This window comes from Mustela nigripes, chromosome 12, assembly GCF_022355385.1.
Source record: "Mustela nigripes isolate SB6536 chromosome 12, MUSNIG.SB6536, whole genome shotgun sequence".
Classification (NCBI taxonomy): Eukaryota; Metazoa; Chordata; class Mammalia; order Carnivora; family Mustelidae; genus Mustela; species Mustela nigripes.
The window spans coordinates 86,081,446-86,201,235 of NC_081568.1; the positions used below are offsets into that span (position 1 = coordinate 86,081,446).

Below are 119,790 nucleotides of genomic sequence, written 5' to 3' on the forward strand. Positions count from 1 at the left end.
GGTCATAGTGTAGCTCAATTTTCAACTTTTTTTTTTTTTAAGATTTTTTTTATTTATTTGACAGACAGAGATCACAAGTAGGCCGAGAGGTAGGCAGAGAGAGAGAGAAGGAGGAAGCAGAGGCTCCCCGCCAAGCAGAGAGCCCGATGAGGGGCTTGATCCCAGGACCCTAGGATCACGACCTGAGCCGAAGGCAGAGGCTTTAACCCACTGAGCCACCCAGGTGCCCCATCAATTTTCAACTTTTTGAGGAACCTCCAAAAACACTGTCTTCCAGAGTGGCTGCACCAGCTTGCATTCCCACCAACAGTGTAGGAGGGTTCCCCTTTCTCCACATCTTTGCCAACACCTATTGTTTCCTGGTTTGTTAATTTTAGCTATTCTGACTGGTGTGAGGTGGTATCTCACTGTGGTTTTGATTTGTATTTTCCTGATGCCAAGTTATGTGGAGCACTTTTTCATGTGTCTGTTGGCCATTTGGAGGTCTTCTTTGCAGAAATGTCTGTTCACGTCTTGTGCCTATTTCTTGACTGGACTATTTGTTCTTTGGGTGTTGAGTTTGCTAAGCCCTTTACATATTTTGGGTATTAGCCTTTAATCTGATATGTCATTTGCAAATATTTTCTCCCATTCTGTCAGTTGTCTTTTGGTTTTTTTACTGTTTCCTTTGTTGTGCAAAAGCTTTTGATCTTGATGAAATCCCAACAGTTCATTTTTGCCCTCGCATCCCTTGCCTTTGGCAATGTTTCTAGGAAGAAGTTGTTGTGGCTGAGGTCAAAGAGGTTGCTGCCTGTGTTCTCCTCAGGATTTGGACGGATTCCTGTCTCACATTCAGGTCTTTCCTCCATTTTGAATTTATTTTTGTGAGTGGTCTAAGAAAATGGTCCAGTTTCACTCTTCTGCATGTGGCTGTCCAATTTTCCCAACACCATTTGTTAAAGAGACTGTCCTTCTTCCACTGGACATTCTTTCTTGCTTTGTCGAAGATTAGTTGACCATAGAATTGAGGGTCTATTTCTGGGTCCTCTATTCTGTTCCATTGACCTGTGTGCTTGTTTTTGTGCCAATATGATACTGTCTTGATGGATGACAGCTTTGTAATAGAGCTTGAAGTCTGGAATTGTGATGCCACCAACTTTGGCTTTCTTTTTCAACATTCCTTTGGCTAATCGAGGTCTTTTCTAGTTCCACATAAATTATAGGAAATTTAGGATTATTTGAAAAAAAAATGATGGTATTTTGATAGGGATTGAATTAAATGTGTAGATTGCTTTAGGTAGCATAGACATTTTCACAATATTTGTTCTTCTAATCCATGAGCATGGAACATTTTCCCATTTCTTTGTGTCTTCTCATTTTCTTTCATGAGCACTTTATAGTTTTCTGAGAACAGATTCTTTGCCTCATTGGTTAGGTGTATTCCTAGATATCTTATGGTTTTTGGTGCAATTGTAAATGGGGAATCTAGTTCTGACATATTACCAATGTCCGTATTGATTAGGTCCTAGCCATCGGTATTGCCTCTTGTTCTTTTTTTTTTTTTTTTTTTTTTTTTGTGGTGAGTTTTTCTGCATTGTCATTTTATCCAGTTAAGAATAGAAGAATGAGGGGCACCTTGGTGGCTCAGTGGGTTAAAGCCTCTGCCTTCTGCTCAGGTCATGATCCCAGGGTCCTGGGATCGAGACCCCCATCGGGCTCTCTGCCTGATGGGAGCCTGCTTCCCTTCCTCTCTCTCTGCCTGCCTTTCTGCCTAATTGTGATTTCTGTCTGTCAAATAAATAAATGGAATCTTTAAAAAAAGAGGAAGAAGAAGAAGAAGAATAGAAGAATGAGAGACCAAATACTAAAAAGGTAGCAACAACCCCAGAAAAATATACACTAACCAAATCAGAAGAGTCCTGACCAGGAAGAGAAGAAAAGAGGAAATAAAGAAAAAAAGAATATATATTAGACTGGTGAATAGAAAAGAACCACACACTTGATTTGGGGTATATTTTAGTCTGTTAGAAGAAACTATCTCCCAAAATTTTAAAGAAATATATATATATACATATATATGTGTGTGTGTGTGTGTGTGTGTGTACACACGGAAATAAGGGTAAACACAATGAAGGGATGGAATATGGCTGTAAAGATGAAAATTTTAAAAGATTCTAAGAAAGGAATTGATGAGATTAGTAGTTGTTTGAAAAACAGAAAAAAAAGAGGAAAGAATGTGGTCAGGTGGGAGACTAGAACAAAGCCATGTACTAGATTTAGGATATATTTTGATCTGTTGGTGAAATTGTATCCCAAAATTTTAAAGAAAAAAAAAACCAATATGCATACAAGAAATAAGGTTAAATACAATGAAGGAATAAAATATGATTATAACAGGGCACTTGGGCAGCTCAGCTGGTTGAGCAACTGCCTTCGGCTCAGGTCATGATCCCAGAGTCCCAGGGTCCAGTCCTCCAGCAGGCTCCCTGCTGAAAATAGTTATAAATTAAACAGTTATTCACATGATTATTCATTGGATATATCTCACCCCCTGGACTCTAGATTTCATGAGGAATATGTAAGTGAATGGGCCGGGAGAGATGTGAACAGATTCAAGAGTGTTGAAATGTTTGTGAAGATAAGACAAGAATAAAGTCAGTTAATTAATTATATTAAATGTATTTTCTAGTTTAGTTACTTGGGTTGATGTTGGTCACATTCCCTGAGTTAGGAGACCAAGGCAGAGAAATTGGTTAGGTGACGATGGAAATCATGAGCTCAGTTTGGGATATGTGGTGGGTAAAAATCTCAAACCACAAACTCAACTGGACAAGAAATGAAACTTGGCAAAATTTCCATAATGAGTTCTATATTCCAGTGTTAGCTTTAGTCTTCTCCAGCACTCACTCCAGTGATAACTACAGCTATTGATTATCTTAGAATCATGTTTCTCTACTCTTGGTGTTACTTTGCATCTTTTGTATTTGTGCTTTTCCTTCTTGATTTTCTTTTTTTTTTTTTTTTCTAATTTTCTCTTTTTCCAAGTTACAAAGTTATCAAAGCAAAGTTTGTCACTGCTGTTTGACTTTTCTATCAAGATTATGACAAAAGTAGGGGCACTGGGTGGCTCAGTGGGTTAAAGCCTCTGCCTTCAGCTTAGGTCATGATCTCAGGATCCTGGGATCAAGCCCTGAATCCGGCTTTCTGCTCAGCGGAGAGCCTGCCTCCCCCTCACTCTCGGCCTGCTTCTCTACCTACTAGTGCTCTCTGTCTGTCTCAAATAAGTAAATAAAAATCTTTTAAAAAATGATTATGACAAAGTAAATGTGCTTATAAATTAAAACATGAATGATTTTCATTAGAAATAAGGAAATAATTCTGAAAGCTAGAAATTTATTAAATATTGGAATGGATAACAGAGAAGTGTAAGAAATTGCCATGTTTTAAATCCTCACACTTGGAGAGTTTAAAGATACCTTCTGTAAAACAACAAAAAATTATATATATGTATGTATATACATACATATATATGTGTGTGTATATATATGTGTGTGTGTGTGTATACATTCTTATATATACGTTTATGTATACTTATACACAGCCACATATATCGGCAAGGGAAATGTCTGGCCAATAATTCTTTTCCTCTTCTTCTTCTGATAACAGAATGCCAGTGTTTTGAGGGAACCCATTTGTGTAGTATAAGTGGGATTGACAGTCCCTCACTCCTGAACTCAGTTCCAGGTGTGGACATGTGTCCTAATTTCAGTGCTATAAGGAAGAGTACGAGGGGAGCAGGGTGTCAGAGAAGGCTGCCTAAAGAAGTGACATTCAGACTGAGCCTTTAAAGCTTGTAAGAACTGGTGGCAGAAAGTGGGAGACCACATGTGTTCCAGCCAGAAAGACCAGTTTGTATGATGACCCTTCACACAATTGCATGTGTTAGAAGAAAAATGGACAGGGATTATGATGTGTAGAAGAAACGGATACCTTTCATTTGGATTACTGCAATAGCCTCTTAGCTTCTTTCTCTTTCTGGAGTTTCATTTTCCTAATGTTGTTTTCAGAAGATCATAAGCAGGCTTTTCCTGAAGTATGAATCCAATCATGCCTCTCTTCCTTAAAATATATTAGTCTCTCCTTACCCAGAGGGGATATGTTCCAAGGACCCCAGTGGATACCTGAAACCAAGGATAGTACCAAACCCTATGTATATTATGTTTTTTTCCTATATATACATACTCCTGATAAAGTTTAATTTTCTTTCATTTTAATTTATAAATTAGTCAGAATAGGAAATTAACAATAACCCGTAATAAAATGGAGTAATTATAACAATGTAGTTAGTCCTTGAACAACATGGGCGTTCAGATTGCTGACCACGCAGTCAAAAATCTGCATATAACTTTTGACTCCTCCCAATTTAAGTAGTACTGTTGACTAGAACCTTACCTACCAAGAACATAAACGGCTGTTTAACATCTATTTTGTATATGTGTTACATACCATATTCCTACAACAAAATAAGATGGAGAAAAGAAAAAGTTAAGAAAATCATAAGGAAAAGAAAATGCATTTATGGGGCTGTATTTATCAAAAATAAAACAAAACACCTGTGTACAAGTGGACCTGCACAGTTCAAATCCGTGTTGTTCAAGGGTCAACTATATACTATAATAAAAGTTATGGGGTGCCTGGGTGCTTCAGTGGGTTGAGCCTCTGCCTTTGGCTTGGGTCATGATCTCAGGGTCTTAGGATCGAGTCCCACATGGGACTTTCTGCTCAGCGGGGAGCCTGCTTCCCATTCTCTCTCTGTCTGCCTCTCTACTTATGATCTCTGTCAAATAACTAAATAAAATCTTAAAAAGAAAAAGTTAGGGGCATCTGGGTGGGTCAGTGGGTTAAGCCTCTGCCTTCTGTTTGGGTCATAATCTTGGGGTCCTGGGATCGAATACTGCATCAGGCTCTCTACTCAGGAGGCAGCCTTCTTCTCCCCTCCCCGCCCCCGCCCCCGCCTGCCTCTCTGCCTACTTATGATCTCTCTGACTCAAATAAATAAATAAAATCTTTTAAAAAAAAAGTTATGTAAAACTGGTCTCTTTCTCAAAATATCCTATTGTATCATGTTCACCCTTCTTGTGGTGATGTGAGATGATAAAATGCCTCTGTGACGGGATGAACTGAGGTGAACGAGGTGGGCATTGTGACGTTAGGCTACAACAGACCTTCTATGATACAGAGGATCATCTACTTCTGGGTCCTGGTTTACTTTGCGTAACTGAAACCTTGGAGAGGCGCTGGGCAGTGGCTCAGTTAAGCAACGGACTCTTGATTTTGGCTCAGGTCATGATCTTAGGGGTCTTGAGATCAAACCCTGTTTTGGGATTAGCTAGGAGTCAGTTTGGGATTCTATCTTCTTCCTCTGTCCCTTCCCCCGCTTGCTTACTCTCTCTCTCTAAATGAATAAATAAATCTTAATTAAAAAAAAAAAAGAAAAGAAAGCTTTGAAAGCAGAACTGCAGATAAAGGGGGACAAACTAAGAGACTCCAAACCTTCAGGATAAATACGTGATTTCCCTAACACAGGGTTAAAGCCCTTTTGATGTGGTCTCTGTGCTGTTCTCCAGCCGTCTCTCATGGTTTCCAGTAACCTGTAAGGTAGCAGTTGCTTCTCTTTGCGTATTTGTAAACGTCTTATTCTGGCTTATTTTCATCCTTGTATTTTCTTTTTTAAAAAAATAGATTTATTTATTTATTTGACAGATAGAGATCACAAGTAGGCAGAGAGGTAGGCAGAGAGAGAGAGAGGAGGAGGAAACAGGCTCCCTGCCTAGCAGAGAGCCAGATGTGGGGCTCGATCCTAAGACCAAGCTGAAGGCAGAGGCTTTAACCCACTGATCCACCCAAGCTCCCCTGTCCTTGCATTTTCGATTGTGCAACAGCTTCTAATTGGAAAGTCCTTTACTCCTGGAATTCTGTTCAGTTCTTCAGATTCAGGTTTTTTGTTTGTTTTTGTTTTCTTTTGTTTTTAAAGTAATCTCCACACCCAACATGGGGCTCAGACTCATGACCCCGAGACCCTGAACTCAGGGCCGCATGCTTTACTGACTAAGCCCAACCAGGCACCCCCATCAGACTCAGTTTTTTAAGACTTCTTGGAAAGCCATATTACAGCACTCTGCATGCCTTTTACATAGTCTTTAGCACAGTCTTGAAGTTCATTCACTCTGCAAAGAATAATATTGAGTAGCTACACTACTACTAGGCCCTGCTCTAGACACTGGAGAAACAGCACTCAGCATAATAGATATTATGTCACCTTCATCCCTCATGCTGTAAGAATCTGGAGGATAGATTGTGTGTTAATTATTCCTGTATCTTCAACAGATAGGATAGCAGCAATGCCTAATAAAATAAATCTGAACTGAACTGAGGTAGGTTTCAAGCCCAGGCCAAACTCCAAAGCCCATGCTATTTTGAGTACCATGTGGAATCCAGATCAATCTGAGTCTATTAAAACAAAAATAGTTGGGCCGCCTGGGTGGCTCAGCGGGTTAGAGCCTCTGCCTTCAGCTCGGGTCATGGTCCCAGAGTTCTGGGATCGAGCCCCACGTCGGGCTCTCTGCTCGGCGGGGAGACTGCTTCCTGCTCGCTCTCTCTCTCTGCCTGCCTCTCCATCTGCTTGTGATTTCTGTCAGATAAATAAATAAAATCTTAAAAAAAAAATAGTAGGAGTATTAAGAAAAACGTCAGCATGGATCACGACTAACTGGAACCTGGTTCATCATAATGTTAAGTAAATGGTGTTATTTTGCCAAATCTTCCTTGTAACTATCATCCTTGCCTTAATGATTTACCCACGAGCATATTACCATAATTTTTTCACCACTTCCTTCTACTTCCTTTCCAAACACACTCTAAATTCAAAAACAATTATTACTATATGGTTTACATGAGGAAAAATTAGATGTAACCTTAATGTCTTTCCAGAAGGCATTGGTTAGATAAGGTAAATTCTTTCTTTCTTTCTTTCTTTCTTTTTTTTTAAGATTTTATTTATTTATTTCACAGAGAGAAGACATGGCGAGAGAGGGAACCCAAGCAGGGGGAGCAGGAGAGGGAGAAGCAGGCCTCCTGCGTGCGTAGCAGGGAGACCGATGCAGGGCCTGATCCCAGGACCTTAGGATCACCATCCAAGCTGAAGGCAGACGCCTAACGACTGAGCCACCCAGGATCCCCAAGGTAAATTCTTTCAAAGGGTTATTACATTTTAAATTTGAATTTTACATAATTCTTTAAAATTTAAAATTTTTTACATAATCTTTAAATTCTTACATAACTCTTTTTTTTTAAGATTTTATTTATTTATTTGACAGACATAGGTCACAAGTAGGCAGATAGGCAGGCAAAGAGGGAGGTGGGGAAGCAGGTTCCCCGCTCAGCAGAGAGCCTGATGTGTGGCTAGATCTCAGGACCCTGAGATCATGACCTGAGCTGAAGGCAGAGGCCCAAGCCACTGAGCCACTCAGGCACCCCTTTACATAATTCTTAAAAATAAGTTAATGTTAAGTGTACTGACATGGAAAGATGTCCATAAATCACTAAGTGGAAGAAACAAATTACAGAATAGTATGTATAGATCAATTGTATTAAAATATATATGTGTATGACATGCGTAGGAAAAAACCTAGAAGGATTACAAAAACTTCACTAAAGTTTCACTCTAGAGGCATACTAGGACTTTACTTCTAATTTACATATTTTTGTGTTTGAATTTTTTATAACAAGCTTGTATTATTTTCATAATTAAGAAGGAAAAAAGGGTGAAAATATAATCAAAGATATGCTCATAATATAAATCATTACTACTTAAATTCCTATGAATTTTAATTAATTAGTGTGAACACAGTTTCTAGTCTTAGTAAAGTTGGAGTATCTAGGATTACTCTAATCCCGAAATTTAAAGATTTAATGGTAGGTAACAGAAGGAGAAATTTTCAGATTTTACTTCCATCTCTAATTTCCTCTGATTGGGTTTTGATCATGGCATTTTGCTTCTGTCTCTATCTCTATATGCTAATTAGGTAATTAGGCTCAGTGTTATAGGAATCATTAATGCATTTAAGTAGAATGATTTGGGAGGGGTGCCACTCAGTTGCACTTGGGAAGCTACAGACTGATCTAGTAAAGTGTCTTATGGACATGGCGGATTTCTTGTTATTAAATGGGTGTGCAGAGTCAGACGTGGAAGATGGTATCCAAAAATGAATTTGAAAACCTAAGAGGATAAACACCTGGGGAATCGAACCACAGAGAATATTCCCAAGCAGTATCGTGTATGATTATTGTACCTAGAATCAAGAGGTAGCAAAGTAACCCAGTATGAATTCAGTTTCTTCACATATTACACAGTCTGTGTGATAAGGTGCAGGGGACGGGGTCAACTACAGCTCCAAGGTTCATTGTATTCCATTTCTAGAGATGATAAAGGATACAGCATATTGAAATAGACCACAAATCTTCTTAAAATATTGTAGAATGTGATTTTCACCTTGTCTACAACAATTTACATGCTTATAGTCCGGCTGTAGGTTTAAAATTGTAAAAGCTGTATAAGAAGAGGCTGTGTTTTGGAGGTCAAATACAGGTAGAAAACACTTAAACATTTTTGCCGATAATTTGTGTTCATGCTAACGGTGTTCCTCCATACCTCTTTGTACAGAGGAAGGTGCATAGAAGTAGACATGCTAATTAGGGAAATTGAGCCATCCATAACTGAAACCTGGAGGAGTATTTGTCAACCTATGTATCTGTTTTGTTTAAAGAAGTAAGTGGTCAATTTTCCAGTGTTAGTCCTATGTGAAACTTATTTTTTTAAAGATTAATTTACTTATTTGAGAGAGAGAGAGCAAACATGTGAGCACGAGCTGGGAAGGGAGGGAGGTCGGAGGGAGGGGAAAGAGAAAATCTCAAATATACTCCTTGCTTAGTGGGGAGCCCGACATGGGGCTAGATGCCAGAAGATCATGACCTGAGATGAAACTAAGAGTCAGACGCCCAACACACTAAGCAACCCAGGTGCCCCAGTCCTATAAAAAATTTAAAAACTGCTCAAAGAGAGAAAATCTTAATAAATTTAAATTTATAATCATGGATTATTAGACTGAGGAAACCTTAATATAATCAGGAAACTTTTCTACTGGAAAGGTGAGAAAAGAAGCTCAGAAATACTCATCATCCTTACTAGCTTCAAATAAAGAGATAATAGGACTAGTATAAAATGTTTTAAATTAAGAAATCAAATCTTGGGGCACCTGGGTGGTTCAGCCATTAAGTGTCAGCCTTTGGCTCAGGTCATGATCCCAGGGTCCTGGGATCTAGCCCCGCATCAGGCTCCCTGCTTGGTAGGAAACCTGTGTCTCCCTCTCCTACTCCCCCTGCTTGTGGTCCTTTCTCGCTGTGTCTCTCTGTCAAATAAATAAATTAAATCTTTAAAAAAAAAAAAAAAGAAATCAAATCTTAAGTTAATCTTTAAAAGGAAACATAGTTAAAATGAAGACTTTTTTTTTTTAAGATTTTTATTTATTTATTTGAGAGAGGGACAGTGAAAGAGAGCATGAGAGGGGGGAAGGTCAGAGGGAGAAGCAGAATCCCTGTGGAGCTGGGAGCCTGATGTGGGACTTGATCCCGAAATCCCGGGATCATGACCCGAGCCAAAGGCAGTTGCCCAACCAACTGAGCCACTCAGGTGCCCAAAATGAAGACTTTTTAAAATATTGGGGTATTTTAGAACATATGAAATAATAAATGAATATAAAACTATATATACACTATGACACAAAGATATAACATGCAAAGAACAAATGCTTGATAGATATACATTAATATTTAAGGCTCATTATTTCTGGGGGGGTGAATTACAGGCGATTTTTATTTATTTATACTCTTCGGTGTCTGCCAAGTTTTCTACAATATATACTGTTTTTATACTTAAAAAATTGAGATGACTGAACACCAAATTTATTGATCTAATTTGTCATTACATGTGATCATAATTAAGGATGAGATCATTTCAAATTTAAAATTATAATCTATCATTTTTCATCTGTTACATAACTTCTTAATTTAAAAAAAACCTATTTCTTATAGAGCAGAGTTGTTTCTGAAATATTCCTCTTAAAAATGTTTTTATTTTCATTAGTAAGTTCTTCCTTCATACAGGTAGTATTTATGGAGTACTTAGTGCCTAGCATTGTGCCAGGTACCGAGGATACAGCAAGGAAAAAATGGGCATAGGCTCCTCTCTCTGAGGAGAGAGACTCATTAAATGGATCCGCACAAAACTGTGAAAATTGGGGGCACCTGGGTGGCTCAGTGGGTTAAAGCCTCTGCCTTCGGCTCGGGTCATGGTCTCGGAGTCCTGGGATCGGGTCCTGGGATCGAGCCCTGCATCAGGCTCTCTACTCAGCGGGGCGCCTGCTTCCTCCTCTCTCTCTGCCTGCCTTCTTGTGATCTCTCTCTCTCTGTCAAATAAATAAATAAAATCTTTTTTTTTTTCCAAAGATTTTAATTATTTATTTGACAGAGAGAGATCACAAGTAGGCAGAGAGGCAGGCAGAGAGAGAGGAGGAAGCAGGCTCCCTGCTAAGCAGAGAGCCCCATGCGGGACTCGATTCCAGGACCCCGAGATCATGACCCCAGCTGAAGGCAGCGGCTTAACCCACTGAGCCACCCAGGCGCCCAATAAATAAAATCTTAAAAAAAACAAAACAAAACAAAACAAAAAACACAACTGTGAAACTTGCTAGGAAGGAAAAGGAGCATGAAAAAAAAATTTTTTTTTTTTTTTTAATACCAAAGAGAACGCCTTTGTGAGTTTCTGATTTTTTCCAGGTTAGGTAGTTGAGCCTCAACTCCTACTGTCTATGAACCACCAGAATGCAATAGCAGGACCACTTACAAGTGGTTGTCAACAGAGAACAAGAAAGGACCTCTGTACCTAGGCAGTGACGTGAAACAGGTAAGGGGGTTATGCATGCTTCAGTCATCCGTCCTGCTGAAGTTGTGTTTACTGAGGACCTTCTAATGGGTTGAGCATTGTTTCAGGGAAAGGGGATGAGTGGAATAGTGTCCCTGACAAGGGTCACACCATCTAGAAAGGGGGACATACAAGAAAACAAATGCTGATACAAGTGAGCGCATATCCATGTGAGAGTCCAGAGAAGGAAGTTCTGAGCTTTACCTGATTGTGTTTTACCTGAGTGTTATTTGAACAGGGTCTTCAGGGACAAGAAATAATTTGCCAAGCAGAGAGTGGGGAGGAGTCAAGCAATCCAGTTAAAGGGAATAATATTTGCATAAAATGTTAAAGAACAAGGGAAATTCTGAGAACAGCAGTTAGTATGGGGCTAAAACAAAGACTAAATGTGGATAAGTGATGCATTTAACAAAAATTGTAGAATTTATATCATGGCTGAAACTGCTAGTTGGTATGAATAAATAAGAAAAAGGCATGGTTGCTGTTTTCAAGGATATTTAAGCAGTGGTAGAAATAGGAAATAAAATCAGCAATTAACTATCTAGTAAGTGTAGGAGATATGATAGGGAAGGTCCTGGACACCTCCTCAGGATCAAGGTAGAACTAGGAATGGGTAGATGATTAATTAAAGTGGTAAGCACAGGATTGTACAATGGAAATACAGAAAAGGGACACTGGATATAGTTTTGAAGGATTCAAGGTTGCCAACACAAATATTTTATTATGTTCCTCAGCTGTTACAGAGTTTTGAGTAATTAAGTTTTAAACATTAACTTATTATAATATAGTATATTCAGATAGCATAGCAGTGAATAAAATAAAAAATCCTGATTTAAAGAACATTAAACAGTTTTTCCTTAAGCAACATGATGATGATGGATTCATCATACATATAGATAACATACAGTTGTGCTACACTTTTCTCTCTCAGTTTTTTTTTTTTAAGTAGGCTCCATGCCCAGTGTGGAGCCCAATGTGGAGCTTGAACTCATGACCCTGAGATCAAGACCTGAGCTGAGATCAGGAGTTGGAAGCTTAGGCAACCGAGCCCCCCAGGCACTCCACTACCCTTTTATCTCTTAGCGAAATATTTTGAATATTTTTCCACATCATTTTATACCAGTCCACCATATTCTTTTTTAAGAGTTGTATGGTATTCTGTTATATGGATGTACCTTGGTTTTTTAACCAGTACTCCGTTGATAGATAATTTAAGTTTTCCAGTTTTCTCTATTACACTTACTTTGAAAATGAATACCTTTGTTTATACATTACTGCATACTTGGACTAACATTACTTTGGAGCAAATTACTTAATCTCTTTGTGGTTGATATCTACAGAATTATTGAGAGAATTATCAAACTAATTTACTTATCTTTTTTATCTTTTTAATATATATATATATATTTTGGGGGACGGAGAGACACAGGGAGATAGGGAACAGAAGCAGGGGTGGGGTGGGAGAGGGAGAAGCAGGCTTCTGGATGAGCAGGGAGCTTGATGCAGGGCTTGATCCCAGGACTCTGGGATCATGACCTGAGCCAAAGGCAGATGCTTAATGACTAAGCCATCTAGGTGCCCCTAATTTACTTATTTAATTAAAAATTTCTTGCATAGAGCTTGGCTAAAGAGATGTTCTCTTAAACTACTATAATGTTATGTTCATTAATAAATTAAAATAATTATGTGATAAATCCTTTCTTCAGTTTTCACTATATGAATCAAATTATAGAAAGCATGCTGGTTGCAGATAGGTTCTTATATTTAATTGTTCAGTTTGCTTTTTATTTTATATGTTTTTATTATTTTAAAACATATTTAATTTATTTATTTGTCAGAGAAAGAGCCAGCAATCACAAGCAAAGAAAGCAGCACAGGGGAAGTGGCAGGCAGAGGGAGAAGCAGGCTCTCTGCTCAGCAATGGAGAGAGCAAGGAGCCCCATGCGGGACTCTATCCCAGAACCCTGGGATCATGACCTGAGCGCTGAAGGCAGATGCTAGACAACTGAGCCACCCAGGTATCCCCTGTTCAATTTACTTTTTATTTTATTTCATAAAAAAAAAAAAAAAAGATTTATTTATTTATTTATTTGACAGAGAAAGAGATTACAAGTAGGCAGAGAGGCAGGCAGAGGGAGAGGGGGAAGCAGGCTCCCTGCTGAGCAGAGCTTGATGGGGGCTCAATGTAGGGCTTGATGTGGGGCTTGATCCCAGGACCCTGATCATGACCTGAGCCAAAGGCAGAGGCTTAACCCACTGAGCCACCCAGGTGCCCCTGTTTGCTTTTTAAAAATGATAGTAAAGTAACAAATTTGGGTGTCTGGGTGGCTCAGTGGGTTAAGCACCTGCCTTTGGCTCAGCTCATGATCCCAGGGTCCTGGGATTGAATCCTGTGTTGGGGCTCCCTGCTCAGTGGGGAGTCTGCTGCTCCTTCTCCCCGACTCATGCTCTCTCAAATAAATAAATAAAATCTTTAAAGAAAATGTAAAGTAACACAGTCTCTTACGAAGTATAAAGAATAAAATAAAGATCCTCTATTATCCTGCACCTAGAAATAAGCATGGTTAACATTTTCATTAACTATTCAATTAGATCTTTGTCCTTTGATTCATACTTTATTTAACCAAAAATAGTACATTAGGTATTTTTATAACGTTTTATTTTTTATTGGTATGCTGTGAAACTTATTTCATATGCTTTTTTTTTTTTTAAGATCTTATTTATCTGTCAGATAGAGAGCACAAGCAGGGGGAGAAACCCACAGAGGGAGAAGCAGGCTCCCCAAGGAGCAAGGACCTTGATGAGGGACTCCATTCCAGGAACCTGAAACCACGACCAGAGCTGAAGGCAAACACTCAACCAACTCAGTCACCCAGGCTTCCCACAATTTTCTTTTAACAGTAAGTACATCATGATATTTATTTATTTATTTTTTAAAGATTTTATTCACTTATTTGACAGAGACCACAAGCAGGCAGAGAGGCAGGCAGAGAGAGAGAGAGGGAAGCAGGCTCCCTGCCGAGCAGAGAGCCCGATGCGGGACTCCATCCCGAGACCACGACCCGAGCTGAAGGCAGCGGCCCAACCCACTGAGCCACCCAGGTGCCCATCATCATGATATTTATTAATTTATACATAATCTCTACTTTCAACATGGGGCTTGAGCTAGTGGCCCTGAGATCCAGTCACATGCTCTACTAACTGAGTAGTTCAGGTAGCCCTATGTCATTTTTTTTTTTTAAGATTTTATTTATATAATAGAGAGATACATAGCGAGAGAAGGAACACAAGCAGGGGGAGTGGGAGAGGGAGAAGCAGGCTTTCCACTGAGCAGGAAGCCCCATATGGGGCTTGATCCCAAAACCCTGGGATCATGCCCTGAGCCAAAGGCAGACACTTAATGACTGAGCCACCTGAGCACCCCATACATCATCATTTTTAATGGCTTTGTATTTACATATGGATGTGCTGTACCATAATTTATTTACTCAGTCTCTTCATTTATATGAATTCAGGTTGTTAATTCTTTTTGGCAGTTATAAGCAATATATCAATGAATGTCTTTAAAATTGTTGGATACCTTTTCCACTATTTTATTAAAATTAATTCTAAGATGTAGAATAGATAGGCAAAGGGTATCTTTTTTTAAAATATTTTATTTGTCAGAGAGAGAGAGAGAGAGAGAAAGAGAGAGAACAGGCAGGAAGAGCGGCAGGCAGAGGCAGAGGGAGAAGCAGGCTCCCTGTGGAGCAAGGAGCTGGATCCGGGACTGGAGTCCAGGATGCTGGGACCAGGACCCCAGCCAAAGGCAGCTGCCCAACTGACTGAGCCACCCAGGCTCCCAGGCAAAGGGTGTCTTAAAAAACTTTTATTTTAATGAAAGCCAAACTATCTTCCAGAAACGCTTCATGGATTTTGAGTCTTGATATGGTTATGCAAACACTTATTCCTTCTACCCTCATCTAGGTTCTTTTAAAATCTTTGCCAGTCTAATATGGGAAAGGTTGTATCTCATCATTAGTTTTATTTTCATTAAAAAAAAATTTCTATTGAGGTATAACATCTTTTCATATAATTTCTGACATACACATGACTAGCTTCTTTTTTCTTTCTTTCTTTTTTTTTGTCCTCTGACTTTCTAAGACATAGTATGGTTATATTTCTTTCATGATTTGTAAGAGCTCTTGATATATTTATTATGTAAATCGAACATTATTAGATATTAAGAGTAGTAACTGAGTACGTATAATTAAATATTAAGCAGTTTGTCGTAAATGTTACAATTATTTCTCCATTTTGTTACTTTTTGAGTTGTCTTGTGGAATTGGAAAGGCACAATTTGCGTGCATATTACCAATTTTTTGTTTCTTGAACGCACATCATGCTTAGAAATAGAGGAGAAGCAGGTCCTGTCCCAACACATAAATTATTTATACTGAAGCACTGTGGTGTGGTGGAATAAATGTGGACTAAGACCCTAGCACATTTGAGATGGACAGTCAAGCCTCTCTGTCGCGCAACCTTACGTACATTACTTAACCTGAACCAGTTTCCTCGTCTGCAAAATGCGACAAAAAGCACCCACTTCCTCGGTTGGTATAAAGACAAAATGTCTAGCACAGACAAGGCATCCAGCTTGTGTTAATGCTCTTTTCTTTGCTCTCCGCGAGGTATTAATTGCCAGAAATGTCTCTTTGATGCAGACTAAACTAAAAAAAGGTTGGGAGGTATAATTTTTGTTGAGTTTACATTCAAACATTCTATCAGGGAGCTTTTAGAACCAGTCCATTAAACTACAAACCCCATAATGCTTATAAAAGGACCATAAAGTTTCTGGTATGAAGCCTTTGTGGCTTGGGGGAGTGCGGAGAGCCACGGACTTCTTATTTACTGGATTTTCTCTCGTTGAGACGCCTCCTTCCATTTCCCCCTACGCACATGTGGTTACTTCTCTTCCTCTTAGAAAGCCAACTTCACAGGTTTCAAAGTGAACCTTTAGTTACAAAGCGAAAAACGATCGCAATTAGAGAACTGTGCATACCATGAAATCCATTAAAAAAAAACAAACAAATCACCAAAACTGTGTGGAGTGCGTGGGCCAGAGACACCGTTGAAATAATTCCCACCTCCTGTAGACTTAGACTTAGCAGGAAGAAAGACGATTGGCACGATCACATCTAGGAGCCATTTTTACCCTTTGAGAATCCGGGCTTAGTTGCCAGCGAGTTAGTCTCCCTGCTACCCGCCTCGCGTGGAATTATTTACTTCCGACACGCTCGTATTTGCATACGATGTGAATCGAATGCTTCTCGGCGCCCAGTTCGCCGCGCGCCGGCCCCGCCAGCGCTCCCGCCGTGTAGGGAAGTGTACTGGCGAGCATGTGATCTCCCTTCCGCCCAGGCCCCGAGCGCGGTACCCAGTGAGTAGCGCGCGCCGCGGCGACTCCGAGCGTCCAGGCAGGGAAGACGCCGCGGCGCGCGCTACTCCGGCTGGCGCGGCTGCCTCCCGGCTCAGCCTTCCTCTCTCACCCTCCCAGAGGCCCCACTATCCCTGGCTCCTGGGCGGCCCCGGGCGGGGGAGGGGTAGGAGGAGGGGCTCCTCAGGGAGCGGCGGGGAATTCCCCCTTCCACCGAACGTTCCCGATTGTTCACCGTCCTCACGTCAGCAGCAGGGGGTAATCCCCGACTCCAGCTGCTCCTGACGTCACTGCACGGAGCCACCGCCCCCCACGCGCCCCTACCTCCGGGGCTTCCTCGACGCTCCGCCCCTAGACGTAGCCACGCCCTATTCCCTTCCCCCCAGCCGCCCGACGTAGAGGGCGGAGCTTTTTCGGCCGGGGCGTGAGCGGTTGCTTGGGCCAGAAGGTTCTCTGGTGGAGGCGCTCCTCCTGCTGCCCCGCCCAGTAGGTTCGTTCGCACCGCTTCTTCCACACCCTTTCTCCCTCCTCCTTCTCCTCGCCCCGCCTTTCCCCTCCCTTCTCCTCAACCCCTCTAGTTCCTTCCCCGCCTCGCCACCTTCCACGATCTCGCGAGACTTGACCCAGAACATTGCGGATCGGGTCGGCGCCATTTTGGGACTGAGACTGGTTGTGGGGGAGGGAAAAGCGGCAAAAGGGGATTATTCAAAGTACCGAAAACCTCCTCCCGGGATCGAGCGCAGCGGCACCCCCAGGCCAGGGGCACCTCTGGTGTGGCAGAAGGTAACACCGTTCTCTCTGCTCCGCGCTGGAGTCTGCGGGAAAAAGGGGGTGCCCCTGTCGGTGTTGGGGTTTGAGGGGTCGGGAGCGGCGTTGGCGGCGCGAGGTGTGAGGCTGCCCGCGGACGCGGTGTGTGTGTGGGGGGGTGGGTGGCGGAGAGCAAGGAGAGAGACGGAAGGACGGCGCTGAGAGAGGCCCTTTTAGATATTTACTCGGCCGCGGTGGAGTGGGGGTGGCGGTTGTGGGGAGGGGGTGGATGGCTTAGGCTTGGTGGCTGGGGGATGTTTGGCGGAGGCTGAGAACGGATCCGACGCTTTCCGTGCTGGATCTTCCTTCCTCCGGCCTCTCGCACACGCCCGCCTCCTTTGGTACTACTGCTCCTCTTAGAGGGCCGAGGGAGTCGAGGCCGAGTTGTGGCCTTGGCTTGTTTCTTCAGTAGCGCGCCCGCTCTTCCTTTCCCGGGTCCGTGGTCCTTGCTGTGTATTGAGTCTAATGCTACAATGTACTCCGGAGTCCTGTGGGGCCTGAAGGGACCTATTCTGGTTTTGGAGAGAACCACTCTAAATGGGATTTACGAGCACGTTTTGGTACCTTCCACCCCCTCGGTGTTGGGAGAAACCTGTTTTCTTAATTCAAGGAAATGGGGACCGACACCTTTATCCCTTAGAAGCCGGGAAGTCTCCCCCTCAGGCAAGTTTAAGGAATGTTCTTGCCCCATTTCTCACCTCCCTACTTTCTGCCCTTCGTGGGGAAAATACGTCTTTTCATTTAGACATTTCTAATTTGGAGAGAGCGTCTTTCTCTTTATATCCCCTTTTTCCCCCAAGTTCTATTTACTGATGCTCCATGGCACCAAACCGGCCTGTTCTTTTCTTTGGGCCCCGTGAACTGAAAATAGAGAAAATCTTTTTTAAGGTTGTGGGGCAGTTTCATAGTTAATTTTTACGCGAAAAGTGTAGGAAGTTTATGTAATTCCCCCGTATTATATGCGCACCCCGTTCCCTATTGAAATCACTCCTTCTCCGTAACATCTCCCACCTTTTTCCTCTTTTATTCTGAAGTCTTTTTTCATCCAGTAGGCTGTTTTGGGGCGCTTGCCAGGGCTGAGCCTTTTTTCAGACCCCAGTAGAATTTCGTAGAAGTGAGTTTCTCTCCAGAAGTTGACTCTTCAAGATGGGGGTTAATTTTTAAGCTCAAAGTTAAAATTCAGTGTGTAATTTAAGTTTTTTTTTTTTTATAACTTTTACAGGTGATTGAATTACTCCTATATGAAGATCCATCTTCTAGATTTTGTGTAAAAGGCCCCGGATATTTGAAGTGGCCATTTTGGGATTACAATGTTTTTGGATAATTTTGCCCCAGAAGTTTATTAAAAGTGGCAAGAATCATCTCTGAAGTGAATTTATAGTAGTTGAACAATTCTACAAGCTGCTTAAAGAGACCCAGGCATTTTCTTCAGTATTTTGGTTCAAACGGATTCTATAACTGGTTAAATTATTTCAGCTGGTGGTATTTTTGCCTCTTCCCCCTACCCCCATCCCTCTCCTTTAGTTGTTTTTCAGCCAAAACTGTAAGATATGTTTGATTTGTGTACTGAATAGTTTCGGCAGTTTCAGATTACTGTTTAAATATTGCTGAAGTTTCTTGGCAGTTTATTTTTACCTTTATTAAAAATTTTAGGAATTTTTGACCTCAGCCCTTTTCGTGTCACAATGGGACAGCTTTTCTAAATGAAGACATTGAAAGAATACAGAGTTTTTTCCGTTTTATCTTTTATTTACGTGGAAATTTAAGATGTTGCAGTTTTCCAGCAGCATGGTAGTATTGAGATAGCTATGTGTCTCTATATGCTGATGTTTAGGAATGCTCTTCAGATGTGAAATTTTCTTTTTGTTTTTGCTTTTTTGCTTATAAATTGGATATTTCATCTGGAGTGGATAAGTACAACAGTGACCAGTACATGGAATAAGAAAGAAGACTTTAAAATCTTAAATCCAAGGAACTTGGCTAATTCTGGAGATAGCCATATGAAAACTTTAAAACAGAAGTATGGGTAGCTGACTTGAAGTAACTCTATGTCAAATAGTCATAGGTTAAGTATCTTCAAAGAACTTGGACATTATTTCAGAGGATACAAAATAAAAAAACAAACTGGAAAACATAAAGATTACAGAGAAAAACCCAACACCTTCCTGTGCAGTCCTGTTGGAATTTGTAAGTATTATATGGTGAGCAAATCATACATTCATTTGTAACTGTAAGGAGAGTCAAGTTTATTCTGTTTGGAAGCCGTTCAGTTTCTTGGAATAATACTGTTTGGCTTCAATTTCCTGGACAGTCTGAAGACTACCATTAAGTAAATTGAAATGCAGAAAGAGTTAAAATTTAAGAATATTTCAGTTCACACAGTACTTTTTTTTACGTTTTTTGTGGTTATGAAGTGAAAATCCTTGTGAGTATTCATCTTAATTTTTATGGATTCATAGATTGGTAAAAAGGTTAGGAAAAAACAAATATTTCATGTGTCTTGTTAGTTAGTTTACTTTTTAAATATGAGTTGAGGCTGCTTTCTAAAAAATGAGTTCAGAGTTGCTGTTTAGTTTGGTAGTTTAAATTATAATGTATGACTTGGTTTTTAAGCCTGATTTTCATAATAATTCATAATTCTTTTAAATAACTTGATATATTTTCTTTTTGGAATGTTACGCTGATCAAGTTTATAAACAAAACTTTTTTAAAAAGTTGGAAGTATTTCTGTAGTAGATCCTTTGAAAAGCAAGGATTATGTTTTAATAATACTTAAAATTTTCAGTATTGAATAGTAGTGTTTTTAGGTACCCTTAGTTGTTATATAGTTTTTCAGTGATTCCTAGGCATACGAATGTTTGTTACTAAAAAAAACAGTAAAATTTATTTTTTAGACACTGTTAGTGATATATCAGTGTAGCTAAAATTAGTTTATTTCACTTAATTATCTTTATTGGATAAACAGTTATAATTTTGAACATTTTACAAAGATGGCTTTATAACTTGTCAGTTGCTCTTTTTATTCCAAAACAACTTTTTTTCTATGCTATTGAATCCTATTATCTCACTTAGAGCAGAAGATTGTAGGTATTCTGTGTTTATTTTCTATCTAAAATTGAGATTAGAATTAAGTAATTCCCTCTGTTAAAATAGACTGGGTTATTTGTGTTTTGTCTGTCAGAGCTGTGTGTAGTACTTCCCATCGAGCGTCCACCTTGATTTATATAAAAAAAAGGCGAGACCGTTCTCCACCTTTTCGCTTCAGAGACACTATTATTTGCGTTTCTGAATTTAATGGCTTCAGGTTACTTGTCTAGGAATTTGCCTCTTAAATGTGGTAAAAAAGTTGAAGTGGAAATAAATGGTCTTTTTTCATAGAAAAGAACGTTATTTATGATTATTTTCCTTTAAATTAATTAATTTCCTGCTGATGTTACCCAGAGCCATGATACCAGGATCAAGATAATTCCAGAGACAGGGTTTTTAAGAATTAACGTTAATCTTTGAATTGTCTAACAGTGAACTTTGCTTATAGCAATTGTTCATGGACAGATTTACTTACTTGAATGTTTTGATAAATCCTATATTCTTGGCATCAAAATAGATAGCAATAGTAATTGGAACAATTACTGGGCTGTTTCTCCCCAACCTCTCCTGCACCTTTTTTCCTCATATCTACCCTACTCTTTTTTTTTTAAATCTCCTGTGCCTAGACTGTAGGTCTAAACATAATAATTATGGTAATTAACATTTAAGATAATTGTGTCATGTATTTTACTGTGAACTTTACATAGTATACTTTAGCTCTTAGAATAATTCTGTGAAGAAAGTGCTATTATAGTTACGGTTGTGCAGGTGAGAGAATTAAGATTTTGGGAGATTGAATCTGGGAGAAAGTAATTTGGTTAGGACCAAGTTTAGGTAGAAGTCTTGACCAAATCTCCAACTCTTGACTGGAGGGCTCCATATTTTTAATTACTGTGCTATATTGCTTTCTTGTGAATTGTACTTCGTTAACTCCTATTTGGGTGTTATCTCTGATATTTTTGTTTTTTCTTCTATATACTGCTTCTTATTGGTTCATATTGATTACTAATGGAACTTGAAGTTAAGCTAAATCCTCTTTGCACAGGTATGAAGCTGAGTGCTTGTTAGCTTTTACTTTTTCTCTGACAAGAGTCCATAGATTTTTGTGCTTAAAGTTCCTGACATTTGAGAATGGAGGAAGGGAGGAATAGTAAGGCAATAACAGGAGTGAACAGAAGAAGAAAGAAAAACGAAATTTAGAGAGTTACAGAGGGAATAAGTATGGGAACTTTTAGTCTGAGAGTAAAGTTAGCAAGTGAGGATATAGCTGAAACCCAGGCCAGATTGTCTTTGACATAACCACCTTTTGTCTATATAATTTTTGATAAAAATTTTTAGATAACAGTTTAGATCCAGGTAAGGGTAGCAATGTAGAAAAAGGGAAATGGCTGGGAGTCCGAAGGGAGACTTTGGGTTTAGTGTTTGGAAGATCTAGAAAGGGGCCTGTATGACCTTGTGTATTTACCTAATCTCTTTGGTCTTGGGTTTTCCAGAAAGCTGATGGAAATAATTTATATGAAGGCTTTTGGTTAATTGTGAAGTGTAATATAGGTGTAATGTTTTATTTTGATTTCCAGTATTTTGAGATTCTGATATATACATGTCAGGTCAGTATTTGTTATAGTCTGAAGTTGTTTCTTCCATTCATGCCCTGTCCTTCCCCACTTCCAGTTTCATTTATTATCCTAGCTTGGTCCTAGATCAGGAAAGTACCGAACTAACTCATCTCTTTGCCTTTTAGCGCCATTCTCTTTTTTTTTTCTGTGTAGTCTCTCACGTGGCCAGAGAAATCTATCTAAAGTATAGCTCTTGGGTTTCAATACTTAAGCAGCGCTTACTTAGGTTGGTGGATTTAGCGTATTTAGGGAGAGAGAGTTGGAAAGAAATGTATTCTCTGTCCCCTTTCCCCCCTTTTTAAATGTTTTATATGTCAGGGTTTCCTGACGTCAGTTTTCTTGGGCTGCATAGGTGGGTGTGGGAGACTGGTTTGAAAATTCTCCAAAATCCATCATTTTGGGGGTGCTTATATACTTTTCTGGGGAGCAGGTCCATTACTTGGCACAGGAGCTTCATGAGAAACAAAATGCTAGAATTATTGATAAACCTTTTGTGGTTGGATGTTTTTCAGTTTTACCTGCTTGCTTTTCCCCTTTTTTGTTAGCTACCACACCCACAAGAATATAGTTACAGGCTTTTGCTTTATATCCTTTCAAGTAATTGCTAGTTTTTGCATCTTTTTATACAAGGTATCCCACTCATTTTCTTGTTCTTGAGTCATCTTTCAGTTCAGAGCTTGGTGTGTATGATGTTTTGGTGTTTAATTTTGTGCCCTTTAATTCAGTTTACGATTATATTTTTTGAAACCTTTTTTAAAGGTTTTTTTCCGTACTTATTTTTAGCAAGAACAAGTTTTCAGATGGTTAAATATGCCATGTTTCCTTTGAAACTCAGAACTTGCAAATAGACTTTAAGAATTTCTTAAACCGAGGGATGCCTGGACTGCTCAGTCTGTAAAAGTGTCCGACTCTTGATCACACGTCAGGGTTTTGTTTTTTTTTTTTTTAAAGATTTTATTTATTTATTTGACAGAGATCACAAGTAGGCCGAGAGGCAGGCAGAAAGAGAGAGGAGGAAGCAGGCTCTCCACTGATCAGAGAGCCGGATGCGGGGCTTGATCCCAGGACCCTGAGATCATGACCTGAGCCGAAGGCAGTGGCTTAATCCACTGAGCCACCCAGGCGCCCCAGGTTTTTTTTTTTTTTTGTTGTTGTTGTTTTTTAAGGCGGGAGCGAGACAGTGAGAAGAGGCGAGGGGGGCAGAAAGACACTTTTTTTTCTTTTAAAAGATTTTATTTATTTGACAGAGAGTGAGAGAGCGAGAGCCAGAGCACACAAGCATGGAGTGGAAGAGGGAGAGGGAGAAGCAGGCTCTCTGCTGAGTAGGGAGCCAGCTGCGGTGCCAGATACCAGGACCCTGGGATCTTGACTTGAGCCGAAGGCAATTGTTAACCAACTGAGCCACTCAGGTGTCCCAAAGGGAGAGAGAGAGACTTTATTTAATTTATTTATTTATATATTTTTTAAAGATTTAAAAAATTTATTTGACAGAGATGACAAGTAGGCAGAGAGGCAAGCAGAAGGGGGGTGGGAAGCAGGCTCCCCGCTGAGCAGAGAGCGGATGGATCTCAGGACGCTGGGATCATGACCTGAGCCAAAGGCAGAGGCTTTAACCCACTGAGCCACCCAGGCACTCCTTGAAGAGACTTTAAAGCAGGCTCCTTGCTGGGCTCCAGCTCAGGCTCTCCTGAGATTACAATCTGAGCCAAAATGAAGAGTCTGATGCTTAGCTGAATGAGCCACTCAGGCAGTCCTTGGCTCAGGTCTTGATCTTAGGGTGTTGAGTTCAAGGCCCTGTGTTGGGCTCCACATGGAGCCTTCTTAAAAAATTCTTAAACTGAGAGACGCCTGGGTGGCTCAGTTGGTTAAGCAGCTGCCTTGGGCTCAGGTCATGATCCCAGCGTCCTTGTTCGGCTGGGAGCCTGCTTCTCCCTCTGCCTCTGCTGCCACTCTGTCTGCCTGTGCTCGCTTGCGTGCGCCCTCTTTCTCCCTCTCTCTCTCTCTGGCAAATAAATAAAATAAAATCTTTAAAAAAAATTCTTAAACTGAAAAATTGTCTTTACAAATGCATACTAAAGAAATTAGTTTGCTTTTCAATGAGTATAAATACTCTCAGTGAGTTTAAAAAAAGTAGTATCATCTCGTGTGATATCTGTGGGTCAGAAATTTGGCAGCAGTTTATGGGAGTGGTTTTGGCTCCCTCTAGGTCTTCTAAAGTCTCTGATATGGTTATCAGACCTACTGATATTTGAAGGCTTGATTGGGGCTGGAGGGTCTTTTTCCAAGATAGTGTACTACTCATTGGCCTGGAAGCAGTTGATGCTGGCTGTATGGAGGACAACGTTCCTTACCCGTGGTGGATCTCCTTTCAAATCTTTGGGTTTTTTTGTTTGTTTGTTTGTTTGTTTGTTTTAGTAATCTGTATGCTCATCTTGGGGCTCAAACACAAATCCCCAAGATCAAGAGTTGCATTCACTGAGCCAGCCAGGCGCCCCTCTTTGAGTTTCTTTAAAATGTGGCAGCTGCAGTTCCTAGAGCAAGTGATCTCAGAGATAGGTAGAAGCCAGTATATCTGTTACGACCTGTTCCAGAAGTAATTTCTGCCACATTCTTTTTGTTCCAAGCAAGTCATTAAGTCTAGCCCGAAACCAGGGGAGTGTAGTTAGGTTTCATCTTTTCTCAAAAGAATTTGTGGACATGTTCACAAAAAACCACAGTAGGAAATCTTTCCAACCAGTAGTTGTCCGCATAATTAGAATTAGCCAGTCTTGGGCACCTGGGTGGCTCAGTGGGTTAAGCTGCTGCCTTCGGCTCAGGTCATGATCTCAGGGTCCTGGGATTGAGTCCCACATCAGGCTCTCTGCTCGCATCAGGCTCTCTGCTCGGCAGGGAGCCTGCTTCCTCCTCTCTCTCTGCCTGCCTCTCTGCCTACTTGTGATGTCTCTCTGTCAAATAAATAAATAAAAGCTTAAAAAAAAAAAAAAGAATTAGCCAGTCTTCACTCTACAGTTAGTAGGTTGGGCTGTTACAACTTTAGAGAAGAAAGCATATTCTAAATTTATATACATTCAGATTTAAATCTTTGTACATTTATAGTCACAGTCTGAGCTTTGGAGATAAGGTTTGTTTCCACTTGGTACTAATCTTCCAATCATTGTAATGGGGGAAATTTATCATGGCGGGAGAAAACCCATAAAATTGACCATCTTAGCGATTTTTGAGTGTATATTTAAGTGGTGTTGAGTACATTCACATTGTTGTGCATTCATGACTACCTTTCAGTTCCAGAACTTTTCATCTTCCCAAATTGAAACTCTGTTTACCCATTAACCATTAACTTTACATATCCGGCCTCCCTCGCCCCTGGCAATCACTATTCTACTTTGTATTTTTATGAATTTCTGATTTAGGTACTTAGTATAAGTGGAATTGTGCCATATTAGTTTTGTAACTGGTTTATTTCAGCTTGCATAGTGTCTTCGAGGTTCATCCATGTTGTAGTATGTGGTAGAATCAGTTTCCTTCCTTCTTAAGACAAAAGAATAATCCATGGTATGTATGTATCACATTTTGTTTATCCATTTATCTGTAAAACTGACATTTTGGTTATATCTACCTTTCTGAATTGATGACTAATGCTGCTGTGAACATGGGTGTACAAATACTTGTTTGGATTCCTGCCTTTTTTTTTTTTAAATTCCTGCTTTTAGTTCTTTTGGGTATATACCAGAAGTGGAATTGCTGGTTCATATGGTAAGTCTATTTTTAATTCCTTGAGGAACCACCATACTGTTTTCTATCAAGGCTGCACTGTTTTTTATTCCTACCAGCAGGGCACATGGGTTCCATTTTCTCCGTATTCTTTTTGACATTTGTTGTTCTCGATGTTCTCATAACCTAGTGGTTATGAAGTAGTATCTCATTGTGGGTTTGATTTGCGTTTCTCTAATGATTATTGATGTCTTATTTATTGGCCAGTTTTTCTCTTTGAAGAAAGGTGTATTTAAGGTCTTGAGCTGTTAATAAATTTGAGTTTCAGGAGTTCTTGATATATTCTGGAAATCAGCACCTGTCACGATGACTTGATTTTTGGTAACTGTTATTTATCAACGTTTTCCACATTGGCTGTTTAAGCTGGCTGTTTAAGCCCTTTAAGTGAATTAACTACTATTTTTTTGTAAGATTTTATCTATTTGACAGAGAGCACAAGTGAGGGGCAGGGGGAAGAAAGCAGACTCCTTGCTGAGCAGAGAGCACGATGAGGGGCTGGATCTCAGGACCCTGGAATCATGACTGAGCTGAAGGCAGAGGCTTTAACCCACTGAGCCACCCAGGTGCCCCTGAATTAACTACTTTAATCCTGATAGTTTGTGTGGGTGGGAATGTCTTACTGTTCTTATTTTACGAATGAGAAGAGGAAAACACAGAGATTTAAGTCACCAAGGTCACACAGTCAGTAAGTGGTATTTCGGAACCTACATATTCTGTATATCTAAAGCATAGACTTCCAACTATGATGGCTTGTAGTTAAAGTTTTTATTAGGAAAGTGTAGAGAAAGCATACTCTGTTTCAGGACTGAGAAGGTAACTTATTCTTAGCTAGCTACTAAATTTTTCTTTTCCTTAGTGAGATACAGTTGTGACTTTTCAAATAATACTTTTTATTTTTTTTTAAGATTTTATTTGTTTATCTGACAGAGATCACAGGTAGAGAGAGAGGGGGAAGCAGGCTCCCTGCTGAGCAGAGAGCCCAATGCGGGACTCGATCCCAGGACTCTGGGATCATGACCTGAGCCGAAGGCAGCGGCCTAACCCACTGAGTGAGCCACCCAGGTGCCCCAAAATAATACATTGTTAATATGGGTTTATTCCCATTCAGGAATATCTTCTTTTTGGATCATTTAATAACTAATTTTCACAGTATTTTAGATTAGGAATTGCTTTTCCCAATTGCTATGTGAAATAAGTGCTATTTCCATTTAGTGATTTTAAGGAACTTGGAGATTAATTAATTTACCTAAGGTCATCAGTAAGTGACAGAGTTGGGATTTGAATTTTGTTATCTGTATTCTTTTTTTACAATTAATTTTTGTAATGTTCTAAGTAGATCTTAACTCTGGTATAGCACTGTCCAATTGAACTTTGTGAAATGAGGGAAGCATTCTATGTTTTCATTGTTCAGTATGGTAATTGCTAGACTTAAGTCCTTATTTGAAATGTGGCTAGTGCAGATGAGGAAGTGAATTTTAAGTTAAATTTTAATGCAAATTTAAACAATAGCATGTGGCTACTAGCTATTAGGCTTGTATTAGTCAGCATAGTTCTGTAGACAGTGATAGAGAATCCAGTCAGATCCATAGAACTTTTATAACAAGTACTTTTAAAAGTCCCCTTTATTAACCTGACATAAAAATTTTATGCACATAAGATCATATTAATATGCTTCTAAAGTGAAAAAGATACGATGGTTACAATAATGAATTTTAATATGTAGTAGCACAGATGTGACAGTTCTAGAATACTAATATTTCCAAAACATTCTCACAGATTTCCAACTCTCTGTTTGGCCTTCTTAAAAGAAACAAGTGACTGGTGTTCCTAAGTATTTCTGTCCTTTTAGGAAGAAAAGTCTGTCAGGTGGATTAATAGTATATTGGTTAGAGTATGTTTCATTTATCTTTCTAATACTAACTGCCATTTCAGTTGAATGGGCAGTTAGCCAACATTAAAGCTATCATATTATGTAGTGACCATATTTGGTACTTGTAGAAATGATCAAAAGAAAAGTAATTACCAGTTTTTCTCTACCACGGATTGAAGGTATTGGGCTCTCTGCTCGGTGGGGATCCTGCTTCCCTCTCCCTCTCTCTGCCTTCCTCTCCGCATACCTGTGATCTCTGTCAAAGAAGATCTTTAAAAAAAAAATTAACATTTTAGTAGTTGGTTTCTATGAAAGAATGTGTGCATATTCATTTTTTAATGGAATGCAAACCCATTTTTAAACTAGGTATATTGAGGTATAATTTACATACAGTAAATTCACTCTAAGTGTAGTTTGAAGGTTTTTAAAAGACATATCAGTTGTGTAATCCCACCACCTGAGAATGTGGAACGTTTACATCACCCAGAAAGTTACCCTGTTGTTCTTTACAGACTGTCCTCTTCCCTCACCCCTATTCTGTAGAAACCACTTTTGTTTTTCTTGTCTTTTGTGTTGCGAATTGTTTTCCAGAATTTCATATAGAGAGACCAAACACTGTATACTTTTGTTTCTGACTTCTTTCATGCATGTTATTGCATGTATTATAATCCATATTTTTAATGGCTAAGTGGTATTCTCTTGTGTGGATACACAATAAATGTTTATCCATTCTCTGGTTGCTAGACATTTGGATTGTTTCCAGTGTTTGACTATTGTGAATAGAGTTTGTGTGAACATTTGCATATTGGATTTGGTGAGGAGAAAGGTTTTCCTTTCTCTTGGGAAAATTACCCAACAACGTGATTGCAGGGTCATATGAATTTTGTGTATTTGACTGCTAAAAACTTGCAGTGTCTGTTAACAGAGTGCTAAACCATTTGCATTTGCACAGCAGTATATGTTACATAGTTCTGCATTCTTGCCAGTATTTGATGTCTTTCAGTTTTATCTGTGGAGTGAGTATATGGTTTGAATTTGCATTGTGGGTATTTTTGTTTTGTTTTGTTTTTTAAAAGATTTTATTTATTTATTTGACAGAGCACAAGTAGGCAGAGAGGAGGGGGGAAGTGGGCTCCCTGCTGAGCAGAGAGCCGGATGTTGCGGGGCTGGATCTCAGGACCCTGGGATCATGACCTGAGCCGAAGGCAGAGGCTTAAACCCACTGAGCCACCGAGGCGCCCCTGCCTTGTGGTTTTAGTTTATTTCCCTAATGATGTGTTTTGGTGGTGTCCAGATCTTTTGCCCATTTAAAAACGAGGAGATTGGGGGGCCTGGGTGGCTCAGTGGGTTAAAGCCTCTGCCTTTGGCTCAGGTCATGATCCCAGGGTCCTGGGATTGAGCCCTGCATCGGGCGCTCTGCTCAGCAGGGAGCCTGCTTCTCTCTCTCTCTCTCTCTCTCTCTCTCTGCCTCTCTGCCTACTTGTGATCTCTGTCTGTCAAATAAATAAATAAAGTCTTAAAAAAAAAGAGGAGATCGTCTTGTTGAATTGTAATAATTATTTATGTATTTTGGATACTTGTATATGAGATACGTGTTTTGCACATAATTTCTCTTAGTTTGTGTTTTGCTATCATTTTCTTTCTTAAGTCTTAAGATTTTATTTAAGAGAGAGCTTGCAGTAGCATGGGGGAAGGGCAGAGGGAGAGAGAGCAGCAAGACCCCGTGCTGAGCAGGAAGCCAGAATCTGGACTTGATTTGATGGGAATACTCTGGAATCAAGCTCTGAGCAGAAGGCCGCTTAACTGACTCAGATACCCAGGCCCCCCACCATCATTTTCTTAAGAGTGTGTTTTGAAGAATAGGTGTTTTACAGTTTGAAGTAAAATTGTTTTTTTGTGTGTGTCCTAAAAAAATCTTTCCTTGACTCAAGGTCACAGAATTTTCTCCACCTTTCCAATAGAAATTTTGTAGTTTAGCTTATACTTTTGGGTCTGTGATGTGATTTGAATGATGATTTTTTTTTTTTTTTTTTTTTTTTGGGTGTGTGGTGTGAGCAAAGGTTTGAGGTTTTCTTTTTCTTTTTCTTTCTTTCTTTCTTTCTTTTTTTAATACATAGACAATGTCCCGTTGTCCCAGTTATTGTTGAGAAAGCTTTGTTACCCCTTCAGTCACTTCAAAATAACGTCTGTTGAAAATCAGTTGCCTGTATGTGTGAAACTATTGGTGTACTTACTGTCATTGCTGTATATTTTAAGTCTGTAGTTGATAAATATGGATGCTAGCATTTGACTTTTTCTGCTTTATTTTAAAATCCTGATGACCTCTTTCGTTTTAAAAAAAAATATTTTATAGGAAATGTGGACTGAAAGAAATTGTTTTTATGGGCCTGTGAAGTAAGACCTGTTGCAAAATAATGCCATCTTGAATTGATAGGGCAGTCTGTGTGGCTTGAGGTGTTAGGTAGTATCTAATTTATACTTGAACATACTTTGAAATAAATGACAGTATTTCTGTGTTGGAGGAGAGAAAGGAGGATGCAGACTATCAACTTAATTGACCTTTAAAACTTTGAATCACCAGAGGTTCTGGGATTTCTTGAGTGTTAGTCTGCTAGAGAAGATGTTCATTGCCTTAGTGGATGTTTTTATGCCTACTGTATGCCTGCTGTTTCATTTCTGCTGAGCCTTTAAATTTGAATTGTGGTTTCATCCCTTCTAGTAAATAATAGCTATTTGATGATGGCCAGGGCAGCCTTTATAAGACTCTTATTTCCTGCCCTAATAAAACTGGTTCTTTTCTTGCTTCACAAGGTTATCAGTAGACTCAAGTTAAAATAACAAGTGCTGAATGCTTTGAAATTGTAAAATGATACAGACTTTATTTCGCAGTATTGTTACCTCTGCCCTCCATAGATAGTAGTGGTTGAGGGCCGTTATGATCAGCCAGGAGGAATAAGACTGGAGTGAGAGCATAGATAAATGTAAATTGAAAGGATAGAACTAAACAAATCAGTTTTATATATTATTCTTAAAAAGATTTTATTTATTGGAGAGAGAGAGAGATTGTGTGTGTGTGTGTGTGTGAAGGGGGATGGGAAAGACAGAAGGAGAAGCAGAGAATGTGAGGACGTGGTGCTCTCAATCCCAGGACCCTGGGATCATGACCTGAGCCGAAGGCAGATAAATGCTTAACCAACTGAGCCACCAAGGCACCCCAAATCAGATATGTTTAGATTGCATTTTATAATATGTTTAAAATTGATGAAAACAATGCATTACATTTTTCTGAGGTAATATTTATGTAGCCTGGGAAACGGTACCATAGTTTATTATATGCAAATGATCTCAAATTTAAATCTGCAGTCCACATCTCTTTCCCATATTCTACTCTTGTAACTTAACAGCCTTCTTGGCCTCATTTTACAAATTTAATATATCCCGGGGCGCCTGGGTGGCTCAGTGGTTAAGCCGCTGCCTTCGGCTCAGGTCATGATCTCAGGGTCCTGGGATCGAGCCCCGCATCGGGCTCTCTGCTCAGTAGGGAGCCTGCTTCCTCCTCTCTCTCTGCGTGCCTCTCTACCTGCTTGTGATCTCTCTCTGTCAAATAAATAAATAAAATCTTTAAAAAAAAAAAAAAACAACAAATTTAATATATCCCAAAGTGCACTTTTTGAGTCTTTTAGCTCCATACTGTCTCCATTCTTTCCTTGTTCAGTAAATGGCAACACAGTTCATTTGTTTAAGCTGAAAAACTTGGAAATCACTTTTGATTTCTACTTTTCCTCTTGTCTAAACATTAAGCAAATCTATTTTATTTTTTTTTATTTTTTTTCTAAAGATTTTATTTATTTATTTGACAGAGAGAGATCACAAGTAGGCAGAGAGGCAGGCAGAGAGAGAGGAGGAAGCAGACTCCCTGCTGAGCCGAGAGCCTGATGCGGGACTTGATCCCAGGACCCTGAGATCATGACCTGAGCCGAAGGCAGCGGCTTAACCCACTGAGCCACCCAGGCGCCCTCTATTTGATTTTTTATTCCACTGTCATTGTACTTGCTTAAGCCACCACCATCTTCTCTATTGCTGTAGCCTTATAACTTTGTTTCTCTGCCATTCTTGCACCCCTGTAGTTTATTATTCACAGAGCAGGGTGTTCCCACTGGACCTGAGAATAATATGCAGACTCTACCCTGTAAGAATTATTTGTTCCCTCCATTTCTTCTTAAGCCATTTGCCTTTTAGGGCCCTCTTCCTTCAACACACTGGCCATTTTCCTTCTTGTCTTAGGGCCTTTATGCTTGCTTATTCTTTGCCTTTGTTGGCTTAGTTTTAGTTTATGTGTTAGATTCTAGGTGACTCTCTAACCATTCTGTGTAAAGTGGGCAACCCTTCTTCCTATACCCTTTGGTTTCTCTTAACGGATTATCCTATTTCTTTCTTTCAGTGCACAGTTTCTATCTGGCTTACTTTCACTCATACTTATCACATACTCTTCTGAGGGCAGGGGACCTTGTCTTATTTATTTGTTATATCCTTAGCACACTTACTTGCAGAGTAAAAGAATTAACATCTTAGATAATTTAGGTTGACTTATTTTTCCCCCAGAATTGAGTATGTGCAGTTAGTATTTTTATTATAGAACTGCAGTTTAAGTGTTTGGGGACTAGGAGAAATTTGTTAGGGGATTATTTATAGCCTAGTTGATTCGTTGTCATATTATTTAGAAGCTGTTTTATCTGCCTAGACTTAAATAATTTGTTGTAGGAGCTTCTAGTCTGGTTGCTAGATTATAAAGACTGGTTTTGGATTTGCTGTAAGTATCCTGAAGGGACTGATAAGGGCTTATTCATTATGACCTTGCCTTTAAAAATGTTCCCTAGAGGGGCGTCATTAGGCATCTGCCTTCAGCTCTGCTGGGGTCATGATCCCAGAGTTCTGGGTTGGAGCCCCAAATCTGGCAGCCTGCTCAGCAGAAAGCCTGCTTCTCCCTCTCCCACTGCCCCTGCTTGTGTTTCTTCTCTTTGCTGTGTCTCTCTTTGTCAAATACATAAATAAAATCTGGGAAAAAAAAATTTCCCTAGGGGTGCCTGGCTGGCTCAGTCAGTAGGGAGTGTTGACTGTTGATTTTAGGGTTGTGAGATTGAGCCCCATGTTGGATGTGGAGATTATTTAAAAAAAAAAAAAAAAAATCTTAGGGGCGCCTGGGTGGCTCAGTGGGTTAAAGCCTCTGCCTTCAGCTCAGGTCATGATCTCAGGATCCTGGGATCGAGCCCTGCATAGGGCTCTCTGCTCAGCCTGCCTCTCTCTTTGCCTGCCTCTCTGCCTGCTTGTGGTCTTTGTCAGATAAATGAATAAAATCTTAAAAAAAAAATGCATAGTGAGATGTCTTAAGGACTTTCCATATGTAATTTAGTTGCCTTTGTTTTTCCCTCTAAGTCAACTGGTAGTTTTCAGACTTTTCATATGAATTACCCTTTTGTCTCTTCCATTAAAATGAGTTCTTATAGGGACATTGTGGAAATGGGAAAATGTGAGTGAAAACGTTTTCAACTTAGTCCTTTAAATTAGGACCTTCAAGGACAGTTTGATAAGAGGGCAGAGTCTTTTGCTAACAGAGTTGGCTTAGGTTAGTAGAAAGCAAGTTATGATTGCAGTGGTAGCTCAAACTGTGTTTGGGAGAATGTGTTTCTTCTGTGTTTGAGAGATTAAGATGTGTATTTCGTGTAAGTTTTGTTATAGCTGTAGGTCAGGTCAGTGCCTAACATGTGAAACTAAAAATTAGACTCAGAATATAGAGAATTACCTAAATAGCTGTTATTAAGGCTAAAATGTTGTATAAGGTAAGGTATCTACCCTAACATATTCTCTGTTAGTTTATAGTAATTGTGTATGTGTTCTGTGGTTAAGAGCTTCACTTAACACTCTGACATTGGGAACTTTAAAATGTGTTTCACATCTGTATAAAAAACTTTTTTTTTAAAAGATATTTAAAAAATTTGAGAGAGAGCACACGTGTGTGTATGCGCATGAGAGGTGGGTGGGGCAGAGTGAGAGGGAGAAGGCAGACTCCCCCACTGAGTTGGGGGCCTGATGCAGGGCTTGATCCCAAGACCTGAGAGAGCATGACCTGAACCAAAGTCAAACACTTAACCAACTGAACCACCCAGGTGCCCCTCTGTAAAAACCTGGTGTACTATTTTGTTTTGTTTTTTTGAAGAGATTATGCCAAAGCCCTAAACAAATTGCCTAGTTAATAGCATGTGTGTGTTTGTGTATGCATGTTTATGTATTCAGTATATATTTTAGGCTTTTGTCTTCATAATAAAAAAGATAAGGTACTTGAATTTCCAAATTTTTCATTTCAAATCAAGGATCCTGTCTCTGAACTGTTTCTGAAATGACTAGTTCATAATGTTAGGCACATTTTCTAAATTGATTTGTTGAAGCTTGTTTGCTGCCTTTTAGTCTTACTTCAGAAAAAGATTGGTAATGTTAGAGGATTCAAGAAATGATAAAGTTGAGTCAGAGTAAAGAGTATTTAAAATTACTTTGAATAAATGTACCCAGTGCAAATTACAAGAAGTACAAGGGTTTTTAGAAAATAGTCCCCCCCCCTCATGCCTATTTCCCAGCTGTAGTTCGTAGCTGAAGAAATCATTCTTAAGTTTATGTATTTTTCTGGAGAGACTTTATATGTATATAAGCACATTTTATTCTTTTTAATATAAGTAGTAACATGAGGTCCACCTTGCTCTATAGTTTTTTTACTTAAGGACATATGTTGGAAGGTTGTTCCATATTTGTATATGTAAAGCTTCCCTATTCTTTTTATATTGGTGGTTTACTGTCTAATTAACCAGATCTCTTTCGCTGTGCTTTTTTTTTTCTTTCTTTCTTTTTTTTTTTTTTTTGGACTGTTCGAAACAATACTAATATCCTTGTAAATGTGGGGTACATTTTCTTTTTTGTTTTTAAGAGATTTTATTTGCTTATTTTTGAGAGAGAGAAAGAGCGAGAGAGGCGCCAGCACAAGCAGAGAGAGAAGCAGGCTCCCTCTGAGTGGGGGAGGAGCCGGATGTGGGATTCTATTCCAGGACCCTGGGATCACGACTTGAGCCAAAGTCAGGCGCTTAACTGACTGAGCCACCTAGACCTCCCTGGGGTACATTCTTCTAAGTGGAATTTCTGAGTGTAATTTTGAGAGCTATGTTGAATTGCTCTCCATAGAGGTATACCAACTTAACAGTTTAGCATTAATGTGGTATCAGACTTTTTTCTTGGGCATTTTGCCTTTTTCTTTTGAATTAGAATGAAAATATTCATATGTAAGACCCTTTTCTGTCAACTCTTTATATGATTTTTTAAAGTGTTTTGTTCTCTTGATATGTAGGAACATTTGATGTATGAAGGGAAGTCAATCCTTTGTATGTGCTGTTTGTGATAAGCATTTCCCTCATGCTGTTTTCTTTGACCTTGGTTGTGAATTTTGTCATGTAGAATGCTTTTTGTGTTCGTGCTTACAATTGCGATATAAGTGTATTTTTATCATTTGTTTTGTGTGTCGACTTAGAAAGGCCTTCCTTCTCCCTTCTGTGATAATAAAATTTTTTCCCACATTTTCTCTTTCTTACAATTAACTTTTGTTAGTGATTTTCTGTTCCTTTCAGTCCTCAAATTCAGGATTTTTCCTGCTCTTTGTAAATAAGTCTAATGAGTTTCAGCATACTGTAACCAATTATGGAATTAATTTGATATTATCATAATTTAGTCTGCCGTATTTCACATTTTAGTAGTTTGAGGATGATCCTTACCATTAATTATGGCTTTTTTTTTTTTTTTTTAAAAAAAACCTGTAATTGCCACTTCTGGTACCAGGAAAAATGAGCTAATTGTTCTATTTTTTTCATTTTCTTCCTCCTTCTGTTCCTTCATAATGGTATACATTCTTGTGGAGGAGAATTAAAGTGCTGGCTTAGAGTAGCTGCTCCATAAATGTTTGTTGATGAATTCTGTCATTCAGCAAACAGATATATTAGAAATGTTTCTTTATGGGAAGGAGAATCTTCCTAAGTTTATAAAGTAAAATGAAACTTGAAGAAAAGTTACTTTGGTTACTTTCTGAAATATATTTGGGGCGGTGATGGGGTTTGGAGGTGGGAGTAGGGCAGAGCAGGAGAGTGAGGGGAGTTCAGTAATTTGTGTGCGAGCATATGAGAGATACTGATAGTGAACAGAAGAACGTGACTTGAGGCAGAAGGATCTAGAGTTCTTTCTGTCCAGGTCTTGGCATTACTGGCTGTGTAGCTTAGGGGTAAATTACTTATCTCTGGTGAATCTGCCCCTTTTCAGAGAACATGTTTAAGCTGACCCCAGTATATCTTTTGTTCTTTTTTTAAGTGTATCCGTTTACCTCTTTTGAACCCTTGTAACTTTGATATTTTTCTCTTGGTAAATACTTCAGGTAAATAATTTGCTTATCCCTCAACTTCCCTGATAATGGATTTGAGGGTTCACCTTTTTTCTTTTTCTTTTTAACAATTATTAACTCCCCTAGAATGTTCCTAGGGGGACTGCCCTCTTGAACCTTTTGAGAATCTTCACTGTTTAGCACTTTGCTTTGACCACATCTGCTATTGAGTAAATGTATTTATTTGAATTCAGTTTTATTCCAATTTGTTTGCAGTATAATTCCTTTTTCTTTAAAAAGATTATTTATTTATTTATTTATTAGACATAGATCACAAGTAGGCAGAGAGGCAGGCAGAGAGAGAGGGAAGCAGGCTCCCTGCTGAGCAGAGAGCCTGATTCCGGACTTGATCCCAGGACCCTGAGATCATGACCTGAGCTGAAAGCAGTGGCTCAATCCACTGAGTCACCCAGGCGCCCTGCAGTATAATTCTTAATTAAAATGTACCGTTACCAACCCTTATAAGAAAAAGAGTCTCTCGTAAGCTGAGTTAGAAAAAATTCCAGGGATGACTTAACCTAGTTCAGTCTTATGAGGAAAGAGAAACTCATTGAGTAAAAATTTGTTTATAGAGTAGGGTTTATATTTTTTGGTAGTGAATTTTATATGAAAATTAAGTCTGTTCATTTTAAGTTTCACAGCTCTTGAGTTATCTTGTGTATTTTACATTTTATCGTAGTAGTCTAGAAACTTGAGAATCAGAAGCATCTTTTTTCCGGTAATGCTTTTTTCTCTTTTTCTCTTTAAAATTCTTTTTGGAGGGTGAACATAGCAATTTTTATGTGTAACAGTTTAACTATCACAGTTCTCTCTCTCTTTTTTTTTTTTTTTTGATAAGCAAAGTATGAATGGACTTTGAACAATTTTAAGAGGTAAACTGAGGGGGGCGCCTGTGTGACTCAGTTGTTTAAGCATCCCACTCTTGATTTTGGCTCAGGTCATGATCTTAGGTTCCTGGGATTGAGCCTCTTGTCAGGTTCTGGGCTCAGCTGGGAGTCTGCTTGTGATTCTCTCCCTCTGCCCCTCCCCCATTTGCTTTTGCTTTTGCTCCCATGGTTTATCTCTCAAATAAATACATACTTCTTAAAGATTCTATTTATTTATTTGACACATACACAGAGGGAGAGACAACTAGAGAGGGAGCACAAGCAGGGGTAATAGTAGAGAGAGAAGCAGGCTTCCTGCTGAGCAGGGAGCAGGATGTGGGGCTTGATCCATGACCTGAGCGGAAGGCAGACGCTTAATGACTGAACTACCCACGTGCCCCATAAATAAATATATATATATATATTTAAAGATTTTATTTATTTGACATAGAGATCACAACTAGGCAGAGAGGCAGGCAGAGAGAGAGAGGAGGAAGCAGGCTCCCTGCTGAGCAGAGAGCCTGTTGTGAGGCTCGATCCCAGGACCCTGAGATCGTGACCCGAGCTGAAGGCAGAGGCCTTAACTTGCTGAGCCACCCAGGTGCCCCAATTTATATTTTTTTTAAAAGGGCAAACTGAGGAGGAAAATGGTCTAAGAAAATTCCAGGTTAAACATGAAGATGAAACTTCTTAAAGGATGGAAATTTGTAATATTCTTTTTTTTTTTTTTTTTAAGATTTTATTTATTTACTTGACAGAGAGAAATCACAAGTAGATGGAGAGGCAGGCAGGGAGAGAGAGAGAAGGAAGCAGGCTCCCTGCCGAGCAGAGAGCCCGATGCGGGACTTGATCCCAGGACCCTGAGATCATGACTTGAGCCGAAGGCAGCGGCTTAACCCACTGAGCCACCCAGGCGCCCGTGAAATTTGTAATATTCTTGATTTCTTGCGGAATTTATTACTGTTACATATATATGTATATTTTAAAGATTTTATTTATTTATTTGACAGAGACAGACACAGTGAGAGAGGGGACACAGCAGAGGGAGAGGGAGAGGCAGGCTTCCTGCTGGGCAGGGAGCGGGATTGGGGGCTCAATCCCAGGACTCCAGGATCATGATTTGAGCAGAAGGCAGACTGAGCCACCCAGGCGCCCCAATGTTATATTTGTCTAATCTGTAATTTTAAGTATATTGATAACAGAAGATACTGGACCTTTTTTCGTGGTCCAAACTGTAAACAATTAGCCAAGCAATAGAGTATTTTCCTTTAAAAAAAAAAAAAGAATATTTTCCTTTAGACGCCATTTCCTTAGGCAAGGATTTTTTAAATTGATGTCTATTGCAGTATTTACCACCCTTTCCTGATGATCATCACTTTACATGCTGGTTTAAAACAGAATTGTAGGGGCACCTGAGTGGCTCAGTCATTAAGCGTCTACCTTCGGCTCAGGTCATGATCCTAGGGTCCTGGGATGGAGCCCCGCATTGAGCTTCCTGCCCTGCGGAAGCCTGCTTCTCCCTCTCCCCTTCCCCCTGCTTATGTTCCCCCCTCACTGTGTCTCTATCAAATAAATAAATAAGATCTTTAAAACAACAACAACAACAACAACAACAGAATTTTAGGTCCTATTTAAGACCTGTGGTGTTGGTGGTATAGTGGTGAGGATAGCTGCCTTCCTATTTAAGACCTGTGGACTTAGAATCTACAGGGGATGGGCTTCTTCTAGTTTTTATTAGGAAGGTCTGTAAATCCCTTAGCAGTTAATATGTGTCTACTAAATACTCTTTTTTTTTTTTAAAGTTTTTTATTTATTTATTTGACACAGCGAGAGAGGGAACACAAACAGGGGGAGTGAGAGAGGGAGGAGCAGGCTTCCCACTGGGCAGGGAGCTTGATGTGGGGCTTGATCCCAGGACCCTGGGATCATGACCTGAGCCAAAGGCAGATGCTTAACGACAGCCACACAGGCGCCCCCATGTCTACTAAATATTAATAGAGATTGATTACGGTATTACAGCAATGAAAACAAAATTCAGTGGAACAAAATGTCATATAGTTTTCAAAAGATAAAATGTGACTCACAAAAGATTTAGGATGAGCATGTGTTACACACACTGATCATTTTTTAAAACTGACTTTCCCTTTATAACCTGATGCATGAAGATTATGGGCCAGTTATTGTGGTATAATGTTTCTCTGGTTGGCATTTCTCATGTTCAGACAGGCTGTGCTGCTTTGGGTTATGCATCTTTGGCTAGAATATTACAGAAGTAAAGCAGTGCTCTCTTTGCTCATTGCGTTCTGTCACTTGGCACATGATTTCAGTTTGTTCTATAACTAAGGATGTTCACTTTGATTTGTTCATTAAGGATTTCCCAGGGTATTTGCCTGGCTATTTCACTGCAAAATTGTAATAAGTGGTTTTCTTTTTATCTTGGGGGTGTAGGAGGTACTTAGAAATTGTATAAATAACCACCTCTTCCTTTAACTTTTCAGTGTATGTATGCTTTTATATCTAGATTCCAGGGGTTATAATACAGCACTCTTTATTTTTATTGAAATGAAAGTCTTGTTACATGAAGTTAACCATTTTAAAACATACATTTCAGTGGCATTTAGTACATTCACACTGGTGTCAAGCCACCTTTATTAAATTCCAGTATATTTTGTCACCGAAAAAGAAAAATCTGTATCCATTTAGCAGAACTCCCCATTCCTCTCTCTCTCTCTGCTATCCTTAGCAAACACCGGCCTGCTTTTCATCTCTATGGATTTACTCATGGATATTTCATATAATTGGAATTGTGCAATACATGATCTTTGGTCCGGTTTCTTTCCCTTAGCATGTTTTTGAGGTTAACCCTTTACCATTCCTTTATAATGAATATATCTATACCACATTTTGTTTATTTGTTGGTGTATTGATGGACATTTGGTATACTTCCTCCTCTTGGTTATTGTGAATAGATCTGGTATTAAACACTGGTGTACAAATACTTGAATACCCATTTTCACTTCCTTTGGGTATATATCCATGTATGTATATTTATGGTATTGCTGGCTCATATGGTATATATTTAACTTTTTAACGAGTTAACTGAACTTTTCCAAATTGTGTGTGCACCAGTTTACCTTCCCACTAACAATGTACAAGCGTACCAGTTTCTCCCATAATTTCATCAGTATTTGCTATATACTGTTTTTTTCCCTTGTTCTTTTTTAGTGTTGCCCGGGGATGGGGTGCCGGTGCGGGAGATGTCTGTCACGTCCTTTGCCCACTTTAAAATTCGGATGTTTGTCTTTGTTGTTAAGTTGTAAGAGTTCTTCATATATTTTTGGTACTAGACCCTTATCAGATACAATATACAAATACTTTATGCAGTTTTTTTCATTCATTCATTTATCTGTCTTTTCAGTTTCTGGATACTATCTTTTGACACAGAAGTTTTTATATGAAGGCCATTTTTTTCTATTAAATAAATAAAATTTTTTAATTGTGTCATATATAAAAATCTATTGTTCAATCCAAGATCATGAAGCTTTGCCTCCATGTTTTCTTCTGATAGCTTTGTAGTTTTAGTTTTTATACTTCGGTCTTTGATTCGTTTTGAAGTTTATTTTCATATATGTTCTGAATGGGAGTCCATTGAATATCCATTTGTCTCAGGACCATTTGTTGAAAAGACCATTCTTTCCCCCATTAAATGATATTAGTGCTTTGGTAAAAAATTAACTGACCATACATATATGACTTTATTTCTGGACTCTTAGTTCCATCCCATTGGTTTATGTATCTATCCTTATGCCATTGTGATTTTCTTTTTGTAGCTTTGTATTAAGTTTTGAAACACAGAAATGTGAATCTTGTAACTTTATTTTCCTTAGTATTGTTTTGGATGTTTGAGATCCCTTGCAGTTGCAAATGAATTTGAGAATGGCTTCTCTGTGCAAAAAAAGATGTTGAAATTTTAATAGGTAGTATGTATATGTTATATACTTTCACTATGTGTATGTTGGTATGCTTAATGATGTCCCACAGGTCTTTTTGTAGCTGGGGTGCAGAGGTGCAAGAACATCTGTGTTCGGGGGTCCCAAACAGACTAGGTTCACCTAGTTGCTGCTGACAGAATCCAAAGGCAGATACGAATAGTGATGAAACGAAGGGATTTATTTCAGTGAGGCCAACACCAGGAAGACTGTGGACTAGTCACTCAAATGTCTCCAAAAAGCCAAAAATACTTCCAGGTTTATATAAGAAAAATGTGTGGCAAAGATGAGTGGGTGTGTGCAGGTAGGTAGGCAGTGAAGGTCAAATTGATCACTATCTGGGAGTCGTTCATTGACAGAGGTGTCTTGCTAGCTCAGAATAGTCCTTATTGCCTGAGAGGGTAGTTTCTGTTCCCTTCTGGGTTTGCCCTCAGGGTCTTTCAACTGAACCAAGAGACAAGCTGGAAAGAAGAATACAACTAGAAGGTTTGAGGTCAAAATTGAGGTTTGACTCTGTAGTTTTTTTCCCTTCCTGCCCCAGGCTGATAACTCTAATTGACCTATCTTCCACTTAATGTGATTCTTCCTTCTGTTGGCTCAGGGTCTTCCACTGCAGCTGTCTAGTGAAATTTTTATTTCACTTATTATACTTACTGGTGCAAGAATTTGTTTGGTTCCATTCTATCTTTATTTATATTTTGTTTTCTGAGACATTGCTTTCTGTTCCTTTAGCTTTTTTGTATTTAGGACAGTTGATGTCTGTGTTTCATTAGACTGTTTCATAATTTCAGTCCCCCTCCCATTAGTGGGTCATACTTTCATATTTCTTTGAATGCTTTGTAATTTTTTTGTAGAAAATTGAGCATTTTTAATATTGTAATTTAGAGACTCTGGGAACCGAATGTTTTTCCCCTATCCTCAGGGTTTGCTTCCTGTGGGTTTGTAGTTGCATGTTTGTTCAGTGACTTTTTGAAACTATTTTTGTAAAGTCTGTGTTCTTTGTCTTGGGTAGTCTTTGAAGTCCCTGTCCCGTAGCTTGTAGTCCCTTAGCTTAGTGTTTTTTGTTGGGTTTTTCAGATAATATTTTAGTAAAATTTAAAAGTTAATGCAAAAATCCATGATGAACAAAATATAAAAGTTTATAATCAGGATCAGTATGTTGTCTAAAGATGACAGATCTTTTCACACACAGGTCAAACAAGGAACCAACTCAGTGCTGGCAGCACAGCTGAGACAGGTTGCAACCTTTTATAAGACTTGACTAAAGGTTCATAAATGTTACAGAAAGTAATTTCAGTGCAGTCCAATAGCAGTTTTATTTCTGTTGTACATGGATACTGCTCCTCTGAGAGCTCTTCTGATAAGATCCCACTTTTACCTTTACCATGTTCCTCTAGTGTTTTGTTGCCCATGCATGCCCATAGCCAAGAAGGGATAGAAAGTTAAAATGTAACTTTCCCTGTCTTTGCCCATTAGGTCTGTGTTAGGGCATTTCTTCAATGATTAGCCACAATGTTTATAAAAGTCTTAGTCTTCATTTCCTGTTTTCTTTGACTCTTAAAATCAATTTGAGGTGAAAGTAGAGGGTCTTCTCAGGGCGTTTGTTTGTTTGTTTTTAGCGTGTGTCTTGTTCTGGGCATATGTGTGGTTTTCTAAGCCTCCTGTTAGAAGGGAGTTCTTGGCAGTAATTTCCCAAAGAAAATTGTCTCTTGGCCTTTCTTTCCATGCTTTGGGTGTGCTCTTGTTCACTCAGTTAAAAACCTTTGTCCCAGGGAGGTGGAGGAGGTTCATGCACCTTAGACTGTTTTTTTTTTTTTTTTAAAGATTTTATTTATTTTTTTGACAGACAGAAATCACAAGTAGGCAGAGAGGCAGGCAGAGAGAGAGGGGGAAGCAGGCTCCCTGCTGAGCAGAGAGCCCGATGAGGGACTCGATCCCAGGACCCTGGGATCATGACCCGAGCCGAAGGCAGAGGCTTTAACCCACTGAGCCACCCAGGCGCCCCCACCTTAGACTGTTTTGAAGGAAAATGCCTTTAGCATAGCAGCTTTTCCTTCCATGTTAGGTAAAACAGTACTTCTTGTCGTTCCTTAGGTAGCCCCCAGACAGGTTTTATACAGACAAACATAATTCTGTAAGAATAAGTTCAACAGGGCTCACTCCAGAAACAGAGACGTGGGTGCCACACTGGCTTTTTGGGACCTCCACTGTGCCCAGGAGAGGTGGGGCTCAAGGGCAAGTAAAAATGCTACAAAGCTTTCCTACCATTTTAAAGTTTTGTTTTCTGGGTTTGTTGTGCTTGATTGCTGTTTCAGAGTTCTGACAGAGCTAATTCTGACAGATTTTGCTTGAGTTTTACTGTTACTGTGAAGGGGATAGGCTCTTTGGCGTTCCTTCTTTTCACTATTTTGTGTTAATGGCCTAAACATGTGTTTTCTCATTTTTAATGCTTAGATTGTGCCTGATTTGGTGGGCCACTCATTCAAGCTGGTTTCTATGCCCTTTTGATACCTCATAATCATTATTTGGACATTTCCTTGCTTTTCGCTAAGATAAAATATTCTAGGCTTATTTGAATTTTTCAAAGCCCTGATTTTGGTTTAGTGGAAATCTGTTTTTCGAAGTCAAGATCCGAGGAGCTCCTGGTTGGCTCAGGTCAGTTAAGTGTCTGCCTTCAGCTCTGGTCATGATCCCAGGGTCTTGGGATGGAGCCCTTCATCAGGCTCCCTTCTCAGTGGGGATCCTGCTTCTCTTCCTCCACCTGCCACTCCCCCTGTTTGTGTGTGTGCATTTGCTCTCTAAAATAAATAAAATCTTTAAAAAAGCCAAGATTCTGTGTTATGTATGCTTATTTATTGGAGTCACTATGCTTATACCCTCTCGTTGCGGAGTTGGGAGAGGTATATATACATAAATAAATACTACCTTTGTGTGGTATATGTGAATGTAAGTATTTTAATATTATTATATGATTGTGAATTAATCATTAATCTTACTGATAGAGTACAATACCACAAAATTCGCTCTGTTTTTCACCCTTTTTGTTCCTACTGTGTTCTTTGACAGAATGAAACTTTTATTCTAAATACTTACTTGATTATTTCCCCTGTATATAATGATGTTCTGTTGTAGCCACTGCCACCATCATGTGTGTGGACACCTATCTCCCCCTGCTTAGCATCTTGACTCTTCTCACATCTCACTCGTTTGGGCTCAGTGCCCCATCCCTGGCTGTTCCTCTGCCTGAATACCCTTCCTTACCCTGCTTTGACACTGACATCTTGTGCTGGGCCACTCCCAGATGTTGATACCCTTTCATCCTTGCTCTGACTTTTAACAGTCTGGAACCCTCTTGTATTTCCTTATGTAAATCGCTTTAGTCCTGAATCAGGAAGAGGAAGACCCACTTTTTAAATGAAATCTATTAATACTTTAAACTACGCTTATATGAAAGGAGCATTTCACAGGCTTATTTTCAAGAGAACTGAAGTTGAATTTGAATAGTTGTCTTCCAGTTCTTACTTATGAAGGATTTTGAGCAGTTTGGCTAAATGAAAAACAACCTTTTTAAAGGATTTTATGTAGATGATTTGGCAAGCAAGGGTAGTTGTCTTTTTAGAACTATAATAGTTTTCAAGTTGAAAGGTAAGTAGTAGTTTCTAAATTTTAGTGAAGAGAAGAGAGTCTGATGTTAACTTGTCAAAGTCATCCAGCCTAGTAACTGGTTGAGTTGGTTTGAATCCAGGACCATTGGGCTGTGAAGCATGTTCTTTCATAAAAATCTGCCTTAATTAGTTAAAATGCCTTAACCTGTTGGTTGATGATGTGTGTTTTTGACGGGCTTTGTGATTTTTTAAAGTTTTTGGTATCTGAAATGTAAACCATTATAAATATGTTTGATGTTCATTCTGATGAAATTTGAGTTTCTCATTGAAAACGTTAAACTTCGTGGCTTCAGAAGTCAAAACATAGGAAGTAAGAAATACCTTACTGTTTGTGTACTTTCTGCCAAAGTGCATTTTTCTTTTTTCTTTTTTTAAAGATTTTATTTATTTGTCAGAGAGAGAGAGAGGGAGAGAGCAAGCACAGGGAGACAGAGTGGCAGGCAGAGGCAGAGGGAGAAGCAGGCTCCCTGCTGAGCAAGGAGCCCATTGTGGGACTTTATCCCAGGAGGCCGGAATCATTACCTGAGCCGGAGGCAGCCACTTAACCAACTGAGCCACCCAGGCGTCCCAAAGTGCATTTTTCAATCTGAAGAACTCTGTTTTGGATTTTTAGTTACCAGTGATTTTTTTTTTAAAGTGAGGCACGTGCACTTGTACAGTGCACATGTACAGTATTTTTCAGAACCAGTTTTCCCCTTAGGAATTTTCTTATAGTTGATGTTTTAGACTTCAAGCATTTATTCATGAATGGGTTGTAAATAGATTTGAGATTGAAATTAGGATTTTCATGCTATCAGCAATTAAAATCTTCACTGTTTATGTCCATATGGTAAAATCAGACCTTATAACAGAATCTGGTGGAAGATTCCTAATAACCCAGAGTTACTGTTAATAGGACTGCTAATTTGCACCCCCCCTTCCTGGCAGTCTTCTGTAAGTCCCCTTTGATACATACAAATTTTTTTTTTAAGAGTTTATTTATTTATTTGACAGAGAGATCACATGTAGGCAGACAGGCAGAGAGAGAGAGAGGAGGAAGCAGTCTCCCTGCTGAGCAGGGAGCCCGATGTGGGACTCGATCCCAGGACCCTGAGATCATGACCTGAGCCGAAGGCAGCGGCTTAACCCACTAAGCCACCCAGGCGCCCGATACATACAAATTTTTGATGAGTGTATTTCTGATATTCTTGTTTGTATTAGTCTATGTTAAAAAACAATTCATCGAGTAAATTTAAACATCAAATTGATTTTATTCAATGTTTTATGAATGGGGCGGCATCCTGTCTGTCAAATAGAAAGGAGCTCCAAGGAGCTGTATGCATGGGAGGCAGAAGGGGCCAGGGACAAGGAAGAAGTGGATTGATTACCTCATCTTTCATTGGGAAATGGTGGAGGGGGTCTATCAGGTGATTACCTCACTACTGCTGACCAGGAAATTACAGACTGACCAGTTAATATTTCATTTTTGAGAGGGTTGTGGTTTTTTGTTTTTGTTTTTTTAATATTTGTTTGAGAGAGAGTGAGCTTGTTGTGAAGGAGCGGTTAGGGGAGGGGCAGAGGGAGAGGAAGAAGCATTAGACTCCCTGCTGAGAATTGAGCTGGACACGAGTCTGGATCGGAGGACCCTGGGATCATGATCTTAGGGGAAGGTAGATGCTTAACCATCTGAGCCACTCATGTGCCCCCTTTTCTGGGAGGGTCTTAAAGTGTAATCAGATTAGGTATTAAGTCTTGGTTGATGCGGGGCTTAGGAGAGGTCACACAGTTTTGGCCTTCTGTTTTAACGTTTGCTAGGGAAGTCGTAAGAAAATACTGCAAACTGAGTGGGTTAAGTAGATTGATTTTGTCATAGTTTTGGAAGCTCAAATTCCGAGATCAAGATGACAGCATGTTTGGCTTCCTCTGAGACCTCTCTCCTTAGCTTACAGATGGCCACCTTCTTGCTGCCTCTTCACGTGGTCTCTTTTTTGTGCAGTCTTGGTGTCTCAATGTGTTCCAATTTCCTTCTCCTACAAGGACACAGGATTGGAATGGGGCCCTTCCTGACGACCTCATTTAAGTTAATCATCTCATTAAAGCCTTTATCTCTATATATGGTTCTGTTTAGAGGTGGGGCAGTATGAATTTGTGTGTTGGCGGGGGCACAGTTCTCCTAATATTAGACAGGGAAAGGAAGATAGAATATGGTTGGCACCAAGTGTAGTTAAAAGAAAGTGATAGGGTGGTACTTTTCAGAGTTTAACTTGGCTTTATACAGGTAAGGCGTAAAATTTCTTCTATCCTTCTAGATTCCCCGGCTTGGGGCCCTGTAAATTACACTGACAAAAGAAAGATTAAACAAGAAAAAACAAATGGAAGTTTATTAGAGTGTGCTCCTACCTCCCAGTAACTCAGGGGTGGTTAGAATTTGCCAACTCTTTACCTAATTACATGGGGGGCAGGGAAGGGGACTTCATGGAAAAACAGATGACTTTCTGGAAAGATACAGGTAAATGGGCCCTTAGAAGAATTGATGGGAGAAATGATAGTTTGTGGCAGTGTCTGGGTGTGGTGCTGATTTTGTGTCTGTATCGGTAGGGAAGAGTTGCTTCAGGGGAGGAGACTGATAAATTCTTTCTGGAGGCTCTGCTTTCCCATAGATAAGGAATTGGAGGAATTAAAATGCCTTCTGCTCAAAACTATTCTTACATTAAAGTATCATATTTTGGGGTGCCCTATGGTGATTTCTTCACACTATAAATGCCTTAATATTAGCTAATAGCGTTCTTTACTTTTTTTCAGAACATGAAAATGTTTCCCATTAGGTTTTCATACTTTATTTTTTCAAAACTAAAATTAAAAATTCTAAAGACACTGCAGAAATGCATAGGTAAGATTAGTGATTTGACCCTAGGGATTGTTTTTAGTTTATAAGTTATCACTTGACTGTTGTTTAAAGTGATAAACTTTATTTTAGAATCTCGTCAATGTCTGTCTTTTTATTTCGTACAAACTATAAAAACGGTTTTCCATTTCCATTTAGTTATTGAAACTTATTTTAAGAGTTTCCAACAAAAACTTGTTTAAGAGTGACATCCTATTACATACATCGCAAAGGAGCTTAGTAACTTCATGTCAAAAGATAATGAAAATAACATTTAGTTTCCATTTTAATTTCTGAAGACTTCAAAATGTAGTGTAAGATGGTAGTAGAATTAGAGCTTATAGAGTGCCTGAATTTTTATGTGGTTTATTTTAATTGGGTACACTCAACATTTGTCTCATAAATGTATTACTGGAATTGGTTGTCTCAGGTTACTCAGATTGTATCAAGGTTTTCCCACCTTCTGCTCGTGGCTCGTATAAGCTTATATACCATTTAAACATTTTCATTACCGTGTTAACCTTTTGTATCCAGCCATTCTTTTAACCTTTTGTTAAATAGATCTCTGTGGTTTGGGGTAGTATAAATAGAATATTTCTATAATATTTGAGAATTTTTTGGGAAGTATTTTAGCAAGTTGGTAGGATGTTAAAGGATTGTGTCATAGAAAATACTTGAGGGGCGCCTGGGTGTCTCAGTTGTTAAGCGTCTGCCTTGGGCTCGGGTCATGATGCAGGGTCCTGGGATGGAGCCCTGCATCAGGCTCCCTGCTTACCAGGAAGCCTGCTTCTCCGTCTCCTACTCCCCCTTGCTTGTGTTCCCTCTCTAGCTGTGTCTCTCTCTGTCAAATAAACAAAATCTTTAAAATAAAAATAAAGAATTTGGAAAAGGGAAGATTAACAATGGCATTATTTTGTTTTTTAAAAATTTCACTTTTGAGATTATGCAGTTGTAAATATAAAACATTTGTTACTAATAAACTCAGACATTATGATGCACAGAAAATTTGATTCATTCACTGACTGATAGTCTTAAGCTTTGTATTGAATACTGTTGGGGCGCCTGGGTGGCTTAGTAGTTAGGTATCTGCCTCTTGCTCGGGTCTTGATCTGGGTCCTGGGATCAAGCCTCATATTGGGCTTCTTTCTCGACGGGAGCCTGCTTCCCCCTCTCCCTCTGCCAGCTGCTCCCCGTGGTTGTACTTTCTCTCTCTCGCAAATAAACAAATAAAATCTTAAAAAAAAAAAAATGAGTATAGTTGTTTAGTTGTCTTCTGCCTTACTTAAAAACAAAAACAAAAAAACAAACCAAAAAACTTATATGAAGTTGCTGTTTTAAGATTGGGCTGGAGGGGCGCCTGGGTGGCTCAGTGGGTTAAAGCCTCTGCTTTCGGCTCAGGTCATGATCCTAGGGTCCTGGGATCGAGCCCCGCATCGGGCTCTCTGCTTGGTGGGGAGCCTGCTTCCTCCTCTCTCTCTGCCTGCCTCTCTGCCTACTTGTGATCTTTCTCTGTCAAATGAATAAAGTCTTTAAAAAAAAAAAAAAAAGATTGGGCTGGAAATTTGAAACTTAGATGTAGTTGATGGAAGTTCCCAAAAAGTTAAATTTAGAATGCAGAAAAGCTCTAGTGCCTAAAATATTTGATACCCATTGTGATGATTATAATTAAAAAACAATGAACCTTTTCATTATGGAAATTTTCAGACATACATGTAACTAGAGAAAAGTGTATTTACATATCTCCTTGTACTATCTATCATTTATAACATGTGCAGCCTTTTTTCAGTTATCCCCATTTAGCATTATCTGGTTTTTAAAACAGATTCCAGATGTATCAGTGTAATTTAATTGTAAAGGCTTCAGTCTTTTATTTACTACCATCACACTCCCATTGTCACATCTAAAATCAGTAATAATTTCTTAATGTCATTAAGTGTTCTGTTCATGTTTAAATTTTTGATTGTTTCCTAATTTTCATTTTCTAAAGGATGGTTGATTGGAGTAAGGATCTCTATAAGGCCCACATGTGTTTGATCTGCATATTGAAAGCCATTTATTTGTTGAGGGGGAAAAAAAACGATGATTTCATCTGTCAAGTATCCTCTGATATATATGGATTTGCTGGATTACTTCCCTCAGATTTCCTTTAATTTGTTTCTCTGTGTTGAACTTTGTGAAAGTTAGATCAGATTTCAGGTTCCATCTGGGGTGGGGGTGAGGATACATTATAGATGGTGTAATGTGCATCCTAATTTGTCACATCTGGAGACACTTGATGTCTCTATGTGTGATGAAACCATTGTAATTAGAAAAAATAAGGCTTACTGAGACTATTTGTAGTGAAATTAACCAATATTAAGTATGCACTTTGATTTTTAAAGGTTTTATTTATGTATTTGACAGAGAGAGCACCAGTAGGCAGAGAGACAGGCAGATGGTGGGGGGGGAGAAGCTCCCTGCTGAGCAGAGAGCCTGACACCTGACACGGGGCTCAATCCCAGGACCCTGAGATCATGACCTGAGCCAAAGGCAGAGGCTTAACCCACTGAGCCACCCAGGCACTCCAGCAATTTGATTTTTGACAGATGTGTACGTTTTGATAACCACAATCAAGATAAAACCCAATTACCTCAAGAATAACCTTCCCTTTGCATTCATACCCCTAGCCCACAGGCCCTCTCCCCTCCTTGTGCACTCCAGTGATTTAGTTTTTGTTCTGTTTTTGCCTATTTTAGAATTTCATTATAATTGGAATCTTAGAGTAGTAAAATCATTGTCATTTAGAAGAGATAGAGCATGAGAAGATAATTTTGGCAAGGAGCTCCAGGTCTAATTTCTTTGCATTTTTATATGACAGGGACTTGCCATGAGGTGTTGAAGCCTTGTTTCACTGAGTTGGAGAGACTGGACCTAAATGGCGCAGCATGACTTTGCTCCAGCCTGGCTTAATTTTCCTACTCCACCATCATCAACAAAGGTACTCTTTCTTGTATTTTTGTCTTTGTGTCTGCTTCTCATTTGTTCTTGTACACAAATGTAGTTGAAACAAGAAGCCTTAATATTTTTGTGGAGAAAATTTTCTTGTATTGTCATCTAAGTTATTTAAGTTATAAAAGTGACTTCTTCCATCACCGTACTGTACCATTTATTTCAGTTGTCTTCTGTACTAACCGAGTTCCACACATTTTGATGCAAAACCAAGGCAAACCTGTTAGATACATTGCATCTTAACTTTATACCATTCTTAGATAACTTGGCTTACTTCCTGTTCTGTAGGTAATACATGAAAGGAAAATTCCAAGGGTTTTTGAGGTCTTTGCTTCTACCCAGAAGATTTCCTTTTCAGACAAATAAGACGTTGAATGGCACATCGCTAAAATTTCAAGAGTGATGAAAACTTTGCAACATTGTTATAAATCATCCTCAGTAATCTAATAAATGTTCATTTTACTTGAAAATCAAAGCAGTAGTTTGTGTAAGATTTGCTAAGCATTGCAGTTATCTTCCACTTAAAGACTTGCTAAAACAGAGAGACCTTGAACTGGTTAGACTCCATGTAACTGGCTTAATAGCTGTCTTTGACTTTGTTTTTTCCATAGCGCAGAGGAATCAAGGGAGAGTCTTGATTATGTTTACCTGTATTTTTTGTTGTTGTTGTTTGTTTGTTTTTTTAAATAGACTTTATTTATTTATTTCTCAGAGAGAGAGAGAGAGAGCACGAGCGCACGCAAGCAGACAGGGTGGCAGGCAGGGTGGCAGGCAGAGGCGAGAGAGAAGCAGGCTCTCCACTGAGCAAGGAGCCCTGTGCGGGACTTGATCCCAGGGCTCTCTGATCATGACCTGAGCCGAAGGCAGCAGTTTAAGTGACTGAGCCACCCAGGTGTCCTAATCTGTTTGCCTGTTAATCATGCTTTACCATGCTAAAGAGTTCATTTAGGATCTTTTGGGGGTATAGGCAGTTCTTAAGAAAAAGCTTGTTAAAAGCAACTCTTTTTTTTTTTTTTTTTTTTTTAAAATTTATTTATTTGACAGAGATCACAAGTAGGCAGAGAGAGGAGGAAGCAGACTCCCTGCTGAGCAGAGAGCCTGATGCGGGACTTGATCCTAGGACCCTGAGATCATGACCTGAGCCAAAGGCAGCGGCTTAACCCATTGAACCACCCAGGCGTCCTTAAAAGCAACTCTTAAGGGAACAATTTTTATAATTTGGAAAGTCCTTCCCCAGTAAGGACTTGTCAGATCATAATAAATTGGCCCAAGTTTTGGCCCATAATTTTGTACAGATGGATTCTCTGGAAGGTTAATTGACTTGCCTGTTTTTCATAGAATTACTGTGAGCCTAAACTAGAATCCAGGATGCATTTCTTATTCTGTACTCTTTACATAGAACTCATTTTGGAATGCTGTCAAATGATTAAATATCTCATTTCATAGCCTGTGCAGTGGGATTTGCAATTGTTCGAAAATGATGACTTAAATTGCTTAAACTGAGATCACTTCTTAGAGTTTCTCTGGTTGCTCCTTTGTCCCTGAGGTGTAGGTCTTTGCAATTTACTTCCCCTTCCTGATTTCCTTGTAAACCTAGCTGCTCTAATCCAGCCCTTTAGCAGGCTTTTTTTTTTTTTTTTTTCAGGCCTACTTAAGAGCTTGACTTAAATGAGTTTCCTGCTTCCTGCCTCTCTTTTTCTTTCTGTCTACTTTATTTGAAATAGGTATGAGTTGTTTTCATTTTCAAGTGGATTGATAAAAAATTAGCAATAAATGGAAAATTGGTTACAAAACATAAGATTGAGAATAATTTTTGTCTTCATTCAGATGTTAATCTGAGGTTGATTAAGATGTACTCTTGATTTAAGATTAACTGTTTTTGTGATGAAATCCTTATTTCCAGAATGTGACCCTTGATCTGGATGTAGGTCTTCATGAATGATGATTTTGAGAATTGGGATTGCCACCTCTAAATCTGTTCTGATCTGTTCTAAATTACCTACAGGAAATGGTATTTATTTGAACTCAGTTAAGAGTACTTGAAATTTTAAGAGTACTTGAAATTCTTTCTTTAGACCTTACCCAGTGTAATTTTGATAAATACAGACTTTTTAGTAATAACTTCTTACACCTTCCTTCTTAACCTTTCATGTCTCCAAATTACTATTCATAGGTTCTCATTCATAATTAACCTTTTGTTTTCTATCAGGGCCCTTTTAATCTTACCTGAATAAATGGAACAGACATTAATTTACCGTGGGGTTCTCTATTTCAGTGTAATGGAAGTTTTTATTTATTGTTCGAAGATATGAGGACTTGAAATAAAAAGTAAAAATACTTTTAGAAGTACACTTTAGTAGTTTTCTGAGGTGTGTAGAGTTTTAGCCCCATCATGTGGTGAAATTTTAAACTGCATGTGGTTGATTATATGCGGCATAGGGCATTGACATTTGAGCTATTAGCTAATAAAAAGTAAATTTTAGGGGCGCCTGGGTGGCTTATGGGTTAAGCTTCTGCCTTCAGCTCAGGTAATGATCTCAGGGTCCTGGGATCGAGCCCTACATTGGGCTCTCTTTTCAGCAGGGAACCTGTTTCTCCCTCTCTTTCTGCCTGCCTCCCTGTCTACAGGTAATCTCTGTCAAATAAATACAATCTTTTTTTTAAAAAAGTATACTTTACACAATATTTTGTATACACATAGGTATCTGATGTTTTCTTGTGTGGTCTTCTTCTAGTAGAGGGGCTCCTGGGTGGCTCAGTGGGTAAAGCCTTTGGCTCAGGTCATGATCTCAAGAGTCCTGAGGCTGAGCCCTGATGGGCTCTCTGCTCAGCAGGGAGCCTGCTTCCCCTCTCTCTGACTACCTCTCTGCCTACTTGTGATCTCTCTCTTTCTCTCAAATAAAGAAATAAAATATTTATTTTTAAAAATAAAATCTTTAAAAAAATAAGTCTATTAGAAAATGTAAATTGCTTCTGATACTATCATCCTTTGATAGATTGTCAGTTGCATTTTGGGTAATAACATTTTTATTATTGAAGCAATACTGAACTGAAATGGTTGTAGGTACTGGAAAAGTTTAAATACCTCATTTTAGATGTTTCTCCTTCTGGCCATCTTACCCTTGGAAGGGTGATAAATCGATTCTTGTAATCGGGTTGAGGTATCATGTTGAGGTATCCTTTTATAGTATTGTTAGAACAAGGAAGATTCCTGGGACACCTGCAGCTTATTTGGAAAAGCTTGTAACTCTTGGTCTTGGAGTAGTGAACTCAAGCACCAACCACGTCGGTTGTGTGGAGCCTACTTAGGAAAAAAAAGGGAGGGGGGAGGTGGTTGATTCCAGGGGCGTGATACTAAAAGAGCAAATATGGGTGTGGTACGACATAGAAGATACAGAAATTTTTATTCTTTTTAAGTACAAAGGAATACAGACTTGTTATGATGACATTCCACTACAGTAAATTCATACTCATATTCAATATTCTGTAATTACTTCTATGGCTAGAGTGTAGCATTAGTGCATTATGGATTCTTTCAAGGTAACATCTAAAAAATAGTACTTAATATTTTCCCAAATTTAAAAAAAATAATGTGTAAACAGTGTTGGCTTGCTTTGAAAAAGTGTATTTAAAGTCCAGGCTAAGAGATCTGAAAATTCAGTTAGCACTGGTATTGGCGTTCATTGAAATTTCTTGTTTACTACACATAGAATTTTTGTTACCTAGAGATTCATACTGTGGGCATCCAAGAAAAAATGCTAAATTATTTTTTAAAGGAATCCAGAAAAAGATTTTAATTATGTAAAGGGATAAAGACCATAAAGGAATAGAGAGAGGGTCTCTTTCTTGCTCATGGTAATAATCTTTTTTTGAGCCAGTGATTGTATAAAACAGTTCATGTGAATGCTAACAAAAAACACAAGAGGTAAATTCTTGTTTTCTGTCTCCCATATACAAAGGTGGGAACTGAGGTTGAGAGAGGTAAGTAATATGCTCCAAAGTGCTGGAGTTAGGATAGGAATCCATGTGTGCCTGACATTAATGTTTATCAATTTAATAAATTTTTTTTCTCAACTGTTAGGTAGTAGATTGATTTTCAGAAGTGAATATTAGGATGCTTTTATGCATACAACAGAATGTATTTTTATCCTGGTTTGGATAAATGAAATTTTTTTCACTTTAGAGATGGCATCTCCAGTATCTATCATTACTGCATACAGATCTAACTTTTCAGCATGTGTAATCTTTTATTGAGTGGATCTACATGGATTATTTAGTTTACCAGTTAATGGACTAAGCTGCAGGATTGTCCATGCATCTCTTGAATACTTTTGTAGGATAAATTCTTAGAATCAGTGGATCAGAGGATTTGTACATTTTGGTAGGTAATGTCTAATAGCTCTCAGAAAGGTTGTATTGGGGTGCCTGGGTAGTTTAGTCGGTTAAGTGTCCTACTCTAGATTTCAGTTCAGGTCTTGATCTCCAGGTCCTGAGTTCATCCTCTAGGTTGGGCTCCTACTTTAAAAAAAAAAAAAAAAGTTATACATATTTATAATCCCATCAGAATTTTAGGAGGGGGCTCATGTTCTCAGTTTCGGCAGTACTGGATGTTTTCACATTTTTTCATCTATGCAGTTAGATGACAAATGGTACTTAATTATTTTGCATTTTTAAATAATGGTTGAGTATATTTTGGTGTTAGGTTTCTTAAGAACTGCTTGTCATGTAATCTGTTTCTTAGTGATTTCATAATAGCTCTTTTCACATTGGGACATTTGTTTGCTGTATATATTGCAAATATATTTGCTTTGGTAATTTGTAATTTGCTTATTTGTTTTGGTAAATTTTTTTAAAGTTTTTGATTTCTACTCCAGTATAGTTAATATACATTGTTAAATTAGTTTCAGGTGTACAATGTAGTGATTCAGCAGTTCTCAACATGTTTTGATGATTCTTTACAAAACCTTGTTGAAAGTTTTAATGAAACCTACAAAGGATAGATTATAATTAAGTGAATGCTTATTAAACATCAAGATAGTCCTATCTTATTCTTCTATATTAGCTTTTATTTCTTCTGGAGGTAAAGCATTGTGTATATATTGAAGTCTAGTGTCTTATTTCTTCACAGTCCTTTCTCTTCATTTTTCCCCGGAGGTATTCTCAGGGTATGTGTTCTTATAACTACATTTGTGAATGTTAAATAATAATGTTATGTATGTTTTATATTTTACATTCATTGTGTCTTTGAGATTTTCTTGCCCCATGTTGATATCCACAAATGTAAGCTCTGTAACCATCTTAAAACTCTGTGTGGTAAAAACAAAAACAAAAAACCTCTGTGGTATCCTGTTTTGTTTATCTGTACTACATTTTATTTGTTCATTTAAGTTTAGATTGTTTATAATATTAAAAGTTTTGGCTACTATAGAGAAATTTTGCATTGAATATTCTTATGATATATCACCCTGTACACATGGGTAATAATTTTTTAGGCCACTGCTCCTCACACTTTAATGGATAAGAAAATAATCTGGGGGGGGGGCGCCTGCGTGGCTCAGTTGGTTAAGCAGCTGCCTTCGGCTCAGGCCATGGTTCCAGGGTCCTGGGATCGAGCCCCACATCGGGCTTCCTGTTCAGCAGAGAGCCTGCTTCTCTCTCTCCCTCTGCCTGCTGCTCTGCTTACTTGTGCTCTCTACCTCTCTGTCAAATAAATAAATAAAATCTTTAAAAAAAAAGGAAAAGAATCTGGGAATTTTGTTAAAGTGCAGATTCTTATTTCATTAGTTCTTGGAGAGGGCCCAAGTTATAACAGTCTTCAAAGTGATGTTGATTTTGCTTGTTTGTAGACAACAGTTTCAGCAGAAGTCCCCAATGTAGATTGAGAAAAAAAAAATTGCTGGGACTTCATTAGATACTGCTAAATTCTTCATCTGCATGGTGTACTGACTTATACTCCTGAATGCTCTATATAACTATTCTCTTTAAATGCTTGCCAAAACTTTGTTAAATTATCACAGTCAACTTTTTTGCCAATCTTTGTCATAAAGTGTGTTTTCACTCTTTCTTGAACATCAAATTACATTTCTGTGAAACGCCACTTTGTATCTTCGTTACTTCTTTTGGATTCCTTTTCTTTTCACATCAGGACAATATACCTCTCTATACATGTATATATGTATTACATATATGTATGCACATACATCATTTTTAACATCTTTAAAGTTACAGTGTTTTTGGTCTTGCATGTATAATTCATTGGGTGTATTCAAGTATTTTGTAGTACTTGTTGGCTGTTTTAAATAATACTTACTTACTTAATTTATTTTTTATTAAGTAAACTCTATATCCAGCATGGGTCTTAAGCTCCAACCAATGAGCCAGCCGAGTGCCTCTAAGTGATAGCTTTATTACTGGGGTGTGTGGCTGGCTCAGTTGGTAGAGCATGGGATTCTTAATCTTAGGATTGTGAGTTCAAGCCCCAGATGGGGCATAGTGTTTACTTAGAAAAATAATAAAAAGCTTTATTATTAAGTCTTTGTTACAGATCTACCTTTTTAGCCTTATTTCTTATTCTTACATTATTGTGTCTCTGAAGGGTCAGGGTTTTATCTTATTACCAAGCCAACATAGATGCTGGCAGGAGACACGAGACTCCTGGATCAAGGGCCAAGAACTTCATTACTTAATAGCATGACAAGCAGAATAAGCATGATGTTGGTTTTTCATGCCCCGCCCCCAAACCTTTGGTAGTTGACATGGAAGGGTCCAGGTGGATGCCACACTTGGTGCTGCATGGGGTAATCCACTGCATTTGTAATAAGCCTGCTTTTTGTCCCAGAGAAGGATATTACCTATAATCCCTCAAACGTTGCTCACTGCAGACATAAACTTGAGAAATGGGCCATACAAAGAGCAGTGAAGGCCTTACATTCTTGGCATACAAGAAGACTGGAAAAAAAATGCTCAGGGCCCCTGATGGTTTGCCTGTCCCAACAATGAACCCATCAGCCCTACATGTTCTTGGCCAAACTTGGATTTTCATATGATTATACCACTCTGTCAGCCACTTTGATTATTCTGACCAAGGCTAAAACCAAATCCATTTAATTGATTATTCTAACCAAGGCTAAAATCAAATGCAATTAATTGTTTCATATAGCATTTAATTAAGGCTTCTGTTAACATCCCAAATAGCAGGGTAAGGCCAGGATCTAGCTGGTGGTGAGCAGATCCTAGAGGGGACATGTAGGTGTTTCTTTGTTTTGTTTTGTTTTGTTTTTCTTCCAGCCAGCCAGTGTGTGGTCTAAGGCTTCTCTGTTACCAATTGAAATCCACTCAAGAGAGTTTAAACTGACCTGATTTTTGGTATCATTAACCTACAATTATAAGGACAATAGATGGGCCAAAAACCAGCTCTCAACCTCCTAGAAGCTAGCCTGTGGCTTATTTTCCCCACACATAAAAACATTGCACAGTTCATTTTAGTTAGGGATTTGTTGATTTGGATTACTATTATTTGATTTGGATTACATTTTGATATTATTTACATATTATTTGATTATTTGATTACATGATTTGGATTACTATTACATTAGTTTGGTCAAGAATCATGGATTCAAGAATTTAGCCATTACTTGCAGCATCATTTGCCATATATAGCATAACTAGACGGTCAGGTGTTAGAGAATCATGAATTTTTATCATTCAGAATGCACTCAGGTTGTGCTGTTTTGTTTGGTTTTGCTTTTTTAAAGATTTTATTTATTTATTTGACAGAGTACAAGCAAGGGGAGTGGCAGGCAGAGGGTGAGGGAGAGGCAGGCTCCCTATTGAACAGAGAGCCTGTTGCAGGGCTCAGTCCCAGGACCCTGGGATCATGACCTGAGCTGAAGGCAGATGCTTCATTGACTAAGCTACCCAGTTGCCCCCAGGTTGTGCTGGTTTAGGTGTTTTTACACGTTCACATTCAGGAGCTGCTCTTGACATCAAGCACAGGAGAATAGTTAGGGACTGTTTATGGTCACATGAATTTTTCCGATTTCAGAGTATATGAGGATAGCACATTTAGCAGTGGATCAGTGTTTTCTCCACCTTCTGTATGATTCAGGCAGTGGTGCTGGTTCTAGGAGATAGAGCATTAATTGTTCTCTTTACTTCCTGTACTTTCTGGAGTCAAAGATGTTCCCTCTACGCTAGAGTTTTTTCTTTTTATACCCATGAATTTGGTGTATTTTATTTGGATAGCTGACTTCACTTAAAGAAAAATTCCGTACTCACACCCAGATTTTTTATCTGGAAGAGTTGGATCCAAGTGGAATAAGGACATTTTTACATAACTGCAGGGACCAATTATAATACTCACCCTAGTCCACATTGGACACTGTACTGAATACTTGGTGAGAAGTGTACTGAAGCAAATGGTCACTATTTTCCTGTATAGGACCATGTCCCACCAAAAAGCGAATCCAGGTGCCCAAACCAGATTGAATTAATTGTTTCTTTTTGACCAAACCATCACTTTGAGAGGTAGCTTGGCCTGCAGTTTCTCTTAGGGGGAAGAAACATCATGTCAGGAGATAATCAAGGCAAAATTCTGGTATTTCAAAAATAGGTCTGTATAATTCATAACTTCACTTTTTAAAAAAATTTTTTAATCCTAACCACTACCTAAGAAGTGGCTAAGGAGAGATGATCTCTTTGGGTATGCTGCATTCGTTGACCAGAGTGTCTCATTAAAATGTGTGAAGAGGGGTGGGTGCCTGGGTAGCTCAGTCATTATGCACCTGCCTTCAGCTCAGGTCATGATCCCAGGGTCCTGGGATCAAGCCCTGTATTCCCGTATCCTGCTCAGCAGGAAGCCTGCTTTTCCCTCTCCTACTCCCCCTGCTTGTGTTCCCTCTCTTGCTGTGTCTCTGTCAAATACATAAAATATTTTCAAAAAAGAAAGTGAAGAGTTAAGGAATGTAGAGTTACAGATTGTTCTGAATTGAGTGTTCAGACAATTCCTGCTGTTCGGATAGTAGGAGGTGTAGAATGTTGAATAGTAGTATTTGAATATTGACCCATTACAGGTTGACCTTCATGATAAAAGATGTACTATTAGTGGAATATTGATGGTCCCAAAAAATGACATGGATTAATTTCAAGGATCACAGTCATGTGACCAGAGTTAGCCAGTCAGCTTGCAAAAGCAACACTGTAACCTGAAAAAATTTCCAACAGTGATGAAACACTTTTGATAGCTTCAAGGAGTGATCAAAGGTTTGATGTGTATTGTATAATGTGGGCTTCTTCATAGTGGGACAAATGGACCAACTTTTGGCAGGCTCACTGGTTAGCATGCAGGGAAGGCTTATACATCAGGAAGAATAAGTGGTCTATTTTGTGACTGGTCTACACGTCTGTGTGATGATTGATTTAGGTAGCATGCTACGGACTTAAGCAATATTCTAATTTTAGTTGTTTATGCCAGCATATCTTAACTGTAAACATCTGAGTGATTCAGATTCTCTGAGCAGCAGCAGCAGCTTCAAAGTTCATAATCCCAAAGAATTACTTTTGTTATGCTAGTCTCTAGTTTTCAGGTGATCTACGAGATGACTTGGGACATTGGCAAGAGTCCAAGAGGCAGAAAAAACATAAAACGTCTGGTGGTTAAGACTTAACTTAAGGCCAGTGTTGTATTTTTCTTTTAGCCCATTATGACACTGATCCACTTGGTCTTCCAGAGTTGTTGAGGTGGGATGGCTGCTGCCACCCAGTGGACACTGTTCTCTTTCCTCTTTTAATGCAGTTGAATCGGCACTGAACCAGACCTAGGCATTTAGGGGACTATGATTTGAGAGCATTATTGAACCAGGAGCTTGTTATACTGTCAGGGAGGGGAATAAGGTTTACCCCCAAAAAGGCAGCTGCCACTTCATACAAAACAGATGTTCCAGTGGCCAGGTCAGCTGCATGCTCAAATACTTTCCATTTGATCAAGAGCTGTAATGGTCCCCCTTTTCTGTTCTTAGTTTGAGTTCACTTTCATTTAAGAGCTCAGTAGGGCAGGAACCATATACCCTTTAAAAAAGGGGTGTACATGGCAGGCACATGGCAGTGCTGTACTGGGAAATAGCCTCCGAATATTCCACTACTCATCAAATTTTCAAACTATATCTCTGACCCCCCCCTTCTTCCTTCTGGGGGCCTATAGTGTTTTTGCTAGACTACCTGGAAGGGGACAGGAATTACCCATCATCCTGTGGTATTTCCTGAATGGAAGAATTTTGAGCATTTTCAGTATAAGTATGTAACAGTTAGTACAAGGTTAAAACACAAAAACAATAGTACATTGAATTGCCCTAAAAGCCTCACCTGCAGGATCACTTAAATTTGTCTTTCCGATTGCTGAATTTTCTTTAAAAATTGGGGCATCTTTTCTTACTACAGTAAGAAGCACAGATTGAGAAGTTTTGTACAAGCACTTCAGGATTAAAATCCAAGCTTTTGGGAGATTACATGATTTCTTCATCTGTGAATGTGGGAAAGTACAGGGTGGAGAAGATAACTCCTTTGGGGACTGCATGCATGGTTTGTAGGCATATTGTTTCTCTTCTGATTCTTCAACCCATGGTTGATGTTGTTTCTTCTGTGTACCTTCTGGCTTCAGCACAGAAGGGCCTTTCCTGCCCTCATGTACCATGCTGACATATTTTTTCCCATATTCCTCAATATTTTCAGGCACCACATGCTTAGAACTGTCTCATTCCTCATGGGAGTGGGTAGATGATGACTTGAGCATGTGTTTCTCACAGAGTTATAAAAGTTTGTCCCTTTCCTTAAATATCAGCATACTTGACATTCTCGTCAAAGCTGCTAAGGTTGATATAGTGGGGAGGGGAGGGACCAGGGAGTATAGAGGGCACAGAACACTTCCACTCTAGAAGCTAGGTTCTGCATTTGTTTTGTTTTCAGGTAGACCGTAGCCTTAACAAATTTTCTTCTGATGACTTTTTAATCTTTGTAAAACTCTGTAGCCTCATTGCTGTCCTCTGTTTAATCTTTGGAGTTGTATTGGCTTAGCAGCCACAGCCATGTTGCCTTTCAGATGGGACCCCATTGTCCTAATAAAAAATCCCAGTGTTTTACTTGGGAGAATTACCAAACCTAAAGCACTTTTGGATACCTTGTTTCAGTTCTACTCTTTGCCAGTTGAGTAGACCCTTACTTTGAGGGACCCTTACTTTCATTCATGACTTGGATGACAGCAGTTGCTGTCAGAATCTTGAGAGTCTTTGCCTATGCCCTAACGCAGCCTGGAGACCCTTGTATTTATTTTTTCCAGAAAATTAAGCTCTGTTAGTGTTACATCCTCACCACCCAGACTGTTAGGGGTCTGTGAATGTTTTTCATCTTACCCCTACTTGAAGGCCTACCATAGTAACCTGTTACTGTTTCATGGATACTGGGTGAAGATATGAAATAATCAAGGGGACTTTATTTTTCATGGCACAAAAAACAGCATGAGGATGAGGTTGGGGGCAGTACGGGAGCAGCATCAACAAGTCCCACAGTATCAGTGTGGAGGAGCCCGATGGATGACATGGTGATGTGCAGTGGGTTTACATTGCAATGGAGAGACTCTGCTCATCGTCCTGGAGGTGGTTGTAAATAAGTCCAGCCCAGAGTCAGGGCACTTTAAGAAAAGGTTCGAAGTTTTGATTATGATCTTATCAGATTAATGGGTTAATACTGAGAAAGAACAGTAACCTTTATAAAAAGTTGTTACAAACACGTTATGGTTTTTATAGATAGCTAATTTTTAAAAATAGTTTTTTATTTACTTACTTTGTTAAAAGCTTTTATTTAGGGGCACCTGGGTGGCTCAGTCTGTTAATGTGTCTTCCTTTGCTTGGATCGTGATTCCAGCGTCTGGAATTGAGCCCCGTGTGGTTGGGCTGCTTGCCCATCAAGGAGCCTGCTTCTCCCTCTCTCTTTGCCTCCTGCTCCCCTAGCTGGTGTGTGCATGCATGCTTGCTTGTGCTCTCTCTCTCTGACAAATACATAAAATCTTTTTTTTTTTTTTTTTTTTTTTAAAGATTTTATTTATTTATTTGACAGACAGAGATCACAAGTAGGCAGAGAGGCCGGTAGAAAGAGAGAGAGGAGGAAGCAGGCTCTCCGCAGAGCGGACAGCCCGATGCGGGGCTCGATCCCAGGACCCTGGGATCATGACCTGAGCCAAAGGCAGAGGCTTTAACCCACTGAGCCACCCAGGCGCCCCTGACAAATACATAAAATCTTAAAAAGAAAAAAAAAAGATTATTTGAGTGAGTCAGCATGAGCAAGGGGCAGGGGGGAGAGGCAGAGGGAGAAGCAGACAGATATCTGGCTGAGCAGGGGCCCCACAATGTGGGGCTTGATCCCAGGACCCTGAGATCATGACCTGAGCTGAAGGCAGATGCTTAACCAACATAGCCATCTAGGGGCCCCTAAAAATAGTTTTTATACATTTTTTTTTAAAGATTTTATTCATAAGTAATTTCTCCATCCAGCCTGGGACTCAAACTTAGAACCCTGAGATCAAGAGTTACATGCTCCACTGACTGAGCCTGCTAGGTTTCTCCATATAATATTTGGTAATTTTTAAAAAACATTTGTTTTGGGGAAGAGGAGTTTGGAAATAAATCTGAAGAACTTAGAATTTTAGCTTCATTTGCCATAACTTTCTGATACTAAAGAAAACCTTGAGCTATTTATATTTAAATCAAGTAATATATGATATGGAGTTTCTACATTTTGTTATGTAAGAGAAGTACACTATGTTTGCCTTGTTTCCCTTAGAGTGGCATTTTATTTTTAAAGTTTTTGGGTAAGTAGATGTCGCTAAGCTCTTTCAGAATGATTTCCATTAGACAAAATAAACCAGCAATGGAATCTATCTTAATAAGTTACAGTTATGTAAATTGAAAGTAACTACAGAATGTTCTTAACCATTTAGAGTTTTTGAAATAAATTAAGCCAGGTTCTGTATGTATGTTCACCTGTGGGCTTACTTTGTTTCAGTCGTCAATAAATTTTGAGAAGCATTCTGAAAACTTTTCATGGACAGAAAATCGTTATGATGTGAATCGTCGACGACACAACTCTTCAGATGGCTTTGATTCTGGTATTGGACGTCCTAATGGAGGTAAAATTTGCTAAGAAATAAAAGTTTAAGGATAATTTTCTTCATGTTCTTTTAAGAATGTTGATATGATTCAATATTTAAGCAGAACCATCTTTGAATTTATAATACTTTACCATTATTAAATAAAGGTAATTTTGGAAGGAAAGAAAAAAATGGATGGCGGATGCATGGAAGAAATGGTACTGAAAACATAAATCATCGAGGGGGATACCATGGTGGAAGTTCCCGTTCTCGTAGCAGTATTTTCCATTCTGGAAAAAGCCAAGGACTACATGAAAACAGCATACCTGACAACGAAACAGGGCGGAAAGAAGACAAGAGAGAACGCAAACAGTTTGAGGCTGAGGATTTTGTAAGTTTCTTGTAGTTTTAATACAAACGAGGTTTCCGCAAGTGCCATTTTAGTCTCAAGGCTTTCTCATGAGATTTTGTCATTATGGTTCATTCTTCATAGAAATCATACCAGACAGGTTCAATTTTTTTTTTTTTTTATTTTTAAGTTTTTATTTATTTATTAAAGATTTATTTATTCTAGAGTGGGTGGGTGCATGCATGCTTGAGTAGGAGCAGGTGAAGGGCTGAGGGTAGAAAATCTCAAGTGGATTCCCTGTAGACTGTGAGTCTGTTGCGGGGCTGGATCTTATGACCCTGGGATAAATTATCTGAGCTGAAATTTAAGAGTCAGATACTCAATTGACAGAGCCACCCAGCTTGCCTGTCCCCCCACCCTCCCCCCCAGGTTCAATTATTTTTAATCCTTACCTTTGTGAGGCTCTTTGTTTATATAATTTTCCACTTTCTCCTCCTACTTTCCTGTGTTGTGTCTTATGGCAAGATCTTTTAAAAACTTTGATTTCTAAAACACTTTTAAGCTTTTGGAAAGAATTTTTCTTTTTTTTTAAAGATTTTATTTGATAGAGATCACAAGTAGGCAGAGAGGCAGGCAGAGAGAAGGAGGAAGGGAAGCAGGCTCCCCGCTGAGCAGAGAGCCTGATGCGGGCTTCGATCCTAGAACCCTGGGATCATAACCTGAGCCAAAGGCAGGGGCTTTAACCCACTGAGCCACCCAGGCACCCTGAAAAGAATATTTTACCAGTATGTTCTGTTCAGATTCTCTCTTTTTAAATAATACTTGATTATTCATACATTGCTCTTAAGCTAATTCTGCGATAACTCTCCTTATCTTTCAAGTACTATATTCCAAAGTTTATTAATAGTCAGAGAAGGCAAACTAATTGTTGACCTAGGTTCGATATAATTAGAAATGTTAACTCTACTCTTGGGGTGCCTGGGTGGCTCCGTCAATTGAGGTTGAGCGGTTGAGCATCTGTCTTCGGCCTGGGTCATATTCCCAGGGTCTTGGAATCGAGCCCCACATTGGTGTGCCTGCTTAGCGGGGACTGTGCTTTTCTCTCTTCCTCTGCCCGCGCTTGCTCTCTCTAAAATCTTGAAAACAAAAAACAAAACAAATCGCAAGAAATGTTAACTCCACTCTTAAAAACAAGTATGAACTGAATGCCAGGGTGACTTAACAGACTTGTTAAGCGTCTGTCTTTGGTGCAGGTCCATGATCCCAGAGTCCTGGGATCAAGTCCCACTTTGGGTTCCCTGCTTGGTGGGGAGTCTGTTTCTCTGCCCCTCCCATGGCTAGTGCACGCTCTCTCTGTCTCTAAAATAAAATCTTAAAAAAAAAAAGTACAAACTATTCAGAAATAATTTTCTTAATTTTTCCTTATTTTTAAGTCTCACTGTGTGGGTGGCTATCTAAACACTGTCCTTCTCCAGTTGTGTAAAAAATCTAGTGTAAAATCTAGTGTAAAATCTTATTTATCTAGTATTTTTTGTTGTTCATCCCTGGTAATTTATTTTTCTGTATATACACTCATTTTTCATTCTGTATCTATTTGAGTGTCTCTGTGAATCCAGCTGTCAATACATAGAACAAGGTAGCAAAGTGCTTACTTAATCTCAGTGAATTTCTATTCTGTTAGATACGTTCACGACATAAAAAGAAGTAATTAGTATTTTGCAGAGAATTTAGGTAAGAAGTGACTGGGTGGCTACTTGGGAGGTCAGGAGAGGTTTCTCTAGGGAAGTGACATTTAAACTGGGATATACTTGTTAAGGAGTGAGCTTTGTTAAAACTGGAAGGAAGAGGAAGAATTAGTGCAGAGGCCTAACTAAGGTTGGGAGTGAGCTTGTAATGTTTAAGGGATAAAAGTTAGGTCAGTAATGGATAGTGATTATTAAACCAGGTTAGAGAGGTAGCAAGAGGTTTTGATTGATTAGGACTTTGGCAGTTGTTAGGTTTTCACTGCTGAAAGGTGAGGACTTAGTGTTTAATTACAGATGCAGTAGGAGGAAGCCCTTTTGGAAGAAAATCATTTGATCTCATTTTAATTTTTTAGAAGACTTTCAGTTATTGGATCTTGAATGGATTACAGGGAGAGCAGGGAGACCAATTAGGAAGTGGTTGATGATGGCTTGACTTGGGCAGCTATGATTAATGAAAATAATATTTTGGTTATGTTTTGATGGTAGTTTGGGTGGAGGGTACAAGCAAGTCAAAGAATTTGATAGATTGGATTTGGGCAGGGGAGTAGTGAGAGAAAGAGAACAACAAAATAATATTCAAAGGTCCTGTAGTGAAGTAACTTTGGAATTGCTATGCCTTCCCATTTTGGTGGTTCATTTTTCCCATAAGATAGAATTTTTATAATATAAACAAACAAGGAGTGGTCATAGTATGCTCTCAGTGTTACAGAGGTTAAATGAATAATGCAGTAAATCACTGCAAAACAGGGTTGTGACACACAACAAGCATCCAGTGAAACCTTGTTGCTGCCATTACTGTCTCACCCCCACTTCTGAAATGGTGATCCCAGCCCTGAAGATAGATAGACTTACAAGGTAATTTCTAATGCTGTATTTTTTAGAAATCACCTATAGCTTCCACCAAAGTCTTTTGATACCTTACTTAGTTTGTATCGAGAAATCATACTCGTATGCATGCATACTCTTTTGGGACTTTACAGTAATGTTAACAGTGTTAATAGTTCACTTTCGTGGGTAAGTAAAACACATTAGGATTCCTTTTATTCAGCATGTTAAGTACCTTTAAGGCAGTCTGTGTTGCTGGGTAATATGGAAAATATCTGCCTGGAAATTTAGGATTCTGAAATTCGTTTTAGAGAGCACATTCATTGCTCAACTCAGTTTTTTAATACCCTGTGAATTACTTGTCGAAATAAAAATTTGTACTTTGAGTGTGTTAACTAGTGCATCCAGCAGTGAAAACCTAACAACTCTTGCCCCAGTGAGTAGTATGATTTTTCTCTTCCTTGCTCTTAACCTTAGGCTGAGAGGATAATTTTTCTAGTTGGTGCAAAGATGACATTGTCTTATGTTTTGCTCTGTTTTTTTGTTTGTTTGTTTGTTTGTTTTAATTCACATATTTCTTTCAGATAGTTGAGGATAAGAATATTTATGTATTTATTTTTAAAAATACTTTATTTGAGAGAGAGGAAGAGAGAGAACAGCCAGAGGGAAGAGGGAGCAGCAGGGAGCCCAGTGTGGGGCTTGACCTCAGGACCCTGGGATCATGACCCAAACAGAAGGTAGCCGCTTAACTGACTGAGCCACCCAGGTGCCCCAAGGTTAAGAATATTTGTTTGCCCTCTAGAAGTGTGAGGATAGTAACATTCTGATGGTTAGCAGAATAAGTTGGAAGTAAGGTTTATGAATAGTCTTTTAATAGTTAAGTGTTGATTGTGCATACCACGTGTGTGTGGTTGTTGTTGTTTTTTTAATTAATTTATGTGAGAGAATGTGCTGAGTGTGTGCCTGAGAGGGGGAGTGACTGGGGTGGGTAGAATCTCAAGCAGACTTCCTTGCTAAGTGCGTGCTAGGACCCTCATGGGGCTCCATCCTCGGACCCATGAGATCATGACCTAAGTTGAAACTGAGTTGGTTGCTCAACCAGTTGAGCCACCCAGGTGCCCCTTCAGTATGGTTTTGAGATTACTTTTAAAAGGTTTATTTATTTATTTTTTTAAAGATTTTATTTATTTGACAGTGTGTGCGTGCCCAAGCTGGGGGTGGCAGGCTCCCTGTAGGATCCTAACATAGGTCTTGATCCCAGAACCCTGGGATCATGACCTGAGCCCAATGCAGATGTTTAACCAGCTGAGCCACCCAGGTGCCCCTAAAAGGTTTAATTTTAAAATATGTGGTCAGAGGGGCGCCTGGGTGGCTCAGTCTGTAAGTGTCTTCAGTGTCCTGCTCACCAGAAAGCCTGCTTCTCCCTCTCTCACTTCCCCTGCTTGTGTTCTCTCTCTTGTGGTGTCTCTGTCAAATAAATAAATAAATAAAATCTTAAAAAAGAAAATGTGGGCATTGTGACTCTTTGTTTTATTCTTTTTATTCTGATTTCTTTCAGCCGTCTTTAAATCCTGAATATGAGAGAGAACCAAATCAGAATAAATCTTTAGCTGCAGGTGTATGGGGTAAGTGATTTTTAATCTATCTTTGAGGGGTATAAAATGTTACTTGTAGGTTCTACTTTTTTCTGTTTTTAAAAATATATAGCCTGGAATTAATTTACTCTTTTAAATATGTTTTTGAGTGCTCAGCTACATAAAAAGGTAGCACTTAATCTTTTACAAACAAGATACTGGGATAGAAAGAGTTTGATGTGAAATACTTGATTTGCACATATTAGTACCATTAAGTATACTCGTGAGTTTAGTTTTTCTTTGTAAGGGTTGTAAGTTAATGTAATCAATGTCATTTCAAGAGCAGCCTGATAATCTAAGGAAACAAAAACTTAGTTTAAATTAATTTTTAGTTTTTCGCAGTTGAAAACTTACTTAACTGGAAAGATAAGTACTTCTAATCGTGTGACATAAAATTAATCTTTTTACTTAAGAAAATGGTTATACATAGAGAGTATTAAATAATTGTATAAATTTGCCTATGGAACTAATCTGTGTTTGAAATTATTTGCCTTTTTGATTGTCAAAGCTTAATGACATTTTTTGGGTAATAACTCCCTTTTCATTAAAACTGAGTTTAATTTGATAGCATCTTAAAGAAGATTAAACTGCACTCATAGTATAAATCAGACAGCTTTTTAAAGATTCAAGTGAAGTTTAAAATAATGGAAAAATTTTAAATACGAAGATTTGATACCTGAAAAATTAATTATTTGATGCTAAATTCAAAGGTGATGAATCCACTTTGGAACTTATACACATGTTCATTTGTATTTTCCTATTGAAAATTATCAACTTACCAAAACAAAAGGATTGTGGCTTGTGATAGCATACTAGTCCTAATGACGAAGGCATTATTTTAAACTTTGCCACTTCCTCTGCTGTTCTTTATTGTATTTATGGGGTGATACTCTGGGGAGTTACTTTGTTTTCTTTTAATCTCCCGATTTATTTAAGGGCTTTTTGAGGGTGGGGGTGGGGGTGGCAGGACACTGTTAGAACCATGTGAATGGCATTGTTTTTTCTGTATTGCAAATTAGTATTTCTACCACTCTCCCCAGGCCTACACGCCCAGACACACACATACCCAACCAAAAAAATCTCCCAAGCTCCTCTCTTAGGTATGTTTCCTTATTATTCAGTTTTTCTGGGAACAGCTGATTGCTTAAGAATATAGAACCACCTGGAAGGTGTTAAATAGAATCTCTAAGAAATTAGGAATAATTTGGATTTGATTAGAATGAAAGTAAATAAAAAATCAATGTCAGTGAGCATTTGTCATATAAAACTACCTGTAGATACGATTGGTACTGATCCTTGGTTAATTTAATAATTTTAGAAATGATTTAAAGGCAAATACATCTTTGAAAATATTGAGAATAAAATGTATTAATATAAAGATTTTGGTTCTACTGTTTCAGGGTTGGTCTAAGGATTTTGAGCACTAGTTGAAAAGATGTTTAAAAGGAAGATGTACTCTTTACTGTGCCTTAGGTAAACTAAGAAGTGTGTCTGCATTAGAAAAAAGAAAATGGTTAATTGTGGCTTGATCAACTGTTAAATTCCCAGTACTTCCCATAGAATACAATGAGATTTTCATTGTATTACACTTCATTATTCCTTTCTCACTTCCCCTTCGGGTTCCCAAATACTGTTTCCCCATTGCAACATTTAAAATAACAATGTTCCTGAGGAAGACATGAGAGAATTTTAGGAAAGACTTCAATAGAACTTTTCTAGTGCTACTTCCTTCAGGTAAGTAAAAATTTAATAACAGAATGTAATATGTAATAAAAAACAAACTAGGTTGTCCCTGAAACTGTCCTTCCATAGATCAGAAATTGCAAGAGTAAACAGTATCCCAACTGGGGAAAAAAAAAACACCTTGAGGGAAAATAATTATCTTGCTTAAAATACAGTTACATAAGTTTAATTCTACTTAGAATTTAATCAGCTTTTTTGGAAACACCTTCATGTAGCTTTTATCTGTGACTTCTTTATTGTTCTGATCTTAATTAGGATCACTGTTCTTAGGTACCTAAGATTAATGCTTACTAAATTAATCTATCTCTAGGTCCTTATTAATTTAAAACTAAAAGAAAAAGGTACTTGAGTGTGCCTGTGACAATTTTAAAAAAGTAAGTTGTGTGACTGATTTATTTGGGAGGTGAGAAAGAGAAAAAACGATGTGTATTTGTATGCTGTTTGAGACACAGTTTGTGACTGTTGATACGTATGTTTTCAGAGGTCCTACTGGCTATTTTTGTGTTGATGAATTATGTCAGCAGTACATTACAGGCAGAGGCTAACATTTAGTACTTAGTTACTAAATAATGAAAAATTTCATTCACTAGTAATTAACTAAAGCATAGTCGTGTTTCCGCCCAGCATTTATTTTTGTGTCTGTTCCTTGATAACTTGATCTTTCCTGATTTTTGCTCATATTTGATAATGCTACTTAAGGGTACCAAGGTTCATTTTTAAGCATTTTTATTTGTTTAACTTTCTAAAAGCAAATTAGTGACTATTTGTTAAGATAGGTTATTTTCTATATAATAAGTATAAAAATCTGTGATGGCATTTTAGAGAATTCCAGTGATATTAGCCAAAAGCATCAGATTGGGTGACATGATTCTATTGAATTAGATCATGATGACAACCAGTTTTATTTTTCTTTTTAATGAACTTTGTAAATAGAGTTAAGAGAAAGGAATAATCCTTCTTGAATTTCTTTGTAAAAGCATTTAGTTGGTAGTTTATGTGTGGAAATGGCTCCACTTTATGAAAATAGTTGTTAAACTGTAACAAGAAGAAAAAGGTATTGCAGCGTATCTTCAAGGTTGAGAAGGGAAAATTAGTAAGATTTTATTAGACGTTTTGACAAGTAAATTTCAGTGGGTCAGAGTTAGAAATATTATTTATTCATCATGTAAGTTACTCTTTTGAGAAGTGTGAGTAATGTAGGGGACCTTGTTCAGGTAAAACACCATACACCCCTACTCTTGGCATAAATTACAAGTTAATGAATCTCATTTGTTTGAAACTCCCATTACTATAAATCAAATCAGGTATGTACATTAAATTTAAAAAAATTGAAAACCAAAAAGATTAAAATAGCATCAATTTATATAAATCAGAAACAGATTTTTGTGCATTAAAATTAGTGTTCATAGTAGGAATTTGTCTTAATTTGCTGTGGTACAGATTGAGTTTGATATTTGTGTATTATTGTGTCTTAATGTAACTAAATTTCCTCTTCAGAGTAGTGTGAAAATTTCTCGTTTAATTCACCCATTTGGCTCTTTTGCTTTTGTTCAAATTGCCTCTTCTCTTAGATCAAGATAATAAGGAACCTAAATCAGTAACTTAGCATCAGGAAACAGTGGACTTTGACCTCATTTGATAGTATGCACTTAAAACAGGCTTCTCATTCAGAACATTTAGTTATAGGCCTATTTGTAGTATTTTTAGGTGGGGATGGTAAACATTTTGCAGTATTTGGCCTAGTCGTACTTTAATTTCCATTTTTTCCACTAGTATAATATAGTGATTAAGGGTATTTGCTTTTGAATCAGATAGACCTGCGTCCAAACATTAGGTTTTACCTAATGGTTATTCAGACTTTGGGCAGATGATCTGAGTGAATTTTCTGTGAGATGAGGATGATCACAATAATCTGTAATGAAAAAAAATTGTTAATATTGGATAAAATATTTAAACTGTGTAAAATCGATCTTTTATAAAATCCTTGATCACATTACACGTGTAATGACTGTTAGCTAAGTAATGTTCAAATCTAGTAGATTTTAATAAATCTAGTAGATTTATTAAAAAGCAAAAGGAATTTTTTTTCTTTTATAATATGTATTCATTTGACAGAGAGAGACTACAAGTAACAGAGCAATGGAGAGAGAGAGAAGGGAAAAGCAGGCTCCCCGCTGAGCAGAGAGCTCCTTGTGGGGCTTGATCCCAGGACTCTGGGATCATGATCTGAGCCGAAGGCAGAGGCTCAACCCACTGAGCCACCCAGGCGCCCCAGCAAAAGGAATTTTAAGTGAGAGATCAAAGAATAGACTGAATCAGAAAATCCATACAAGATACCTACATGGAGAGTAGTGAAAGAGGATGAAAAATTGAGATGTCCTCTTTTAACTGTACACGTTTCCAAATTATTTTGTCCTACAGATAGCACTATTTAATTAAAACTTTTTCTCCAAAGAATTGAGCTAGTCCTCCTCCCACCATTGACTTTGTATTTAAGGAAAAAGATTATTATATTCATAGATCTTAGGAGAGCATAAATAACAAGATAATAAAAGGATATTTAAGGTCAGTTTTTGTCAGATTACAGTTTGTGAGGATACTGGAAAATGATGGTATGAAAATCTTAAGCCAATATTTGTTGCATTGTATTCAGGTGTTTTTTATTTTTATTTTTATTTTTTTAAAGATTTTATTTATTTGAGAGAGGGGGAGAGAGAGCAAGAGATCCTGAGTAGGGTGAGGGACTGAGGGAGAAGCAGACTCCTTGCTGACCAGGAAGCCTGTCCTGGGGTTCCATCCTAGGACTCAGGGAGCATGACCTGAACCAAAAGTGGATGCCTAACTGACTGAGCCACCCAGTATCTCTGCCTCCAGGTGTTTTAAACTTATATTTGAAAGAGAATACCTGCTTATATGAGCTTGAGATAATAAGGTCATGTAGAAGAAAGTCCCTGAGATGACTTACTTTCTAGTTTTTTTTTTTTTTTTTAATTTAAGTGTTAAAGTCTTTAACCAGTACGTAAATTTTGTCTTTTAAATAATAAGCAGTTTGGGTTTTTTCATATCATTTACTGGTTGACCAAGTAAAAAATGAAGAAAGTATAGAAGGAAACATTGGATACTGTTTGAATCCAAAAGCTTCAGTACTTGGAAGATTTATGTCAGGAGAATTTGTAGAGAGAATCTGAACAGATGAACATTTGGCCTTTGAACAGTGCAAGAGTTGGGAACCTTGATGCCCCCTCCCACCTAAGTTGAAGATCTATGTATAACTTTTAACCCCCCCAACTTCTAATAGTTAATTATTGTTTGGAAGCCTTATACTCTTAGTACAGGCAATTAACACATATTTTGTATATTACATGTATTATAATGTTTTTTTTTTTAAATTTTATTCACATTTTAGAGAGCACGAGAGGGGGGAGGGTCAGAGGGAGAAGCAGACTCCCTGCTGAGCAGGGAGCCCAGCGTGGGACTCCATCTTAGAACCCTGGGATCATGACCTGAGCCGAATGCAGGTGCCAACTGACTCGAAACCACCCAGGCGCCCACATGTATTATATATTAAGTTCATTGGAGAAAAGAAAACCTGCATATAGGTGGACTGGTGCAGTTCAGACCTTGTTATTCAGGGGTCAGCTGTAATACAAAGTGAATATAAATGACTCGAATTAAGTTTGGCAGTTAGTGCTCTCATCATCATCACCCTTCATATTACTTTTATGATACGATTGCTATTAACATGTTCTCATTTTTATTTTTATTTATTTATTTTGAGATAGAGCCTGTAGGGGAGAGGGAGAGAATCTCAAGCAGACTTGGAGCCTGACGAGGGGCTCTGTCTCAGGACCCTGAGATCATGACCTGAACTGAAATCAAGGGTTGGGTGCTTAACTGAGCCACCCAGGCACCCCAACTTTCTTGTTTTTAAATGTCAGGCTCTCTTTATTCAGGACCATTGCACAGGACACAAGTTAGTCTGTATTATGTTTATTTCTGTCACGGTTTTTCTCCATAATGTTAAATCAATCTAAAATTTGATATATAGCATTGAAATATAATTGGAAGCATATTGTAATGGGATAGCATTTGACTTTTTTGGACATTTTTTCTAGTATTTTTGTAAAAACTTCACAGTTAACTCTATAATAGGAACTGTTTTTCATTTTATAGATGAGAGAGTTCATAAGATTGGAGCAGGATTCTATAAATTTGGTACAAAGTACTAGTTCTTAACCTGTACTATAATATTTGAATAAGAATGCCCAATCAATGCATTAGCACTGTGTCTATGTCTTTTCCCTCCCAAATCCTATCATCTTCCTTTAGGTACCTTTATCATCTTTTACTTTGTTACTTAGCCTTCTGTGATTTATTTCTTAGGCTTCACTTTTCTTCTTCTCCTTCCTCCTTTCCCCCCTTAAATAGGCTTCACACCTGATGTGGGGCTTGAACTCAGGACTCTTGAGATCAAGAGTTGCACGCTCTACTGTCTAAGCCAGTCAGGCATCCCTTCACGTTCTTTTTTTTATAGTGTCTTCTGCCTTTGCACTGAAGGCCTTTTTGAGGAAGAATCCAGAATATTTCTTGCTCTAGATGTGTAAGAATCTAAATTTAGGAAAGTGAATTTTGTAGTCAGGAACTACGTTGAGGCTTAAAGATAATATACCTGTTAGCTTATCTATTCTCTTTCTCTTAGACCTTTTAATTTTAATTATTTATGCACAAAATTATTTTTCCCCTTGAACATTCAGCCTTCCATATGGGATCATTTTCCTTCTTCCTGTGGTATATTGTTTAGGTTTTCCTTAGTAGGGATCTTTTATTAGCAATTGATCTTTGAACAAATTTTTCACTTCTGCCATGATGGTTTTTTCAAGTCCTGTTTATAATCCAAGATTTTGTAAGGTTGATTAGTCCCATCTTCAGCATTTAGGTTCTGTTGTGGATACTCTAAAGTTTTTTTCTTTACTTATTTCTGTGGAAGTGTAGGTTGACATCACCCCTTGCAGATGACCCTTTTCCTTTTGTATTTGTTATCTTCCTTCATTATAGTAATATTAACATAAGGACCTGTTTACAAGGTAAAGAAGAGAAATGTGTCCTTAATAGGCCATATTAAACTGGAAGTGCTTTTCAGCATGTTTGAATTTTTTTATTTGCGGTATACTGATAGAAGTGTCCTTTGCTTTAACACTTGAATTTCTTTAAGATCTTGGAAACTTTCATACCTTTTGCATTTTCTAGCACCATTCATATCTGATTCTGAGATTAATTAATTAATTAATTTAAAGATTTTATTTGTTTATTTGACAGACCGAGATCACAAGTAGGCAGAGAGGCAGGCGGGGGGGGGGGGGGGGGAGGGGTGAGGAGCAGGATCCCTGCTGAGCAGAGAGCCCAATGCGGGCTGGATCCCAGGACCCTGGGATCATGACCTGGGCCAAAGGCAGAGGCTTAATCCACTGAACCACCCAGGCACCCCCCAAATTTAATTTAATTTAGAGTTTGAGTACCAGGCTGTTAAGAATTTCTCCTAAATTTGAATTTTAAGTTTTGCTAATTTAAGTAATCTTTTTTTTTAAAACAGTTTAATTCACACTGTCATCATGTATTTACCAGAAGCAATAATTGCAAAATTTAAATTGTTTAGTGTTATTTCTGGCATTCTGGATTCACGTGTTTGAGATCTATATTCTTAATTTATGTTTTGTTGCCTTGTGTATGTTCTTTAGAAAAGTTATATATTGCTGAGTTAATTTCTGTGTTGTGTGCCTGAAGATTTCTTTCTTAGCCTTTATTTCTTAGGCCTTTAAAGGCCTCCGAGAAGTTGGAATGTTTGCCTTAGTAGGTGAGCCATGTGTTTAACCTATGGGAAGATTTGCTCTTTGCTTTTGGTCCTTGTTCTTTTGTACTTAACCATTAAAATAAATGAAGTATCATACCATCTGTATATTTTGAGGAGTTTGAAGCCTCACATGAGCTTTGAGAGGATCTTTGTGTCCTTACTGATCCCTTTGTAGTTTAATTTTTGAGGTAATTTAGTAGGAAGTTTGGTTTAGTTTGAGGTTGGGTATCCTCACAAACATGTAGGCAACTCAACATCTCACAGGATCTGTCTTACTTAATATATTATGCTAATTTTGATTTAGATTTTCTCAGGTTTCTCCCCTTAAATTCATTCTTTTACTCTAAGCTCTCCAACTATGAAACTGATACTTTGAGAATTTTTCTAAGGGAGGAAAGACATACTTCACCACAGTAATTGTGAACATGCTCACATGTAATACCTACACTAACTGAACTCTAGGGGTATGTATAAACTAAACTTTGTGGGCAGTCTTTCATATTTTAACAGCTGCAGTTTTCTTGAGAAAAAGGTTTGAGTTAGCAGCTATTTTCCCTAGTACTAGCTTCAGAAGGATTGCATTCATTGCCCTGTAACTTTTGCGTAATACCTTCATTGTAGTTAGGTGGCCAATAAATATTTGAATGACTTAGTATTGTGAAAATAGAATTCTGTTTTCTGTTAGCCATAACATTAGTAGACATTTAGAAATAGAGGGACTATAGTTCCTTGCTTATTGATAATGACTTATATGATGAGATGAGAATGAGAAGGAATTAGGAAAAATGTCTTTTTAAAATAGAGAAGGCAAAATAAAATGTACTTTATCTCCCAAATCTTAGGTGCAACTAGGGTGAAATTTGCATTTAAAAAATTTAAAATATGTTAGAATGTACGTTAATCTTGGTTTAGTCATAGTTAACATTTGAGGCCACTCTTGAGCTGAAATCATGTTACTTGACATTGCTCAATTCTTGCTATATTCTGTTTGATTATGTTATAGCTTTATTTCTGAAACAGGAATATAGCTTATACTTATTTAGCTTAATTATTTCACCCAGGCAGCAGCTATTATTTCTAAATATAATCAAGGTTTGGAATATGTTGTTTTTTTGGTGGTTTAATTTTATGTGTGTAACTCTTGCTCGTGCTTTATTTATGCAGAATATCCTCCGAATCCTAAATCTAGAGCTCCAAGGATGCTGGTCATTAAGAAAGGTAATACAAAAGACTTACAGCTATCTGGATTCCCAGTGGTAGGAAATCTTCAGTCACAACCAGTTAAGAACGGGACTGGTCCAAGTGTTTATAAAGGCTTAGTCCCTAAACCTGCTGCTCCACCTACAAAAGTAAGTTCTGAATTGTTAAAATGCAAGTTTTAAGTTGGTACCAGTTGAGTTACTTTAGGAAAAGAATGTTAAAAATTTTACACCAAAGTGAGGGGGTGGTTGGTGGGGTGCTTACTTCAGGTAAAAAGAGTTGGCTCATTGTGTGTCATTAATTTTAGTTACCTTTTAAATGGTGTGTGTGTTTGTCCATGTATATGTTTCTTGTTTCATTAGTAGTAAATGAAATCTAAAATTTTGTGTTGCCAGATAAATCTGTGACTTGTACTTAATAATGTATAGTGCTGTTTCCTTGATGTTTAGTTTTAGGGTTTTTTGTGCTTCCACTTGTATTTTATTGATAATAGACAAAGCAAACCTAACTTGAGGTTAATAAAACTGAAAAAATAGCAGTGCAGCCGGATGTTTTTATCTGAATGCCAGGCTTTGGTTTTATTTGCAGAAAAAGATAAAAGAGAAATATGTAGGAATGATTAAGATGTAATATGAAAATAATTGTTTTATGAGTTGCATGTAGTCATTTTTTTTTATAGGGTTCACTTTGTTGTTCTCAAAGCTGTTTTTGAAACACATTAATGTTTGTATGTTTTTCTTTAGCCTGCACAATGGAAAAGCCAAACTAAAGAAAATAAAGTTGGGACTTCTTACCCTCATGAGCCTACATATGGCGTTGGCAACTTCAATGCTTTTAAATCAGCTGCCAAGAATTTTAGTCCATCAACAACTTCAGTGAAAGAGGTATGTCATCTGAAATTATTCCCGAGGAATGCAGCATATTTTAATCATGATAATTAATAGTGGACAGAAGGTATAGATTCATTAAATGAATACATTAAAATGAGATTTTTTCCGCTCTTTCGGAAGACTTGGTTCAGATACTTTGCTCTGCGCTAGTTGTTTTTGCACTTTTAAGTAGGAATAATTCAAATATTTTAAAACAAATTTCACAAGTATCCTGAAATGTAGGGAAAATAATACAATGAAATGCCCACTTAACCATCAGCCACAAGCGCAGATTTTTAAAATAATTATGACAATTTGAATTTTGACGTTTGTGATAGTTAATGCTATGCTGTAAGATTGAATCTTGACTGAAAATGAGGATTTGTATCATATAATATTTCAGGGATGATGGACATTTTATTAATGTTAACACTCAAGGGGCCAGACAGAAGAGGAAGAGAAAGATGCATATTTTAGGGACTTTGAATGCCAAGTAGCTTAAGTATCTCTGTCATTTGACCAAGTTTCTGAAGCTTCTAGACCAGGCACTTCCTCGATTAGTTCACTAATCATTTGTTTCTATGTTGCTCCACTGTAAATTGCTCTATGTACTGTATTGGAACATCGAAGCCTATCATTTACTGGTTTTCATTTACTGGTTTTTAGTAAACCAGTAAATTCAGAAATTTAGAACTAGAATGAGAGGACCAGCATTCTCAGCTGGTAATAGATTCCTTATGGTCTGTGGACATTATTGCCAACAGGCATTACGGTAGTTTTCCTTGGCTAAAAATCTCTGTGTCACAGAGATTTTAACATCCTATTTTCTGTTGTATTCCACTGTTAAAACAAAACACCAAAAACAAAGAACTCCAGTGCATGTCCCTCTCCACCTCCCTCCTCTCCTACCGCAAACATTTTCCTTGGTGAAATCCTACCTGATAAACTGTGTGTATCTCTTTGTAAATAATTATAAAATAGATTTTATTGGAGTTACTAGAACCTTAGAACTCTGTGGAACACAGATTTAAAAACCAGGTATATGGGCATATTTAAATAGGTTTGGGTTTTGTTTTATTAAAATTATATTTAAGCTTTTAATTTAGAATAATAGTTGTTAGTAATATCAGACCTTAATTGTTTTATGGGATAAGAAAAAGATTTTTTTTTTTTTTGAAGAAGGTTCTTTTGTTTACTCATTCAGTGGGATAAATAAAACAGGGATAGAGAAAAATAGACTTTAAAATCAATTTTGTATTGTGAATAGGGTGAAATAGGAAATTGTAGTTATTGATATTGTCTATATATTTATTAATATTTCTATATTTTTTTCTTAGTGTAATCGCTCAAATTCCTCTTCACCTGTTGACAAACTTAATCAGCAGCCTCGTCTAACCAAACTGACACGTATGCGCACTGATAAGAAGAGTGAATTTTTGAAAGCATTGAAAAGGGACAGAGTAGAAGAGGAGCATGAAGATGAAAGTCATGCTGGCTCAGAGAAGGTATTGAATTAGCAGTAACTCTCTGTTTGACATTAACATGTCATTGAAATATTTGGGCAGATATCATTGAAGACCTTTGAACAAACTTTAATCAAAATGGTCATCTCCCTGAAAGCAAGGCTAGTTTACTATTTATATAAAGAATGACTTCTTTGGGGCGCTTGGGTGGCTCAGTGGGTTAAGCCTCTGCCTTTGGCTTGGGTCATGATCTCAGGGTCCTGGGATTGAGCCCCACATCGGGCTCTCTGCTCAGTTGGGGAGCCTGCTTCCCTGTCTCTCTCTGCCTGCTGCTCAGCCTACCTGTGATCTCTCTGTCAAATAAATAAATAAAATCTTAAAAAAAAAAAAAAGAATGACTTCTTTTCTGAAATAGCTTTTTATCATTCTATTGTTCTGTGCAAAAATGTTTTCTTTGTTGTCTGTCTTGCCTACCTTCATCCTTTGTATTTGCCTTTGTTGAATAAAGTGAAGACATAGAGTCAGAAAACTGTGGGTATCCTTCGCAGCTTAGTTTTATATCTTCTGAGAAGTTCTCCTAAATTTAATGATTATAATACTTATGTATTATATCTGGAAATCTAACCAAAATCTATTAAAGTTTCAACAGCTGTATTTTCTAACTCATTCTTTTTTTTTTAACTCCCTAAAAATCAGGATGATGATTCATTTAATTTGCATAACAGCAATAGTACTCACCAAGAAAGGGACATAAATCGAAACTTTGATGAAAATGAAATTCCACAGGAGAATGGCAATGCCTCTGTAATTTCCCAGCAGATCATTCGGTCTTCTACCTTTCCACAAACTGATGTTCTTTCCAGTTCACTTGAGGCAGAACACAGGTTAGTATTCATTTTTACTTTTTTCTCTGCATGTTTTACATCCAGGATTTTGAGTTTAGTATAGAAATGTTGTAATTTATTTAACAGTTTCATTGGGCTGTTTACCACAAATTTCCCTCATTTTAAGTGTACAGTTAAGGTTTTTGGTGTATTCAGAGCTGTGGAACTGTCATCACATTCTGATTTTATATTTCTGTCTCCCCTAAAAGAAAAACCTGTGCTCAATTGCATTTCTCCCTTTTCCTCTATGTCCTAGGCAACTACTAGTCTATTTTCTTTATAGATTTGCCTTTGCTGGATATTTTATATAAATAGAACCATATATTTGGTGTTTTATGTCTGGCTTCTTTCATTCACTTAGCATAAGCTTTCAAATTCATGTTGTAGCATGTGTCACTACTTTGTGTGTCTTTATTAACAGTACACTGTATGGCTCTATGACATTTTCTTCAGTTTTGATGGGTATTGAGTTGTTTGTATTTGGTGAGTATTCTGGATAATGCTACTATAGGATCATTTATGTACAACTTTTTGTTTGGACATGTTTTTGATTCTTTGGGTGGGTGGATATCAGGAGTAGAATTGCTAGGACATAAGCGCTTCATTTTGAGACTCCCAAGCTATTTTCCAAAATGGCTGTACCATTTTACATTATCATCAACAATATATCAAGGTTCCAGTTTCTGCATATTTTGACCAACATCTGTTACCATCTGTCTTTGATTAAGCCATTCTAATGGATATGAAGTGGTATCTTTTTGTGGTTTTTAATAATGCATTTCCCTTAAAAATTAGTGTTGACTGTTGAGTATCTTCATGTTCTTATTAGCCATTTGTATGTCTTCTGTGAAGATATATCTGTTGAAATTCTTTGCCCATTATTAAATTGTATTATATGTCTTATTATTGACATGTGTAAAACTTCTGTGTATATTTTGAATACAAGTCCTTAATCATACATAATTTGTAGAATTTTTTCCCATTCTGAGTTGTTTTTTCACTTTTTCAGTGGTGTCTTTTGAAATGCAAAACATTTAACCTTTGATGAATCATTTTTATCAGCGTTCCCCATTTTATTTTTTTTTGCATGTTTTGTGCATGATGTGAGGTGTAGGGGTCCAACTTAATCTTTTTCCATGTGGATATCTAGTTGTCTCAATATGTGATTTATTTTTTATTGCAAACTTTCAAGAGCACTTTGTGCTTCTGTTGTTATATTCTTTTTTTTTTTTTTTAAAGATTTTATTCATTTATTTGACAGAGAGAGATCACAAGTAGGCAGAGAGGAGGAAGCAGGCTCCCCGCTGAGCAGAGAGCCCGATGTGGGACTCGATCCCAGGACCCTGAGATCTTGACCTGAGCCGAAGGCAGCGGCTTAACCCACTGAGCCACCCAGGCGCCCCTGTTATTATATTCTTAAAACAGTTTTTAAATGGGTAACCCTTAAGTGAGTTAGTCTAAGAATTGAAGAGTATTAAAGTCTAGAGTGAACTTTTATGTTTTTTTCTTCCCATGATTCTAAAATTAAGAGCAGTATTTTGGTAGAAATGATTTACTCTTCATGTGGTCTTGGAATAAACCTTTGGCTCATTGCTCAGAGGGGAACCTGCTTCTTCCTCTGCTGGCTGCTCTCCGTTTGTGTTCTTGGTTTTTTTTTTTTTAAATGTTCTTTAGGACCAGGCTCAGTGTGGAGTGATACTTCTTAACAGTCTCTGTGGTTGACTTGACTTTCTGTTTAGTTAGGTGTTATTTCTTTTAGAACTTCTTTTAATTCTAAGACAGTGGGTATGTAGGCTATACCTACTGTGGAATAATTTTTAAAAATTTATATTAAAGACCCCTTTATATGTTTGTCTTTCTGGCCCAATTCATACATTATTTTTAATTTCTATGATGGTTTTTGTTCCCCTTTACCAGATTATGTCTTGCTCTTTTTCAATGTGGCTATAACTATTGTGTTTGAGAATACAGGCATTTGTTTTAATTTTGTAATCCTCCTATACTAATTTGGGCTTCCTTTTACCTAAAATAATTTATTGGGTGTATGATAAACGTGAATGCCCATTTGATGAGAGTTAATTTAACTAGATTAGTTGTAAGCTAACTTAACTAGGTAGTATCTTTAAATTTAGTTGTGTGGGCAACTATATTTTGTTACTCTGCATTTAGTCTAATGAATGGATCAGTAACCATACTTTTTATTTCCGCCCAAAGGGTAGGATTTCTTTACCTCATGAGATTTGTGACTCTTACTGTAGGCTGAATGCTGGCTGCAGTGTCATATGTGCAAAAACTAGCAAACCTTAATTCCTTTTAAAAAAGATAGGCATAAATAGACATTTTAGTATTTTTCTAATAGAAATATTGTATACCTCCTTTGAAGCTGCTCTTCTGTAGTATGGATATAATTCATGAAAACTATTTATCTACTGAACAGGGATCCTTCCCTGTGTCTCTCTCTCTTTTTTTTTTTTTTTTTTTTTTTACAAGTAGTGTTTGTGTGAGCCACCTGGGTGCCTCAGTTGGTTCAGTGTCCCAACTCTTGATTTTGGCTCAGGTCATGATTTCAGGGCGGTGAGATCAAGACCCTTGTCGATTTTTGCAGTGAGCTAGTACCCATATGAACATCCTTGTATTTATATCCTTAAACATTTATGTAAGTGTGTTTATAAAACAGACTACTAGGAATGAAGTTGATTGGTCAAATGGCACACATAATTAAAATAATCAGATTCTGCCATGCTAGTACCCAAAGATACGTTTTCCAGTTCCCATTCTCACCAGTAGTCATTTAAATATTTCTAGTCAGACAGTTGATAGAAGAGAACAAGTCTTGTGCAGAAGTGTACAAACCAGATGTTCTAATGATAGTAAAAGATGAGTTCTCTTTTAGGGAGATACAGCATATAGGCAATAAAAGAATAAAGATAAATTACCTACTTGTAGAAACTGTTAAGGCTGTAATAAAAGTTGAAACTTAATAGTAAAGTTGAAAGTTAGGACCTTTTTGTTTCGTATTTGCCTTCAGTATTTTCTAGCAAAAGAAGGTTGAGTCACAGTTACTTAGAAAGTACTCTTATGACCCCAATACCAATAATGAATGATTTAGTGTTGTTAATTCTTCATCTGCAGACATAGTGTAAAAAGTGTTTCGGTCGTTTCTTCTTTGGTTCATGGAGGTACAGGGAAGACAGACTTGTCAAAACCATACCTCGACAGATTTTGGTCTTCTGCTGACTACTAACGGGAGAAAATAGAATAGAATTGAGGAACTAAGCCAAATAGAGCCAAGAAGAAGAGATCTAAAATTGGAATAAACTCTAGGAGGGTTGGTGAGGAACCCATGCTACATGAAGAGATTATCAGTGTTGACTACCTGAACACACACACACACACATGTATATATACACACACACATATATGTGTGTGTGTATATATATCTTTTAAAAAAACTTTATATTTAATGTTGCACATGCTAAAAAGGATTCCAAGTCAATAAAAAGAGGACATAACCATTTTAATTTAAATTTCTTACCATGAGTTTTCTTTCTGCTTTGTATAGTGTAAGTGTTCTACATTAATACATTGTTTTTTTGAGGTAGCAAAGGTAATGCCTTCTTTTAGATTTTGGGTTTTATTTCTCTGAAAATGGAGTGGTATTTCTTCTCTATGGCTTCAGATTTCCTATGAACTTTGTGATTCTTAAGTTATGTGCATATTAAGTACTTAACATTGGATGAATTTAATGAAGCAGGTGTCAGTGATATAGTTTTCAAGGATGACAATTCTTTGTTCATATGTATAATCTAAAATATAAAATGAAAAATACATGAAACATAAAATATTACAAACCTAGTTTTGTTGTCAGGTTTCAGTATATCATCATCATAGGATAGCGTGAACGTTAAGGGTGGGGGATAGTTGTTGAAAGCATCAAATGAGTGCCAAAGAAATTCAAGGGAGTTTGGGATGATCTCCTGACTTTAGTACCAGTCAGAGTAATTAAGAGCTAAATCTTTAAAGGTGAGACATTACTAGGACAATGAGGGTGTGAAATGGATATTTAGAGTTAAATACATACCTGGTTTGTTTAGGGCCAGTGAGTGAGCTATCTTGAGGGAGTGTGTAGTCCTTAATGGAATTAGAATGAAATTGAAGAGCCAGGGCCTTAGAGATCTATTCCAGCTTCTTTATTGCTTGAGATGAAGAAATAGCTCAGAGAAGTGGCTTCTGTACCTGTTTATGATAGAGTAGGAATTGTGACCCAAGTCCTCTGCTTCTAAACCTATGTTTTTTCAAATGTAAGAAATGTGAATTTGTGGTCATTGGTGTTAAGGAGTTTGTTCTTTAGGAAGTGGAAAGCAATTGGAAACACTCAGCAGAGTATTATGAAAGTGTAAGGTGGTGTATGGGTGACTTGGTAATAGTTTGAAAAAGCAAAGGTGTCCAGATCACTATCACAGTATATTACTAACTGTGGAGCAAAGTATTTGTTTTGAAAGCTATTCCAGAAAGTTAACAGTTATACCCACTGGAAGGGAGGGGAAATGTGTGAGATTGGACATTTAGGTATGCTTGTCTTTTATACAATTTGAAATAATTTGTTTCATTTGCATTATTGTTCAGTAAACTTGCAGTTAACTAAAGGATCTAGCAAAAGCAGTTAGATTGTTTTACCTATCTAGATCTGTAGGCTCTGAACTAGGTGACATTGGGAATGGAAATGCCATTCCATAAGAAGTCATCTGAGTTGAAGAGTGAAGACACTGTTGGAAAAAAAAAGTGTTAAACGATTAAAAAGAATGAGAGAAATAGTATAATTGACAGTGATTTTGTGACATTTTGGTCTAGAGGGTTTGGTGCAATATAAACTAACTTGGAAGGAGGAAACCAGAATTCTCTTTGCTCCTTTGCCATCAAGTAAGCCAGTTATTTTACTATATTGTCTTGATTCTTTATATGTAAAATATGGATGTTATATTAAATTTTATTCAGATTCTCTGAGCACTGATATTCTGTGAGATTATTGAAAAGGTACAAGACCTTTGTTGCAGGCTCAAGTTGAAAGTTGAGTAGGTATGAATGGAATAACAAATACGTAAAAGAGATAATTGGTTTTTTAAAGATTTTATTTATTTATTTGACACAGAGAGTGAGGTCACAAGTAGGCAGAGAGGCAGGTGGGGGGTGGGGGGAGAAGCACGTCCCGCTGAGCAGAGAGCCAGATGTGGGGCTCTATCCCAGGACCCTGAGATCATGATCTGAGCCAATGGCAGAGGCTTAACCCACTGAGCCACCCAGGTGCCCCTTAAAGGTGCCCCTTATTTATTTATTTGAAGAGAGATAATTATTAAAAAACTAATACAGACAGACCAATACAATATATGTAGCTGTATAAGAAACAAACTTTGAAATAGTTAAGTCAAATGCATCAGCTGTGACTATGATTTTCATATTTGTCTGACTGGAGAAAAGTCATTGGTCCCTGCTAATGATTTTTTTTTTTTCTTAGACTCTCTGTGCCTAAGATGGAGGTATTCTCTTAAAAATTGGAAAGAAAACAGAATTGCCATATTATTTATTTCATTTACTTAGATCCTAGTTAAGAGCTTTTAAAAAAGTGGTCTTTCTGTTACTATAGAACACAATGCCCCTTTCACACTGAAATATGTGTTGAGGTTGATGACTGGCATACACCTGAGAGGTAATATCAACAGGTAAATACACTGTAAAATGTAAGGTGGGGATAAGATAGCTCAGTTGTTCAAAGCAAAAAACGTAATGTGGGGGCACCTGGGAAGCTCAGTGGGGTAAAGCCTCTGCTTTCCTTTCAGGTCATGATCCCAGGGTCCTGGGATTGAGCCCTGCCTCAGACTCTCTGCTCAGCAGGGAGCCTGCCCCCCCCCCCCCCGCCTCTGTCTACTTGTGATCTCTGTCAAATAAATAAATAAAATCTTAAAAAAAAATGAGTAGCTAAGAATATGATAGACTGTGGGAATATTAAAGAAAACCAGGATAAATATTGCTTTTACTTTTAGTTTACATTTTTAGCAGTTTTTTATTTTAGTTTCTGAGCTAGACACCCTTCTGCAAATTTCCAGCTTGGAGAACCTCTGACAAAGTTTAAAGCAGTTGCACAGTTCATTCTAAATCTTAATTAACACAGTTTTTTGGGCTTTAATCTTAGTTGCTCATTTTCAGAAAGATTGAAAGCATAGAGTAAAAGAGTGTGTTTATGTGTCTCGAGGACTTTTTATAATGGATATGGATGGTGTTTTCTTGCACACAGTGTAAATGGTAGTATCCTACTGGGTGAAGCTCTAAATTAAATTTACCTATTTCCCTACCTTTTCAGATTGTTAAAGGAGATGGGCTGGCAAGAAGACAGTGAGAATGATGAAACATGTGCTCCCTTAACTGAGGATGAAATGAGAGAATTCCAAGTTATTAGTGAACAGGTGAGAAGACCTGTATCATACAAGTTCACTTTACATTGCCTTTCCTTAATCAGAACAACATATTAAGCATTTTTTAAGGGAAGGGGGGTTTTATACCTTTCTATTTGGGAATTTATTAGACACCACAATATATGTTGGAATTGCCTTTGTTTTAAACCAGTCTGCAGTGCTTAGGAATTAATATAAATAATATGTCTGTGATTTGTCATGTTTCTGACTTTTTTTGTTTAAATATGTGGGGATAAGTAAAAAGCATCAGTAGCTTTCCAAGTATTGCTTCATCTTTTATCCTTTTCCTTGCATAAGAATATTTCAAGTTCTGAAACATCTTTTTGTTTCCAGTCTCCTTTTTGAAAGAGTATTAGGAAATGTTTGATAGAATTGGAATTGCTGGACCATGTGGTCATCTGTGTTTAACTTTTTGAGGAACCACCCATAACCATTTTTCCACAGAAGCTGCACCATTTTATATACCCACCAGTGATGCTCAAGAATTTATCTTACCTTACCTTACCTTACCTTACCTTACCTTACCTTATCTGTTTGATAGGAGCTATACTAATGATTGCCAAGTAGGTATCTCACTGTGGTTTTAATTTGCACTTCAGTATTGGTTAATAGTGATGTTGAGAATCTTTGCTTGTACTTACTGGCCATTTGTGTACCTCTTTGGAGAAATATGTATTCAGGTACTTTGACCATTTTTAATCAGGTTCTTGTGGAGTTGTGGTATTTCTTTATATATTGTGGATTTTAACTCCTGTTTCTACATGATTTACAAATACTTTTTCACATTCCATAAATAGTCTTTTTACTCTCTTGATTATATTCTTTGATGCATAAAAGTTTTAAATTTTTGATGGGGTCCTGTTTATCGATTTTATTCCTTAGTTCCCCCTACTTTCACTGTCTTATTACAGAAATCCATACCACACTGAATGTCCTGAATCTTTTTTCCCCTGTGTTTTCATTTTTTTTTTAAGATTTTATTTATTTATTTGATAGGCAGAGAGAGAAAGGAGGAAGCTGGCTCCTCGCTAAGCAGAGAGCCCGATGTGGGGCTCGATCCCAGGACCCTGAGATCATGACCTGAACTGAAGGCAGAGGCTTTAACCCACTGAGCCACCCAGGCGCTCCTCCCCTGTCGTTTCTTAAATCTGTGATAGATAGTTTTGATTCTTAGGTTTAAGTCTTTGATCCATTTGTGTTAGTTTTGTTTGTGTTGTAAGGATCTGCCTTCATTCTTGTGGATGTATCTGTCAAAACTTTGTCAAAAATCATTTGAGTATGCAGTTTCTTCTTGAAGAATACAGATTTCAGTTGCATGAGTCTACTTAGATGCCGATATTTTCCAGTACTGTACATGTATTATCTCTTACAATCGTCTTAACATTTTCACTTTTTACCTTTAAGAATGCTGTATATAATAAATATAACATAGAAAATATATATTAATTGCTTTCTGTTATCTATAAGGCTTCCTAGTCAACAGCAGACTGTTAGTAGTTAAATTTGGGGGAAGTCCAAAGTAATGCATGGATTTTTGACTGCATGGAGTGAAGGGGGCATGTTGGTGCCCCTAACCCTTGTATTGTTAAGGGATCAACCATAAATGAAAGGGTTTATTTCTGGGTTTTGTATTCCACTGGTCTTTTCTGTGTGATTTATTTTTTTATTTTTTATTTTTATTTTTTTGGCCAGTACCACATTGTCTTGATGACTTCACCTCTGAAATAAGTTTAGAAACCAGGAAGAATGAAAGTTCCAATTTAGTTGTTGTTGTCGTTATTGTTTGTTTGTTTGTTTGTTTTTTTAAAGATTTTATTTATTTGACAGACAGACATCACAAGTAGGCAGAGAAGCAGGCAGAGAGAGAGGAGGAAGCAGTTTCCCTGCTGAGCAGAGAGCCGATTCGGGGCTCGATCCCAGCTGGGATCATGACCTGAGCTGAAGGCAGAGGCTTTAACCCACTGAGCCACCCAGGCGCCCCTTAGTTGTTGTTTTTAAAGATTATTTTGGCTATTTGGAAACCCTTGAGATTCCATATGAATTTTAGGATTGGTTTTTCTACTTCTGCAGAAAATACCTTTGAGATTTTGGTAGGGATTGCATTTATTCTGTGGATTGCTTTGGATGTAATAGTCACAGTCCAGGAGTATGGACTGTCTTTACATATGTTGGTGTTCTTTAAGTATTTGCAGCAGTGATTTATAGTTTGCATTGTAGAAATTTTTGGCCTTTTTTGGTTGTTTATTCCTTATATTTATTTCTAAGTGTTTATTCTTTTAATACAGTGGTAAATAGAATTGTTTTCTTCTTTCCTTTTCGGATTATTCATTGTTAAGGAAGCACAACTGACTTTTGTGTGTTGATCATAAGTGTGCAACTTTGCTATATTTGTTCTTAATATGTGGAATCTTCAGAGTGTTCTACGTATTAAGGTCATGTCATCTGTGAACAGATAATTTTACTTCTTCTCCCATTTTACATTTCTTCCCAGATTAAATTTTATATTCAGAAGTTCTTAGTGCCTCATGTTATTTTTCATAACATGGTTGTGAAGTTAATGATGTGTAGTAGTTTTAAGGGGTCTTTTTTTTTTTTTTTTGGTCTTGTGTTTTATACTTAATATTTTACATAAAAACGTTGACTTTAAGTGCACTGTGGGATGAGTTTTGACAGATGACAGATGTATAACAATCATCCCCCCTGGCATTCAATTCTTCTACTCCCAGCTATAGTCCTTGACAGACATTGATTTGTTTTTGTCACCATATGTCTCTGGAATGTTTCAGTAATTGAACCAAGTACTGTGTAGTTTTAGATTTGGCTGCTTTTATCCTTTTGAAAATCATCCATGTTTGGTGAATAGTAGTTTACTGTATGGATTTATCAGTTTGTGAATCTGTTTAAACACTGCTGAATCTGGTGAAAGCCATCAAGAGAAAGCCACCAGGTACCATTACCATAAGGTAGTAATTCCAAAGAACATCAATATTTATCTGACAAAGAGAGTTGGCTTTCACTTTCATGATAACTGGGCAGGTAGATAAAATCCTACAGAGTTATACAAAAATTTTGTGCATTCTGTATATTGGAAAGCAGTGGTATATAAGTATAATGTCCAGATTATCCTAAACTAATGACATGGATATGTTCATATTAATGAAGACATACCATTTGACAAAAGTACCTGAAAAATCATTAGGGCTTAATGCTATTTATTAAAGGATTTATATTTTAAATGTTAACAGAGGAGACTCTGATTTCAAACTCTGTTTTTTAAATTTTGCCCAAGATATTACAGACTTTTACATAGATGAGGTCCTTCATAGAGTAAAATTTTAATGTGGCTAGAGGGATTTCCATGTAAAACAGAATGTGATATCAAAATATTTAAGGTGAGAGCAGGAGAGAGTGAGTCAGTGTGTTGGAGGTATTTCTGTGTGTGTGTGTGTGTGTGTTTAAGGGATGTGAAACAGTCATTTGTACATCATGGAATAAAGGTGTAGTATAGGGTATACATTGGAAGGGTAGTTTGGAAGATCAGAATCAGATTGATTAGTTGGGAATGTAATAATCAGAGGAGGGAGAAATGATAGTAAAACACGGTCTTGATGAGACTGAGATCTGAAATAGAATCAGTAGGATTTTGAAAATTTTAAGCTCTGGACTGCTAATTGTATTGTTATAAACAAAAATACAGGAGGAGCTAGTTTTTAGGAGGCTTTTAAAAAGAACATGCTAAGTTAGATATTTGTGGGGACAGTGCAGACATTTAGAGAAAAAAATTTAGTTTTTTTTTTTTTTTTAAGTTTTATTTATTACAGAGTCCACACGATGGGGGGAGAGGGAAAGGGACAAGCAGACTCCGTGCTGCACATGGAGCCCTATAGGGGGTTCCATCCTAGCACCCTGAGATCATAACCTAAGCTGAAGTCAGATTCTTAACTGACTGAGCACCCAGGTGACCTCCCCCTTCTTTAAAATCAGTAAGTTCTGGGGCACCTGGGTGGCTCAGTGGGTTGGAGCCTCTGCCTTCCGCTTGGATCATGATTCCAGTGTCTTGGAATGGAGCCCCGCATCGGGCTCTCTGCTCAGTGGGGAGCCTGCTTTCTCCTCTCTCTCTGCCTGCCTCTCTGCCTACTTGTGATCTGTCTGTCAAATAAATAAATGAAAATCTTTTAAAAAAGTTAATAAAAAATAAAATCAGTAAGTTCTCAAGCTGATTTCGGGCTGTGGAAAGATGAGATAGCATTGATGATAAGTATGTGAAAAGCAAGGATAGAACTTTAGGGGGTGGTAAAGGTGTACCTTTAAGAAAAGGTCAGGTTGTGTTTGTACTCATCGCAGTGACTGAGAACACCAGGGGACGCATACATGCACTTTGGTTTTTCTTAGTAAAGGTGGTATGAGGTCATTTATTCAAAGTGAAGGGGAGGTAGCTTAAACTGTATAATTTAGAAAAGGAAATCTATGGAAAATAGAGAATAGGAATAGGAAGGGCAAAAGGAAAATTGAGGGCTAAGATTCTAGACTTGTTATTACTTGTTTGTGAAAGTCTGTAACAAAATTAGCTGTGATGTAAGCAGCTTTTTTTCATTTGGATCATAACCTAACACTCAAGATTTAATGATTAAAAAAAAAGAAAAGAGAAAACCTTGTAGAATGTGAAGCTTCTAGACAGGTCCAGATAGTAATAAGGGGTGGATTTGGTCTTATAGAAGGTTGTATTTAGAGATTTTGGTGTAAATTACTAGAGACTCATTTTTCATGAAAGAAACTCAAAGGACCACAGTTATTAGAGATTATAATGTTACCATTATTAATGTAACTTAGTTTTGTGTCTTTAAATTTTTCTAATTTGGACCAGCACCCCCCCCCCTAATTTGTGGTCTTTGGGCCCAGTTCTTATTTACTACCATCTAACCCCTTTAGTTCTGATTTCTCATTTTCAAAAACGGAAGACTATTTTTCCCCCAGTATTAGAATCTCTGCGGTTAAGCAAAGGCTGTATTTGATTTTGTTATTTTGTGGACATAACTTGAATACTTGCCTACTGGAATGGTTTGTATTCTACTTACTCTGTAGTGTGTGAATAAAGCAGTTTGTGGGGTGTGTTGATAGTTCAGTTTGGTCAGAATAATAATAACAGCTGAATTTTAACAGCTGCTAATTTTATTCTAGTTTGCACTGAAGGTATTTGGTACAACTTTCACTTAAAGAAATGAAAATTTGGAAAGGATTATTTAGTACCTTAACAAGTGATAGGATTATGTCCACACCTACTCTGTCTGGATTGACAATTTATGCTTTTTTCACTATGCTAATAATAAACATTAATTTTATTTATCTACTTTCTGGTTTGGTAGGTGTTAATTGTGGTTCTCTAAAAGGTAAGGATTTATTCCCAGGGAATAATTTGTTAGAACAGTTGAATCAATTACTGTATTTAACTAGTTTTCCAGAAATGAGTATCATCTGGAATTTTCAGGGTAGAAGACAATTTTTTTAATGTAGTCATGGTTACATTGAATTATTGCAGTATTCTTAATTGATAAGTAACCCCTGGAGGAGGATAGATTTATGTATTTAATATATTTATTTTTGATCTTTTAGTTACAGAAGAATGGTCTGAGGAAAAATGGTATTTTGAAAAATGGCCTGATCTGTGACTTCAAGTTTGGACCCTGGAAAAACAGCACTTTCAAACCCACTATTGAGAATGATGACACAGAGACAAGTAGCAGTGACACATCAGATGATGATGATGTGTGAAGGATTTCCTAACAGCTTTAGAAATTTTAGTGTGATACATCTCTCATACAGTTTGGGGTGAATTGTAAAAATGAAGAACTATAATTTATGTAGTAAAGTACCCCATTAGAAGATGATTTTTTTGAGGGACTTCACTATGAAGAAAACCAAGAATGTTGTGTTGGGCTGTGTTGAACATTATTTCTTTGTAAATGAATGTTGTAGAAATGAGGACTTTGGTTGATCCAACATTGACTTTCTTCATCACTGCAGCATTTCTCTGACTAGCAATGTGACGATGTAACAAATGAGATTTTCTCATTTAATAATAAAAAATTGTGTAATGTTTTGCAAAGCTTCTGTCTTAAAATGTCCAGGTCTTAAGAAAAAAGGCAGCTTACACTGTTTTGCTTGCAGAGTCATATCTCTTTCGTACAATGGAAATCCTCAAGTCCACTTTGTGCCCCCCCCACCCCCAAAAGGACAATGTAGCATGTTGGCTAAAACTGGAGCAAAGTGCACTAAAACATTAATTTCCTGAACTCAAGTGTTGTACTAGTCACCTTTTAAAAACATAAATTGCTCTTTAGCCATGTGTAGTTCGGTAAACGTTACAGGAAAGACTTTTGACACACTTTCTTCCAAATTTTAAGAGGTGATTTTCAAGAACTTTATTTGGGTATGTTTTCAGACTAGGACTTTCAGAGATGATGGAAGAGTCTTGTGGGAATACTTATTTTGATAAATTATTACACATGCAGAAAAACTGATCACACTGACTGGATCTGTCCACACATGGAAAATAAACTGGATTTTCAGAATATTGTTGTTCTCTCTAGTGTTCAAGGTTTTGGTTTCTAAACACAAAATGCTTTATTTACTTATTAAAACAAAGTTATACTTTCTTTATTAAAGATAGTGATTACTTTCTTAGTTTACAAAAAGAAAGTTATGGAAAATATTCTTTTTATTATCAAATGCTTAACAAGTTTATTAAATGAATGAATGTTGTTAAATAGTCACTTTATTTTTCACTTGCATATTTTAGAATCATTACTGTTTCATTGCTGACTGGAAGAGTAATTTAGCTCTGTATATTTGTATTTCGCTGTTTCTTGTTTTGTTTACTTGCATTTGCTTATAGCTTTCCTCATCCCATTTCTGTCCATGTTTAAATATATGCTGATTGTAAAGGGTTTAATCTCAGCAAGAATGTAGGTTTTCTATTAGATTAAGCTAATCGTCAGTTTTTTCTTTTAAATTGTATTTTCTCAGAAGGCTGCAGTGGTTTTGCTGTTTCTACCTCAAGGTCCTGCCCAAACTTCCCAGCTTTCAAGAGAAGCCAGATTTTTTGTTCACACTGAGACTGGTGGTGATGGGGAAATTAAAAACAAACAAAAACCAAAAGCACAGTTTTATCCCCACAAAAACTAAGGATGAGTTAGAATGGTTAACAAAGTATTAAATAGATCTTAAAATTACCTTTTTAAATAGATTCTTAAAATACACCACAATGCAATCTAATCATCTAGTGTGAAATGTACTGTCACGTCCCAAGTATGCTTTCACAAAACTCTGTCAGTATCACATAACGAAATGTTTGGGGGACTCTTAGATTGCACTGTTTGGTTAACAGATAAATGAAATCTATCAGATGTAAAATGTATTTGCTAACATAAGCTAAAAAGGGACCTGAGAAATGTGGTTTACATTAAAAATCTGTTTCGACTGAAGAGCTTTCAGAAAAGATTTCTTAAGAAAATTTTTCTGGCATCTTTTGCTTTACATTCAGATAAATTTTTTTTTAATCTTAATTCTTATCAGTTAAGTAATGTTTATTGTGCATTCATAGCATTGATAAGGACTGTGTTTTAGTTTACCTTTTATAAGCATGGTAAGGTACAGTGGTGTGGTTTACTCTCCTCATTAAATGATAGTATCACCAAGTTTGGTTACTGAGTGGGTGGATCCATACAAAGTATTTCAATAGAACCATTACATCTTAGCATAATTTTAACTTGCTCTCTGAATAAGGGGTAGCTGGTAAAGAGTTTGGACCATATTGTTTGAAAGGGAGCTCATAAGTACTAGTTAAATTGGACATCTAGTGTAGAATTGTTGAACTCAAAAATAGGCCATGATGGAGGTCTGAAAAAGAAGTACTTTGGGCTGCTTCATACTCCCATTTCTCCACAGCAGGTTATTTATTTATTTATTTTTAACAGTCCACTTTACTAAAGTATAAATTAACGTAAACTACACATTTAAAGGTATCATTTGATAAACTTTGATTTGTGAAACCATCACTGCAATCAAGGTATTGAACAATACCTGTCACCCCCAGAAGTTTTTTGGTTTCCCCTTCTTTGTAATCCTTCCCTCTTATTACTACCTCCCTCCTTTCAGCACTTCCTCCCCCCTTTTTGGTATGAAATGTAATAAATGAGCAGAAATCTTATGGTAATGGGTTTAAAATAGTATTTCAAAAATTGTATCTTAATTTGCTTTATATTAAGATAAGGATTAGAATTATTTATATTTCCATAAATCTATTTCTATTAAAGTTGAAATAAATGTAGAAGTGTTAACCTGAAAATAATCAGACTGATTTGATAACACCAGATTTATATTAACTATTAAAAATTCAGTGTCTTGAAGGGCCTGATTCCTATAAACAAAAACTTTAAAATCCTTTGTTAGTGTTTATTTTGTACTGTTGTTAGAATATGGTTATATGAACATATCTTAAATTTAGGAATATGTCATAAATGACTTGCTTTTGATTCACAAAAAGCCATCATTAACTTGACATCACATTCTATTTGGATGCTCCATAATCTCCTACTCGTAACTTTATAAAAGATGTTTTATTAAGTGCTTTTATTTGAATCTTCTCATTTGGGTTGTGCCAACAATAATAGGGACCATTAATTCTAAGAAAGAGCCTGCTTGTGGTGGAAACCAGAACTTTTCTCTGAAGTACTGGAGAAGTATTTGGTAAAGAGTATGTCATCTCTTTTTTCTGAATGTAAATTGAGTGAGAACCAAAAGCATCTCTTTACCAGCAACAGGACATAAAGTGGAACAAAAGCCTTGAAATAAGTGAGTGTCCAAGGTTTGGTATTGCAAGTTGCTTTTCCAAGGCCTCAAGTCCCCATCAGAATTTTGAAGTCTGGTGGGTGCCAGCGATACAAAGCCCAGATAATAGCTCAGGTAACAAAAAGCAACAAGTGGTGAAGTTAAATCAGTAGTGCATACTTCAGGCTAAGTAGGCACAGAGAAGAGGACTTTACTGAAATTACGTTCTGGAGTGGAGATGAGGGAATCGCGTGTCTGATAGGGGAAAGTGGTAAAATCAGTGTACTAAATCTGAACCCAGAGGGTGCCTGGGTGGCTCAGTGGGTTAAGCCGCTGCCTTCAGCTCAGGTCATGATCCCAGGGTCCTGGGATCGAGTCCCACATCGGACTCTGCTCAGCGGGGAGCCTGCTTCCCTCCCTCTCTCTCTCTCTGCCTGCCTCTCTACTTGTGATCTCTTTCTGTAAAATAAATAAATAAAATCTTAAAAAAAAAATCTGAACCCAGAAACTAGAGACCAGAAACCCCTTTCAGCTAGTGAAGCTGCAAGGTGATAATGCAGTTAACATACACCAGAGGTGCCGCATGGACTAGAAATCCATAGAATTAGGAATAAGTTGCTGCGGTTAGGACTGAGAACTCTATTGTACCTAATGAGAGGCAGGGCTAAACCGCTTCTAACTGGATCTGAAGTTCAAAATGCCTGCTTTATCCAATATGGGTAAGAAGGGATCTGATCGAAGGTGGAGGATAAGTAAGTGTACATATGAAGCCTACACTAGTTCACATTTTAAATATGACCAATGACTAGTATTTCTTGAATCTGTGACTTCTCAGGTTAATTCATAAATAGACTAAAATGAGGATCTGCTAGGCCAGGCTCTGCTGAAAATACAAAGAATAAAAACCCCTGTGCTGAAGTTGATCACAGCCTGGTAGGAAAACCTTGGCAAATTAGTTTTCAAGTATGTGTAATGTATAGGGTTAGTGTAGGGCAGGGTCAGAGGGCTAAGATAGGCTTTCCAGAAGACATCATAGCTTTTTTTTTTTTTTTTTTTTTAAGATCTTATTTTACAGAGATCACAAGTAGAGAGGCAGGCAGAGAGAGAGGAGGAAGCAGGCTCTCCACGGAGCAGAGAGCCCAATGTTGGGCTCAATCCCAGGACTCTGGGATCGTGACCTATACCGAAGGCAAAGGCTTTAACCCACTGAGCCACCCAGGCGCCCCTCATAGCTTGGTTTTAACGAATGAACAGTTTACTAAGGCACAGAGGGCAGAAGGGAATCTTAGGCAAAGGAATTGGCCTGTGCAAGGGCATCCTACTGCCAAAGACGTTCAGGAAACCTTAAGGAGTTAAGTATAAGTATAGGAGCAGGAGAAGGAGGTAAGGCTGTAAGGGACCAGATCACCAAGAACCTAGTTGACCATGCTGACCAAACTTTGATTTTACCCTGCAGGCAGGGAGGAAACTTCAGACATTAAAACTGGACCGCCAGACTCAGTGTTCCTTCTGTTTAGCTTGAAAAATCCTTGAACGTGATTGCTTAAAACTGCAGGGACAGGGGGCATTTGGCTGGCTCAGTTGGATGCATGCATCTCTTGATCTTGGGGTCTTGAGTTTGAGTCCCACATTGGGTATAAAGATTACTAATAGAAATAATAAAACCCCACAGCAACAGGTGGAAGTGTTAACTTGTGAATGCCTCATTCCAGGTGTGACTTTAGTTGAAGAGTTGAGTAGGTAAAGGAGTGTGTGTTCGCAATGAAAGAGGCAAACTGTTGCTGGTATGTTAGGGGTAAGTGGCCTGCTTTAGAGAAATTCCCCAAGGCAGTCCATCAGTAATACCTTCCATAATGACTTAAGAAAAATGAGGTTCTAAGAAGTAATTTTTCTCTTTTATAAGTAAGCCTTTTTTTCTGTGTCCAAAGTAAATCTGAAAGTTTACTAAAAACAATTTTGGGAAATTGCCATAAACATAATGTAGTGTTAGTGAATGAGGAAACCTGAAGATAAAAAGGTGTGGCCCTTCCTCAAGAAACATGATTATTTAACCTATATTAATGTTTGTCTATATAACAGTCCAGGGAAAGTAAGTCTTGGATTCTTTGCACAGATAGCTAGGCACATTCCAGAATACCTGAAAAAAAAATTTTATTTTTCAAAAATTTGTTTGAATAGTCATTTCTAAAAATATACTGAATTTACATTTAAAATGTATTCAAACTCTTCATGGTTCATGCACTTTTGTATGCTTTATTTCACAATTGAGAGGAAAGAAGGGATTCTACAACTTTTTAAACAGTCACCTCAAAGACTAAGAAGAGCTACTGTCAAAGATAATTAAACATATATCTTGACTTAGGAGGACCAAAAGTATTCTAAAAATGCTTAAAGCAATGGCAGCATCACCAAAATCATTCACACATTGAGCATCTGCCTTCTCAGTGCCTAGCATTGTCCCACATGTTTGTGAATACAGAGTCTACCAATGTGACTACTCTGAAGGGAACATTAGTCTTTTGGATGGTACAGTTCCACTGTGTCTGTCTGCTAAGACATAAAAATCACACTTTCTTTTCTAAGATGTGACATTAGTGAAAAAAATTGAGAGTAATATCAGTTGTTTGCCATGAGGTTTAGCTATTGATTTGGTGGAGAAGAGATCTACAGGAATTCCAGTTGCTAACTGACAAATTTTCAAGCTGTTCTTTTTGACTTGGAGGTAATTATGAAGAGAGGTTAGATTCTTCTGGAATGTCTCTCATTGCAGGCTGAGTGGCTGCTGAGGGGTATTTGTCTTGCTCTAGATTAGCATAGGCGTTCTTGGGTCTCAGAAGGTCTGCTGATCAATTGCTTTGAATCCAGGATTCTGGGCCAGCTTTCTGGCCAGGCTATTCTGAGCAATGGATTTTTGTGTGTGTGTGCAAGACTGCCCAAAAGATAAGGCACGTAGAGAGCAGGTAGAAAAGCTGTTTTCAAGTATTTAAAGTATTATTAGGAAAAGAGATTAATTGGTTAGTTTTTGTGTGATGTTGTTTGGATTACCTAACTTGTATGTGCTTCGATTTCCTTCCCACTTGGGGCTCTCTGCTGGGCAGGGAGCCTGCACCTTCCTCTCTCTCTCTACTTGTGAGCTCTCTCGGTGAAATTAATAAAATCTTAAAAAAATACATGTAAAGTCTTTATGGGAGTTTGACACACAGTCCACTCAGCAATATTAGTTTTTGTTATTTTTCTGTGTATGTCAATGGAAAGAACTCTAGCAAGATAATTTTCTAAATGTGTATTTCATGGATAAACATATATTTACCAAGAAGTTTAAAACATATTCTTCTAGAACCTTAGACCATTTGCTGGAGTGAAGTGAAAGCGTGAGTACTCCCCATTTGTATAAGCTGAAACTCAAGAAGGTAGTAATCTGCCCAGAGTCTTCCTGTGAGTATGTGAGTACACTGGTACTTGAATGAGGTCTAAGTTTCTAAGTTGATGTGCTTTTTACTATATCAGGCTACCCTAATAAGAGGACTAGGGCCAATACAAGGGTGTTGGAGGATGCAGAGTTCAGTCACTAAATGAAAAATCTTTTACTAGAGTTCTTAAAAATGGCTTGTAAATGGAAGTGAGCAGTAGCAGTATTCAAACAAGAGCTTGGTGACCAGTTTTCATAGATACTGTGAAGGACTTCTTACATTTGGGAGAATCTTGCCCTAGATGATTGTATGGTCCTTTTGACTTAGATTATATGGTCTTAAATAAATTTATTAGTTAATACTTTTAAAAACTTTCATTATTTTTCATTGTGACTCATCTCAAAGTCATAAATAACGTAAGCTGCTCTGACTTAGATGTATTGTGTAATTTATTTGCCTTATACTTCCTGATGGCAAAATCTGGGTAACATGATCTGGTATATTTAGCCTTAGGTATATGTCCCATTGCATCACAGACATTGCATGTCTGTTGAAAAGACATATACTCAAGGGTTGAAATCTAGTAGAATCAGTAACTTTCACTGCTTTAGCAGAACATTCTTAAGCGAATCTGTTGCTCCCCCCTCCTCCTTACTGTTAGGTAAGGATTCTGGGCCAGCTTTCTGGCCAGGCTATTCTGAGCAATGGGATTTTAAAAATTGAATAATTACTGGTATTTAAAAAATTAAATAATTACTAATACTCTTCAGTGTCACCATCTTGATTCATAGTGAAGTACCTGTAGTTTACCCATTTCTTTTGTACCATCAGTGCAAATGTTTAACACAAGTGTTGCAGTATAAATTCTGTGATTCAGAAAGTTATCCAACACTTTGACTGCTTCAGCATCGCTTGTGTTTTTTGCCAGGTATTCATAAAAAGAAGATATTCTTTGGTAATTAATTGGTGCTAATTATCAAATGAATGTAAGCAAAATAGTAAGTTTACATCTATAGATTCATCCATCTGTAAGGCAAGTACAGTCTTTTAAAAAATATTTTATTTCTAAGAGCAGGAGCGGGGGAAATGGAGAGGGAGAAGGAGAAGCAGACTCCCTGCTGAGCAGGGAGCCCAATGTGGGACTCCATCCTAGGACCCTGGGATCATGACCTGAGCCAAAGGCAGATGTTTAACCAACTGAGCCACCCAAGTGCCCTAGGCAAGTACAGTTTTGAAGATGAGCTATTAATTCAGTCTTCACGTTACAATTAAAATTTTAACTTGAGGGGCGCCTTTAACTCCCTTCTGAACCTGCTTCTCCCTCTCCCTCTGCCTGTCTCTGTCAAATGAATAAACAAATTTTTTTTTAACTTGATGAATTACCTTAACATTGGAAAATGGCACTCCTGGGACTTCTATACTGAATTTTAAGTTTTTCAGCAGTGTCAGTTGTACCAAGGCTTTAAATTAGCCTCTTAGCCTGTCAGTTGTTTTCTCCAGGCAGCACAATATGAAATATCCGAAAGAAACTTCAGTGGCCTCCATATTTCTGGCTTGGGAAAACCAGGGACCAACACGTTTTGGCTTTTTAAAGAGCTCATGACTTCGATGTTTAAAATATATGAGTTTCATATGGCTGCTTAATAAAGTACCACAAACTATGCTTTGAACAACAGAAATTTTGTTATCTCAGATTTCAGGAGCCTATTAAGTCAATGTGTTGGCAGGGCCACGCCCTCTCTGAAGTCTCTGCGGAAGGATCCTTCCTTCAGTTTTCCTAGGTTTGGGTGGTTTCTAACAATCCTTAGCATCCCTTGATTTGTGGCAATAAAACTCTTAATTCCTGCCTCAATCTTCACATGGGTGTTTTCCTGTGCTTGTCTGTATGTCTGCTTTCTTTTCTTCTGAGGACACTAGTCATCAGATTAGGGCCAAATCTAGTATGATCCATTTTAGCTGATTACATCTGCAAAGACTCTGTTTCCATAAAGGGATGTCCTCAGGTTCAGGGTAATCATGAATTTTGGGGCACACAATTTAACTCTACACTATTGCATTCCTTTTTCTTTAAACTCTTTAAACTTGGGTCTCAAATTGATGTTGCCATTTAAGTAACACTATAAAATTATTTGTAAGTGTTCTCTTGCATAAGGCACAATAAGTTAAGAACATCCATAAAGCCAAGGTGAAGATGTTTTCATCATACTTTCATTTATTTACAGCTTTGTGCAGTTTCTTTGGAGTAGATTCCTTCCTTCCATGAGTTCATTACTTTCAACATCTTTATGTGTAGATGGTGCAGCTGTGGACTGTGAAAACCAGTCTCTTAATCTCCTTATCTTAAGACAACTACCCTTAGACAAAAGAAAAATACGTAGTTAATCTTAGGATGAAATATTAAGTTACAAAATAATATTTTAGATACAAAATCTAGAAAAAGTTTCCAAGAATTTAAAAATATCATGAAATAAGATATCGAATATATCTAGTAGTGGTGTTTCCACAGAGGTGTAAGAAAACCTTGTGGGCTCCAAAATCATGATTACTGCATACTGAGCAGAGACCATAGCAAGGAGAACTGAATATAGCCAGAAAGAGCCCAGAGAACAGAGTTAATCTCTGAAAATGCACAAACTTACAGTCTAAAGCAGCTACTTTAGCCAAAGGACTCATTTATTCATTATCATGCATTCTAACAATCTGTTTATTTATCCCTCCACAGAACCAAAACCTGGGGCATAGAATCTGAAATCCGAGGCTCCCTCCGTAATTTTGTGGCTTAACCCGGTACATAGTCCATGCAGAACAGGTGTCTCCTTTTGGATACTGCAGAAGGAAGGGGGGAAGGGGAAGGGACATAGGCACACCCATATATAGAGATGGCCACACCAGGAGGCAGGTCAGAAGACAGAGTCTCAGGATAAAGGCACTTTTACTTCAATAAGGGGCTGGGAGTTGGCCAGGAGTGTTATATGGCTAGGAAGGAGTTATTTCCATGGAATTTTTCTTTTCTTTTCTTTTTTTTTTGGCAGGCTAGAGAGAGAAATGAAGGGAGCTCAGCTACACTGTGCCATCTGCAAGGTCAGTGGGGGCTGCTGTATGTCTTTCTGCTTCTAGGGTAAGGTGATCATAGGCATCATATAGGCAGCATAGCCAAAGTGGCAGGTAGCGATTAGGCCCAATAACCCTGTGAGAATTTGGGAGTGGTTTCCTCTCTCGATAAGGACAGTAGTGGAGGTGATCAGATAGAGGATGGCCACTGTGAGGGTCTGCAAGAAATCACTCCAAGGCCAGTTGATGGTTTCTATCTTGGTTTGTAGGTCACACATGTTGATGGCAAAAAAGATAGTGGCAAGGATCATCTCAACCACCAGCAGGGAGGAGGGTCCTGGTGTGGAGGTGCTGGAGCAGGTCAGAATCACCAGCCAAGATGTAATCTCGGCAAACCGAAGAACTTCTTTTCCAGTGTAGGAAAAGTTGGTGCAGGAGGAGTGGATGACAGAGGGGTAACTGTGGGGGTGCTGAGAGCTGCTGGGAATGCACCATGTGGTGGGGCGGGGCCCTTAGGGGCACAGAGAATCTCCGCACTTGCTCATGGATTCAGGGACACTGCACACCCCGAGCTCGAATCACCTTACTACCTTAGAAGTTTCTTAAAAAACACAATATACACACACATTTTATAAGTCAGCAGAGCAATAACATTATCATGTCATGAAGTGAAAAACACTACAGATGCACGAGAAAATGAAATTGATGAAAGTAAAAACGTTGGTGTTATAATGAAAATAGTGTGAACTGGACCAACCCTGAAAGAGTCTCAGAGACTCTTAGGAATCTGACCCCAAATTAGAGAAGCAATGTCAAGGACAGACTGAATATGTTTATACCAAATGACCATAATTGTGGGCCCACCACACCAGATGACAGTAATTAACACGAAACATGACATTCTCCTTTGCAGCCCGCACTAAGTCCGCTCCCACCCATTCACCAAGTCTACAGACCATATTTGATTTGTATTTATGTCCTTATTACATCTCTTTATTCTTAAAATATGAACAATGCTCAATAAAGGTTCATTGAAAAAAATTGAATTTTTTATTTCAGCAGAAAACATGAAAATATTTTTAAATCTTTGGTGCCCTCAGGTGGCACAATATTGCAAAGCAATTTAGAAAAATGCTGCATGTATTATTATTATTAGTGGCAGTAGTAGTATTTTTTAATCTTGAGCCCCGTTTGAGTTTAGGTCGCTTCCTCTATGTATTTTTTTTTTTTAAGATTTTATTTGTTGATATGTGTGACAGAGAGATCACAAGTAGGCAGAGAGGCAGGCAGAGGGGAAGCAGTCTCCCCGCTGAGCAGAGAGCCTGAAGTGGGGCTCGATTGCAGGACTCTGGGATCATGACCTGAGCCGAAGGCAGAGGCTCTAACCCACTGAGCCACCCAGGCGCCCCTCGCTTCCTCTATGTATTAATAAGTGTTTTCTTCCACTCTAAATTATCTTGCGTAAGTCAAATTATTTGGATATATTCCATCCACACCTCCTGTTGCATGTTGATACAGTTTGAAATGTCAATATTCATTACTGAGTAGTTGCTCACTACAGTTATCCACCTGACCAATCTACCATACCACACCATTTCTTGCTCTCCTGTGGCCAAGAAAAATCGAGTGGTTCACATTAGAGAGGTGAGTTGTATATTTGAGTCCTTTTTTGGGGTTGTATTCTTATGCTACTTTTGCCTTTGATTCAGTTCTTCACTACTTAACCTTCTTATGGCTGTGCATTTCTTTTGAGAGAGACATTTATTTCATATCAAGAATGTACAGAGTATTTTTGTATCTTCCTTTACATTTTTTCTTGTTATTATCTCTTCCAAAACAGATAAATTTTTTACTTTGTCAATTTGTAGGCTCGTGTGTTTCTATCCAAAGTTGCCTATTCACAGGAAACTCTTAGACAAAAGAAAATGTGGGTGCTTTTCCCAGTTATTATTAAGGAATTTGGCAAATCTGATGACATGACATGAGGTGTATTGTGTTCCTTTTACTACTAAAATTGTTAAAAATACTTTGAGATCATTCAATTACCTAATGGTTCGTGCAGTAGAAAGAACCAGGAGTGAAAAGAACCTGAAGAGAGATACTTGCTTTAAGAATGCCCAGTCCAAGTTCGATTCATTATGAAGAACCTGGAGTGTTTTTTGTGTTGTTGTTTGTTGTTTTCTTTTTGGAGATATTTACAAAAGTGATTAAAAGGAAGGTTGGAAGAATTAAAATTTTTGCCTAGGGAGAACTCTAGGGGAGAGGCATACCCAAAGTACATTTATAATATGACTACTCTTTTATTTTATTTATTTATTTTAAATATTTTTATTTATTTATTCGACAGAGATCACAAGTAGGCAGAGAGGCAGGCAGAGACAGAGGGGGAAGTGGGCTCCCCACTGTGCAGAGAGCCTGATGTGGGGCTCGATCCCAGGACTCTGAGATCACAACCTGAGCCCAAGGCAGAGGCTTAACCCATTGAGCCACCCAGGTGCCCCATGACTATTCTTCTTTAATTTAAATATGTTGTTTCGTGATATCAATAAGTACTTATGGAGAATTTAATACATATCAGCCACTGTCCCGGGCTCTGGGAACACAGATATTGAAAACGGAGTCCCATCCTTCATGAAGTTCTTCACCTAGTAAGGAGATAGTGAAGTTAAAACCAAGATAGCATTATGACCTGCATAAAGGCATTTCAGAAAATTCCCTGCAAATACGGAAAATTCTCCTTCTTATTTTGACAAGTAATTAAATGTTAGCTAGATGATGGAGGAAAGGGTGTTTCAACAGAGAGGCTAGTGTGTGATCAGTATTAGAGGAGAAATAAGTAAAGGCCACTGTAGCAGATGGAGATCTTGACAAGCAAACTAAATATCTGAGATGTTGTCCTGGATGCAATGAGGAATTACTGAAGAGAAGTCATATGAGCAGATCTATATATTTTAGAAAGATCACTTTGGCCACAGTGTAAAGAAAAGCTGGGAAGGGGGTACACTGGGAAATAGGGAGACAGTTAAAACCGTTGCAATAATACTGGCAAAGAATGGAAAAGAATTGAACTAAGGGCAAGTGTAGTGGGAATGAAATTGAAGTGTTAAAGGGAGAGAGTTGCTAGGATTTTTTTGGTAAGGGAGTCAAGAGGTCAAGGCTATCTACTCTGTGCTTGGCTTTGATGGTTGTGTCATCCCTTAAGAAAAGAAACTGAGGGGGCTCCTGGCTAGCTCAGTTGGAAGAACATGTGATGCTTGATTTTGGGATTGTGAATTTGAACCCCACAGTGGGTGTAGAGATTAAAAAAAATTAAAAAATAAAACAAATCTTTAATTAAAAAATAAAAAAAATTAAAAAAATCTTACAAAATAAAAGAAATTGAGAAGGAAGAGTGTATTTTGAGAGAAAAAGAATGTACACCTTGGATGTTGAATTTGAGGAATTCAAACGGTAATGTCTAGAAAGCAGTTATTCATACAGATTTGGAGTTCAGAAAGGGGTCACCAGAGAGAGACTAGCCAGAGAAATCTGGAGGGGGACTGATCTTGGAAGAAATGAGTGGAACTGACTCAGTTTCCTGTTTTGATGCCTTCTTGCCTGAGTCAGGACCTAGTTAGGAACAGTTAAAACACCAGTGGAAAACTTTTCTGGGTGAAGGACCATATGACAGAAAGTTAGGGGTGACTTCCAGAAGGAAATGACCCACAGAAGGAAAGCTCCAAAATCGGTCTATAAACTGTTGGACAGACTTAGGTTGGATCTGTAGGGGCTGACCTGGGGTGGGGTACTTCAGTTCATAAAGCTTTCGGTTCTTCATTTTTATCTTTATTTATTTATTTTTAAAGATTTATTTATTTATTTGAGAGAGGACATGAGCAGGGTGAGGGGCAGAGGGAGAGGGAGAGGGAGAGGGAGAGAGAGAATCCTTAAGCAGACTCCCCGATGAGGACGGAGCCCGAGTGGGGGCTTGATCCCAGGGTCCTTGAGATCATGACCTGAGATCATCACCCGAGCCAAAACCAAGGGTTTGAACCACCCAGGTGTCCCAAATTCTTCATTTTTAAAATATAAAAACTAATATTTTGCAATGTGGTTATGAGGAGTAGAAAAGTGCAAGTGTTTCACAGAATGCCTTGCCATAGAGTAGACTCTCAATAAATGACTGTTTCATTAATCAGGATTCTGCTAGTGGCAAGTGACAGAAACTGAATTCAAGCTTGTCAAGCAGAAAAGGAATTTGATCAACAGTGAGGAAGAACGGGAGTAATCAGCAACCCATTGTCACTAGATCTGGTGAGGGCTCTCTCCCCTTCCTTCCCCTTCTTTCCCACATACACCCTGCCTTGTCTCCTGAGGTTTACCCTTTATTGTCCTGTTTGTTGATAGCTTCCTCCTTTGGAAGTGGGTGTGAGTGGATGTGAAGGAGCCTGGTGCAGAGCGGTCCAGGCTGACACCCTCTGTGGTAACCTCAGAATACTTTCCAAAGATGTCCATGTCCCAATCCCACGAACCTGCAGCTATATTACCTCACATAGCAAAAGGGAATTAAGACCGCAATTGGGGGGCATTTGAGCTGCACTTTTTCTTCTTTTTTTTTCTTAAGATTTTATTTGTCAGAGAGAGGGAGAGATCACAGGCAGGGGGGAGAAGCAAGGAGAAGCAAGGAGCCCGACGTGGGGCCTGATCCCAGAACCCTGGGATCACGACCTGAGCTGAAGACAGAGGCTTTAACCCACGGAGCCATCCAGGCGCCCCTTATTTAAAAAAATTTTAAAGTAAATTCCACCCCTAATGTGGGACTTGAACTCATGATCCTGAGATCAAGAATTATATGCTCTACTCACTGAGCAGCCAGGCACCCTGAGATTTTATTTGAGTATGTGAAAATGGCTGAGGGGGGAAAAAGTTCTTTGGAATTCACAGAAAGTGTGAGATGGGAACGTTTCCTTCTGTGACATTGCCAGTGAATGTAGAACATAATTGGATAATTTAATGGTATTTTTAATAGAAATGAAACCATTCAGCTAATGAATTTGTTAGCTTACATGAAGGAGGTTCTCAGCAAAGACATGCAAGTACTTTCATACTTGTCGATAAGGGTATCACTTACCAGCAGAGGGGGCCAAAGAACTTTCCATGACCGGGAAGCTCCCTGGCTACAGAATGCTGGTCAGGATCACCTTTTCCTGCCTGATGGTGCCGCCTATACAGTGTTTAAACTTTGGTGTCCAAGAAGCAACACCACAGCTTTCATTAAAGATATTAAAACTTTATACAAAGAATAACATATGCATATTGTTAAAAATATAATACTAAAACATTAGCACAACAAATCTTATTGTATATAAAAATAGAAAATGATACAGAATATCCCTACTCTCTCCACCCCTTCATTGTCTCCAGTTCTATTGACCAGGGGCAACCATTTTCAATTCCTGTTTCTTTTGCCTTGGGAAAAAAAAGTGGATTTTTATTTTTTTTAAGATTTTATTTATTTATTTGACAGACAGAGATCACAAGTAGACAAGAGAGGCAGGCAGAGAGAGAGAGAAAGAGAGAGAGAGAGAGAGAGAGAGAGGAGGAAGCAGGCTACCCACTAAGCAGAGAGCCTGATGTGGGGCTTGATCCCAGGACCCTGAGATCATGACCTCAGCTGAAGGCAGAGGCTTTAACCCACTAAGCCACCCAGGTGCCCTAAACATGTATCTTTTTAATAATACAACCTCAAAGTACAGATTTTAAAAGTACAGAAAGATTCTTAGTGAAAAATATTTTTCTCTCCCACTTGCTTCCCCAGTCCCTCGTTTCATCAGCTGTTGTAGCCTTCCCCATAAATCTGTCCCTGTGGTCTTATAGTTCTCATATGCACTTCCTATTACTTTGGTGGAGTCCTGAAAAGACTGAGGAGATAACATGGGGAGTGAGGAGATAACATTGGCCACAGCAAACCAAGTGTTTCTGTCCCTTTACTTTTTGGAGGATTCCTGAAAGAGGGGCCTGGTGTGACTCTGAAGAAAACATTGCAGGAAATACGAAACACAGAACCGGCAGGATATCTTTAAGTAAATGGTTTTATAAGGGGGATGTTTTAGAAAAGGTCCCCTTCTCTTTTGACCTTGCCCCTTCTTCTTTACCAGAATTAAAGTAGGAACTGTAGACAGGGAAGGGTCACATTTTGGAGAGCTTGACAAGGGACAACAAGCAGGACGTGCTGCCTGCTTGGCTGTGGAGCAGAGGATCAAAGAGGGAACAGGGCAGACAAGCGACAGAAGCTTCTCTCACCAGGGCCCCCGCCCCTCCTGTAATGAGGCCCCTTTCACCTCGGGTGCCCTCTCCCAGATCCCAGTACCACCCTGTTGGGACCCCTTCTTGGCCCCAGACAAAATTCTAAACTCCCATGTGCGTCATTGCACACAGCTCTATCAAAAAACTTGTGTTTTTTGTTTTGTTTTGTTTTGTTGTTTTAAAATCCTATCCTTTAGGTCTTTTCTATAAAGGTCAGCCCTCACTCATGTAGTCGTTCAGTGGCTCTCAACTCTGAAAATATAGTGTAAGTAGTTGGGGAGTTTAAAAAACCCAACTGTCTCTGCTCTACTTACTCAGAAGTCCTGGGGGGTGAGGCCCAGGAGTCTAAACACTGCTCTGCAGAGGCCCAGCCTGATTTAGGAAGTGCTGGGGTAGCTTCTGGCATTTCTCAGGCAGAGAATTAACCTCTCTTTAAAGAGACCATGTTGAAGTGACATGGTGATGACCTTTGTCACATGGTCCTTTGGAGTCCTTCCTAACCTGTTGATGGCCCCGTTGGTGAGTGACAACTGGAAGAGAAGCAGAAATTGTGTTTCTGTTCTAAGCAGCTGTCATGTATGTGGTAAGAAGACCCTTTTCTTTAACTTAATTGTGATTTAGTTTGGCTATTTCAGTGACATTCAAGGGATAATTTTCTTTGGAAAGACTGGAAAGGAAAGGAAAGCGAAAAGTTAATAAGGATTGTTGTAAGGATTAACAAATCCTTACATTTTTGTTTTTTAAAAAATTTTATTTTTATTCATTTGACAGAGATCACAAGTAGGCAGAGCAGCAGATGGTGGGGGGGGGCAGCAGGCTCCCTGTTGAGCAGAGGGTCCCATGTGGGGCTTGACCCAGGACCCTGAGATCATAACCTAAGCCGAAGCCAGAGGCTTAACCTATGGAGCCACCCAGGCACCCCTAAATCCTTAGAGTTTTAATAAAAGAAAATGAACACGAGGGGGCAGCAAAGCACCGTTCAGAGGATCATCTGCACCAAATGGAGCAGGGAAAAAGGATTGTTTTCTTAAAAATGTGATGTTTTTGTTAAAGGTCTTCTAAGAAAGGTGGCCCTGATGTCAGAGCCACCTTTCCCTGAAGGGTAGTTTCAACCTTTTCAAGGTTTCCCTCCACATTATCCCGCTATCCCCATATGTTTTCAAGAAGCGCATTCCCGTATGATAGTGGGCGCTTGCCATGTTTCCATATGTTGGGGCCCTCACAGGGAACCCCCTTAGTTCCTTTCCCAAGGGGTCCTCACCTTGATCCTCCAAGGACACACCACATCTCCCATACAGAAGCTGCTGGAGTGTTCATTGCCTGCCTCCTGAGGAATGAGGAAGTGGAGGTCTCTCAAAACAGTCACTGGGGTGCCTGGGTGACTCAGTGGGTTAAAGCTTCTGCCTTCGGCTCAGGTCATGATCCCAGGGTCCTGGGATCTAGCCCCACATCAGCTCTCTGCTCTGTGGGGAGCCTGCTTCCTCCTCTCTCTGCCTGCCTCTCTGCCTACTTGTGATCTCTGGCTGTCTATTAAAAAAATAAAAATAAATAAAAATTAAAAAAATTAAAAAAAAACAAACACCCAAAAAAAAACAGAGTCACTAAGGCCCTCACACAGGTGATGGGACTCGGGGAGACCAGGTCAGGCATGTCCATGTTCAGAGATGATCCTGACACCTTGCACTGTGCTGAGGGACATTCCGTATAGCCAAAAGCTCAATGGTGTATGGCTAGCTATTTTATTCTTTATCACTTAAGTCTGTTTCCTCTGCTAACTCTGGGAATTGTTACCCAGGTTATCTTCTTAACTAGATCTTTCCATAGTCCATTCAAGCAGGAGAAAAAAAAGATGTGCTGCATTTTGATTGTTTAAATGGCCTTAATTTGATTATTTTTGGTGAAAAGGTGAAGATTTTCAGTTAGCCCTCATACGGGCCTTGGTGGTGTTTTCCGGTAAGTACTCCTAGTGGAGGTTCTGCCAGAGTGTTGGGTTATGGTTCTCTTCCATGAGCTGTGTGACCTTGACCATGTCACATAACCTTGATTTCCCTCTTTGTAAAGGAAGGAGTTAGTCTAGAAGGTGGTTCATTGTCAGGAATGTGTGTTTTTGGGTCTGGTTTGAAGCATGTAGAGCGTCAGGCCTCATCTTCTCCCACAGAATCACAGTTTCTAGAAGTGGCCCCTGGCATGTGTATGTGGCTGGTGAGGTCAGGGAGAGTGGGAATTCAACCCACTGCAAGTAGTCCTGGTTAACTCCACAGGGGAGGAAACTTTGGGCTAGAATATTCCAAGTATTCCTTGTAGCCAACTGTCTTTCATTTATTTGTTCCTTTATTCACCAAAATTCAGCACAAATATGCTGATGTAAAGGTCTTCATGAGCCCATTTGAAATTCGGATCCACTAAAAAATTGCCAGGAAGATTATATGGCACGCACACACACACACACACACACACACACACACACACACAGTTCCAGTAAGTATAGTAATGGGCAGTTGGTTAGGTAACAATATTATTTGTTGCCTAAATCTCAGTGACCTAATGGTAGCTGATGAAATGAACCCCCCTAGGACATAGGAACCAGGAAATGAGTGACATGGATTTCAGCAGCTGATGCATGGGGTGTGATATAGGCAAAATGTCTTGAGTTCCTTTATCTTTATTGATTATTACTTTCCAAAGGGGATTATAAAAACTACTGTTTATTGCCTGGGATGAGGGCTAGGATTAAATGAGATCACATGTTGGGATGCCTGGGTGGCTCATTCGGTTCAGCATCTGCCTTTGGCTCAGGTCATGATCCCGGGCTCCTGGCTCAGTGGGGAGCCTGCTTCTCCCTTTGCCTGCCTCTCCCCCTCCTTGGGCACTCGAGCTCGTGTGCCCTCTCTCTGGAATAAAAATAAATAAAAAATCATTTAAAAAATGAGATTATGTGTGCAAATACACTTTGTTAGCTATAAAAGCCTTAAGCCTTAATAATAATATTGCCATTGCCTCTTCTTTCAAGCAGGAGTGGTGGGAATTTTCCTGTCAACCCACATCTCTTAAAGACAGGTTTTTAGCTTGTACAGGGCGAGTGACCTCTCTGGGTTTTCTCTCGTTTCCTTTCTGTGAATCACTACAACCCAGGTCTTCTTGTACTCAGCCTCAGGCAACTCCTCCCTGCAGTTCCCTTCACAAAGCTTCCATCTCCTCCTCCAGAATAATGTGCCCTGTGATCCAGAGTACCTCCGCTGAAGCCTCCTCCATTGGATCATTTAGTTTCTTTGTAAATGTTAGGTTTGGTGGCAAACTGTGGCTTTGGAGATACAAAAGCTCCATTTTAGTTTATTTGGGATGGGCTTTCCCAGAAATCGGAGCTGAGTGAGCCTAAGAGCTGACCAGCGTGTCTTGCACTGTCCTCCTCGTCCCTCCCTTGAGGGGCAGGGGCCTTTCCCATCCCTGTCTTGGGCTTCAGGGTAAGCCTTTCTTGCTTCAGATATTGAGGGTCCTTTTCCATCCTGCTTCTTTACTTCTAGAGTGAGGAGAGGGGTTGGTGCATTTGTGTCCTGCTTTACAAGGGGGGAAGAGTACATTGTTTACTGGGAGAGGTGTTTTGGAATCAGATGGACCAGGGAAACGGTGTGGAGGTGACACAGTGCTATTTTTCTTACGGAACATGGTAACCTGTCCCCTTATAGTTCTTTCCTCAGGGGGAAGGGGAGGCATTTGGTGGCCTTATCAGGATTTCTTGTAATGCTACATTTCTAATGAAGTCTCTGCAAGGTGCTAAGGACAGCACGGTTCCTTCCTAATTTTGCATGCTGCGGTGGGGTGAAGTTCTGGGCTCACCCAAGAAAACTCCAGAGATCACCAGCTTTGTACCCCTGCACTCTCAGCTCCCCTGGCCCTGCCTTCTCCGTGTGGGGGGGGTCACTCTCAGAGGGCGGGTGTCTCCTTCCCAGGACACCTGCTCTGCCACTAACAGTGATTCCCAGATGAAGACAGATGGGGAGTCAGGTTCCTTCTTATCAGCACTGAGCTTGGGTGCTTTCTGAGCTACAGATCAATTTTCCTCATACCCTCTGTGGGGGATGACCAGCTTTTGAAAAAATTCCTAGTCCCTCACAATTTTAATAGATATGACACTCCTCTGTCAGATTTCTATAAAGGTTTCTGAAGACTTACTTTCTATTGCTACCTGAATTGGATCTCCTCCCAGGACACCTGTATGGTCAGTACCTTGGGAAGCAAGGCTCTGGAGGACTTTGAAAACTGGCACTCTCCAGGCCTGGGCCCACCACTGTGTGGCTGTGGCAGGGTGCCTCCATCCCTCAGACTCTGTGCCTCAGTCTCCAAACCTGCAGATAGAATAGGGCAGTGACAGTGCCGACCTCATGGAATCATCAGGAAGACAAAATGTGTAATACACATAGGCCTCTTAGAGTAAAACATCGCTATTTTGAAAGTGTGAGCCAAAGGCTGCCAGTCCCAACTGACAGCCAGTTCTTTACGGTGAAGGTTTTTTGGTGTCCCTTCCAGCCAAGCTGGAAGTCAGGGTAGAGCTTTTGAACCACCTGCTCATCTCAGTAGATGGCAAAACTTTCCTTCTCTCACCAGTACTTGTTTAGGTGAGTTGGAAGTGCAAAAGTTACATGCTTTTTTGCTTTTTCTGCTTTTTTATAGTTTGCCAGTAGTTTTGCTTGGAAAATAAGAATCTGTTGGGTCAATGTGTTTATCTTCTTTATTTCTGGTTAGTTTCTCTTTCTAGTTAAAATATACAGAAAATTTTAAGATCTCAGGATGTCAGGGGTATGTTTAGATGTAAAATAAACTCTTTGGTCAAAACTAAGAAACAAGAAGGATGCATTCAGTACATGCACCTATTCCCTGTAGAGATCCTAAATTTTCTCTCAGACTAAGAGCACCATTCCTTTTAATTAGTATAGATCATCATCTTTCTTTCTTTCTTTTTTTTTTTTTAAGATTTTATTTATTTATTTGACAGACAGATATCACCAGTAGGCCGAGAAGCAGGCAGAGAGAGGGGGAAGCAGGCTCCGTGCTGAGCAGAAAGCCCGGTGTGGGGCTCGATCCCAGGACCCTGGGACCATGACCTGAGCCGAAGGCAGAGGCTTTAACCTACTGAACCACCCAGGCACCCCTAGATCATCTTATTTCTGGTGACATTTTAGGTTGTGACATGTTCTCTGAGCAGAACAGACATTTTAAACAACTGAATCATTCTTATCAAGTCATCAGCTGAAAGCTGACATCTGTAACGTTAGCACACTGAAAATGACCATTTTACTCTATTTCACCAGAGCTCGGCTTCATGTTGATACTGTATTTTCCCTAAAATACAACAAAAAACTGGGGTGAGAAATTTCTGTTTATGTTGTGAATCCTGTTTCTCCACTGGCTTCCGTTTTGTTTAGGAGTTGCCTTTTCACAGCAAGTGCTTGACTTGAGCACAAAATAAAGATTGTGTGATATTTTTGCATTGAAAGGTCCCACTCAACCCTTGGGGGGAAAATCGGTCAGATGAACAACCAATGTCTGGCTCTCTGTACACCTCCAGAGTAATAAACCACAGTGAATAAACCACACTGAGATAATTCACCTGGATCTCCATTTTTGTTTCTTGTAGTGATTCCCACAAAATGTGGGGGTGTGTTGCTCCCCTCACGTGCTCTCGAATTCTGAAGGAGCAAAGTGAATGGTGCTGATGCCCACTTCTCAGGGTAGCGTGACCGCTGCCATAGCAGGAGGACACTTAGTCACACTGGCCAGCACCCTGCTGTCCCTATAAGGAGGGGTCCAGGGCTCTTGGATTGCTGTTTCTGAGTTACCAGCTGCTCTGTTTCCTCAAGTTCTGACCGAGTGAATGGCAAGTGGAGCCTAAGACTGCCACACTGAGAGTTCTTTTTTTTTTTTTTTTTTTTAATTAACATATATTATTTGCTTCAGGGCTACAGGTCTGTGAATCATCAGTCTTACACCATTCACAGCACTCACGGTAGCACATGCCCTTCTCAATGTCCATCTCCCAGCCACCCCATCTCTCCCACCTGCTTCTCTCCAGCAACCCTCAGTTTATTTCCTGAGGCTAAGATTCTCTTGTGGTTTGTCTCCCTCCTGATCCCATCTTGTTTCATTTTTCCTTTCACAACCCCCCACAACCCCTGACCCTGCCTCTCAAATTCCTCATATCAGAGAGATCATATGATAATTGTCTTTCTCTGACTGACTTATTTTGCTTAGCATAATGCCCTCTAGTTCCTTCCATGTTGTTGCAAACGGCAAATTTCGTTTCTTCTGATGGCTACATAGTATTCCATTGTATATATATACACCATGTCTTCTTTATCCATTCATCTTTAGATGGACATCTAGGTTCTTTCCATAGTTTGGCTGTTGTGGACATTGCTGCTATAAACATTCGGGTGCATGTGCCCTTTTGGTTCACTACATTTGTATCTTTAGGGTAAATACCAGTAGTGTGATTGAGGGGTCGTAGGCTAGCTCAATTTTCAACTTTTTGAGGAACCTCTGTACTGTTTTCCAGAGTGGCTGCACAGCTTGCATTCCCACCAACAGTGTAGGAAGGTTCTCCTTTCTCCGCATCTTTGCCAGCACCTATTGTTTCCTGACCTGTTGATTTTAGCCATTCTGACTGGCGTGAGGTGGTATCTCACTGTGGTTTTGATTTGTACTTCCCTGCTGCTGAGTAATGTGGAGCACTTTTTCATGTGTCTGTTGGCCATTTGGAGGTCTTCTTTGCAGCAATGTCTGTTCATGCCCTCTGCCCATTTCTTGATTGTATTATTTGTTCTTTGCGTGTTGATTTTGCTAAGTTCTTTTTAGATTTTGGATCCTAGCCCTTTATCTGATATGTCATTTGTGAATATCTTCTCCTATTCTGTCAGGTGTCTTTGGTTTTGTTCACTGTTTCCTTTGCTGTACAAAAACTTTTGATCTTAATGAAGTCCCAATAGTTCATTTTTTCCCTCACTTCCCTTTCCTTTGGCGATGTTTCTAGGAAGAAGTAGCTGTGGGTGAGGTTGAAGACGTTGCTGCCTGTGTTCTCCTCAAGGATTTGGATGGATTCTTGTCTCACATGGAGGTCTTTCATCCATTTTGAGTTTATTTTTGTGTATGGTATAAGGAAATGGTCCAGTTTTATTCTTCTGCATGTGGCTGTCCAATTTTCCCAACACCATTTGTTGAAGAGACTTTTTTCCATTGGACATTTGTTCCTGCTTTGTCAAAGGTTAGTTGACCACAGAGTTGAGGATCTATTTCTGGGCTCTCTGTTCTGTTCCATTGATCTATGTGTCTGTTTTTGTGCCAGTACATACTGTCTTGATGAGTATAGCTTTGTAATAGAGCTTCAAGTCTGGAATTGTGATGCCACCAACTTTGGTTTTCTTTCTCAACATTCCTCTGGCTAATCGAGGTCTTTTCTAGTTCCATATAAATTTTAGGATTATTTGTTCCATTTTGTTGAAAAAACTTGATGGTATTTTGATAGAGATTGCATTAAATGTGTAGATTGCTTTAGGTAGCATAGATATTTCCACAATATTTTTCTTCCAATCCATAAGCATGGAATGTTTTTCCATTTCTTTTTGTCTTTCTCAATTTCTTTCATGAGCACTTTACAGTTTTCTGAGAACAGATTCTTTGCCTAATTGGTTAGGTTTATTCCTAGGTATATTATGGTTTTGGGTACAATTGTAAATGGGAACTCTAGTTCTGATATATTACTAATGTCCATAATGATTAGGTCTCTAGCTGTCAGTATTGCCTCTTGTCCTTTTTTTTTTTTTTTGTGAGTTTTTCTGTCTTGTCATTTTATCCAGATAAGAATAGAAGAATGAGAGAACAAAATACTAAAAGGGTAACAATGACCCCAGAAAAATATATACTAGCCAAATCAGAAGAGACCTGAAACCAGGGAGAGAAGAAAAGGGGAAATAAAGAAAAAAAGAATATATATTAGACTGATGAATAGAACAGAGCCACATCCTTGATTTTGGGTGTATTTTAGTCTGTTAGAAGAAACTATTTCCCTAAATTGTAAAGAAAGAAAAACCTATATGTATATATACAGAAATAAGGGTAAACACAATGAAGGGATGGAATATGACTGTAAAGATGAAAATTAAAAAAGATTCTAAAAAAGGAATTGATAAGATAAGAAGTTGGTTGAAAAAAGAAAAGAAAAGAGGAAAGAATGTGATCAGGCTGGAGACTGGAACAAAGCCATATGCTAGATTTAGGGTATATTTCGGTCTTTTAGAAGAAATTGTATCCCAAAATTTTAAAGAAAAAAACTCCCTATATGTATACAAGAAATAAGATTAAATACAATGAAGGAATAAAATATGACTATAACCATGAAAATTAAAAAAGATTTTAAAAAAAAGGTGTTGATAAGATAGTTAAAAAATGTTAAAATAAGAAAGAGGAAAAATGAAAAAAAAAAGAAAAAAATAAAATTAAAAATATTTAACTCTGAAAGACTAAAAGATCATGGGAAAAAAGCCATGAATCTGTGTGTTGCTTTTGCATATCTCTGAAGTTCTGCAGTTCTCAATAATTGGCAAACTTGGTCTTGGCTAGATGTTCTTGCTGATATTCTCAGGAGGGGCCTGTTGCTATGATTCTCAACTGTCTTTGCCTGAGGCAGAATTTCACCGCCCTTGCCAGGGGCCAGGCTAAGTAGTCTGCTCAGGTTCACTCTCTGGAGCTTTTGTTCCCTGACCACTTTCCGTAAAGCTCTGGAGGACGGGAATGAGGATGGCGGCCTCCCAGTCTCCAGGCGGAGGAGCTGAGAGCTCTGGGCACCCCTCCTCAGTGCACCCTCGGAGAAAAGCGCTCAATCCCTCCCATCTCCCTGGTCTCCAGCTGCGCTCCAAGCTCACCCGGCCTGTGATGGAGGTTTCCTATCTCTGGTGTACGGTCCCGTTTGGAGTATCCACACCCAGCAGATTCTTGCTGCACACTCCCGCACCCCCCAGAGGAGGAAGGAGAGGGTCTCCCTGGATCTGCCATGTGTGGGGTCCCTGCCCAAAGAGCAGTGGCCTAACTGTGCCTTGGATCACGGTTTAAGGTAACCCTGAGCTGAGACCCCTCTCCTCAGTTCCATCTCTGTAGCTGGCTTCTCTGCTCCAATACCTGGGAGCTCTGCCACACTCAGGCACCCTTGGTCTTTTTGTGTCCCTGTGGATCATGACACCAGACTGTCCCCCTGGGGGCTCCCCCACCCCCTTAGCCTCTGAAGCAACGTCCATCAGTGGAGCAGACTTCTATAACTTCTGATTTTGTGCTCTGCTGCTCCACCGCTTGCCGGGAGCCGGCCCCTTTCCCCACTATCTTCCTGTTGCTTTGGATTCACATCTCCGCACGTCCTACCTTCCAGAACATGATCGATTTTCTGTCCCTAGAATTGCTGCTCTTCTTCTCTTCTCTCTCCTGTTGAGTTTATAGGTGTTCAGAATGGTTTGATAACTATCTAGCTGAACTCCTGGGACCTGGTGATACTTCCATCTTCTACTCCTCCACCATCTTGCTCCTTCCCCAAGTTGGTTAAATTTGATCTAATCACACAGACAGAAGAACATGAAGCCAAAAGAGAAGAAAAAAAAAAAAACCGTAAAGATTAAAAGTACAGAAAAGAGAGGAAGAAAGGACCTTCAGAGTCTGAAGCAGGGGTGGCTCATGATGTCTTTGGCTACTGCCTGACTGTGTCTGGGGATGGATCCTGGCAGATAGGGTCTGGTGTTTACTGTCCCTTGCTGGCAGGTAGGGAAGGACTGCCTGGTAGGTAGGTGGTGGGAGAGGCTAAGCTTTTCTCAGGCCCTTGCTTGTCTTCTCTGAGGGATCTGCTACCCTCTGTGGCCCAGTGTTCTCCTGAGGTTAGGAGTCCCTGACTTCTGGTGAGCTGGTATGTGGCTGGACATTAGAGTATTAATGAGTGAAGGGTGTTTTCATTTAGTTTAGTTAAGTTCCACAAATTATTGATTGTCTGCCAGATGCCAGGTATCTCTGGCCACTGGAAGTAAAGACAGAAATGCCACATGGCCTCTCCTTTCATTTTAATGGGAGATGCAAGGCCCTATGGCAGCAGCAAGTAGAAGGCAAAAATGACTCAACTGATTGGGCACTCCTTCATCTAGACTGGGACACTTTAGAGACTGAGAGGAGATACTAAAAAAATCATAGTGGAATGTTGTGAAGGAGGTCACTTTATCTTATTGGGAGCTCAGGGAACCAGGAGAAGGGTCTCTTCAGTCCAGCCTAGCTGGTGAGTTGTGGGGGTGGGGGCTTGGACTAGAATTCCAGAGAGTTACTTTGTGGAAATTGTGCTTGTGTGGTGTTTTCAAGACTGAACTTTCACATTTTAAAGCAGGACTCTGAGGAAGAGGAGAAGCTATTTCTGGAAATGCCTTTATTGGTGGAATTGAGGGTAGTTGCCCCAAGGGGTGCACAGGAGAAACTCCCAAATTCTACTACTCTGGGCAACCATCAATAGACCTTCTTTACTTAACAGGCATTTATCATTTGTGGCGGCAGCAAAAATCACTTGATGATTTTTGTTCCTCATTTCAGAAAAATAAACTGTTCAGAAAAAATCACTGTTCCTCATTTCAGAAAAATAAAAGACCAACTGATGAACTCAGAGCTCTTAAAAACAGGGAGAAGTCCTTTCCCCACCTTCTCTCTCTCTCTCTCTCTAGCAGTAAAAAGTAAATAAAGCCATGTAACGAGGTCATTCCCAGGCTAGGAGATAATCTCTCATATAGCTCTTAACATTCAGACAAAGCTAGATTCTTGGTAGCACAGCTAAATGGTTTCTATTGGGTGTGTGCTCTCCCTCACTTGGCATGGCCCTATGTCTTGCCTTCATCGCCAGGTTTCTTTTCTACTCACCTGGCCTACTCTTGCAGTCTCACCTGCTGAGAACACAGTCTCACAGTAGCTTAATTGCCTAGCTGCGGCTTATATTTTGCTACTACTTTGGGTACAGTTTGCTGCAAGTAAGGATATTTACAGTCCCTGAGAGATGTTGAAACAATCCCAAAATAGCAGACATGCAAATGCTTTGCCTGACTAGCCACTACTTATTAAAACATATGGTTTAAGGACTAGCAATTTTATGTTTCCATAAAGTACTGTATGGTCTTGTATAATGAGGAAAATGGCAGAATACTGATGTTTATAGAGCAGTCAGATCTGTGCGTTTTGTAGGCACAGACCATGAATTCTAACTTAGAGTTTCATGTTAATATAGGGCTTTTGCATTATGGAGTGTTTTTTTTTTTTTTTTTTTTGCATTATCTATTTTTAACATTTTTTATTTTTTATTTTTATTTATTTATTTTTTCTTTTCTTTTTATTTTTTTATAAACATATAATATAGTTTTATCCCCAGGGGTACAGGTCTGTGAATCGCCAGGTTTACACACTTCACAGCACTCACCATTGCACATACCCTCCCCAATGTCCATAATCCCATCCCCATTCTCCCAACCCCCCTCCCCCCAGCAACCCTCAGTTTGTTTTGTGAGATTAAGTGTCATTTATGGTTTGTCTCCCTCCCAATCCCATCTTGTTTCATTTATTCTTCTCCTACTCCCTTAACCCCCC

General features: G+C 38.5%; 1 protein-coding gene and 1 pseudogene across 2 annotated transcripts; one reads left to right on the top strand and one right to left on the bottom strand.

The window, feature by feature from the left end:
* The first annotated feature begins 17,080 nt into the window (after positions 1–17,080).
* GPBP1 (GC-rich promoter binding protein 1) lies at positions 17,081–93,150 on the top strand. 2 transcript variants are annotated; one of them, XM_059417903.1, is made up of 13 exons: positions 17,081–17,216; positions 18,463–19,427; positions 50,289–50,408; positions 63,470–63,593; positions 63,722–63,945; positions 68,032–68,098; positions 69,148–69,207; positions 76,863–77,047; positions 77,642–77,782; positions 79,105–79,272; positions 79,927–80,114; positions 86,470–86,572; positions 92,192–93,150. In XM_059417903.1, the coding sequence occupies exons 3-13, from the start codon at positions 50,346–50,348 to the stop codon at positions 92,348–92,350; spliced, it is 1,482 nt and encodes a 493-aa protein (XP_059273886.1). In that variant the 5' UTR covers positions 17,081–17,216; positions 18,463–19,427; positions 50,289–50,345; the 3' UTR covers positions 92,351–93,150. The 2 variants fall into 2 exon arrangements, with proteins under 2 accessions (XP_059273886.1, XP_059273887.1); XM_059417904.1 differs by lacking the exon at positions 69,148–69,207 and having other exon boundaries at positions 17,082–17,216.
* Positions 93,151–101,877: 8,727 nt separating this feature from the next.
* Positions 101,878–106,362, bottom strand: LOC132027577 (proteolipid protein 2-like; annotated as a pseudogene).
* Positions 106,363–119,790: the final 13,428 nt, after the last annotated feature.

What these genes read in the sequence shown, in the direction of transcription:
- GPBP1 (XM_059417903.1), top strand. Translation starts at nt 50,346, where the DNA reads ATGGCGCAGCATGACTTTGCTCCAGCCTGGCTTAATTTTCCTACTCCA. An exon ending in CTCCCAAGCTCCTCTCTTAG is followed by an intron (nt 69,208 to 76,862) that starts GTATGTTTCCTT and finishes TTATTTATGCAG; the next exon opens with AATATCCTCCGAATCCTAAA. An exon ending in GTCATGCTGGCTCAGAGAAG is followed by an intron (nt 79,273 to 79,926) that starts GTATTGAATTAG and finishes CCTAAAAATCAG; the next exon opens with GATGATGATTCATTTAATTT.